At 36.0% G+C, this 113,292-nt stretch overlaps 2 protein-coding genes across 3 annotated transcripts; one reads left to right on the top strand and one right to left on the bottom strand.

Moving 5' to 3' along the window:
- The first annotated feature begins 42,870 nt into the window (after positions 1-42,870).
- Positions 42,871-71,653, top strand: LOC128988594 (neuronal membrane glycoprotein M6-a-like). 2 transcript variants are annotated; one of them, XM_054410014.1, is made up of 7 exons: positions 42,871-43,208; positions 45,070-45,315; positions 48,181-48,340; positions 61,008-61,167; positions 61,657-61,807; positions 66,003-66,151; positions 67,121-71,653. In XM_054410014.1, the coding sequence occupies exons 2-7, from the start codon at positions 45,150-45,152 to the stop codon at positions 67,241-67,243; spliced, it is 909 nt and encodes a 302-aa protein (XP_054265989.1). In that variant the 5' UTR covers positions 42,871-43,208; positions 45,070-45,149; the 3' UTR covers positions 67,244-71,653. The 2 variants fall into 2 exon arrangements, with proteins under 2 accessions (XP_054265989.1, XP_054265990.1); XM_054410015.1 differs by lacking the exon at positions 45,070-45,315.
- Positions 71,654-73,274: 1,621 nt separating this feature from the next.
- LOC128990718 (serine/threonine-protein kinase PLK4-like) lies at positions 73,275-112,261 on the bottom strand. The gene is made up of 15 exons (XM_054413252.1): positions 112,098-112,261; positions 110,729-110,824; positions 110,027-110,237; positions 108,167-108,279; positions 90,105-90,197; positions 89,414-89,557; positions 88,099-88,242; positions 87,206-87,315; positions 85,518-86,508; positions 83,900-84,158; positions 82,225-82,364; positions 81,398-81,559; positions 76,858-76,962; positions 75,862-75,966; positions 73,275-73,825 (listed from the first exon to the last, which is right to left on the bottom strand). The coding sequence occupies exons 1-15, from the start codon at positions 112,128-112,130 to the stop codon at positions 73,598-73,600; spliced, it is 2,934 nt and encodes a 977-aa protein (XP_054269227.1). The 5' UTR covers positions 112,131-112,261; the 3' UTR covers positions 73,275-73,597.
- Positions 112,262-113,292: the final 1,031 nt, after the last annotated feature.

Here is a 113,292-nt window from a genome sequence, read left to right as displayed (position 1 = left end):
GCAAAATTAAATCGCCATCATCAGTCCTAATATAATAGCTTCCCCATTAGGTGCGTCTTGGAGTTTTTGAAGCACATACACGAACTGTACACAGACACACACACACACACAGACATCACTTCGAAAACCATTTTTCGGGTCCAGGGGGACCCAAAACGAATATATCCACTCAAAACTCAAACTCGAAAATTTTGATGAAAACAATACTTTCTCCATATACTATGGTATAGGGGGAGAAAGTAAAAATCAATAGTTATATTGAAAACAATGTAAAAACTGAACTGTTTACAAAAACAAAAATTAACAATAATAATTCAACATATGTAAAATTATTTAGTTAGTAATAAATAACAGACATGATGCTAAAGACCAGAAGGAAGAGTAGACACTACACTAGGATGTTAAATTTTCATATAAATAAATACTTGTCAAAAAAATTTATAATTTTTATATGAATACTCTAACGATAAACAACCTTCTAAGTACCTACCTGAAATGTATGTTTCATACATTGTTTAAAGACTTAATTTTACTTTAACTGTAAACAACTTCTAGCGGATAGACGCACTAAAACAAATCATTCTAGTAAAAGGTCATTTAATTTACAGAGAATAGTTAAGTAGTGTAATCCACTAGATTCAAATCAGAAAAACTGTTGTTAAAACTGTTGTTACCTAGGTTGCTAGGATAACAAAAAAATAAACAAATGATTAAAGTAAATACAGAACACATGGTTATTGTGTTAGACAGTTTAGTGGCACCACATTAGCCCCCTGCGGAGTCTGGAAGACCGGGCACTTTAAATTTCACAGTACGACCAGATCGGGTCACGTAAGGCTTGGGTTGGCTTGAGAGTAGGGTCTTGAGTGGGAACACTGTGGAGGGTGGATTTCTGGAATGTTTATTATGGATGGGTGTATGTGTTGAAGGAGTAAGATCTTGCAATAGATACGCGGGCTTTACTCTGAGTAGATATAATAGGAGAATATGACCTCACTTTCGGCGTTTTAGAGGCACTTTTAGGGCACTTTTTATAGGGGAAAAATGAGAAAAAAATGGAAGAGCTTTTTTTGGCCACTTTTTTAAAGATCCAGCTCTCGACCTATACACCCCTATATAAATTTTCTACTTTTTTAATACTGAAAAACATGTCTGGAATATGGCTCATTTTTTTGGCCACCCGGCTCTCGGCACGCGAACTCGGGCGCGCTCCTGGTCGCGGGTGTGCTCTAGGCATGCTCTTGACCCATGGCATGCTCCCGGTCGCGGGCGTGCTCTTGGCATGCTCTTGACCCATGGCGTGCTCCATGCTATGGTCGGGCTCCTGTCCTATGCTCCCGCTCCTGACTCTAATGAATGACTGAGTGTAACCCAATGACCCCAATCAAAACTAATTGTTAATTTTTTCTGCCTGTCTGGCGCCAGTCTGTCTGGGGCAGGTTTTTTTGACAATTTTTGGGTATAAAAGGGGGAGATTCTATCGTATCCTCACTCACTTGGACCACCTCGCCCGCCTGGACCACCTTGCCCGCCTGGACTACCTCACCCGCCTGGACCACCTCACCCGCCTGGACTACCTCGCCCGCCTGGACCACCTCGCTCACCTGGACCACCTCGCCCGCCTGGACCACCTCACCCGCCTGGACCACCTCACCCGCCTGGACTACCTCGCCCGCCTGGACCACCTCACCCGCCTGGACCACCTCACCCGCCTGGACCACCTCACCCGCCTGGACCACCTCACCCGCCTGGACCACCTCGCCCGCCTGGACCACCTCACCCGCCTGGACTACCTCGCCCGCCTGGACTACCTCGCCCGCCTGGACCACCTCACCCGCCTGGACCACCTCGCCCGCCTAGACCACCTCACCCGCCTAGACCACCTCGCCCGCCTAGACCACCTCGCTCGCCTGGACCACCTCACCCGCCTGGACCACCTCGCCCGCCTAGACCACCTCGCTCGCCTGGACCACATCACCCGCCTGGACCACCTCGCCCGCCTAGACCACCTCACCCGCCTGGACTACCTTGCCCGCCTGGACCACCTCGCCCGCCTAGACCACCTTGCTCGCCTGGACCACCTCACCCGCCTGGACCACCTCGCCCGCCTAGACCACCTCACTCGCCTGGACTACCTTGCCCGCCTGGACCACCTCGCCCGCCTAGACCACCTCACCCGCCTGGACCAGCTCGCCCGCCTGGACTACCTCACCCGCCTGGACCACCTCACCCGCCTGGACCACCTCGCCCGCCTAGACCACCTCACCCGCCTGGACCACCTTGCCCGCCTGGACCACCTCGCCCGCCTGGACCACCTCACCCGCCTGGACCACCTCACCCGCCTGGACCACTTTGCTCATCACCTGAATCTTCTTGTTTTAACATGTAAGCTAGACTAGTGTAGGCCTAATATATTGTCGCGGGTCGGGTCATGGGATCAATTGGTTGTGACCAATTGATGCTTGTACTCATACTATGTATTTCTTTTAGTTTGAAGTTTAGTTTCTTTTAGTTCTTTAAGTTGAATTTAGTTTTGATTTAGAAAATTATAATTGCCAAATCTAATTGTGTGAAATAATTTTGAATATTAAAATATAAAATTCAGATTCAAAATTATTATTTTTATGAATTGAAATTTTTAAAATGTAATTTCTACTATATATAGAAGATGTCAACCTAGTTTTTTTAGTTACATTTCAATTAATTGTATGCTGCTTCTCTATCCAAAAAAGCAACCTTATTTTGTTATTACTATTTTTAAGTGAGTCAAAAGTGTACAAGTTATTTTTTTAAAACTTAGCTGAATCTCAATCACTGGGGACTTTGAGTCAAAAGTGTACAAGTTATTTTTTTAAAACTTAGCCGAATCTCAATCACTGGGGACTTTGAGTCAAAAGTGTACAAGTTATTTTTTTAAAACTTAGCCGAATTTGACTCACCTGGGGACTTTGAGTCAAAAGTTTACAAGTTATTTTTTTAAAACTTAGCCGAATCTCAATCACTGGGGACTTTGAGTCAAAAGTGTACAAGTTATTTTTTTTAAACTTAGCCGAATCTCAATCTCTATATAATTTTTTCATAGGTAGTCTTCTCTATATAACTAACACTAACTCTGTATAAATGTAGACTCAGCATTCTGCTAAAAAGAGTTTTTATTTAAGATTTAGAATTTAGTTTTGATTTAGAAAATTTTAATTGCCAAATATTATTGTATAAAATTGTTTTGAATATTAAAATTTAGAATTATGATTTGAATTATTACTTCTCATTAATTTAAATTGTAAAAATGTAATTTCTACTATATAGAAGATGCCAACCTATTTTTTAATTTCATATATAAAAATGAAGACCACATGTCAACATTGTTTTGCATCGCTCTCCAAAAAAAGCAACCTTATTCGCCACTACAAGGTAATACATAAAATGAAGGTGAAACTGTGCAAAGTTTGTGATTTAATCTGTGATAGTAACATAGCTCTAAAATCTCATATATTACAAACTCATAAGACTTGTAATTTCTGTAAAAGAAATGTTGTTGGTCATTTTAAAAGACACGTAAATTCTTGTAACAAATGTCCATATACAATGATTAAATTTGTCGGTGAATCGATTAAAACTGAACTTAAAAGTACTCTTCAGTCTTGTCCTCTACCGATAAAATGGACTTTAGTAAGGAGAATCAAATTTATAAAATATTCAATGGATCAAAACGGAAAATTAGTTAATGAGAAAGAATGTATTGCAGATTTTAGAAGCCTTACTATCCTAACCATTGAGAAGAGAGACTTAAAGCATCAAATTGAAAATGCTCTTTTAAAGATTGACACTTCCATGCACAAATACCAAGCCGAAGGTAGTGGATGGATATATGACTATACTAAATATTGGCAGTTGCACGTTTACAAGTATAAGCCCCTAACTCCAAAGTCATATATCCCCACACCAAAAAGTATTAAATTGACAAAAGCAGTTTTAAATATAAAGAATGCTGATAATAAATGCTTCCTTTGGTCAATTTTAGCAGCTTTACATCCAAGGAATGCTAAAAATGCTGAAAGGGTATCGAAATATGCACCCTATGAAAATCAGTTAAATATGACAAACATAAAGTATCCTGTTAAAATATCTGATATAGATAAATTTGAAAGACAAAATAATATAAGTGTTAATGTATTTGGAGTTGAAGACCAAAAATTTATATATCCATTAAGAAGAACCAAACTGAATAGTAATGCTCACATAGATCTATTATTATTACAACAAGGTCGTAAATCACATTACTGTTTAATTCGTAATTTTAATATGTTAATGCTGCGGTCTACAAAACATAACAATAAGAAGTATTTTTGTAGGTTCTGTTTACAACATTTTTACACTAATGATAAATTGGAGCGTCATATAACATATTGTAAAAACTTTGATGCCCAACGAGTGGAAATGTCTAAACAAGATACATTACAATTTAAAAATTATAAATATCAACTTAAAGCCCCATTTGTAATTTATGCTGATTTTGAGTGCTTTATAAACTCAAACAAGCATATTCCATCGGGATTTGCATTCGTTGTAGTGAGAGATTCTAAGATTATTTCTGAAGAGTTGTATAGTGGTGCAAATGTTATGGACGTGTTTTTCGAAAGGTTATTTGAGACTTATGACTTCATTAAAAGTCAAATGGCGATATATATTCCCCTTGTAATGACTCCTGAGCAAGAGGCATCTTTCCAAAACTCAACACATTGTCACATTTGCGAAAAGCCCCTATATTTTGATAGGGTACGGGAACATTGTCATTCAAATGGCCGATACCGTGGAGCTGCCCATAATGATTGTAATTTAAACTATAAAGTAACAAAGAAAATACCAGTATTCTTCCATAACTTGAAAAATTACGATGGACATTTAATAATGCAACACTTGGGAAAATATAATCGTAAATTAAATTGCATAGCCAAAGATATGGAAAAGTACATTTCATTCTCTGTTGATGATTTAGTATTTTTAGATTCCTACAACTTTCTATCCCTTCCATTATACAAATTAGCTTCCAATTTAAATACATTTAGATTTATAGACAATCCACTACTACAACGCAAAGGCGTATTTCCCTATGAATATATGACAGGACCAGATAAGTTTACAGAGTCTCTACCTCCAATTGAAAAATTTTACAGTACTTTAACTAAAGAACATATCTCTCCCAATGAATATGAACATGCAAAGCATATCTGGACCCATTTTAATATAAACAATTTACAAGAATATCATGATTTATATCTTAAAACAGATGTATTGCTACTGGCTGATGTGTTTGAGACATTTAGAGACCTGTGTTTAAAGGATTACAAACTTGACCCCGTACATATGTATTCACTTCCAGGACTAACATGGGAAGCCTGTCTTAGAATGACTGGCATAAAATTACAATTATTTCAAGATATTGACATGCATTTGTTCATAGAAAGTGCAATCAGAGGAGGAGTCAGTATGATTTCCACACGTTACGCTAAAGCCAATAATAGATATATGGGTGAACATTATGATCCCAATCAAGAAAGTGTCTATTTAATATATTTAGACTGTAATTCACTATACTCTACAGCAATGTGCAAGCCACTACCCGTGGATGGATTTCATTGGACGAAAGAGATAGACTACAAATACAATCAAAATGATGAGTTTGGATACATTTTAGAAGTTGATTTAAAATATGATAAAAGCTTACATGATTTACATAATGATTATCCATTAGCACCTGAGAAAATGAATGGCAAATTAATACCTAATTTAAATGACAAAACTAAATATATTTTACATTATAAAACATTACAAAAATATGAGGAATTGGGTTTGGTTGCTACAAAATACCATAGAATTTTAAAATTTAGACAGTCCAAATGGCTTGCACCCTATATTAATTTTAATATTGAAAAACGCAAATGTGCTAAAAATGATTTTGAAAAAGACTTTTACAAATTGTTAAATAATAGTCTCTTTGGTCGAACAATTATGAACCAACGCAAGTTTCGTGATATATATCTCAAGGATGAATCACTATTAACAAAATATGTCAATAATCCAAGGTTTGACTGTAGCAAAAAGTTCGATAACAATTTACATGCTATACATTTAAATAAATTAGTTGTAAAGTTTAATAAACCTATATATTTGGGAATGACCATTTTAGATATTAGTAAAGTAATAATGTACGATTTCCACTATAATTATATGTCAAAATTTAAGAACAAAAGATTTCTTATGACAGATACAGATTCTTTAATGTATTCTATAGTTACAGAGGACTTTTACAAGGAAATAGAATGTGACTTGCACTATTTTGATACCTCTGGATATAGTAAAGACCATTTCTTATACTCTGATAAAAATAAAAAAGTCACTGGCAAGTTTAAAGACGAATTAGATGGTCATATTATGTATGAATATTGTGGTTTAAGACCAAAGTTATATTCTTATATTCCTCTAAAATGGTTATATGAAGAAGACAAACAAGCTTTAGAGGTGAAGAAAGCTAAAGGAGCTGATGGTGCTACAGTTAAACATCTCCTTAGACATCAACATTATTTGAACTGTCTTGCCACTGGGCAAGATTACTATGAGAATGTGACAAGAATTAAATCTACAAATCATCATCTTCAAACCTTAACTATGAATAAGAAAGTACTATCGTTTGACGATGACAAGAGGTTTATTCTGGAAGATGGTATCAATACTCTTGCACTTGGTCATTATAAAATTGATCAAACATAAATCTATATTTGCCATTATTCTTTAACCTTTCTTTGTCTATTACAAAAAAGCCATATTTAGTTTTATCCCAACATTGATGACAGAGATTTCTAAATTGGTTAAATGAAAAATCATTACCAACATGATTGTTATATACATGTTTTAAATTCAAATCATCTTGTTTAAATAATATTAGGAAATTTACATTATCACGTAAATGTTTGTGTACTTTGCTGTAAGATTGACACAAGTAAAAACTGTTAATATTTTTATGTCGACCCATTGAGAAAAATTGTGTAATATTTGGACTATTTATATCATCAAATACAACAACTGACTGTGATTTTACATCATTTGGTGTGATTTCACAGTCAGTAAACGTGTGTAATTTCACTTCGTCACACAAACTAAATATTTCAATTATTTTTTTATATTTTTCTTGTTCTAAAGATTTAGATATTAAATATAAGTTTGTAAATTTTAATCCTTCCTTTCTTACAATTAAATTGTAAATTACAACCGTCTTCCCACTTCCACTTGGACCACAAATAACACATCGAATATTGGTAGGAAAAAGACCCAACTTCTTTGGTATATTTTCCTTAGTATGTACTATTTTAAATTTGTGTTTTTGTTGAATAAAAGACATTTTTTATATAATAAAAATGGTAAAAAATAATAAGAAAACATGTAAAAAGGGCAAAGGTTTATTCCTAAAGCCTTACAGGGGTCGAGGGTTATTGAATACTCTTATAAATAACCTTCCATTTCCACTTCACATACCATCATATCGGTACTGTGGACCTGGAACGAATATACGTGAGAATTTAGCTAAAAATGTACCTCCAAAAAATAAACTAGACTCTTATTGTAAAGAGCATGACATATTCTACATGAATAATCCCGATACCGCTGCTCGGAACAAAGCAGACATGAGATTAGCAGACTTAGCTTGGACTAGAGTAACGGCCAAGGATGCAAATCTTGCTGAAAGAGCTGCAGCGTATGCGGTGACAAATTTGATGAAGGCAAAAGCTAAGATGGGAATGGGATTAAAATTTAATAAAAAATATGGACAACTACCAGCTGTTAGAGGCCGCAAAAGACGTGCCTCACTTCCGGGGGGTGTACCTAAAAAACGAGCTAAAAAATCTAACACCAAGAGTAAAAGAGTGCGGAATAGTTAATTTAGACAGTTCATCTGGCACACATTGGACAGCATATCGTAAAAATAAAGATATTGTAATTTATTTTGACCCATTTGGAATCCAACCTCCAAAAGAAGTAATTAAATATTTTGAGGGACATAAAATCTTCTATACTACTGATCAAATACAAGATTTAAATAGTTCCATTTGTGGAATTTTATGTTTATCATTCATAAAAAATTTTTGTTTATAAAAATGGATTCATTTACTATAGCATTTTCGGGTACAGAGCCAGAGCTTAAGTCAGTGTTCTTTCCTCCCATTGAATTAAATGATGATTATGTAATTGGATTAGTAGATTTTCAAAGTTATAATTCTATATTTAATGTTAAAAAACCACTAAATACTTTAACATATTACAAAGTAGAGAAAATAACATTACCAAAGGGAGAGATCTTAGTTGATGATTTAAACCAATTATTAAATGGTAAACTTAAAGTTATAATAGATAAAAATGGAGAAGCATTAATTAATACTAAATCCAAACTTTTATTTAAAGGGCTTATTCCAAAATTAAATCAACTTAAAGGCAACAAATTAACCATTGGAGAAGGTGATGATGTTTTCTATTATGACCACAATGCTCCAGTTACAATAGAAATTTCTGAAGGAACATATGAGGTGGTTGAGCTTGCAAAGGAAATTCAAAAGCAAATTCCAAACTTTTTCCTTACAGCTAATAATAAAACTATGAAAGCGACATTACTTTCTAGCCATGTGTTTGATTTTACAAAACCATGTTTAGGGTCTGTTTTATTGGGATTTAAAGGTGTTTCTACTCCTGGTGTTCAGTTTGAATCTACAAATAAAATAAACATTAATAATGTAAATGTGATTAGAGTAAAATGTAATATTGCAAACGGGTCCTATTTAAACGGAAACAAATCACACACCATACATAGCTTTTATCCAGAAGCTCCTCCTGGCTACAAAATTATCGAAGTTCCAAGAAATATTATATATTTTCCTGTAAATAAGAGAAGTTTAGATGTTGTCAGTATTACATTTGCCGATCAGCACGACAAGGCAATTGACTTTAACGGAGAAGAAACTACAATTACTTGTCATATAAAAAAGATATGAGAATTTATAAGAATTTATCTATAAGTGCACAAAATGCTAGGTTCCTAAAGTCAATAGGACTAAAGTTAAAATTTTCTATTAATAAAAATGGAAGATTTTCTAGACGTTACAGGGAAATCCCAATTCGACGATAGTGTGGTTAAAATTACAAATCACTCCTATGTTCCCCACAACACTTTGGCAATAAATAATTCTGATGAAATTCGAATATGTATTAATAATCAAGATTTGCTAACTCTCCCATGTAGGAGTTATCTGTATATTAAGGGAGAAATTGAGAATCATGATAAAGGTCATTTTATAAATAATGCATTTGCGTTCTTATTTGATGAAATTAGATATGAAGTTGCAGGTAAAGAAATAGACATTGTAAGAAACCCAGGAATTTCTAGTCTTATGAAAATATTGAGCTCTTACAATAAAACTACTAAATTGTCAAATGTAGCATTTGATTCTGACACAAATTTAAAAGAGTTCCATAAAGGTGGCAAGTTTAGTACATGTTTGCCATTAGAGCTGTTAATGGGTGTATTCGAGGACTTTAATAAGGTATTAGTAAATGTCAAACAAGAATTGGTGTTGAAAAGATCCAAAAATGATTTGAATTGTATATTAACAACCGCTAGTGCTCCAGCCAGTGGCACTGCTGATACGATTCCTAAAATTACACTTAACTCAATTCAATGGGTGATGCCACACGTGATACCATCAGATGGGGAAAAGTTACAATTACAAAAGATGTTATTGCAAAATAAAAATTTGCAAATTGCATTTAGAAGTTTAGAGTTGCATGAACTTCCATCATATCCCAATACTACAAGACATACATGGTCAGTAAAGACATCTTCCAGTTTGGAGAAGCCTAGGTATATTATATTTGGTTTCCAAACAGCTAGGGATAATAGTGCACGAAAAAGAACTGATGAATTTGATCACTGTAAATTAAAAAATCTCAAAGTATTTCTAAACTCTGAATATTATCCTTATAGTGATTTAAATCTTGACTTTGAAAATGGAGATGTCTCTAAAGCTTATGAGATGTTTATGAGGTTTAGAGAGACTTACTATAATACTATCCCAGATCCTATGATTAGTAGGGCTGAGTTTATGAAGAAATATCCACTAATTATAATAGACTGTTCTAGACAGAATGAAACAGTGAAGGAAGGAATTGTTGATATTAAATTAGAGATTGAAACTGCAGACAATGTGCCAGCAAATACATCTGCATATTGTTTGATAATACATGATAAAGTGTTTGAGTACAATCCTTTGTCAAATGAGATAAATAAAATGTAAATAAAAGATGAAAAACATTCAACAAGAATTGGTTGACTCTGCAAATCAAATACGAGAGAAATATAGAGCTTTAAAACGTGGCAAGTTTCTAGAGGCTGAAGAGAGGTTCCAAACATTCCAACCTTTAATAGAGCCATTACAAGAATTAAAAAAAATCACAGCTATTGGCAAAACAGAGAGGCCTCAAATGGAGATACTCCCAATGACTCCATCTAGAATATCAATGATACCAAGATTACAACCATTACAACCATTACAGCAATCCACTCCACAGAAATTAGATTTTGGTCTTTTAGCATCAGACTATTTAGGAAATTACCTCAGTAAAAGTAGTATGACAGACACTACATATGGTATTAGACGAGAAGCAAATAAATTTTTTATTGGAAATAAGGAAGTTGACATTGCCAATGATGATGTTACAATTGCAAATAAAACCTACAAGGGGACAAAAGGTTTGTGGCAATTGTTAACTTTAAAAGAACCTGAGGATTATACTCCGGCTGATTTGCAAAATTATAAAGAAATTTTGGAAGCTACAAATGGACATTTAAAGAGTTACAAAGATGGTGCACCAATTTCAAGTAATAGACATACTAAATATCTTAATATAATTAAACCTCTTTTTAAATCTGTTGGTGAAGGTTTGAGACAAGTGACTGGTAATAAAATAGACTATATTTATTGGGATGATCCTAATGAGCTTGTAGATAGGTTAAGACTTCTTTGGCTAAGTCGCCAAGCCGGTAACTCAGGAGTGGATAATGAAATAGATTCCATTATTGAGGAATTGAGAGAAAGTGGTATTATTTATTAAATAAAAATATGTTTATAGATAAATTTTATCGTTTATATAATCCATATAATAAGCCTGCAGAACCCAGGGCTAGTAGTGAACCTACTTTGAATTTACAAGACGATAGTTGGAATTGTTTAAACCGTAAAATTGGTAATGTTAAAGATGGAGAGTTTGTAGATGATGTATCAACTTTGGGTCAGACATTAACTAGAAAAGGTGATGTCTTTTTACAAGGTAAAACTAAATATGAGTTTTTAGAATCTAAGAATAAAAATTGGAATGCTAAAAAACAGAAAATTACTAATGTGGAAAAGGGTGAAAGTTTAGATGATGTGCCCACTTTACAACAGACTTTAATACGAAAAAAAGATGGTACATTTGTACAAGACAATAATAATTATGAATTTTTAGAATCAGAGAATGGTGTTTGGAATGCTAAGAAACGGAAAATTGCTAATGTAGAAAAGGGTGAAAGTTTAGATGATGTGCCCACTTTACAACAGACTTTAATACGAAAAGAAGATGGTAAATTTATACAAGACGATAATAATTATGAATTTTTAGAATCAGAGAATGGTGTTTGGAATGCAAAGAAACAGAAAATTAGTAATTTGATGGAAGGTACAGATAGTAAAGATGCTGTGAATGTTTCACAAGTTCCAAAAATGGAAGCAGGCTATTGGAATTTTAATAATAAAAGGTTAGTACGTGTTAAACCTGCCATTGATGACACTGACTGTGTTACAAAAGAACAGACTATAACTTATAATAAAAAACTATATTGTTGGGATGCCAAAAATCAATTTATAAGAAATCTACCAGAGGGGAAACATTTGGATGATATTTGTCTAATGTCACAAGCTATGCATTATGATGGATCGAAATTTGTGTATGGAGAAAAAAATTTTAATTTGATGGAATACAATCCTGATTTATTAGTTGCTGACCCCACATCTTTGAGTGGATTTAAGTATATAGATAATAGACCATATATACCAGAAAACTATGTATTTAAAAGAATGGAAGATAATCTATTGATTGGGGCTAATGGTGATGTATTTAGAGTTACAGGAAAGGATGATGTTATAAAAAATGAATGAAATTGCATACGAACTTCATAAACCTGCAAGAAAGAATTTCATAAGAAGGTCTTTCAAAGTATTAGGTATAAATGAAACCGTACAAATAGATTTAATTGATATGCAAAACTATGCTAGAGAAAATTCTGGCAATAAATATATTTTAACTTTAATAGATACATTTTCTAAAAAAGCTTATGCTGCTCCACTAAAGAATAAGACAGGGTTAGTGGTTACAGAAGCCATTAAAACCATTCTACCAAAGGGGGTTAAAAACATTCAATCTGACAATGGAAAAGAATTTTTTAATCAATATTTTAACAAACTAATGAAGAAATTAAATATTAATCACTATCACACATTTTCTACAACTAAGGCTGCAATTGTAGAGAGGTTCCAGAGAACTTTAAAGAATTGGCTATATAGGGAATTTAGTGCTCAGGGGAGTTATAAATGGTTGGATTTACTTCCAAAGTTAATTCGAAAATATAATAATAAGGTGCATAGATCTATAGGAATGAAGCCTAACCAAGTGAATGTTAAGAATAGTAAATATGTGCATGAGAAGTTGACTTCTAAAGTAGTGCAAGTTAAAAAGCCAAGATATAAGGTAGGTGATAGCGTAAGGATTTCCAAGTATAAACATGTTTTTAGTAAAGGTTATACTCCAAATTGGACAGGGGAACTATTTACAATAGCAGAAGTTAAGAATACAAAGCCTGTAACTTATATCTTGAAAGATGAAAATGGCAATATAATCAGGGGAGGCTTCTATACAGAGGAGTTGTTAAAGACCAAGTATAAGGACATGTATTTGGTAGAGAAGGTAATTAGGAGAAAGGGTAATTCATTGTATGTCAAATGGCTTGGGTTCCCAAGTAGCCAGAACTCATGGATTTCCACTAAGGATGTCCAAGGGAGCACATCATAAGCTGGGAGCGCGCCCGAGTTCGCGTGCCGAGAGCCGGGTGGCCAAAAAAAATGAGCCATATTCCAGACGTGTTTTTCAGTATTAAAAAAGTAGAAAATTTATATAGGGGTGTATAGGTCGAGAGCTGGGTCTTTAAAAAAGTGGCCAAAAAAAGCTCTTCCATTTTTTTCTCATTTTTCCCCTATAAAAAGTGCCCTAAAAGTGCCTCTAAAACGCCGAAAGTGAGGTCATATTCTCCTATTATATCTACTACTCTGTCCAACGTCACCTTCACACGTTTACCACGATGGATTATAGTCATAGTTTTATCATCACGAGATACCACGGGAAACGGTCCAGTATAAGGTGGTTGTAGTGATCGTCTAACAGAGTCATCTCGCAAAAATATGTGAGTACACCGTTTTAACTCCTGAAAAACGAAGGTCTTTGGTTTATCATGCCAAGATGTGGGCACAGGTCTTAAATTTGACATGTGTCGACGTAAGCGAACTACATAGTCAGCCGGGTCCTCCTCACGAGTTGTGTCTTGAGGGAGGTCTAGAAGTTCTCCAGGTAGACGGAGTTGGTGGCCAAAAACTAATTCGGCAGTAGATGCCTGAAGGTCTTCACGATATGCGCTGCGAATGCCGAGTAGTACGATGGGAAGTGCTTCAAGCCATGTTGAATCATTGTGGCACATGAGAGCTGCCTTAAACTGCCGATGGAATCTCTCGACTAAACCATTAGCACAAGGGTGATAGCCGCAAGTTCTGATTCGCTCTACACCGAAGGTCTTTCCAAGGGCACGAAATAATGCTGACTCAAATTGGCGTCCTTGATCAGTTGTGATGCGCAAGGGTGAGCCGTAACGGGAAAACCAGCACATCACCAGAGCCTCAGCAACTTCTTCTGCGGTGATGGTTTTCAATGGATGAACTTCTGGCCATCTGGTGTAGCGGTCGATAGCTGTTAGGCAATATTTGTATGGTCCGGATGGTGGAAATGGTCCAATGATGTCAATGTGAACATGATCAAATCTTGATGATGGGAGTGAAAACGATCCATGGGGTGTAAATACATGACGGGAGATCTTAGCACGTTGACATTTCTCACAGGCTCGGGCCCAGTTTCGACAGTCTTGTTGAATTCGGGGCCAAACAAAGCGATTAGAAACAAGTTTTACCGAAGCTTTGATGCCAGGGTGACTTAGATTGTGTATAGAATTAAAAACTGAGCGTCTAAGGGGCTCAGGGACAAAGGGTCGTTGTACTGAAGTTGTTGTGTCACAGTATACATCAAGGTCTGTTCCAGGAATTTTGACAAGCTTCAAATTAAGAGATGTCTCTCCCTTAAGGATCTCTTGTAGCTCAGGGTCAGAGTCTTGATGATGTGCCAAAGTTTTGGCATCTACAATGCTGGGAGCCGTAGTTGACAATGAATCTACACGAGAAAATGCGTCAGCTACTAGGTTGGCCGATCCAGAAACATGTCTTATGTCTGTAGTGAATTGTGAAATGAATGTTAGTTGGTTTTGCTGAACAGGAGGTAGTTTTTCACGTTTTTGACTGAAGGCAAATGTTATTGGCTTGTGGTCTGTGAAAACTATGCAATGATTTGCCTCAAGGTAGTGACGAAAGTGACGAATGGCGGCATATACAGCGAAAAGCTCACGGTAATAGGCTGGCCAAAGGGATTGTTTTGGTGTCAGTTTCTGTGAAAAGAAAGAGAGAGGTTCCCATGTTTTATTGTCAACCATCTGCTGGAGAGCAGCTCCTACATGGGTACTCGAGGCATCACAGAACAATGCGAGAGGGGCCTTGTGGTCAGGGTGAACAAGCAAGGTAGCATTGGAGAGATGTTCTTTGCAGGATAAGAATGCAGCATCCAATTCAGGAGTCCAATTTACAGGTTGGTTTCCACGTACAGATGAGAGGGCATCATGGAGAGCTGCTTGTTGCTTGGCTGCTGAAGGAATGAATCTGCGGTAGAAATTCAACATGCCGAGAAAACGACGCAAACCTTTTGCAGTAGAGGGACGGGTGAATTGTTGCAGAGCCTCAACACGTTCAGGAAGTGGTCGAGTACCAGCAGATGATACCTCATATCCTAGGAAGGTAACCTTTGGAGCTTTCAAAACAGTCTTATTTACGTTAACGAGTATGCCATAATCAGAAAACCGATTGAATAGAGTTCGTAGATGGGCTTCATGTTCAGTCTCATCCTTAGAGAAAACTAAGACGTCATCTATATAAGGAAAGCAGAAGTCTAAACCAAAAACTACTTCATCGATGAAACGCTGAAAAGTTTGTCCTGCGTTGCGGAGGCCAAAGGACATGAAGGGGAATTCAAACAATCCAAAGGGGGTTGTAATGGCTGTCTTCGGGATGTCTTCAGGGTTGACAGGGATTTGTGTGTAGGCCTTCACTAGGTCGATCACAGAGAAATACTTGCAACCTCTGAGAGAATGGGTGAAATCGTGGATATGTCTAACAGGATATCTGTCAGGAATAGTCCTAGCGTTGAGAGCACGGTAGTCTCCACAGGGGCGCCATCCATCAGGTTTCTTAGGGACCATGTAAAGGGGTGATGACCAAGGTCCATCAGATCGACGTGCAGTACCATCGGTGAGCATGGCATCAAACTCGGCTTTGGCTATAACAAGCCGATCAGGAGCGAGTCGACGTGGACGAGATGAAACTGGGGGGCCAGGGGTCGTTTTGATGAAATGCAAGGTTGAATGGAGCACTTTTCTTGGTGTACCAGAGGGTCGGGTAATCATGGGAAATTCTGCCAGTATTGATGAAGTTGGAGAATTGGGTGTGATAGTTTTTATGCTGAAATGAGGGATTGAGGTACATTGACAAAAAACAGAAAGGTTTGTTACACTGTCAATCAACCGTTGATTACGACAGTCAGGAAGCAATCCAAAGTGTGCTAAAAAGTCAGAGCCTATAATCGCTGTATTAACATCAGCAATGACAAAATTCCATGTAAAAGCTCGTCTTAGCCCTAAGTTTAATGTTAATGTCATCATACCGTAGGTGTGAATGGCAGAGTTGTTTGCTGCACGAAGTTCATATTCAATACGCTTTTGGTTCTTACAAACAAATGATTTAGGGAGACAGCATATGTCAGATCCAGTGTCAATTAAAAATTTTGTATTGGTAGTCCGGTCGATGATTTGTAGGCGGCGCCCTCCAGCTTGGCAGTCAGCTGACGCCATCACTGGCTGCCTTTGGAGTTTGTCGGAGAAGTGAAATCACATGGTGGAATGCACTTCTCAGCTTGATAGCCAAAACGCTTGTGGTACCAGCATAGATTGGTTTGCTCTAAAGTGTCAGAGGAGCTACCTGCGTGATAACGGTTACTTGACAAACTCCTCTGACGTGACCTAGGTCGCCTTTTACGTAGGGAATCAACATCATTACGCATATTTTTCATTTGCAACTCCAAAGCAGATAATTTTGATAAAACTTCAGTTAATTTTGAGTCATCAGAAATTGAAGATTTAGGATTTGGTGAATTAACGGCATTCAAAGATGTAGGCCTACTAGTTAGAGAATGACAAAAAGATGCGTTAGGTTGGACTTCTAGAATTTTGTCGGCAGTAATTGCAAGTGTGTCAGTTTGGGCACTTGTTTGGACTTGCAAAATACTTTGTACATGAGCAGGAAGTCTCTGCATCCAAATAGTTTTCAGTAAACTATCTTGGATTGTGGTCGAACCTACTAGTGATCGAAGGTGGCGTAGGAACTGAGAAGGAGTTTTGTCACCTAGTTCCTCCTCCATCAATAGCTGACGAATGCGTTGCTCCTCAGATAGAGACAACCGTCTGATTATTTCAGACTTAAGAGTAGAGTAAGGAGTTTCAACAGGTGGATCTATTATAAGATCCTCCACTTCATTAGCATAGCGCTCATCAAGATGTGAAATTACATACGAGTATTTAGTTGTTTCACTCGTGATGTGAGCCAGTGTAAACTGAGCCTCAACTTGGGCAAACCAGAGCCTTGGTTTCTCTTTCCAGAATGGTGGAAGTTTTATGCTTACCCGGTGGATGTGATGATCTTCATGTCGTTCGTCGGAATGGGCTGTATGATCTGGCTGATGCTGTGGTAGAACTGGTGGAAGATCAGGTAGGTTGGCTTCTTGAGGATGTACAGAAATGTGATTTTGTTCTTGTCTTCCATTCAAATCTTGAAGTTTTCTTTGTAGGTTGGCATTCTCACTCTCTAATTGAGCTAGGCGCTCCAAAAGTTCTTGGTCCATGGCGTAAAACGATAATTTGGGGAAAGGTGAAAAATAAATGAAGTTTTGGTAGAAGGTTGAAATTTAATGTAGGAAAAACATCAATTTAGTTTGAAATAATTTACTTGTTAGTCGGGGTCACCATTTCTAGCGGATAGACGCACTAAAACAAATCATTCTAGTAAAAGGTCATTTAATTTACAGAGAATAGTTAAGTAGTGTAATCCACTAGATTCAAATCAGAAAAACTGTTGTTACCTAGGTTGCTAGGATAACAAAAAAATAAACAAATGATTAAAGTAAATACAGAACACATGGTTATTGTGTTAGACAGTTTAGTGGCACCACAAACTAATTATTTGTGATCCTGTTTGTCTGCACAGTATCCATCTCTTTTACAAGTTAGGTTTATACTTTTATATTTAGTACCTACCATATAAATACTAAACTTCGTTATCATAAATATGATCATCATGATATTTTCAGAAAAAATTACATACTATACTTTAAGCTATGCCACTTACCAAATACCAGAGGAAATATGAAACGAGAACTTCGAGACAAGAAACTCAGCGGTATTTCTTTATGAGACTTGAGAGGAATATGAATATTCCGTTTGTCATATGTATTATTCTTACTTGACATAAACACAGTTTTCATGAATAGATATTGTTGTGTGCTTGAAGAAGTCTGAAGTAAAATATTTAGGAACAAAATTTTATAAAAGGCGTTTTTGTACAGTTAAATATAGTTTTTTCCGGATAAAATAGTAGACAGCAATACATTTTCAAAAATATCACAAGGATAATTGTGTTTCGATATTGCATTACAACGAACGATAACTGTCAACCCATCTAACTTTGTTGCGAGCTTTTAGCTTTCATTTAAAGTTGGGAACCGATGTTAAACGAATAATTGTATTACTTATTTAATTAGTATTATCATCCTTCTTTTATCAGCAAAGCCAAATGTATTCTTACAGTTTGGGGAAAGTTTTGTATTAACAATTGATACGCAAAGAAAATCAAGAGAAGAAAATTTTAATCTTGAACATATTCACCTGTGTTTCTTTACACAAACACAACAACACAATTATAACTAATTTCTAAAAAGAACTATAAACAATCTATATTATTAATTTTCATATTACTTAGTACTATTTCTATATACCTCATACTATGTGAAATAAAATATATCACATAAAAGTACAAGTGTATGAATAAAAATCAAATACCTGTATGAATCAAATATTAAATGAATAAGTATTTTAAATAAGACCTCAAAGATAAATATTGTAAGAGGTAATAAAAAGTGCGCAAATTATAAAAATTTACTTGATATGTTTCCAATATTCTGAACACCATAAGGAATACAGTTTTTTGCATAATAAAACGCAATTGTCTATCAAATCACATCTTAATGAAGCGTAATGTTATTTATACCATGATAGGTTGAATATATTTTTCCTACAGCCATCTGACAAAGTTGGCTTTCTTGTACTGTTTATAGTACAGAAAGCTGCTAATTGCTGCATATTTATACTTTGCCGTACGGTTTATACTTTTCCGTACGGTTTATACTTTGCCGCACATCAGGATTCCAACGAAACAACACAAAACAGCGTGGTTCTATTATGCACGTAATCCGTGTACGCTTGGAAATAGGTTGGCAACACTTTAAAAATAATAATACTATGAGCAGCTGATTGACTATTATAACTACGATTTAACCTGTCATTTCGTGTTTATAGTTTCGGTATTTCTGAACTTTCTGGACTTTTCTTTTAAACGTTTTTAAAATATTCCTACGATCTTAACAAACAAGAAAATACCTTTAAAGCATTTTTTTAAGGCGCGGAAACCACTTCAAATTACAAAAACATACGGAACTATATTCTCAAAACGCGGAGCATATTTCTTGCCGAGGTAAAATAGCGGAGTGATACGGACCGCGGGTACTACTTTCTCTAGGGCACCATTTGTGTTGCCAGCTGAACCTAAAAACGTGTTGTATAGTGTTTGAAAGACTAATTATTTATATGCTTTATAATGACTGTAGGAGAAATATAATGTGTAACACGAGTGAAAAAGGCCTTTGCTGCACTCGAGATCATTCCGCGTTGCTCTCGTGTGCAGCAAAGTGCCACTTTCACCACTAGTTACACAAATAACTATTACCGAAAGTAAGCCAAAATACGTTTAAATCCTTTGAAGCAAATATTTACATTAAATTGTTCGTGAAATGTGGTAAATTCCCATGAAAGAAGGTGATCGATTTCGATAGGACACCCCAATCATCTTCAGACCCAATATGCGAATGCATAATTTTTAACACAAAGTTACCAATTAAATAAAAATCTAGATTTTACAAATAAATTCAGTAAAATTTTAAAGTTTAAAACATCCTTAATATGTAACGTTTAGGTTTTAAGGAATAAAAGTCTCCCTTTTGACGTAAATTTAACATCAGTAACGTATTGAAGCGTTATTGAATTATTTTTTTAACCTTTAGCTATAAGGTGTTATAAATTCAATGATGATGAATATAATTCTTACAATAAGACTATATCTGTGTAAAATTCGGTAAGTTTAGTTAGTTTGAAGACTATAAAAAGAATCGTCCCACAAATACAACAAAACCACTAAATTGCACAATATGAGTTTGTGTCCAAATTATGTAATCCAGTTTACCTTTGTGCTGTCAGAACCACCGGTTCATAGTGTTTCCTGTCACTCTTTCAGGACAACAAGCTTTTGCAAAATTATAATGTCATTAACCTTCAAATTTGTTATGCTTGTGTTAAACATGAAAATACAAAACTTTAACAATTTCATTATTTTATTTCATTTATTTATTTATTTATTTTTTTTTTTTTTGCTAATCATACTATCATAGATAAAACATGCTCCCTTAGTTTTATAAAATGTCTAATTTTTTAATCAATATATTAATAGCTTAGTATAAATAAATAAATTTGCAAATTTTTAATATCCATAAACAAGCAAACAACAACGGTTGTTTTATTCTACATAAGAGTAACATGTGAATTTCAAATCTTATATTAATTTAAAATTTTCTCTATAACCGTTAGAGACAGGGGTCATTAAAAAGATGTTTTTTTTTTGTTCTTTAACTTTTGTTCGAACAAAACTTCTGTATTTCCAACGGTTTGTGAAATATAGTCAAAGAAGCGAAAATGGGCCGCCCTTATTTTCCAAGATGGCGGCCGTAGCACAGCATGCTAGCATGCACGAATGTTGATTTTTGATATGTTGTTACTGGGTACTAGCATTGACTATACACATAATAGATTTCCCATGTAATGTAACGATACTAGTACTGCACATGTGCAATGTTTCGCCATTTAGGTAATTATTTCCAGGTAGACGGGTATTTTAAAACGTTTTTATTTGCTCGCTTTCTTGTCCGGTACAAATGTTGCAATCAATTTTATACTAACTTCCCGATGAGCTAGAGACTTGAAACTTGAAACATAGCTCAAAAATGGAAGACAATGCAATATTATATAATTTAATTTTCATATTTCCCTTGGGCTACGCCCCATTGGCTTGTTTTTATTAACTCGCTTTCTTGTAAATTTTGATACTTCCCGATGAGCTAGAGACTTGAAACTTGAAACATAACTCACAAATGGATGACGATGCAATATTATATCATCGAATTTTCATATTTCCCTTGGGCTACGCCCCATGGGCTTTTTTCATTAGCTCGCTTTCCTACGAATTTTGATATCAATTTTAAACGAAGACCCTGATGAGCTAGAGACTTGAAATTTGAAACATAGCTCACAAATGGATGACAATGCAATATTATATCATTTAATTTTCATATTTCCCCTGGGCTACGCCCCCATGGGCTTCCAAATTTTACATGTTTACATTTTGAAAGAATGTAAATATATCAATTAATTTAAGTCAGCTGTAAATACTTAAATTTGACAGTTCGAAGAGCAGAGGTTAAGAGGTACAGGTTATGCTCCCAAGAGATTCTTTATACAAACAAACATTTCAAAATAAAGTAACAATCTGATTGCAGATATAAAGGTTTTTGTTAATAATGTGAATTGTTATTTATTTAGTATTCTTTAAAGTAAACAATAAATAAAAAAGATTGATATATTTATATTCAGTAGGTAGGCCATACATTCAATCTAATACATAATTATATAAAAATAAACTCAAATACAGTAAACCTTAGATTTCCCACATGCCTCGGTCTTAAATTGATATAGATGCTTGAAACAGATTTAACATTCACACACATTAAAAACTAAAAAATAGAAAATAATTTATAAACAAAAAACTTTTTTTTAACAAAACGTTTTTAAACGCACTAAAAAGTAGAAAATAATCTATAAATATGTGGAGAGTATAGATACTTGTAAGATTTAAAACGAAAAACGTGGGGTGCATGCAATTGATAATATTACATTAGTTAAATAGGTGAAGGTAATTGTAAATTATCAATTGCATGCACCCCACGTTTTTCATTTGAAATCTTACAAGTATTTATACTCTCCACATATTTATAGATTATTTTCTACTTTTTAGTGCGTTTAAAAACGTTTTGTTAAAAAAAAAGTTTTTTATCTATAAATTATTCCCCTAAAATGACTGGACTAAATCGGGACCCAGCTGTTATCATTGAACTTTCAATGATGGTCCTGACTAATGACACAGCTGACCTCAAGTCAGAAACAAAGTCACACAGATCATATCACACCATACACTCATACTTCACATTTATTTGGGTTAAGTACGCACCTAAGTGGCATCCTAATTGATAATAATTGTACCGGTTCACCCTTTTCTTTACTGGGTACGTTTCACGCGAGCCTGTACCAGTGTAGACCAGTTATTCAATGATAAGGCCGGAATTGAACCTCTCAAGAAAGGAATAAATAAAAGACACAAAGAGATTTTTTACGCACAAATCCGTACTTTTCCCCGTCTTGGTCAAAGGTCAAAGGAACCTTCTCCAGATGAAAAACATTTTTAAAGTTAACAGAATTTGAGAGAACTTAAACGTCTGCAAGCGCTTCTCGCGGCGATGTTCAATGGCGCAACATAGCTACCTACTGAAGCCCGAGCTGAGATAGAGCGCACTACTGTAGTACTGTTATTGTTTGTACTGTACCTGATCACCCTTTGTGTTGTTAAATACGTTCCAGGCTTAACGGAGTGCAAGATTATAAGAGACCACAAACCTCTACATACATAGTGGACGTTTTAGACAGGGCACAACAGAGTTTTATGATAAAATACGTGCCCTTTATATACACAGCCTTGATCAAACAAAGGATATCCATGTATCGGACAACCCACAATCTATTTTGTTCTTGTCCGAGGAAAAGGATCAACAAACATCGTCTCATAGAGCCAGGTCTGTGTAAGAAACACACGCACTGTTTATACAAACTGTATTGGTCGGGATGACCAGGCTTGGGTATTTAATAAACGTCGTGAAAGCTCATATAGAATATACGAGAGCTCGCCCCCTGGTCGAAAACTCGGCCAAAAGTATGTATTGTGCAAACTTCTCTATTTTCATCCCACACTGTAAACAAAACATGTGATTGGAATTTATTCACTTGTTTTGATTTTCTGTTTATATTTTTTTGTTATTTCGTTATAAAGCCCATGTTATTTATTTTTTTTTTTATTCATTTTTGTGCTTATTTTTGAGCCTATTTTAATTTATAAGGGGATTATGCACATGAAAATATCTTTCTTTTGGTACCAACCACGTGTAATTCGGTCCAGTAGTATAGTCAGGCTAGTTGTCATAAGTTTTGTAAAAGTTTTTTAGTATAGTACCTTTGACTATTAATAGTCAATGATAGTACCTAAGATATTATTTACAATAATCGGTTTCAGCTGTCAAAATAACGGTTTAAAATACAGCAGGCATTTTTAAAACACCACAGGAAATAGTTATTTGTGTAACTAGTGGGCAAAGTGGCATTTTGCTGCACACGAGAGCAATGTTAACGCACGAGCCGCAGGCGAGTGCGGAATGATCTCGAGTGCAGCAAAGGCCTTTTGCACTCGTGTTACACATTATATTTTTCCTACAGTCACTATAAAGCATATAAATAATTAGTCTTTCGAACACTATACAACACGTTTTTATGTTCAGCTGGCAACACAAACAGGTGCCCTAGAGAAAGTAGTACCCGGTCCGTATCACTCCGCTATTTTTCCTCGGCAAGAAATGTGCTCCGCGTTTTGGGAATATAGTTCCGTATGTTTTTGTAATTTGAAGTGGTTTGCGCGCCTAAAAAAATGCTTTAAAGGTATTTTCTTGTTTATTAAGATCGTAGGAATGTTTTAAAAACGTTTAAAAGAAAAATCTAGAAAGTTCAGAAATACCGAAACTATAAACACGAAATGACAGGTTAAATCGTAGTTATAATAGTCAATCAGCTGCTCATAGTATTATTATATTTAAGTGTTGCCAACCTATTCCCAAGCGTACACGGATTACGTGCATAATAGAACCACGCTGTTTTGTGTTGTTTCGTTGGAATCCTGATGTGCGGCAGAGTATAAACCGTACGACAAAGTATAAACCGTACGGCAAAGTATAAATATTCAGCAATTAGCAGCTTTCTGTACTATAAACAGTACAAGGAAGCCAACTTTGTCGGGTGACTGTAGGAAAAATACGTTTCATACTGATATTATGAACATGGCGAGAAGATAAAAAATGCATTATAATAATCAGCTTGTCTATGCTGGCAGTAATTCGTATGCAATCTGTATTTTTTTTGTTTTTTTTCTGAACGGTGTCTTTTTATATAGGATTTTAAGCTTTGATGGTAAGTAATACACCATGTAAAATCGTTATAACTAAAACTTAAATCTAAATTCAGAAGTCTTATTCTATTTATTTGGCAACACGCATTTATATGAACTCCATCCAAACACGAATATTCTAAGCTTGTACATGATACCAATAACAAAATCTATAACAAAACAATTTGGATTATTTTATCTTTATTTTTGCAATAACTTGACTCTGACAAAACACTCGTTTAATCAATGTTAATCAATGTGTGTTAATGATCAATGTTGAAACTCGGTGAAAAGTCATTGACAATGTTGGTGGAAAACTGAGTAACTAAGTTTAATAAAGCGTCAATAATTAGCGGAAAATTGAAACTTGGATAGCAGTGACGTAATTACAATTGGAGGGAATAATGACCGGTTTTCGTTAAGTGAATCGTGGAAAATTGAGTTTCAATAAACAAACGTTATTTTAACACGAGTTTTAGCATAATATATTTCATTTCTCTTATTTTATTTTTATTTTTAACTTAAATAACCACAGGCGTTGCCAACAAAGTCTTTACAATTGTTCCAACTCCGGTGTAACAAAATAGTGGTAAAAATATACGTTTAAATATTCTCTGGGAAAAAAACTGAAAATCTGTTGACAAAATTAGTTTTCTCGCAGCTATAATTTACGCGAGTTGCGTACACTAATTTACCTACGACAGTGTTTTATTTAATTACTAAAAATCACTACTCATAACTTCTAAGAGAGGTCAAATGTTTTCGTTTATAACCTCTCATTGCCCCTGACAGTGATGCAACGAAATATTTACCAAACACTATTTGCACCACTCAACAATTAAATTGGCCTGAACAGCTGATTATTTGAAGGTCATTAGAATTTTACTTCTCTCTCAATTCTTATGCTGAGTAAAACTACGCCGTTATGAAAGTAAACAATGCTGTTATGTGAACATTTTCAATTCTATGAACCGAAATGAAACGGCTACTTTAAAATACCCCCACCGCAGCAAACCTCCATTTCCTAACGTTAAGTTTAACAAGTACCTAGATTTGCTGCTACATGGTTCCTAATAAAGTGTTGTTTGTAGTAAAATATTATTCTTACTATAAAACAAATAAATTTGCCGAGTTTGATCAAAATATTTCAGTAAACAAGCAAACTACAACATTTTACAATATTCTCCATAAGAATAACATGGTACTTTTAAATTTGCAATTTCTTTAATTTTCTCTGTAACCAATAACCGTACAAAAACACTTTGGTATACTAATTTTTTTTTTAAGCTCTTTAAAATGTTCTACAGATAAATTGATAAATATTGTGTTTTGATGGTCAAAAATGAGAAAAACCACTTTTTATCCCATAAAACCCCCGTAAAGCCCTGTTCCCATGGCTCGATAATGCTGGTTCGCGAACTCATAACCCCCTTACACCCTCAAACCAAATTTCATCAAATTTGGAGTGTTTTTGGCCTCTAGGGACATCAAAATGAAAAAGTATATTGGTCCCGGCACCAGGTCTTACCTATGGCAATAGCTACTTCCCTATAGGGAAATTCTCTAAAAACAGTCGTAGATAAATATTTAGAAATTTTATGATTTTAAACAATTATCAATTATCAATTATCAATTATTTAAGATGGGGACGCCACTATGTGCGTATTTTAACCCAAATATGAGTGAAGGATGAGTGTAGGATGAGTGGCGCGATCTTGTAGTCTTGTTAGTGACTAAGGCCGACATGTTCCTTAGACACTGCTGTTAATTAATAGCCGATACAGCTAATGGCAACTAAGGGACCTACAGTTTATAGTGGAATCCGAACCACATTTTCCTTGTAATTTACGAATTGGTCTAATTATCAAGATAGTACTGCGGATAGTCGTAGTACTCACTAGTGCGGACGTTAATCCACACCAGGGAGCATCGCATCCACAGTGCATTCCTATAAATATCCACAATTCGTGACCTCCCAGTAGCTGGATTACACGACGACGCCACCCGTCCCAGTTATATATTAATGATATATTAATGACTTATATATTAATTAACACTTATATATTAATGATCCATTGCCTACGTATACTATTTGAACTCAACAAATTTGTATAAGATTCAAAACTATTCACACATCCTACAATTGCTCTGTACAAAATGTGACATTAAAATGAGTGCAAGCCAAGCAGGTTACTTTTGTATGGCAGTAAAGCATGATTATTTAATTTAATTCGTACAAAAAGGACATACCACAACCACAACGTACTATATAACTTGCACAAAATGAGTCGTCTATTTGGTCACATTGGACAAAGTATTCATCAACTGAGTCTAAGTATCAATATTTGAAGGGATTAAAGGATATCGAGAACTAAGGACCAACCGTAGTAATTAGAAGCTTTACTTAATGAATTCTCGACCAGTGAATTACTTTGTAGCTTTCCGTTAAAGCAGCCTCATTTAGTCACAGTGTACCAAACGTAGGCTTCCCTCTCACAAACTAATCATTTTTAACTACAAAATTAAAATTGAGAAAACTTGTAATAGAATTAACAAAATAGAAATATAAAACTGTTTGATGAATGACTATTTTTCAGGTATTACATTTTATGTTACATTTGCAATTTACTGAACAACCTGTGAAGATTTAACATTGTTCACGTTTACAGTCTAGACCTACAAAACCGCCCACTTTCATATTTGGTTGTTTATATTAATGCTGGATATTTATTGTCTCTACACATCACTGAATGGTTGTATAGAAAACTAAAAATCAACTTCTAAGTAAAAAAGGTGCGTTAAAATTGTGCATTTAAATTGTCATAACAACAATACAATACATATCCAAGATGTATCCGTTTCCAAATACATATTTTGTTCAAAATTATGAATTTTCTGATATTAAATAACTGTTCTGAAATGCCCTATAGAAACTCGATAAAAAATTCTATTTTACTTATAATTTCTTTCGTTTCTATAAAATAATTCAATTTCTAAATATCGCAGAGGTAAAACTTGTTGAATATCCGATTACCCGGACAATAATTGGTCAGCCAACTAACTTTGTTAAAAGCTTTTAGCCTTCATTTAAGAGTTAGGGGCCGCTGCTAAACGATTAATTGATTTGGTTCTCTTCTTTTCTTTTCTTTTTTCTGAACCATACAATTTTAAAGCTTAGTATCAGGAGACCAAGTTTTGCTCGGATTGAATTAAACATTAAATGTATCAGATAGGTAAGTTATTTTTTTAAATTAAAGATATTTATTATGTACGTTTATCAATGTTAACAAACTTTATATGATACAAAAAAAATTGTAATACAGGTTTAATATGTACATGGATTGCTATACAATTTACCTGTATCAGCTGTTTTATTAACTGTAGCTACAAAAAGGTATAGACGATAACATGGGTACTTTAAAGAGCTGTAGGGCGGAAACTGGATTTTCCCAGCCTTGGGACCAAGTTCAATCGATTTCTCGTGGCCAAATAACCCATAATAACAAAACAAAAAAAAAATCCTCGGACGAAAAGTTTGTCCGTACACGCGCTTGTTTTAGATAGGATTGGATTTTTTGCTGTGTACTTTAGTGTTAAATTTCAAACCAGAAGGTTTAACTCTCAGAGAATTTCAGATGGTTATATTATTTTAGGATATAATTTAATAAATCTTAAATTTCTGCATATTAAAACTGAAAAACAGTAACTATGGAAAGATCTCTTATTCATTTGCCTATAAATGATGAACATTACAAAATAATGACGTGTGTTTTGTCTTAATGTAAATTACTTTTAACTTACAGTATAAAGTTTTTGAGGCCGACTCAGTCTAGAACGTTTCAACAGTAATAATGTAGACGTTCTTATCATGATAGGATTACTTTTTATGTTTCTGCTACGGTGCGAATATATTTACCAACTCTTCTCTTGTATGAGGCTTGGTTCCATAAACTTCTGACCCCATTAAGAAGTAATCCATATGGGTCAGGTCGGGTGACCTAGGGGGGCCAATTCACTGGTCCATGATGAGCAATCAGTTTTTTTCTTGAATCAGTTTCTCAGCATTTTAACCAAAGATTAACTCCTGTGTTGGCTAATGTGTACCATAAATTATTATGGCATGGTATACCAACTGTGCAACAATAACGAATTCAACATTGAATAGAATATCAGGAACAAGACAGTTAAAAATTGATATTATAGGAAACGTGCTTATTAGAAATAAACCATACTTTTACACCATTAATAATAAACCATTTAATATACACTCTGCTTATTATGGTGTACTGACTGACGTTTTTGAAGTGTTAAACAATGCAAGGTTAAGCCATAAACAGATTCTGTAACCTTGGCAAGCTACACAAGGTTGTCGTATATGAGCGAATGTTGTGGTTGTAGAACAAACATACAAAGGATAAACTCTGAACCACAACAGAACATTAGCGATACACTGGGGGTTTGTTAATTTTCAAAACTGGTTACTGTATTTTTAATAAGTTTTTTTTTTATAAAAAGAAAACATTTTCTCTACAAAAGTAAAAGCATGGATTATGAACAGTTCAATGAATGGAGTAAAATTAATTCCTGACACCCTCATTTTCGCAAACATGAATTATTTCAATTGAAGATTTTGAATGCGTCAAATACGTCATAGTTCAAATTATTTAACTTATTATTTTATATCGAACAAATATTGTTGTTTTAATACAGAAAAATAATAACCAAGAAATACTGTATTTCTATTGCACTTTAAAATTCAAATGTTAACTCAACAAACATTTCAATATCAAAGAAGTTGTATTTCGTCAACCATCTCATTACACAAGTTATTCTCTTTCTTTGAGTATTCAAATTACAACAGAATATTATGGTGTAGCGGAATTTTACCCACTGAGCAAAACTGACGTCACAGCCTAGAGGGTAAAATTCCGGACGGGAAATTTTGAGTTGCTCAACCTGAGTTGAATAAATTAAAGGTAGAACTAAACGCATCTTCTGAAAGTTTTTATAACCCATCTTCCCATGTTATTCTTATGGATAGTAAATAAACTGTTGTAGTGTGCTTGTTTATGAATATACTGTATTTCAATCAAATTTGGAAATTTTGTTTATTTCATACTAAGCTTTTTATAGATTTATTTCATATAAATCTATAAAAAACTCAACTCATTATCTTCCCTGTATCAGCAAACAAGTACAGTACTCATTAAAATAATGTTATTTAAATAGAAAATAAATCTGCCGATTTTAAAGGAATATTTTAGTATAAAATCCAGCCAGGTAGGGTCTAAATTGTTAGTGTAGGGAATTTGGTTTGGTTGAGAGTTTTTGTAATGTACTTATTTGGTAGGCTGGGAAACAACCAAATAAAACCAAGTATGTTAGTTATAGGTTTAATGATAAAGTCGCCCATGCATATTTCCTGTTGTCATACTTTAATACTTTTCAATGAAATGGTGACCATATAAAGTAGGTATTTTAAGCTAAGTATGAATGGAGATGAGTGTAGGATGAGTGGCGCGATCTTGTAGTCTTGTTAGTGGCTAAGGCCAACATATTCCTTAGACACAGCTGTTAATTAATAGCCACGCGGGGTGTTGTTCATATCATAATACGTTATGGAGACGGAGATGATTTAATGGTCTAATAATGTTGAACAACAATAGGTACTGTCGCCATTTAGCTGACTACATTAAGGGTAAAGACATTAGATGACAGAACAATATGTATATAAACATAAAAGTCCTCAATCGCAAACCTAGTCAACAATTGATTGATTTTCTTTTAGCCCTGTATAGAAATCGGCGATTTCAGAAATTAATCTGATTTCAACAGGTAGAGAATAGACAGAAAGTCGTCATATTCCCAAGTTTCTGAAAGAAAGCATGAAAAAAACATCCATCTATTATCTATGAAACCTAAGAATGTCACTGAAAATTAATTAAAAATAGGATGGTATTAACATTCACTCCACATAATAGTATTATCTGTTCACCTTGGGGACAGTTGAGCCTGATTAGATTTTCTCTGTCTCTAAGTTCATTTACCTTTATCTATTACTGTTATAAAATACTATTGTTACAAGTTAAATAGAATGAAATGAAAAGAATACTTTACTGGAAGAAACTTTTATAATGTACTAAATTGGTCAAACTTATTTACAGAATAATTAATGAACAACAGAAAACCATATGTAAAACAAAAACATTTGAATTCTCATAAGGAAGTCAAAGAGTACTAAATATAATAAACATAGTCCAATAGTTATTATATGCAACACTCCCCCTACTCAAGGCTTCCTTAGAGACTTCATAGGAACGTTAAGCCAGTCCAATTTTCTGTCTTAAAACCTTCAATCTTGGTCCAAGAAGAGGTTTTGTAAACAAATCAGCTAGTTGTTCACTTGTGTCAATTTTCTTCACTTCAAGGTTTCCTGCTGTCACTTGTTCTCGAATGAAAAAGTGTTTTATTTCAATGTGTTTCGTTCTTCTGTGATGCTCTGGATTCTGTGCTAGACATATAGCAGCTTCATTGTCTACGAAGATCACAGGTGTACTTTTAAGTTCAGTTAATGAACTTAGTAATCGCTTTAACCAAATTGCATCCCTGGCCGCCTCACTCGCAGCTACTATCTCTGCTCCCGTAGTGGAAAGTTGAACAGAAGGCTGTCGTTGGCTGATCCATGATATCGCTCCACCTGCGTACAGAGTCAGTAGTCCTGTTGTCGATCTCCTGGTTTCATGGTCACCACCAAAGTCTGAATCACTGTAGCAATTAAGAACGCCACTTCCAATGTGCTTCTTGTACACGATTCCACAATCTTTAGTACCCTGAAGATATCTGAGTATTCTCTTCACTCGACACCAATCATTTATTGTAGGATTTTCTAGGCTTCTGGAGACGACACTCACTGCGTACGCTATGTCCGGTCTGGTACTAACCATGAGGTACATAAGAGCTCCAACAGCTTCTCGATACGGAAAAGACGTCTCATCTGTTCTTTTGTCTTCCTGTTCAGATTTTACTATAGGTGTTGGTGCTGATCTGCAGTTTTCCATGTTGAATCTTTCCAAAATTCTTGAAACATATCCTCCTTGACTTAATTTGATATTTTCACCAGATTTGGAAATCTCCAATCCTAAAAAATAATCTGCTGGTTTTGACTTGATTTTAAATTCTTTTTTCAATTCTACTAGGAATGAATTTAAGTCTTCATCATGAGTTGAAGCAATGAGTCCATCATCAACATATAGAACAACGATTAACTTATGTCCATTGTTGTTACGGATAAAAAGACATGGATCATCATCACTCTTTTTCAGTCCCAGTTTTGTTAGGACCATTCCAACTCTCTCGTTCCAGCTGTTGCAATATATGCTCGTCCAATATATGCATCTTGGTGCTTGTTTCAAACCATACAAACTTCTATTAAGCTTGCAGACGTGATTACTGTTATCACTGAATCCTTCCGGTTGATGCATATAAATTTCTTCATTTATTTTGCCGTACAAAAAGGCATTAGACACATCAAATTGTGTAAGTTTCATGCCTTCATTAGCAGCTACTGCGATAACACTTCTGATTGTTGGCATTTTTGCTACTGGACTAAAGGTTTGATTATAATCAATTCCTTTCTTCTGTGCAAATCCCTTGACTACTAGACGGGCTTTGTATCTCTCTATGGATCCATCGGCATTTGTTTTTACTTTGTATACCCATTTACAAGGTATGGCTTTGTGACCTTTGGGTAGTTCAGTAAGTGTCCACACTTCATTCATGTGAAGTGAGTTAATCTCATCTTCCATTGCTTTTTGCCATTGCAGATGATCTTCACAGTTCGATGCCTCCATGTATGTATTAGGTTCATAATGTGTGTTCCTGATAACAGCACTCATCACAAAATCTTCAAAACGAATGGGCTGCCTTACCATAGCTCTATCTCGGAGTTGGCGAGTTTGCACAACGTTTTCTTCATGTTGTTCTGCTTCCTCGTCTGTCAATTTATCTTCTTCCGATTCATCTTCAGGAAAGAGAATGGGGACATTTTCTACTACAGGGGCTGAACAGTTCTCATCTTTTGCTTCATCAGGGACTTTTTCTTCTGAAGATATAGGCCTATTTACTATGGATTCACTAATAGGCTCTTTCAAAAATTTTACATCCCTGGAGCGAATGACAGTACATTTCCGTGAATTCCAGAGACGATATCCATCATTACCATCATATCCAATAAGTTTGCATTTCATCGCTTTCTTGTCAAACTTACGTCTTCTTTGCTTTGGAACATGGACAAAACAATCTGTCCCGATAACCCGTAAATGTTTTATCGCAGGTCTTTTTCCAAACCATGATTCATATGGAGTCTTTCCGGCAACTGATGACTTAGCAGTTCTGTTCAAAATATAGGCTGCAGTGTTTATCAATTCAGCCCACAAGCCTTGAGGCAGATCACCGTGAGCATGCATCATTGACCTTGCACATTCAACTATGGTCCGATTTTCTCTCTCTGCAGATCCATTCTGTTGTGGTGTGTATGGCATTGTGATCAACTGTTGTATTCCATTCACTTGAAGGACTTGTCTAATACTTTCATTGTCGAATTCACCTCCTCCATCACATCTCAACTTACATATTACATGGCCTGTGACTTTGACTTCTGCAAGAAACTGCTTTAGCTTCTCTACAACTTGAGATTTTGTCTTCATAAAATAAACACTGCGGTAGCGAGTAAAGTCATCCTTGAACAATACAAAGTACTTTGAACCTCCAATCGACTCAAAGAAAGGTCCACAAACATCAGAGTGAACGATTTCACCAGGTACTGAAGCTCTGTGTTCATCTCTGCTTCTGAATTGTGTCCTGTGCATTTTCCCATAAGCACATCCTTCACATACCTCATTGTCAAGCTTGAGATTAAGGTTCAGTTCTCTTCTTGCAAACTCTTGTACATGAGTTTTGCTTTGATGTCCTAGTCGTTCATGAAGTAACTGCAACTGATTAACAATTGGAACTCCTTCCATAACAGCCATGAGGTCTACTGATTTTCTTACTGCTAATTTAAACAAGCTTCCGCCTTGACTTCGATGTCCTTTGATGAGTGGTTTACCATTTCTATCAAACAAAGTGCAATCCTTGGATGTCGATACAAATTTACTATTTACATTTAAATCTTGAGCAGCGGTTACTGAAAATAGGTTTGCGAAAATACCAGGTACATACCATACATTGGTTAGTTTTACTGAATTCCAAATACCATCCAAATTTGCTTCCATGCAAATTGTTCCTCTACCAATAGCACTTGTCTGTTGTCCATTTGCCATTGTAACTGCATGAGGTAACTCAAATTGTTCAAAGTCAGTAAACATTTCCCTACAATGCGTAACATGGTTGGTAGCACCACTGTCCACGTACCAATCATGTGATGCGGTAGTATTCTGGGTTTGAAAAACACAATTGCTTAATATGGTTAGTGCTGCTTGTTTGGATTCTTTTTCCAAGCTTTTCTTTTCATGTTTTCTTTCAGGTTTTCCATCCGCTATCCATTTCTGACACTCTTGCAACCAATGTCCTTTCTTGTGACAATAGTGACATGGAAACTTTTTCTTTTTATCATTGTTCTTGCTGTTTTTCTGTAGACCTACTAAGTTACCTTTGGCTTCATTAGATCTATTGACTGCCATTAAAGCTGTATCTTCTTTCTCTTTTTCCTTTGAAGTAAACTTTCTTGCTTCTGTACACAGCCAATTTGTAAGATTGTCAAGGTTTCTTGCTTTATCCTTGTGAATCATTAACCATGTTGTCTGAAAGTTGGAATATTCTGCTGGTAGGATTTCAAAAATCTTGCAAATCAACAATATCTGAGGTAAACTATCTTCTTTCTTGTCTTGAATTTTCTTAATTTCTTCTTGAAGCTTTACCCATAATGACTTGATTGCAGATAGGTTCCCAGCCATATCCAAGTGTTGATCCCATTTGTAGGTGAAGAACAGAGAGCATATATCATAGGCTTTATTTTCCTCTATTTCCGCAAATAGATTATGCAGCTCCTTCCAAACCTCATCTGGTTTTTCTAGGTTTCTTACCTGAGCTCTTACTTCCTTACTTAATGAAGATGCTAACATAAACATTACTTCTGACTGTGTTTTGTTATACTTATCCATCTTCATTTTGTATTCTTTCATTTCTGCAGCTTGTGTTTCATCTTTAGGTTTCTCTGGCAATTCCATTTTACCAGAAATGGCTTCGTATGCATCTGGGATTCCTTTAAGCCTAATTTGCATGAGATATTTCCAATCATCCCAGTTGTCCTTTCCATGCAGCAATTCCATTTTCTGCATAACAAATTCCATACTAAAGATTTTATCTCAAGCAATAAATTATTCTATTTAAAACCTGTAACACACAATATAAGGGTGTCTGGGCCCATAACCTGTTATAAAATACTATTGTTACAAGTTAAATAGAATGAAATGAAAAGAATACTTTACTGGAAGAAACTTTTATAATGTACTAAATTGGTCAAACTTATTTACAGAATAATTAATGAACAACAGAAAACCATATGTAAAACAAAAACATTTGAATTCTCATAAGGAAGTCAAAGAGTACTAAATATAATAAACATAGTCCAATAGTTATTATATGCAACAATTACAAGGCATGTGAGGTTTATTGTTGATGTCTTTTTGAAAGAAAATGACTGGTAATTTTTTGTTTTAATGTGAATAATTACTTCTTACTAGGGAATATCCAGTTTCATTATGACCCAAAAAATAGAATACCAATCTACATTAAAAAAAGCAAGCTTCACTATATACAGAAAATCGTCCAATATTTAAACCTTTATAGGTTGAGATTAATTTAAATTAATATTTTCCATACTTAAAAGCTACAAATTGACATGGTATCAGATGTTTCTTGCCTTTTTTATAGTGATGTAAATTACTCTTCTGTGAATGTATTTCTCAACGGGGTATGATGTATTGTATTTTTAATGTAACGTAGCTAGTGGAAACTTTTAAAGACTTTATCTAAATTTAATCTGTCTATGACGCTTTAATGTAATGTTGGTTCCCGATGTATGCCCTGTACTAGTTTTTTATACTCACCAAGAACCTGTTTTGTCTGTTGAAAATAATAGGCCTAGAGAAGATAGACCCATGTATTATATTTAAAGAAAACCTCCATTCATATTTCAGATTTGTCTCTTTAATTTCTTCGATAAAATAGCTTAGAAATTTCTGTTTGTCTTTTTATTTGACTGTGAAACGATTTTAACCAGTTTGTTTTGCAATAAAAATCAATGGCAACAATTGCTCTGCCTGCAAACAACGTTTCATACGGTTTGTTTACAAGGAACACGTCCGATCTATTCCCAGAAGAGGTTTACAGCTGTTCCTCGTATAATATGTGTACAAAGACTTAATAATAACTAGCAGAGTACCCGTCCTTCGTACGGGGCTGGCATATAAGTATAAATGCTTATTGTAGTTATGGGAGAGGACACGGTTTAAGAAAATTTGGTCTTTTAATTTATACGGTATCCTATAGTGTCCTACAGTCTACCATAGCCCTAATTTTCTACCACTGCACCTAAACCATGAAAAAAGTTAAGTTCTCAATGTGTACGGTACCACAACTTTTTGTTGCTAGTTGGTTAAAATTAGCTGTGGTCATAAATGCAAAAAACATAATAGTGCTGCACCTTGTTGGTAAGCCTTATACCTTTTTAATGCTATTTAATATCATAGAACCAAGTTGTGAAGTTGAAACGGTTGACAAAATTCTTTAATTTCTTTAAATATGAATACTCATAAGGTTTACATGAGAAACTCCAGAGCCAGAGCCACTGGGGTGGAGCCTGAAAGGATTTTTGAGGTAAGAATATGTCTATATGTTAATCGGGAATGTCAGCTATCATCATACTAAATTTCAACCTTGTTGGTTTAGTATTTTTCGCGTTTACTTGTCACAAACATCCATCCATCCATCCATACATCCGTACATCAAAACTTTCTTACTTATAATATTAGTAGGATAAGTAAACTGTTGTAATATTGCTTGTTTATGGATTGATTTTTATCAAACTTGGCAAATTTATTTATTTCATAGTAAGCGAATGATATGTTCCTTAAAATCACACTTTGTTACCCTCCCTGTAGGCAGCAAAAACCTAGGTACTCGTTAAACCTAATGTTATTGAATTAGATTTAATTGAAAATAAAGTCACACAAATGGAAATTTGCTTTGGCTGCAGGTTTGCTGTGGTGGGGGTAATATGGAATTGTAATTTATGTAGAAAGAATACTTTGTGGTAATACATGATTAACTCTAATTCATATTAGATACTAAACAAATCAATCCCGTTGGTGCAATTAGTAGCGCCATTTGAACAGCCACTGCAAATCAGCGCTACTATTCGTATTTGCTAGCAGCTATACCCGTGCCTTGCAACGGGGTCAGTATGCAAAAGAGACAATGTTGGTTCTTAGAAACATGCCAAATGGTTTTACAAATGCCAAATTTAGAAACAAAATTTAACTGTACTACTTAACTTGATAATAGAACGTTTTTGTTAATTCTTACTGTGATTACTTATTTATGCCACCTACGATACAAAACCAAAGATAGATTTTAAGGTATAATAAAAGAATGTATTTCATGGTTTGCACTGTAAACTAAAAACTATCACAATAGTTCCACACCGAAAAATAGGAAAATAGAAATAAATATGGAAAATAAGGGTAATTTTATAAAATATTTTAGTGAAATTATAATCAGGCATATGGAAATTCGCTCAGTCTATAGATTTGCTGCGGCAGGGGGGTTATTACTGTTTACACAAAAAAAATAAACCTCATAAAACTCAGGATAAGAGCCTAGATTGATAGGGCAATGATTATAGAATCTTAATTATTTAATATATATCCATGAATAATTTTTTTACAACAAATTATTCCCTGTAAAATATTATTACAGCATTTCACAAATATTAGAACAGACTCAGTTGACAGCTCCATTTAAGTAATGTCAAATAATGTTTACATTCGGGCTAGTGACATCATTATTTTAAATTTATAATCCTTACCCTCTCTGTTCTAATATTCGTGCAGTATTTAATATGTTTGAACCAGCTGTGTGGAATTATGAAATCAACATTCATTTGACAGTTAGTTCTGCTTGTTTACATTTTTAAACTTTGTAGGTTTGTTCTTTGTTGCCATGGATACCATCAATCAATATTTACTTTTAAATCTCTCACCTCAATTTTTTGAAAGCCCACGGGGCAGAGCCCTAGGACAATATCGAAGCGGGAATAGTTCTATATGTATCCTCAGAGCTGTAGCTTCATTTGTGTGCAATTTGAGCCCAGTCGGTTCAGTAGTTTTTGAGATTACCTCATACAAACACACACACACACAGACACCACCTCTTCTTTATAATAGTATAGATAACCACATTGCATGAAATACTTGTAGAGCGGTTTCCTTCTCACCAGGTTTTAATTTAACACTATTTATCACAATTCTTGTGAAACTATTACAGAAATCAGTGTTTTGTTACTTCCGTTAAAATATTGAAATCCTAAATTACAAGCAGAGTAACCTTGCTACCCCCAAGCATCTAGCGAAGACAAGCAAACGTTTAGGTCATTATTATATCTGGTTCTGTAAAATTTTGAAACCTCTTGAGAAATTTAAAAATCCTATTTAGTTAAAGATTTCTTAACTCCTAAAACAAAGATAAATAAGTTTTATGAAGATTATTTGACGCTTATAAAAAACTGTTTTTTATTCCGTTTTTTATGGATTAAAACAAACAGCTTGATGAGCTCGGTTACCAGAGGGAATTCAAACGGTTAAAGGGTAGGCGTCTAATTTCAAATCTGTATTTTCTACTTTACATTTTTAAATACCGGTAGTGAATATGTTTTGGTGATGTGGACATCAACGATAAATCTTACTCTTACAACAAGTTTCATAAAGCCTAAAATGTACAAAATGATTTAAATAGATGTATTCAATACACATTATAAAAAAAAATACTTGGAGAATTTTGTAAGTCGCAGGAAAATGATGCGTGAATTTAAATTAAAGGGTTATTGCTCAGGGTATGTGATAAATAAACAGTTTTTCTTTTTCAACCCCTGGCACTAACATGAGAATGATCTTCTGTTATATGAATGACATAAATAAGTATTTAAAAAACTACTGTTTTGGTAATAAAATTAAACACAGATAAAAAAAGAGAAAATTCAGTACGGTAAGAGATTGATAGGGAAAAAATATTACTCCTAGGATACATAAGTTACCACACCTAATTTTGCTTTAAAAACTGAGACTAAAATGAGTAGGGGTAGTTAGAATTATTTTTGAGCTATTAAACATATTTTTAATTTGGTGGATGGAAAATAATAAATATAAACCTAAATCCCTAATCCAGTTGTTGATGACAAAACAAATTATTATCCGTTTCTCTACAATATTTTGTTGTGGCACGGAGATGAGGCGAGTGTAGTGATTGAGACAGTCATTGAGTCAACATCCGCTGGTCGGATATTGGCCTTACTGTAATCTGGCCCCGGGATGTTGTGGTCTAAGCTTAGGAAATCAACTATCAAACAGCTTGTCAAGCTTACTTATTGTGGCACGGAGATGAGGTGAGTGTAGTGATTGAGACAGTCATTGAGTCAACATCCGCTGGTCTGATATTGGCCTTACTGTAATCTGGCCCCGGGATGTTGTGGTCTAAGCTTAGGAAATCAACTATCAAACAGCTTGTCAAGCTTACTTATTGTGGCACGGAGATGAGGGGAGTGTAGTGATTGAGACAGTCATTGAGTCAACATCCGCTGGTCGGATATTTGCCTTACTGTAATCTGGCCCCGGGATGTTGTGGTCTAAGCTTAGGAAATCAACTATCTAACAGCTTGTCAAGCTTACTTATTGTGGCACGGAGATGAGGGGAGTGTAGTGATTGAGACAGTCATTGAGTCAACATCCGCTGGTCGGATATTTGCCTTACTGTAATCTGGCCCCGGGATGTTGTGGTCTAAGCTTAGGAAATCAACTATCAAACAGCTTGTCAAGCTTACTTATTGTGGCACGGAGATGAGGTGAGTGTAGTGATTGAGACAGTCATTGAGTCAACATCCGCTGGTCGGATATTGGCCTTACTGTAATCTGGCCCCGGGATGTTGTGGTCTAAGCTTAGGAAATCAACTATCTAACAGCTTGTCATTTGTCAAGCTTAAATTGTCCATCACACTTCAAGAAATAGGTAATCTACACAACACAATATTAAAACATCAATAGACATGATTTGCCCCTGAGCTGAATTCATGACTTTACTATAGGCCTAGGCCTAATAACATAATTACCTCATCACAGCTCTGTAGTTTCCATTACAGCCGTTTCGGCATCAAAATGTCATCATCAGATGTGTAGACTATATGCACCAGATTTGGCGTCGTCAAACTTTACAAACACACGAAACGCGATAAAAAAACATTTAAATTCGTATAACAAGAGACAGGTCTGTCACGCACACATTCCGGATTCCGTACAGTTACAGAATAGCTTTTGAATTTAACTTTTAAAATAAAATAACTGTTCATTACAGTTACATCCTGTAGGCTTCCAAGAGTTTCAAAATAGCAAGAGACCGAAATATATGTACAGTACATGATTTGTTCTGAGAGACAGAGAATTGTATTATTATGGGAATAAAATATTATTTAGAGAGTGCTGGCATAAAATTATAATTAGTGATGAGATTAATAATTATTACCATTAATAATTATTTATGGCCATAATTATGGTAATTATTATAACCATTAATAATTCTTAATATAGTGATGAGAAGAGAATAAATTAGATAGAGAGTAATGATAAAGATTTTGAAGGACCAGGAGGTAAAATGTTTATGTATGAGAAATATAGAATATATGAGAGAAACAATTAGACACAACTTTTAAGGTTACAAGAGAACAAGACACTGATTTATTTACAGTACCTGGGGACCGAGCTTTGCTCGGGGAAATTTATTAGTTTATTATGAAAGTAGTCTTAGTATTGCAGATACATAAATCCATTCCCAAAATCCACACTGCTCGCCTTTACTACTACTTCCTTAGCCACTTCCTACTCAGCGGACCTGTTTCCCTCCCTTCCCATAGCATTTTAGGATTCCAGATACCTTAATCTAATCATCATAAACAGTTCCCACACTCCGGAAATAAATAGAATTACGACACATATTGCTGGGAAAAGAGTTGTAAACAAAGAGCATAGAGAATTTAATATAGAATATTGAAGTTTACTGAACAATAGATGTTAAGCACATATTTATGGAAGAGTCATGTTAACATTCAGAATACAAACAAACAGTTTTCCATTCGAAAAATTGAATTCTGAAATATCTTGACGTACCTAATGTAGAATTATTGCATCATACGCTATTGATAGCATTTGTCCTCACTAATTATAGGTAGTACATCGATCCCTTGAATTATTCAAGTCACTATAAACAGGTACAGCTACCATATATAGTCAATGATAGGCCTACTACTAGAACTGGTATGTTTCAAAACAATATTATTTAAATGTTTAACTTTCGTATGATACATAAACGCATTGAGATGCTAAGATAAATATTTCTTATGATTGTAATGACACGGACGACATTCGTGCCAATGTGTTTATGGCACGGTATTATGAATTTGAAGTAATTAACAACAGCTATAAAAATGTAATGTCACGTGAATTTGGCTAGACTGCTAGCATTGATGTAAATTTTAATTAGAACAACAACAAGAACCATAATGTCAGTAGGTTCTCATATAATTTTAATAACATACTATTGCACATTGTACTTGATTACTTAATTCAGTTTGTATTGAGCCTTGCTTGGCTGTGGTTAATCCGGTTTAATACTTAAAACAATATAGTAAAAAGACGTGTTATAATTTTCGAAAAACATTTGTATTAAAAGCCATAGACATTTGATCACAGAAATAGTAACAACTCTGTAATGTAAAACGTAAAAGTATGCATTTAAATTTAACAAAAATAAGATACACTTTTATGATATTGCTTAAGTTTAAGTGCTACCACTACCACAGACTATAGAACCAATTAATAATTTGACTGAATTTGAACTGGACCACTGGACGACTGAATGCTGGGCCGGGTAGAGGGTGGGACAGGGGGGCAGAGCCCCGAGGCCCTGGGCTCTGAAGGGGACTTAGGCCGATCAAATGTAGTTGATTTTTTCCTCGATATATCGATATTAACAAATTGAAACATATCAGCTGACAACTACGAAAAATATTGTTTAGTATCAACAAACATTAATGAAATGAAACTGTTCTAAAAAAATAACCAAACATGCTGTAACATTTAAAAATTCCGTGTTTATAACTTGCCTTTTATATTCAAACCCAAACGGAATTTTTAAATGGTACAGCAAGTTTGGTTGGTTATGTTAGGTTAGCTTAGAAACAGTTTCATTTCTTAGACTATTTTGGCCTAAACAAGATCAGTTAGTTATGTTGTCAATTTGTAATGGATCGGAAAACAAAAACATCGATACATCGAGAAAAAATCATCGATAATAATGAATGTTCCCTTTAACAGGAAAGTACCCACTAACACTTAAACACATTTTTACAAAAACACGTGTGGCCACAAATTGACTTCGCGGCGGACGGTATGTGCACATTGAGTTACAAGTCCAGACTGTCGTCACTGCCGTCACAGAAAAAGTACCTAGTACGTTTTCTGTGCTGCCGGCTTGTCCATCTGTCATCCCCCTCCCCTTCTTCCAGCTCTTATCAGGTCCTTTCCATGTTGTTATAATTCTTTCAATGCCGACTGCTGTTTCATATAATAAATTGCTTTCAAAAGATGTTTTTTCGTTCAAAATGTGTTGGGGATTTTTCTTGCAGCTTTGTAGATCTCAAATTCTTCTATTACGTTTAAGTGTTTGCCTTTAGTTCTGTGAATTTGTAAAATTTCTAAATTATTTTCTATTGATGTATATGAATGGTTGTTCGTTATTAGGTGCTCAGCAAACGCAGAATTATTTTTCTGGGTGGATTTCTTCGGAAGGTGTTCTTTGAAACGGGCTTTGAAAGAGCGCGCAGTTTGACCTATATAAAAACTAGGACAGGTGTTACAATTAATTTTGTAAACACCTGTTAGCTCAGTTTTGTCAGAAGAGGGTTTTCTTTTTTTCTTTTAGGATGGATGATAATTTGTTAGAGGTCCTAAAAGATAACTTAACATTGTTTCTTGACGGCTCATTTTTTAAAGTGTTGTTCATTTTTTAAAGACTAGTGCCATATTCTGTTGAAGCATAAACAATTTTTCCTGGAATCGTGGTTCGAGCTTTATTTTTGTTTTTATGTTTTAGTATTAATTTGTCGACCATGTCAGACAAATTAATACTTACACTTTACATAAATTTACACTTATACTTTGACCATTTAAAGTCAATGATGCCAAAATTGTAACCATTTCAGAGAAAGAAGGTAATTATTTATTACATTCCTAAATTTGTTACGTGCTTTATATATAGTATGCCACGCCGTGTACACTTCCGTCATACAAGTTGGGCTTGGCATAGAAATGAAATCTCAGAGGCTTAAATCCTTAAATGTTTACACTTTACTTACAGATCGAGACGTCACTGTCGTCTTCTTCTGTCAGTTCCAGTTGTTAATTTGTTTAATTTGGGTTAAAATATTTTTGCTTAATTTAATCACGCACTTGTATTGTTTGATTTAAGTTGATCGTGTTGTGATTTTTATTAGCTTATATTGTAATAATTGAATTGTCTTGCCCTTCTATCCTGGTGGAATCTTCTATTCATCCACCTTTTCTTTGTTAGCAATCCAGGATGATTCGCGATGCCCTCTTGGAATCGAATTTGAATCATTGAATTCAATTTATTTCATCATAATAATCAGAAACATACCAAGTTTTCTGGTGCTTCAAATAAACTAGTTCAATATGGGTAAGTAGGAATTTTAGGCTAAAACGCTAGCTTCAGCATGTTGCTTATGCACTGCATCCCAAGCTTTATGTAGGCTGTGTGTGCTTTTTTTAATCATCCAATGCTATTAACTGATGTAAATAAAAACATAGTAATTTTTGCTTATTTTTATTGCACTCATTGCTTTTTCACTACACAAGGATAGGCCTAACTATTTCTTTCTATACAATTGATAAGGTTTAGCGGACAAGTTACACCAGTAGACCTAGACCTATACTTTTATATAGGTACACTAAGCTAGTTTTCAAACACAGTAAAATAATCGTAATGCTCTCCAAAAATGGGATGTCTTTGTGGTTTGCTAATGAGTTAAAAGTGGTTTAGCTTAAGGCCTATCTGAGCCTATAACTTAATATATATGCATATCTAAGCCCCATATGCCTAACTGACTACGTTGTATCGGTAGATCCAAATTTAAAACCTAGCTATGCTAGTAATAAGAGGTATTTCACAGAGGGGAAATGGAAAAATGTTTAAATCCGACTCCGCGAAGCGAACTAGAAATAAACCTAACTTAGTGATAGGTGTGGTGTAGGTCTGTTAACTATGATATCCGACTTCATTGTTCTATCGAACATAAATGTATCGATTTAAATTGATAACCAAAAACCAATATTTGTCTATCGTTTGAAACACAGGCAAGTACAGTAGGCTAGGTCTATGCTATTTTCACAGACTTTTTTTTAGAGCATAGAGTAGTGAGTAAACTATATGGTTTGATTGATGGTTATAATAATAATTGGTAGTAGGCTATATAATATTGGTAGTAGCCTACAGTTGTTTTTAAGTGTTTAATAACCTAGTAGGCCCTAGGCCTAATTACCCGTAGGTTCCTGAATGTTTTTTGTATTGTATTATTACAGTTAGCCTACTTAAATCTAAACTTATGTATGAATACATTTTATATCTGTCTTAAGTTATCCATCTTAGTCTTAGCCATCTTAGTTTTTTAAAACTTGTTTCGTTCCTTTAGTAAATTAATTATCCAAGCGACCTTTGGGGTTTAAGCTATGCTGTTAAATTGGTGGGGAAATAGCCTATAGCAAAGCTGTCAAATTAATAAATTGCTGCTTTAAGCTCAGTCTAATGTATCTTCAATCATATAACTTCAAAAGGTGTTAGGATAGTTATTTCTCCTAATATGAATTGCCTTTCCATTCAGTCTCCGCTTATTTTAACACACTACTTTTCTTATTATACGAACCAATCAAAAGAGTTTGAATTTAAATTGAACATTTCAATAGGCCTATCCCTGATCTAAATTTTTGTAATTTCTGTAGGCCTACAGTACCTAGGTAAGGAGGCTAAATTAAAGTTTTTTTTTACTTTTGTGCAGTGACCCTGAAATTTTAATTTCACTTGTTGACACGGGGAAATACTTTAAAAACTTTTGCTAGTCGTTCTAAAGTTCTGAAACAATGTAAAAAATGCCCATTTCCTCATGTTCCTGATTAATTTGATGAACCCAGTGGACACTGTCACATTTTGATTTTTCCAGGCCAGTAAAATATTAATGATTTAATGATTCTTTTTGATGATATGATTTGTTTGCGATCCACAGTTAATGATAAAACACTTTTCACAGAACTAATCAAAAACTCTTCTGATGGAGTAGGGGATCCGAATTGTACCTGTCCAATGTGCATTCAATGCTGTATCATTTATCAATTAAATTTGCCTTTAAAGATAACATGTGCTTATTTCAAAATGGATTAGATTGAGGACCCTTTACTTAACATCATCCTTAACACTTATCATACTACTTTTCTTCCAAACGTAAACCTCTTTGTTAATCTAAACCTGAATTTAATTTTTTATTTAGAATGAAATATGAGGAACTTTCTACATAACTTCATGTGAGTGTCTTCGGAACTTATAATTTTCGGACATCAATAATTATTCATGGGTAGATCAAGAAGATCAAGTTCTTTGGAAGAAGTGGAAATGGAACCATCAGCCACTTCTCCTTTGCGTCAACCTAGATATGGCTATTCTCATGAAAGCATTGGAAGATTTTCAGAGCATTCATTACATTATCCATATCGCATACAAGATACTAAAACCTGTGGTAAGTTATTAAAAACACAGTAACTTAAAGAAAACTGGGGGTTTGTTTTACTTACAGGGCTTAGGGTACTTCTCTAAATCTATCTAAAGATTTACAAGTTTATTGGGTTTTTTTTCGGCCAACTCAGAAGCACACTGTACAAAGTTAGTAAAATTGTTACGAAACCCACTACACTCATGAGTTATAACTCTAGAATAAATCTGACTTTAATGGTTTTTTACTTCTTGGAAGGAGACAAATTTAAGGTCTTGACTGTAAGTATTTTGTTGGTAGATTTGTGAACATTATTTGTGGTAAAAAACTCTTTCTCTTTTGATTTTTTTTATTGAATGGTAGTTGCATGTATTTTGTGGATGTGGTAGTGATAACCCATTGTAAATAGGTATTTAATTTATTGTCACTAACAACGAGGTTTGTATAACAAAATTCAAGGGTTTTGTTTGCTAAAAAGGTCATTAACCTAAAGCAGGCACGTTGCCTGTGACATTTTATTTTGTAAAAAAACTTTGTAAATAAAAACTGGGTGTTGGTAGGCCTAGTCTTGTTCATATCACTATTCTGAGAAACATATTCCTAGAATTTCACTCACATGTTTTTACTTTATTGAAACAAAGGCTAAGGCCACACTGAGCAACCAGCGACCACCGGCAACAGAAAAATAAACGTGTCCGAGACGTTTTGTGGTTGCGGTGACAAATACGCTCCCCATGTTATCTTACAGCATTGGCTACACTAGACGACAAGTCTATCCCTTACACACTCACTTACAACGGTTTTCATGTCTATATATGGGAAATATTCAGTATATACAGAGGTGTCGATGCAAGTATACAAAAACGTTCATGGATTCTTACCGATTTCCATAATCAATGACACGATTTTGAGAATAGAATATAACATCTTGAAACTCTATTTACTGGTATGGTTAAAAAAAATCAACTGAAAGGTTGAAATTTTTGCCTGGTTTGGACACCTTGGGTGTCTTTGTCGCCATGACAAACACCCCTTCTGAATATCCTACTAATATTATAAATGAGAAAGTTTGGATGTATGGATATATGGATGTATGGATGTATGTTTGTGACAAGTGAACGCGAAAAATACTGGTCGGATTGGGCTGAAATTTGGCATGATGATAGCTGACATTCCCGATTAACATATAGGCATATTCTTATTTCAAAAATCCTTTCGGGCTCCGCCCCAGTGGCTCTGGAGTTTCCCATGTTAACCTAATGAGAAATGGAATTATTGAATCTTAACAGCTGTTTCAATTAAACAAGTTGGTCCTGTTCTATGATGTTCAATAGCATTAAAGTTACAAGGATTACCAACAGGGTGCAGCACTATTATTTCTTTTACATTTATGAGAACAGCTAATTTGCAACCAAAAGGTGAGTGAGCGTAGCGAACGAACTTCAACCTGGAGGCGAGTTAGCGAAGCGAACGAGCTAAACTGAAGGCAAGTGAGCGCAGCGAACGAGCTCCAACCTAAAGGTGAGTGAGCGTAGCGAACTAGCTCCAACCTAAAGGTGAGTGAGCGTAGCGAACAAACTTCAACAAGGACGTGATTGAGCCATGCGAACGAGATAATCTTGAAAATTAAGAAGTTAAACGGGGCAAAGCCCGTGGGTTACAGCTAGTCTAAATATATAAAAGGCAAAGCCCTCACTGACACACTCACTCACTCACTCACTCATCACTAATTCTCCCACTTCCCATTTACCTAGGAGGCTGAAATTTGGTACACTGATTCTTTAGGCATTAAATAGGAAAACTAAGCTATTTTTATTCTGATCCGACTCTCGGGCTCCGCCCCAGTGGCTCTGGAGTTTCCCATGTTAACCTTATGAGTACTCATATTTAAATGGAATTAATGAATATTAACAGCTGTTTCAATTAAACAAGTTGGTTCTGTTCTATGATGTGGAATAGCATTTAAGTTACAAGGATTACCAACAGGGTTCAGCACTATTTTATTTTAATTTATGACTACCGTACAGCTAATTTGCAACCAAAAAGGACGTGATTGAGCCATGCGAACGAGCTCACTTATGAAGTAAAATGGGGCAAAGCCCGTGGGTACAGCTAGTTCATTGATAAAAGAGTATATATATTTTATTCAGTAGACTACTCGATATTAGAAACACAATAAATAACTTATGCTTAAATCACAGTATGATTTGGAACCTATAATGAAAGATTATAGAATTAGCCGCAAAAATTACACAACAGTTCAAATTATATGTTTATTCAGAAACACTGAAACATGTCCTGAATAAACATATTGTTTGTGAATTACATAAGTATTTTAGTCTTATATTATTTCCAACAGCTCAGGCAGGACCTGAAAACATGGATAAAAGTGACCTGAAAAAGAAAAGAAAAATCAAAATATGTGCATAGGTCTATGATTCAAATTATAATCACAAAATAATTTTTTCCAGCTATTGTGATTGTAACTGGTCACCAGTTATGCAACCGCAGCTAGAAATTCTGGTGACAGTAGCCTTAACAAGATATGACTGTGACCCCCTACAGTGTTTTACTGTAGCAGGGAAAATCACTCGCTTCTTTGGACGACTCAGCAACTGATCATACCTGACGGTCCCGCCACAGATAATGTTGTACTCTTATCTGACCTCACTTGTAAACCCATTAAAGCTCGTCCCTCAAATTGCAGCAAATATTTAGTAATTATATTCTCTCCCAATTAAGTTCCCTTTACTCTTTACCGAGTGAAAGTAGAGGCCTTAAGTTTTATGAGAGGTGTCTGTTTTTTCACTAGCATTTTATGTATAAGTACCTCAGTTCTACCTGATGCAAACGTAGATTATGTGATGATTGATGGTTATGTGGTGGTTTCAGGCCAAAGGTGGGATGACTGCCTCACCAGGATTCCGTATGCCACCCTCATCGCCACCATCATGTGCATGGTGGGCGTCGGGATTTTCTGCGGCACCATGCACCGAGGAATCACGCTCAGCAAGCTTATGCTCGACGAAGTGTTCCATATGAGATTTGCTTGGTGAGAAGTCATTCTAGTGTTTGTGTGTTAAACTATCTAGATCTCTGGGACCTTTTCAGTTAACTCACTACCACTGGTTTTTAGAGCAGTAGATTAGAAATAGAAGTGGTAGGTAGTGAATTAAACTTTGTTTAGGTTAGTATAGAGTTAGAAAAACCTAACCTAACCTAACTACATTCCACTAGTGGACTAGTAGTAGTGAATTAACGGAAAAGGTCTGATCACTGTTCTGTTTGAATTTCATTTTTGGTTTATCACCTGAGGTCATTGGATTCCACATCCCAAAACGTCATGAACATTTGTTTATAACTATAGGAAATGTCCGCAACACCCCTCTCATATAGGCTAACATGGATTTGGATTCTCGTCAGAAATTTCAAACAATTTGAACATCAAAGTTTGTACAAACGTGTATTGATGTGTTGCAAAATTGCACATTATTATGTGTTAGACTCACAATCTGGGGAGCGAGCTGGCGTAGTGGTTAGAGCCAGAGCGCGGGAGTCCCTGAGGTCTCGGGTTCGATCCCCGCTAATTCACCAATGGATTTTATCTAAGTTATAATGCCGCAACCCCTAGGTCAAGCCTGAAGTAATGTGAAAAACAATCCCAGGCTCGTGCCTAGCGTCCTAGGAAAAAAAGACTCACAATCTACCAAACAATCAATACATGTTATCTGTTTCTATTAAAAATGAAGACATGTTATCTGTTTCTATTAAAAAGTGTTGTTAGAAAAAAACAAGCAGTTTGTAAAAAGTAATACTGCTAACTTACACATGGACCACTGTAAACTGCACGGTTTCGCAGCTTAGTTTGCAGTGCTTCCGTATTTCACTTTTTTATTCAGAATTCCACCTTTTTTCTGTAAATGGCCTTTCATTGTATAGTTGAGGCACACATGATACTGCTTTATTTTTACAGTATTAAGTCAAGGCTATTGTATAATAAACAAAAAGTCAGCTTACCTTAGAAGAAGTTCAGGTCATAGAACACACATAGGTTAGATAAAAACACAACATTGCATCCACTGGGGAACTTTGCCAAGTGTAGACACAGGAAGTTAACAAAATGGTTGACAATCTTTGTTTACACTTGATAAAGTCCCCCAGGGCACAAAAGATTTCATGTCTTTATCATAGGTCTATAGTTAAAAATCCTGCCCTAGAGCCTTTTCTTGAACAAAATTAAATCTATTTGAATGAATTCTGACTTTCATTCATCTGACTAGTGTGGATGAATGAGGTTTTGCTGTACTAAAAAAATTATCATGTATGAATTTGAATCATCCAACATTGCAATGTAGACTGTTGACTCCGTTCTATAACTGTAATGTTATTTTGAAATATCAGTGGGTGGATAAGGCTGCCACTACTTTAGGCTGTATTAAGGAACGCGGCAGCGTTCCGCCCCGCCAAGTCCCCCAGCGGTACACAGCTGCTGCAGTGTATATATACTTGACGTGACAAAGTGGCTTTTTCACTCGTCTATAGCTCTGAAGAAACAAAAGCTATTAAAATAATTGTTCATCTATTGGATAGGGGCACTCATCCTCAACAAAATAAAAAAAAGAATTTAAAAAACTGTTGTGTTTGAGCCAAGAAAAACTAGTTTGAAAATTCACAAATTTTCCGTGTTCTCCTTCTCCTCCTTCTCCTTCTCCTTGAATGTTGACGGACCTACAGCCCAAACCACTGGCTCAATTTTAATGTTCTTTATGTTGTTTGAAAGCCCTTAACGTGTAGATGTGCCTTTTGAGGGTCTCAAGTCGGTGAGTTGAACCATAAACCCTTGGCAAGCCCTCAAAGTACGATTTTGGCCCATTTAAATAACATGGGATTAAAATCAAAACAAAAGAAGGACCAGCTGCGATTAAATCTCAATTAATTTAAATGTTAGAGAAATTCATAGGAACAGCTGAAAAATTATTTTTAAACTTTCATAAAGTATTTTTTCAGGTATACCGAATGATTTGAACTACTTACTATATAAAATTACTTAGAGCAGTGATATTCCCCGATACTTTCCATTGAAAAATGCAGTGTACCGATGGTACACTGGTACAGCAGTTCGTCATTTTTAACAGTTTAATACTACTTATCAAAACATATGAAACCTAGTAACTTGAAACTTAGTACTAGTACTAAGGTTTGTTTTATGTTTTGATACACTAAAACAAATAAAAGAATCGGGAAAGTCACTTTACGTATGTTAAACCAGCAATTAAAATGTAAATATAGGATTAATTAGTTTTTCAATATTCGTTTTGCCTTATGCTATTTCCAACAAACCTAAACTGTTTGATTACATTTTTACTTCTATAATAAGGGCTCAATTTACACTAGTCTTTAGATATACGGGTTTAATTATCAGAACACTTATGTAACACCAACGCATTTTATGTTGTTCAAGATGAACATTGCTGAATTTACAGCCCCAGACACAGAACCTATATTAATGGATGATGACTAGATTATACAGTTTCAAAGTGTGTGTTTAGTTTAAAATAAACATATTCTTGACAAAATCATAAATAGAAACAACCACCCTGTTGACTATACGTTTAACACATGTTTTCAAAAACTTCCAACGTAGCAATTTTTGTTAAATAGTAATTTTGGTAGGTGTGTCAAAAAGTTTTTAATTGGTTTATAGCAGATAAGACCAAAAAATGTAGAATTTAGTTCTACACAAACAATATTATTGAAATGAAATGAGATGTAGTTGTGCCGTGGTCTATATATTTCACCCAAACTATTTATAACCATTTTTAATTACCAGCTGTAAATAAAAAAAATTTGATGTCTTGTTTATTTTTACAAAAAGAGCAGCATTGTTTATGTTTAGTGAAGAGATCTAGTTCAAGAACATTGAGATGATTGAGAACATTTCTTAGGATCATTTGGTAAGATACCACGTCCATGTTTTAATTGCATTTACTTTCTTTCTAATCTAACATCAGTATGCCTTCTAAAGAAAGACTGGCAAGAAAAAGAAAACAAGAATGGTATTTAGAAAACGCCCCTGCTATAAAAAAAAGAAAAACAGAAGAAGCTAGCATACAATCCACTAATAAGAGTTCTACTTCTAAAGCTTGGTACCTTGAACATGTTAAAGGAGAAAAATCCAAAGCCAGAAAACGTTATCTAGCTAATATTGAAACTGAGAGGTTAAGAAAAAGTGTGCAGTACAGTGCTAATCCTGAACCTCACAGAGCTAGGTTGCGGCAGCAATATTCTGCTAATCCTGAGCCACACAAGGCTAGGAAGCGTCAGCAGTATTCTACTGATCCTGAGCCACACAAGACTAGAGTGCGTCAGCAGTATTCTACTGATCCTGAGCCACACAAGGCTAGGAAGCGTCAGCAGTATTCTACTGATCCTGAGCCACACAAGACTAGGAAGCGTCAGCAGTATTCTACTGATCCTGAGCCACACAAGGCTAGAGTGCGTCAGAAATACTCTACTGATCCAGAATATTATAAAGCTAAACAACGTTTAAACTACGGTGCAAAACAAGAAATGAAACAATCTAATCGCAGGAGACGTTACAAAGTACTTTGTGCAAAACACCCTGGCCACTTTCGCTTGCGATATAAACTTAAGGTTTTTCACGAAAGGGTGCGAAAGTGTGCAGCCTATCAAAGCAGACGCTTTTTTTTTAGAAATAGATCTGATGGGAAAAGAAAATCATTACAAAATGCAAAAAGGAAAATTAAAAAAACTGTTGCAGCTTCACATATTTTCTTGGGGAAAATAAATTGTGAGAAAATAGCCAGACTTATAGCAAAGAAAATACTTGAGCAAGGTTATACCAAAAGGTTGCTAAGGGCTAAAGAGCTCTTGAAATGGGTGTTGCATGCTTATAAAAATTACAAAAACAATTTCCTTAAGCTATTTGTTAGCCTGCAAAATCGTGCTAAAGAGTCTCTTGCTAAGCTATCTGCAACAAGCACGTTTGAAGACAATGTTGAGGCGTTGTGTGGGCACAGTCTTCATGTTTCCACGTCGGAGCCTTATTTGTGGGAGTTTACGTATAGAGTGTTTCCTGGTAAACAAATAACTGTTGGTAATGAGCCCAGCACAGCTCATAGTTCTCCAAAGAAACAGTGGAAATGCAACTCAGATATGTGCTTCATTGAGCCTGACCACTTAGAGCAACTTAAATCTCTTTACAATGAAATAGTTGCCAGCTCTCTCACTAAAGGTTCTAAGCTTATTGTCAGCATGGGAGAGCACTCATGTCAAAGTGGTGTATCATCTCGTGTAGGTGTTCATCCTCACTCTTTGGACTGTTACTCAGGAGCATGTGTTTCGAAACTTCCTTTTCTGAGAACAATCTATCCTCACTTTCCTGCAATTCGTAGTCTTGTCTCCAAAATTTACCGACTGTTGAAAATAACTAAGAAGATTATGCTAATTAAAAATGGTATTCTTAACGTGCAGGTGAACGTGTTGTTTTCGATAGAAAGGGAATTTAAAGAGCAAACAAAAGCCTTTCTTACAGATGACACAAGTGAAAGCAAGGTCCCTGAATCTGAGTCTCAGTTGTTCGAAAAATATCAAAAAGCATTTGAGGCATTGGAGAAGCGTTCTTCTGAAACCCCAGTGTTTCCCTGTGTCTCATGCGATAAGTTGTTTAGTAAGCAGCAAGTAAGCCTTTTGAAAAACCTAAAAAATCAAATTGTAGGACACATATGGAAAAGAATAAAAGACATAAAGAAAGAAGAGTGCAAAACAGGATGGATTTGTCGGGGCTGCCTCGAAAAACTAAGGAAAGGTCAGATGCCTCCTACTTGCATTCTTAACGATCTCTATGTTTGTGCGCAGCCGAAAGAGCTAACTTGCCTTAACAGTTATGAAAAAGTTTTAATTCAGAGAGCCAAAGCATTTCAGGTTGTTACAAAAATGAACACAGTTGGGAAAAGAACAAGTCGAGCTCAGCAACAAATTTCTAAAGTCGTTGGAAGAAGTTTTCATTTGCCACTACCCCTTCAAGAAACCCTGCAAAAATTGCCCAAACCAAGTGACCCTCTGAATCCAAACCACGAGCTGTACGTTTTGGTCAGAGGGGTACCGACCAAAGCAAAGAAAGTTTGGCAAATGTTGGTTAGTGTGGATAAGGTACACGCAGCCTTAATTTTCTTAAAGAAAAACAACGCTCATTATGGTAGCATCGTACTACCTACAGATCCAGAAGGACTCTTCAACCTTAATGATGACACAAATTTGTTTCAATCTACCCATCAAAACGAACTGCCACCTCAGGAAATACTACATAGACGTGCTATATTAACTCAGGTAACTCACGAGGAATGGGATTCAGAAGAGTCTCACTATACAATCCACGCTCTTCATGAGTCAAAATCTTATAGTGATGACACCGAGCTCTATAAGATGCTGAAAGTGAATGAACCTCCGATTAGTCATGAAAACAAAGAGATTGACGTGCTTTGTTTCCCTGATTTGTATCCCGAAGGTAAATTTGGCCAGTTTCATTCCAGAGAAACTAAACTCTCTTCTGCTGAATTTATCAAATGTCGGTTGCTTTCAAAGCATTCTCAGTTCAGACTGAATCAGCAGTACCTTTTTTATTTGCTGCACGATGCAAACCTTCGGCAGTTAAGACAAGGAGTATTCCACAAGCTCAACGTCACTGGATTCAGTGGCTCTCTTAGTGCTAGAGACTGTTTGAAAAACCTTGCATCGGGAGAATTAGAGGGGAACCTGACATCAGTATTCTCCAAACTCAGGAACACTAGCCAGTACTGGATACAGCCTAGAAATGATGTCAATTGCATGGCTCAGCATTATGGACCAGCTACATGGTTTTTAACCATAAGCCCAAGCGATTGGAACTGGGATGACATGGCATTGTTCATTAGGGAAGTTAACCGGAGTGTTCCAGGCGCAGAAAAAAAAACAAACTAGTGAACTTGTGGCTATGGATCCTATCAGTGCGTCACGGTTTATCCATATAAAGTTCAAGGCAATGTTGGATTTTATTGTCTCTGATGCTGCTCCTTTAGGAAAAGTAAGTCACTACTTCTACAGGCGAGAATACCAAAGCAGAGGTCTCCAACATTTCCATCTTCTTCTGTGGGTAGAAAATGCTCCTGTAATGGGGACGTCCAGCAACGCAGAAGTAGCCGACTTTATCCTTAAGTACATTACTTGCAAGGTTCCAAATGCATCCGTTTCACCTACTCTCAACAACAGAGTTACAAGTTACCAAATGCATCACCACAACTCGTACTGTATGCGGACAAAGAAAACCAAAACCGGGTTTCGTAAGGCTTGTCGTTTCGGGTTCCCCCGGCCAATCACAGGGAATCTTGTTCTGCGTGACGTTGTCGAGTCTGTAGCTGGCAGAAAAGCTCTCAAGTCTAAGTCACGTCTTTATGACCTACCCAGAACACCAAGCGAGAGCTTTGTCAATGACTACAACCCGGCCGTGTTGCTAGCTTGGAATGGAAACGTGGACATCCAGTATGTAGGCCAAAGCACTTCTATCCTACATTGGTATGTCACAAAGTACACTACCAAAAGTGAACAAAGTCATGCTGGCCAAGTTTTTACAGAGATTAATTCTACAAAATCATTAGCTAGTAGACTGTTTAACGTTGGCCTTAGAGCTTTAAACAACCGTGAGTGTGGTTCTTTAGAAGCTAGTGACACACTGTTGGGCATTCCATTGTACGGCACGGACCCGGAGACAACAATAAGATGGTTGGATGTAGGCATGACCAGACGCAAAAGACTACAAAAAATCGACAAGATACGAAGTATGGACCCAAGTTCAACGAACATATTCTACGAGTCGTGGGTTGATGACCACTACCCAACTAGACCAGACGAACTAGAAGATATGAACTTATACGACTTTGTGAGATGGTACGATATAGCTGCTCAACCACCTAAAGGCGACCGTGAAGTGCATAAGTTGAATTCAGGCAAATTCCTCACTAAAAGAGTCAGACCATGCTTACTGAATCACTATAAGTACAGCCCCACTCAGGATCCTGAAAAATACTACCATGCATTACTTCTTATGTTTCTTTGTTGGAGATCTACTGATGAGCTGAAAGAGTCTCATGAAACATACACAGATGCTTTTATGGCCAAGCGGACACTTCTCACTCAAGCCTTCAACTATGACAAACGTTTAAAAGACATTATTGCGGCATCGGAGAATGCAAGAGACAAAATTCAAAACCGAGTTGAAGAGATCAATGCAGAAGAAGGAGAGGTTGCTGATCCATCCAATATAGCCTTTCAGCCCTTTAATGAACCTGTCCCCGCATCCCAGCCTGTCAGGGACAGCAATTGGTCGCCGAATGACGAGCCGTTTGAGAAAAAATACCAAAAACTCAATGACGACCAAAAGAGAGTGTTTGATTATGTCAAACGAGTTGTTGCAAACTCTGATGGGACAGATAAATTTCTCAGACATTTTGTAAGTGGTGTGGGAGGTACTGGTAAGAGTTTTCTCATAAAAACTATCAGCTCTTGGACTAAAAAATGTCTTCAAGCCTCTACATCAATATCAGCTCCCACAGGACTAAGTGCTTACAACATCAATGGTTCTACGATCTACAAAGTGTTTCAGCTGCCAGTTGAGCATGGAAAAACTCCAAAGTACAAAGCTCTTACTGATGATGTTTTAAAAATGTTGAGATCCAACCTGAAAGATGTGGTGCTCTTCATAATAGACGAAGTGTCCATGGTCTCCAATCTAACATTGATGTACATAAATCTCAGATTGTGTGAAATATTCAACACCTCAGACCAAAGTAACGGCTGGTTTGGTAAAAAACATATACTGCTCTTTGGAGACCTTTTACAACTTCCACCAGTACACGAAGACTCCCCATTCATTGAACTTGACAGTAGCAAACTTAGTTCTTTTGTTGGCTCTCTGTCTTGTGTTAACATCTGGTCTGAACAGTTCTCTTATGATGAACTTACTACAAACATGCGACAAGCTCAAGATTCTAAGTTTGCTGATGTGTTAAGCAAAGTCAGAGTAGGCAATATGACCGTTGAGGACATCCGTCTAATTGAAAGCAAGAAAATACATCTTAATGGAAAAACTGCTTGTGAAAACCTTTCTCTATTAGGAGATTACTTGTCTGCTTTACCCAACAATTCTGTGTGTCTTTGTTCAACTGGTTACCAATGCTCCATAATAAATGATGAAATGGTCAATAGAATAAGTGGTCCTGTCGTTAACTTGGTTGCAAAAGACTCAGTTGACTGTCTACCTCGTCAACAAAACAAAGTTAAAAAGATACTGTCCTCTTACAACTCTGACTGCAGCAGAACGGCTGGTATGGAGAAAATTATTCCTATTAAGGTTGGTGCTAAAGTTATGTTGCTTAGAAACATTGACGTCACTGTGGGGCTAGTTAACTCCGCCATTGGAACAGTAACGGGGTTGAGGTTTAATACAGACAATTCTGATGACGTAGACTCAGTGACAATTAACTTTGATTGTGGCATTACCCATCACCTACAGCGAGTAAACGTCAAGTTTCAAGTTATGGATAACGCATTTGTGTATCGAGAGCAATTCCCGATATCGATGTCCTACGCGGTTACAATTCACAAATGCCAGGGCCTCAGCTTAAATAGCGTAATAATTGATATTGGGGAGTCCATATTTACATGTGGCCAATCATATGTTGCCTTGTCACGAGTGACTTCATTAGAAGGGCTTCATCTTATTAACTTTAACCCAAGAGATGTGAAGCCTCAGAAATCCGCCATTCTCGAATACAACAGACTAAGGCAGAAGTACAGGTCTGACCTTCCACTTTACAACACAAGTTGTGACTCCTCTTCGGCTCCTTATGTGAGAGACAGGAAGTGGTGCCAGACCAAAAATGTCAAAAAAGTGCAGGATGAGAGTACAAAACCGGTACCCTCTGCAAAGACTACCGGAAGATCGAGAGTTCAGTCAACTTTAGCATTAAGAGGGTTTGAGAACAATGATCGTGTGTCTTGTTATGCGAATGTTGCAGTTCAGATACTGTATTCTGTTCCGTACATCAGAGAGATAATAAAGAACTCTGAACTAATTTGTCCTGAGTTAAAACAACATCTTCATGATTACGAAGTTTCTCCCTCGGAGGTTGTTTTAGATACAGTGGTTATAAGAAATCTCCCTAACAACAATACATATACCCTGACAGAGCAGCAAGACTGTGCTTTGTTCTTGCTGGACTTATTGGAGACAAACAAGGGCATTATAGAAGCCATCTCATACAGCACGGTGAAAACCACAAAATGCCAGCACTGTCATTACACATTCACAGGGCAAGAAGAGACAGACAATATAATCAGAATCCCCGTGGTGGCTGGTAAGGTAACGCTAAAAAATCTTTTAAGCCTTACGATAAACAACTGGGAGCCCTTGTTAGATTATGTGTGCAGTAATGATGAATGCGGCCAACGAGGATCGAGCCTGGGCAAGGTACACGTTACAAAGTCAAACCGCTGTGTTATCTTACAATTTTTAATCTTTGACAACAACCTACAAAAGATAACCGCAACAAACATAGTAGGAGTCCCAAGTGCTCAAGTGACTATAGGTAATAAAACATATAGACCTACAGCAGCAATTTTTCATCACGGAGATGCAATATCACGAGGGCATTACACTTGTACCATAAAGACATCTTCAGGTTGGACAACAGCCAATGATGAACAAATATCAAATCAAAGATGGCCCATTGGTTCAAAGAATTTGTACATGCTGTTATTAACAGAACAGTAGAAGCAGCAGTTGTTACTTTGTTACAACAGTAAAAGATATCGAACATATTCTACGAGTCGTGGGTTGATGACCACTACCTAACTAGACCAGACGAACTAGAAGATATGAACTTATACGACTTTGTGAGATGGTACGATATAGCTGCTCAACCACCTAAAGGCGACCGTGAAGTGCATAAGTTGAATTCAGGCAAATTCCTCACTAAAAGAGTCAGACCATGCTTACTGAATCACTATAAGTACAGCCCCACTCAGGATCCTGAAAAATACTACCATGCATTACTTCTTATGTTTCTTTGTTGGAGATCTACTGATGAGCTGAAAGAGTCTCATGAAACATACACAGATGCTTTTATGGCCAAGCGGACACTTCTCACTCAAGCCTTCAACTATGACAAACGTTTAAAAGACATTATTGCGGCATCGGAGAATGCAAGAGACAAAATTCAAAACCGAGTTGAAGAGATCAATGCAGAAGAAGGAGAGGTTGCTGATCCATCCAATATAGCCTTTCAGCCCTTTAATGAACCTGTCCCCGCATCCCAGCCTGTCAGGGACAGCAATTGGTCGCCGAATGACGAGCCGTTTGAGAAAAAATACCAAAAACTCAATGACGACCAAAAGAGAGTGTTTGATTATGTCAAACGAGTTGTTGCAAACTCTGATGGGACAGATAAATTTCTCAGACATTTTGTAAGTGGTGTGGGAGGTACTGGTAAGAGTTTTCTCATAAAAACTATCAGCTCTTGGACTAAAAAATGTCTTCAAGCCTCTACATCAATATCAGCTCCCACAGGACTAAGTGCTTACAACATCAATGGTTCTACGATCTACAAAGTGTTTCAGCTGCCAGTTGAGCATGGAAAAACTCCAAAGTACAAAGCTCTTACTGATGATGTTTTAAAAATGTTGAGATCCAACCTGAAAGATGTGGTGCTCTTCATAATAGACGAAGTGTCCATGGTCTCCAATCTAACATTGATGTACATAAATCTCAGATTGTGTGAAATATTCAACACCTCAGACCAAAGTAACGGCTGGTTTGGTAAAAAACATATACTGCTCTTTGGAGACCTTTTACAACTTCCACCAGTACACGAAGACTCCCCTTCATTCATTTCTCGACATTCATTGAACTTGACAGTAGCAAACTTAGTTCTTTTGTTGGCTCTCTGTCTTGTGTTAACATCTGGTCTGAACAGTTCTCTTATGATGAACTTACTACAAACATGCGACAAGCTCAAGATTCTAAGTTTGCTGATGTGTTAAGCAAAGTCAGAGTAGGCAATATGACCGTTGAGGACATCCGTCTAATTGAAAGCAAGAAAATACATCTTAATGGAAAAACTGCTTGTGAAAACCTTTCTCTATTAGGAGATTACTTGTCTGCTTTACCCAACAATTCTGTGTGTCTTTGTTCAACTGGTTACCAATGCTCCATAATAAATGATGAAATGGTCAATAGAATAAGTGGTCCTGTTGCAACATTTGCAACAGTCCTTGTTTGTAAGTGGTCCTTGTTTGCAACTTGGTTGCAAAAGACTCAGTTGACTGTCTACCTCGTCAACAAAACAAAGTTAAAAAGATACTGTCCTCTTACAACTCTGACTGCAGCAGAACGGCTGGTATGGAGAAAATTATTCCTATTAAGGTTGGTGCTAAAGTTATGTTGCTTAGAAACATTGACGTCACTGTGGGGCTAGTTAACTCCGCCATTGGAACAGTAACGGGGTTGAGGTTTAATACAGACAATTCTGATGACGTAGACTCAGTGACAATTAACTTTGATTGTGGCATTACCCATCACCTACAGCGAGTAAACGTCAAGTTTCAAGTTATGGATAACGCATTTGTGTATCGAGAGCAATTCCCGATATCGATGTCCTACGCGGTTACAATTCACAAATGCCAGGGCCTCAGCTTAAATAGCGTAATAATTGATATTGGGGAGTCCATATTTACATGTGGCCAATCATATGTTGCCTTGTCACGAGTGACTTCATTAGAAGGGCTTCATCTTATTAACTTTAACCCAAGAGATGTGAAGCCTCAGAAATCCGCCATTCTCGAATACAACAGACTAAGGCAGAAGTACAGGTCTGACCTTCCACTTTACAACACAAGTTGTGACTCCTCTTCGGCTCCTTATGTGAGAGACAGGAAGTGGTGCCAGACCAAAAATGTCAAAAAAGTGCAGGATGAGAGTACAAAACCGGTACCCTCTGCAAAGACTACCGGAAGATCGAGAGTTCAGTCAACTTTAGCATTAAAATTTATTTTTTTTTTTCAGAGAAAAGAGTATTTTTATTTGAACGGTTAATTTTCTACAAAAATAAATAAAATCTAACAAAAAACCACTAAGTGGTAACACTTTCCCCGCCAAGTCAGCAATCCAAAAAAGATAATAAATCATTACTTTTTCCGCCAAGAAAAACAATGTAATGTATGTAAGTTTGGCAACTTGGCGGCAGACTTTTGCTTGGTTTTTTTTCATTTAAGTTACGTTCGTGGATAATTTCACAAATCAACTTCTCTAATTAATTAGTCCAACTAAGTATAATAATTTCGAGGTAATCAGTAAATATAAAACCATCACTATTATGATTTTATGAAATGTGGCACAAATAAGGTCAAGTTTTGTAAAATAAGCTCTCACCTAGCAATGTACTAATGGGAGAGATACTTGCTCAATGAAACTAGTTTTATGGTATTTTTAAAGTGATCGAGCAAAAGTCTGCCGGCAAGTTGCCAAACTTACATACATTACATTGTTTTTCTTGGCGGAAAAAGTAATGATTTATTATCTTTTTTGGATTGCTGACTTGGCGGGGAAAGTGTTACCACTTAGTGGTTTTTTGTTAGATCTAGTTTATTGTTACTTAATTGTTTTGCAGGTTGGACGCCCTGAGGATGATATTTGTAATCCTGGGAGGTTGCATGGCTGCCCTGGGTCTGATGATACTGTTCGTTGGGTTCCTCGCCACGGGCGCTACCAGGGTACGAGTCTACCGCGCCTGGACTGCCAGAGTTAGCGGTAGAATATCTTGCGCTGTGGTAGGTTTTAGATATTGTATTTATTTAGTCACTGGTTTCCGGTTTTAATTCTGTATGGTAATCTAGCAATATTGCGATTGTTGAAGACGACTGCAAAGGTTGGAGACTGAAAGTTTATGACAGATGACCACAGTGTTGCCATCGACTTTCAAATTGAAGCTAGGTCTTAACAAAGCATTTTAATTTTTGTTACCTCAAAATTACTTTTCTAATATTCATGTTTCTGTTTTTTTCTAAGTAGTTTAACATTGTAGTTATTGACCAACGCATTATATCTAGTTGTATCTGTTGTTAGATATATTTTGAGTTTATTACGTTTTATTTCTTTAAATTGATCCAATCATACACAACATGAGACTCTTTAGTACAATGTTTGAATATCTGAACAGGGCCCAGTAGTAAATTGTTAGGATATACTCTCCTCTGTATCATATTCTTTGAGACACCCATGATAACTGACCTAAGACTATTCAAGATTGTGTTTTTCAGTTCCTGGGGTTGAGCTATGTACTGCAACTGGTGTGGATCTTAATCTTCTGTTTCCTGCTCATTCTAACAACCATGTTCACAATGTTCTTTGGCCTTTGTACATCACATCGAGTGAGGGAGGAACATCAGTGTATAGACTTCACACAGTTTGGTAAGTGTACTTTAAGGCTAAACATCCCTGAAAAAGTTGTGTTTCTGGCCCGATAGATAGCAGCACCTCTGCGGCAAATTTGTACCACTTATAATTTCCGTATTTATTATCAGATTTTTGTTTTGTAAACGGTTTTGTAAATTATATGAATAAGAAATTCACGCTGTTTTGCTAATGTTTTTTAAAATTTATTTACAAAAAAGTTTTATAAAGAATTTTTGTTGTTGTAATAATTTTTTTAATCGCAGGTAGTCATTTTTTAAAGAGAAATTTTAAAAGAATTTTGCCGTTTTCAGGTATTAATTCGGCCAAATGGTTGTATCGGAATCGTTTTTTAAAGAAATTATCATTATTTCTCTCGCGCTCCGGTCCCCTCCCCCCTACCCCCCGACGCATAGCGCAGCTCCAGTGCCCAGCCGCTCTGCCCGGCCTTGCAACGCGACTGTAGCTTCGTCATCTCATACACACCTCGCATTCATACTCTGACCGGACACACTTACTAGACTGGACTCCTGATTTTAACAGATACTAGATTATGATTTAAAAACAAGTATTTTCTGTAAGTCGGAAAGAGACATCTATTCAAATAAAATTGAAGTTTTATCTGTACATTGCTTAGAATCATGGAGTTTTTGGTTATTTTTACGTTTCATAGCCTAAGAAAGCCTATGAATAAAGCCTATCAGTAATATATAAAAATTGAATACTTGTGTCAGGCAATTAATATTACAGTAATCATAAATGATATTTCTTTAACTGAGAATGCTCATTCCGATGACTAAAATAGCGAGCTGTGTTAGCGCTAAAACAGCATTGCGAGAGTTGGCGCAAAACACTCTCGCACTCTAATTTTTACGTTTTCTTTCTGGACTCCAAAATAATAGCTTATGCTATGAAAATGATAAAACATTAGTGAAATATTTTTTGAGCAAACCATCATGAATTTTTAAAACTTTACGTTGTTAACATATCAATGTTTTGTGGACTGTGCAATTATTTACTTACTAGCTGTTTGCCCGTTCTACGTAGGGCCTACGGGAATCTTGTAGTAAGTTGAAACCTTATATTCTTAACAGGAGTTGGTTTGCATATTTAGTGTACATTTTGCATTAAAAGAAGGCCTGTAATTGAAAGTTACTTTTCACACAGGTTAAAAGTAGTTAACATACTACCTCAACCTCACTATTGCATACTTTATTCGGGTTGAAATTTTCATTAACAAAGGTGCTCTTGTCTTTTCCACGAAACAATGAGAAATAAGGACATTAATGCGTTACCAACAGACTTACAAACAAAAATACAGAATTGAATTAGGGGATTTGCTACGCTTTAACCAAAGCAAATTACAAACAAAGTAATTATTTGAAAGTTTTGATAGTGTCATCAAATTTTATCATAATCGTTTTTAGGCCTAATCAAACTGTAAAATTGGTGTAAATCCGTTGGCAAATATATAAATAAGTAAATAAATACACAGTCCACAAAACATTTACACGTTAACAACGCCAAGCTTTAAAAATTCATGATGGTATGCAAAAGAATTTTCACTAATGGTTTTTCATTTTCATAGCATAAACTAACATTATGGAGTCCAGACAGAAAACGCAAAAATTGTACAGTTAGACATCAATTAAATTTAATAAGAAATAAGGTGCAGCACTAACGATAACTATAGATGTAAATAGTAATGTGTTTGTACGTAAAACTGTTTCTTACTACTACCAATGGTTCTAAGGAAAAGTAGCAGTACCAAAAACCAACGTTTACATTTAAGAAAAGAACTATAGTAGGCCTACTTACGACCAATTGAAACTGTCCTTCTAATTAAACTGTATTATAGGTGTTAATCCGTTGGCAAATATAAAAATAAATAAATACACAGGCCACAAATTATGTAACATGTAACGTTAATAACGTAAAGCTTTAAAAACTCACTATATGGTTTTCTCAAAAAAACTTTCACTTGATGTTGTGCAGTTCAGAAGTTATTAATCTCCCTTGGTTTTAATTTTTTTAAGTTTTCGAAAATCAAAGTTATTTTCTATTAAAAGTATTATTTGTAAGCAACTTTTAATGTTAACATATTGTTTATTATCGTATGTTAACATATACAAAGGTTTCTTAAGATTACGTAATCTCTAAACGATAATCGGTACATATATCTAGCAAACATTCGGAGGAAATGTGACAAAAAACTCACAATTCAGGGGTTTTGGACGTTAGTAATTTTGTCAATGAGTGGAAACCTGTTTTGTAAGCTATTGGTGACGATGATAAATAAATGTAAGTTTCCCAGCACTAATATACAGCACTGTTTCACAGTATTTTCCCCGGTTATCAAAACTCAAGAACAATCGTTGCACTTGCGATTAATTAAACCGGTTAAGTAAGGCACAACCAAGGCCGCACAACGTTTTTAATCTAACTTGGTTTGGATGTGCTAACAAAACTTGATCGGAAATGGTTGCGGTATTTGTAAACAACTTTTAATGTAAACATATCAGTGACAGCTAGAAGTGAGAACTAATCCAAACAGCTGATCGTTATTTCATAAGATGTAATAGTAAACATTGGGAGAAAATTTGACAAAATTTGAACCAAATTGGGTTTTTGATGGTTCGTTATTTTGTTTTCAAAGAAGCGAGGCCATGTTTTTATAGCCAAAGACACTCTCATCAATCCAGTAAATACGGAAAAATTATTAGAACCTTGATCGGAACTTTAGTTTTCTAGGAGTAGGCCGCACAAAATGACATTTTGGCACAGAATAGACAAACAGACAGACAGAAATTGAGATAAGACTCGTTTCGGCTTTCTTATGTTATGAAACGTAAAAATAACCAAAACCTGCATGATTCTAAGCAATGTACAGACAAAACTGTAATTTTATTTATATAGATTTATATATTTGCCAACGGATTTACACCAATTTTACAGTTTGATTAGGCCTAAATACGATTATCATAAAATAAAAAATTAGATGACACTTTAAAAAAATGATCAAAACTTTTAAATAATTATTTTGTTTGCAATTTGTTTTGGTTAAAGCGTAGCAAAACCCCTAATTCAATTCTGTATTTGTTCGCGTATGGATGCGCGGGAAACCGTCATCCACCGGTGTACAAGCAACACCCCAGCCGTCTCGTGGGGGGAAGGGGTAGCAAATGTGAGTGTGACCTTGGAATGAGTCACAGCGGCCCTGTCCTGCACCTGCTTCATGTCTCTCTCGCAGTTGTTATAATTACTGTAAATGTTTAAACAACGATACCGACTGAACCAGCCAAGCGATTTTAAAAATTTAAAAAGTAAAATTAATTAAAAATTATGGTCTTTAAAATGACTACCTGCAATTTTCATTTTTTATTTTGTATTCAGTCTTATATTGTACACAATTATTTTACTATAATTTTTTTAACGAGCAACTTAGTTCAAATTTATCTTCAATGGCGTGAATTGTTATCTTATTCCGTTCACAAATCAGTTTTCAAAATGAAAATCGGATGAAAATTCCACCAATAAACACCAACACAAAATGACTCCATTTTGGTGCTGCGACGTGGTGGCAGAATTTGGAACTAAACCTGGGATGTTTAGCCTTAACTAGTGATGTAGTGGGCGGGAACACATTGGAACGGCGTTACCTGATTTTAGTGTTCAGTAAAAACAATTCTCATTAGAGGGTCATTTATTAAGTAAGGGTCGTTTTTGCATAATTAGCTCCATGGTTCGCGTATATCCCAAAATGAGGCTCCTAACCGCTTAAAGGCATCATTTGAGACATATTTACAGCTCTGCAAGTACCTGGAACTTGCAAGTGATTTTGGTGACTTTGGTTGCATGAACAAAGGTTTTAAACCTAAATACTCATTTACAAGTAGATCCTAGACTTCTCACATGGATTATTCTCATTTTTGTTGTTAGCCTGTGGATGATTTTGAATATATTAATTGGTGTAAATACCTAATTTGATGTAATTTGACATTTTTCTAATGCCACATGCACAACTAGTTTCAACTTTCAAGAAGTCATCTTCAGACCTAGATCCTATGCACTATTGTCAGTCGAAACCTTCTGATGAAGTAATCATGACATTCTTTGACACTTGAGAGTCAAAACTAATATTGGCATTAGCAACATTTTGAATAAATTATCCAACCATATAAATGAAATATCACAGATTGACATCTTGTTTTAGACTTTGTGTTCCCTGTCAACACGAGAGCAGAAGACATGAAGGTGTGTGAGGCTCAAGAGATCAAGTTGTTCTGCAAAGATTACGTAGAGAAGGCTGAAATGATGTTCATATTTGCCACCATAGCTTGTCTCCTTGTTATCCTCAGTTTGGTAAGTTCCTTGGTTGTCTTGCGTTGAAGTTAGATACTAATGAGTTTAATGGTTAGAGTGTGAAAAGTTTGTCTTATAGTCACAGATTCAGATCTTGCCAAACCCCAATGACTTTAGCTTAGATAAAAGATAGTTTGGCAATTAGGCTTGTAGGGGCCAAACCTAGGTTAAGACAATGTCACAGGAATAACACAAGAGTAGACATTGGCCAATTGAATGGCACCATGCATTTGTTTACTTTTAAACTTTTGTCGGTCGCACTGTATCATTATGATATAAGCAATAACCTTTTCGGCCGCCATTTTTTTCGTGCGTGCACCGATTGCTATCCCCTCACTAATGGACTCCCCCTTCCCTATCCCGAACCAGCCAGTGCTGAACTTGACCTTCCCCAGGGGACATGTTTTTTTATTGTATCAATTTGAACGGTGCAACAATTCCGATGAAAATTTGTGTGTATCACTTTGATACAGTATGACTCATCTCTTTGTATCATTTTGATTCAGTGCAACCATGGATGTTATTTAAAACATGTCTAAGCAAAGAAATATTATGATTAAGACACTGTTAGTGATCGAGCAAAAATATTCCAAATACAACATAGTCATAGAATATTTTTAAACATTATAACAGTCAAATCAATCATTGCAAAAACATGAAAACAATGTGTAAATTTCATTGTATCAATTAGATACATCAATTAGATTACCCTTCTGGTAATTATTTAGGTGCTGGTGCTACCGACGTAGGGTTAATATTTGGCAAGAAACTATTCATACTAAGTAAAGATGGATCATAGACGAAGACGACACAGTTGTCAAAAGAGAAAAGGAGTATATGGTTTCAGTTTTAGTATATGGAGTATATGGTTTTTTTGTTTTAGTAGGTCATTGTGACTTTCATTAGGTTAAGGATGTTACATTTTAACTTTTCTTTGAATGGATATCTGAACAGCTATTTTCTGTTTAGGTCCACTACCTGATGTGTTTGGCAGCCAACTACGCACATATCCGGGACCATGAGAAGCTGCAAGAACTACAAGAGTTGCAGTACCTCGCAGACCCGGACATGGGCTCCAAGGACCGATTCTAGGATCGAGCACAAGAAATCTTCCGGGTGGACACTTTCAGGGTCTCCAGGCCTCCGCGATAACTGCCTTCAGCTTGGCAGCAGCCTTAACTCAGCGATATAATTAATGCTTTCTGTGCAAGGATTTTTAGATTGTATGGTGTTAGGATAACTGGGTCTGAAATTGTGTAGGAAATTATATGCTAATCTTGAAGCACATAAATAAATCAATAAGTTGTTCGGCAATCTTATTGAAATTATGAAATTATTTCTGTCAGTTTATCATTTCTCTTTTTGGGGATTTAGTGCAATTTTATTGGATGAATTGAGAAAATTATTTAGGACCAACATATTCTGTAATTTAATTGTTTAGTTCAAATTATACTGTGGAGCTTAGTCTCCACAACCATTCAAATTACAATACACAATACACAATACAATACACATTACAATACACTGCCTGAGATTATGCGTCCTAACACCTAGAAACAACAAAAATAGCAGAGCTGACAGTAGGGTTACTATTAGTCTATATTTGAATATTTTTTATGTTCAGATTTCTGATAGCTCCAAACTTGGTTCCATTGCACAGTATGATTTAACCTGTATACAATTTTAATGCTGCTGCCAATCTCTTGAAATAGGTTTTTTCTAGCTTCTAGCCAAATATTTTTTATATTTTCTATTCTTCTTAGTATTAATTGTTATCACTTGGCTCTTGTATATTTGTGTAAACTACTTCTAGTGTATTTTCTTTGAACCACCGAAGGAATTTGTATTTTGTCTTCCACCGAAGGAATTTGTTTGACCTTTTTATGTCTAGTTTAATTATTTTGTGGTTTAAAAGTGCATTACATCAACAACGAAGTGTAAAGTGTTCAACCCGGAGATTTCTTGTGTATATTGTTTACTAATAGTTTTGTAAGGACAGAAACAATATGACGAGTGTTAGATATTTGTGCTTATATTGTCTTTCACGATGACATTCCAAGTCTATAATATTGAACTTTACGTAATAGACATATAGACTTTTTCTTACTATTCACCGAAGAGTTAGTTATAGTAGCATTGTCTGTGCCTTTTTGAATTGCCTTTATGGTTATTATTGTATTGAAAACAGTATTGTAGGCTACGTCACTTAGCTTTCTCACCTAAAGATTGTTAAGGCATTACCAATCTGTTAGTTAATGTACAAAATTGTCCGTCCTAGTAGTTAAGATGAGTTTTCTATAGTCTGTTAAGAGTCAAAGTTTTCTATTTTTATAAGTAGGTATACAATTTAAAACTTCTCTATAAATGTTTAAGTCAGGGTAAAATAGTGGTTCAGTTAAAGAAAGGTTACAAGCTATTGATTCGCTGAACTTATCACCACAGTACAGTAACTGATGTATGGTCCATATCATTTGAAACTGGAATTGTCTCTCTTGATATCTGTAGATTCTTTTAACAATGTTGGACCAAACACATAAAAAATAATTAAGTTGTTATTGAGGATATTAGCACAAACTTTTAAATTCGTAAGCTCAACATTTGCCAATGGTCTTCTATGTGCAATTGACATGACAATATCATTTCAACACTATGTAAGAAATGTGTTTATTGAATTTATAAGGTTTAGCTGAATTATTCTATGGAGATGCATAGCATAAACACACACATGATATGCCGTATGTGCTGTTTCAATGTTTTCTGAGACAGACGATGCCACATAAGAGATTAAGTCATTGGTTGGTTTCGGACAAGACTGTTTATTATGTTACTTCAGTGTGTAATCCACCTTAGCCAACTAAGAGCATAAACATAATTCCATTATTTTGTAAATATCATATATTTCATTCATTTTTCATTCCATTTCTTAGTTACATTGAACACTTAATCTTTGTTCAGGTTTTTTCAAGTGTTGAATTACCAAACGTAGTAGTGGTGTGTCAGACCAAATCTCAAACGCAGAGGATACGCGTCCGGTAACCGGACGTGGATTAGGTGTCCGGCAGTTACTGTCATAACCTAACCTAACCAACCAAACTTGCTGATAATTAAAAAATCAAATGAAGGTTCAATTCTCTTCATAACATAAAATTATAAATGCCAAAAATTCTAACAAAAGATGTACAGTTAAGAAGAAATTACATTTAAAGCAAAATCTGTGACAAAAAGTTAAAGAAACCGATGGGTTTCGAACCAGGGACCTCTAGGATATCAGCCGAGCACTCTATCCACTACACCACGAACAACGCTGACCGAACATCGTATCGTTGTGGTAATGGCGTTCCGGGACCCCACAACCCGGTGACGTCACTACCGGACGCCTAATCCACGTCTGGTTACCGGACGCGTATCCTCTGTGAATCTCAAAATTAGGGATGTGTCGAATCCGAATCTCGAATCCACCGAATCCTACGAAAAGATTTGGATTCAAGATTCAATTAACAAGATTCAAGAATTTTTTTTTAGAATAGAATCTTTGACTATTAATACAACTTAAGTATTCAATAGTCAATGATAGAATTAAAAGGCATATATATACTGTGACATTGCATAACCATAAAGGTTATTGATGTTGTAATATACAGTACTGTGACATTGCCATTTTATGAACATAGTATACGATTCGTTGATCAACGAATTTAAAATTAACAAGTGTACCTACAACAACCATGAATAACCAATAATGAATATTTGCCCTCCAAATAAAGTATACCGACGGAATGTTCGATTTAGGTTAAACGGTTAAAGGTGTAACCAATTAGTGGTCTGTTATTTTGCCATGTGTCAAAAGTAATTAAGTAACTTTTCATTGCAAAGAGTAGTCATTTATGGTTAGTGAAGTATTAATTTTAAATGGTGCCTATTCCATTATTGTTTTTTATATCACCATACGCCCATTTGTAATTATTTTTGGTACTCGAGATTCAATTTTTAGGATTCGGATTCGATATTCCTGGATTTGACCATCACTACTTAAAGCCATCAAAACTTTGAAAAAGTTTCGGTTTCAAAATTGAAAATGTTGGCACTTTTATTTTTGAAACTGCTGACATTTGTTTTCTCGTACATTATTATTGTTTGTGACACTGTTTACACAAAAGCTGGTAGCTATGGAGCAAACAGATCACCATTAACACTAATGAAACAAGTAAATTAATTGTACACTGAATTACAAAAGTCATTTTAAATATAGGAAGTAGGAACAACTTACAATTTAATTAAATATTTATTCAATTTGATTTCTATACAATTTAATTTAATTAATATTGATATTTATTTAAGACAAAGAAATATTGACCACTAAATGTTCTAATTAATCCAATATTCACGTTTTTATTAGTGTCAGGAGTTTCATTTATTTTAATGTTAGTTGTTTATAAAATATTATGTTGTTTTGGGTTATCAGTCACATTATTATGTTATTATGCCTGGATAAGGAGTCAATCTCTTTCAGCCTTGATTGCATAATCATAATGAAAATGTTATCATTACCTGTATTTTTAGCAACCTTGACAAGGTAACTAAAAAGTTTCGAGTTAGGTTTTGAGATTCGAGATTTGATTTTTTTAAGTTTCGGTTTTGGTTTTGAGATTTGAAATTTCTGGTTTTGACCATCACTAAAACGCAGGATTACGGAAAGCCTGAAAAGCAGAGTTTTATTGTATGATATACTTACTTTAGTATCTCTTGTTAATTTTCCATTCTTCATTGTTTTCAGAGATCTCTCATAATGTGTTTTATTATTTCTAATTTTGTACTGTTTAGTAGGTAATTATAGATTTTATTATCCATTGTGTAGTTAGTTAAGTGATATGTCAACATATGCTACAGGATAGCTTCCAGCAGTAGCAATGATTGGTGATGCTTGTTAGAAAGTTTATTTTTACTAAGGGAATGGCAATTAATTTATTTTAGTTTGCAGATGCATTTGCTGACGGGTAATCCTGCATTTTTATTCATGAACTAGCACACCTCTTCTAAACAGCACAAGTCAAAATTAAGCATAAACACTGGATACTAAGCTATACCCGGTAATCATGATTTCTATTCAAATAGGGAATAATTCAATTACTGATAAACAGTATGAATTGCACAACACATGATTTCTTCTCAAATCTTTTAAAACCAGTTTTTGTTTGAATTTCATGTGTTTGTTTAGATTATTTATTTTCAAAATGGTACAAGCTCAAACCTTTTATATTGAAAATTGTTTACATGTGGAAGAATTGTAATAGTTTTTCTTCATACTCAGTTAAAACCATCAGCACTTTAAGCTTTATATTTGTTACTCTATGAATAAGCTCAAACTATCATAATTTTATTTTATGTTTACCTACTTAATTACAGTACACTACTGTTACTGGAATTTAATTTTAAGAAATTTCATACATTTTGTAACCAATCTACCTTTCTTTAATTTTGTATCCCACTTATATAAAGTTTTGTATTTTGAAATACACTGTTTACTATTCTTACTTCTTTTATAATTCCTAATTTTCACCAATGATACAACAAAATGTGAAATGTTGATAAAAAATACTTATAATAGTGAAAACCCTCACTGACTCACTAACTTATTCATCACTAATCCTCCAATTTTAAGACTAGCTACAGAGCAGAAATTTGGTTTCCAATTTATTTCATACTAGCTGTACCAGTGGGCTTTGCCCCGTTTAACTTCATAAGTATTCGCATGGCTCATTCATGTCCTGGTTGAAGTTCGTTCGCTACGCCCACTCACCTTTTGGTTGGAGCTCGTTCGCTGCGCTCACTTGCCTTCAGGTTAGCTCGTTCGCTACGCTAACTCGCCTCCAGGTTGAAGTTCGTTCACTACGCTCACTCACCTTTTGGTTGGAAATTAGCTGTTGTCATAAATTTAAAAAAATAATAGTGCTGCACCCTGTTGGTAATCCTTGTAACTTTGATGCTATTGAACATCATAGAACAGAACCAACTTGTTTAATTGAAACAGCTGTTAAGATTCATTAATTCCTTTTAAATGTGAAAAACCATAAGGTTAACACGGGGAACTACAGAGCCACTGGGGCGGAGCCCGAAAGGATTTTTGAGATAAGAATATGGTTTAATGTTAATCGGGAATGTGAGCTATCATCATGCCAAATTTCAGCCCAATCCGTCCAGGAGTTTTTGGATTGAGCAACACACACACAAACTCACAAACTTTCAGATTTATAATATTAGTAAGATAAAAAATAGGAGTAAAATAGTTTTCATACCAAACTGTATACATTTTTTCTTGAAATTTACTATCCAGAATTTTCAGTCCTTCAGGGATAGCAATAAAAAACACTATTTTTCATAAAATGTGTATTCTGTTCAAATATGTCATAAAAATGACATAAATAATAAGTAAGCAGTTAAAAGTCTGAGGGTTAGCCTATGAGTTCTTCTAATATCTCTGGGAATTCCCTTAAAACGACTTTTTCCTCTGCAAATTGGTTGAAAGTAAAATGAACAATTCATTTTTGTATAATATTTATTTAAGTTTAACAGAATTTCACTTCTTTCAATTCATCTTGTGTTTTCACTCAAAACTAATGGAACAAAAGTTACAAAAATCTGATTGGTCTGTGTTGGAGGGAAACAAAGTCAAAAGAAATTGACAAATAAAAGTCCAGTAATATTGATTATTTTAAGTAGAACTTTGGATTTTGTGCAAGTGTGGTACTTAGGCAAAAATCAACCCATCGCTATAATTTCCTCAAGCACATAATCATTTATATAAGTCGACTTCAACCAAAATGAAGGTTCAAGCTTATGTTAATTTTATTTTTAACTGTTGTAAGCTAAGTGATTACTTGCATCAATTAAATCTAAAGCATTGGGTACAGTATCTGCAAAAGTATTATGTCATTTTGAATTAATTCAATACATTTATGAAATCACTGCAAATGTTTTATGACAACTGTAAATCCCCCCCATGGCTCAAATTTATTGCAGAGCTTTTTTTCAATTTTTGAAATATATATATATATTTTTTATATGGCTATTGAGCTGCTTAGTCTGGTACTCATTTCAATAAGGCTAAATAACTCAGAGTTTGATTAATACTTTTGAGCAACTTTAATTTACCAATCAAATTAAGATAACAAATACAACTTTAAGTACAGAAAAAAAACACATTAAACGCTTAAAAACTAGTTTAAATTAATTTGATCTCTTCAATAGTATATATTTCTACACTTTTTAGTTATATATACATTACTAAACGTTTGCATTCAATATTTACAAGTACCTATAAAAAAATCTGAGTTTTAAGGATTACCTATTATTACTTTCAATATTCAAACAAATTACCACTTATCTCTTAAGTGACCAGCCTCCTTACTTGGTAAAGAACTAACATGTTCAACAGAGATGGTATTTTCGCTATCTGATGGTACGAGGTCTCTGACGCTTGTCAGCTGGCAGGAAGTGCCACAGAATGTCAGGGACTTGGGCCAGTTTGTGCCGAACGGTGTCAGGCAAACTGTGAGTGTCTGATGTGCGGTAACGTGCCGTCCGAGAACCGTCTCGGTACTCAATAGTGCCGGCCGGTTCATTGTAGGCAAGCTCAGTGCCGTCACGGTACATGATCTTCAGCTCACCACCCGGTTTCTAAAAAATAAAGGATTAGTTTCAGCAGAAATTCAAATTAGTTTGAGTTTTGTATAGGTTTGGTCATAATTTAGCAAAAAAAGTTGAAAATCTTTGAGACAAAGTTCAGTACTAGCTGAATGGTAATATATTCTTAACATTAACTTTTGGACATTTTTACTAAGAGAAAATGTATGTACGGTAAGGTAAAACTATGATGGTACCAAGTTACTTTAAAAAATTATAGTAGTCCTAGTCTAATGTAATGGTATATTACGTTACTATACTAGTCCTGAAAATAAGTGTTTACCGGACGAGTCGGGTACACACATTTTGGACGAGTTACGTACGATAGTTTACGCCACACTACTAAATCTGTACAAATCCTTATATATTTCCACCAACTAAAGGACTAAAAATCACTAGTCATAACCTTATGTTTTTGTTTATAACCATTCATTGCCACCTAAATACAGTATAATCAGCTGATTAGTGTCCAGTAAAACTCATTGCAGTACAGTAGTACGCAATGAAACACTAATTGAATAAGCTGGCGGCAAACAGCTGTTTTCTGGACTAAAATCCTTGCGTGGGAAGTTCGTCGAAATAATGTAGTGTGGCGTAAAATATATTACTGTAATAAACAAAAAAAAATTTTAAATGTTTGGTAAGATTTGGCAAAAATTCTCTTTTTGCCATACTACTTTGTTTCAATGGACTTTCCACGCAAGAATCTAGTCTGGAAAACAGCTGTTTGCCACTTGTTTAATCAAATGGGTTTAATTACTTACTACTACTACTGTATGGTAATGAAATATTACTGGACACCAGCTGATTATAATTAGCAATGAGTGAACGCAAACGCAGAATGCAAGTAACATGTTTTTTCCGTTACAACTATGTGTCACCTGAATCTAAATACTGAAAGGCACCAAAACATAGAGATAGAACATTTTCTTAGCTTCAAATGGGTACACTCTCATCACTCTTTGTCAATCATCAAAATATTTATTCTTGATTAAAAAACCGCTACGGTTTGGGCAAAATGGCCAACTGACAAAACAACAGATTTCAAAGTAGTATATTAAGTTACCAGTCCTGAAAATAGTTTACCGGACGAGTGTGGTCGATCCCGTGCGAGACGAAGTCGAGTACGGGATTACCATACGAGTCCGGTAAACAGATTTTAGACGTGTGACGTACGATATTTTACGCCATACTACTAAATCTGTACAAATCCTCATATATTACCACCAACTAAAGGACTAACAATTACTAGTTATAACCTCTCAGAGATAGTCATAACCTCTCAGAGAGGTTATGTTTTTGTTTAGTAACACTCATTGCCAAATGCAGTATAATCAGCTGTTTGGTGTCCGGTAAAACTCATTACAGTACAGTAGTACGTAATGAAACCCCATTTGATTAAGCTGGCGGCAAACAGCTGTTTTCTGGACTGTTTCCTTGCGTGGGAAGCTGGTCAAAACAGTGTAGTGTAGCAAAACAGTGTAGTGTGGCGTAAAAATATTTTTCAGACTTCCTAACGTCATATGACAAAGTTCTCTATACAAAAATAAAGAACAACTCAAGCTCTTTCCAATGATACCAACCACTTTCTGTTTAGGCCAAAATTAAGACTTGTAGATTTTTTTCAAGATAACACGGCTTGAAAATGTTACGCGCGCTAAATATTGTTAAAATTATAATAGCAGTTATATTGATCTGTTAGTGCTACGAGGTTCATTTATATATGAAAATAAGAGTTCAGAATCTCCTCTTTCCAACGATATCAAAATTATTACCATTGTGGATCATTTTTATTGCGTAATAAGTGTTTAAAAAAATATATATCTGAACTGCCGGCAAACGGCGGTTGGTCACCGAGCGCACACATGAAAAGGGTTAAAAAATATCATTTTTACAATAATATTACCTGGGAAGAAAAAGAGCATTAATAGCCCTGCCTGCAACTCATTTATTTAACAAAGCCGATTTTGCTGTAAAAAGATGAAAGCCTTATTATTATTGTTGTTGCAGTTGTTGAATATTATCATTACCTTGGTCGCTACAGCTCGCAAGTGCGGAAGGTCCAAAGTTCGATCCTTCGCTCCTGGCTTGTGACGAGAGTTGGTAGAAGTGTCTGACATTCCACTCACAGCAACCTGTTAACAGAATCCTGCAGTGATTTTGTACGGTTGTAAACAAAGTACAAGTCTTTAACTAATTAAACGTGATTCATGCTAAATAGAGAATATACCCATAAATATGTTATATTGATTCACCCATACAAGATAATATCTCTTCCACCAATGAATAACTAAATCCCGAAAACCCCCCACAGAAACCTCTGATAATAATTTTACCCGAACACAGCAGGTTTTTGTAAATATAGAATAACTTTTATAGTATGGTATAATTAAGTTGGTAATCGTGATCTTCCTCCTCCACAACGAAAACAACCTACAAGAACAAAGGCTCTACTACTGAAGAAATGAGCTAGTAGCTCCGAAAATACTATATGTTATGTTATGTGTTTATTTGTGCATTTTCATCACTAGTGTAACCCTGCTGTAGAATGCTATCCACCAAAAATCCTTAAAAACCCTGGCCTAAAGCCATCCTTACAAAAAAAGACTTCATAAACTAGCATGTATGAAAGGATATTTTGGTTTAGTAACACAATTCATATTTGTATTATTATTATTAGTTATATTTTTAAGGAAATCCTTTCGATGAATTTTCAAAATTGTGATTCATTTTGCACAGTTATCCAAACCCCATGAGAATAAAAGTTGTTTTGTTTTCACAATGTAGGCCTACATGAGAAGATCAAATGTTAAGTCACTGAGAAGATAACACATATTGTGATTTAGATTATTTAGATTAGATAACTCGACCATGATGCTACCTACTGTCAGTTTGATCTACGTGATCTAAAATACATCTGTTATTAAAAACAACCTATCAACATATGCGTAGCATTTCAACTACAGGCAAAACTATAAGTTAAACTGATAAATCTACAGTGCACTACACATCCTTTTGTAGCCTACCTGATGATTGACAGATTTGATGTCCAATGCACGAGAATGACTCCGCACGTTAGCATGGGAAGCCTTTGACGTTACAGAGGCCTCTGATACCTCGTAAGAACCCAGCTGTCAACAAAAACATGTAAAGAGTCTTGAGGGAAGTATCATCCTTACAAACCTCAACTCAGTAAACTAAAAAATGAATACAAAATAATAGAAAACAGTCAAATTCAAAAATTCATCACATCTGTATGAAGGCTTATCAAAAATACTATCCATTTTTAAATAACTGCTTGTATTAATTTTTTTAGAATCTAGGAGTAAAATTTATAATTTTGAGGGATATGACTGTTATTCTCAAATCTAAAATTTAATGCAAAATTTGTTCCTGATAAGGCTTTGTTTCAACCCTTCCCGAGCGTTGGCCGTATATAAGCCACTCGCCTTTGGCTCGCTGGGGGCTCCGCCCCCAGGCCCCCTAGCTGTTAGTCGTCATTAGTAGATTAGAGTTAAGTTGTAACAAAGCAAGAAGTGAAACCGTCAATATTAAGTTATATAAGTTAACTTTGAGTAAGATAACTTCTAGCTTAAGGAACACCTCATAAAAAAATCATTTTTTAAGTTGCGGTAAGTGAGTATGTTAGTCAAGTATTTTTACAATTGAGTTTTTGGTCAAAGGAAGTAATAATATGAGGAGAGAAGGGTTCGTTATAGTAAAAATCGACATTAAAGTAATAACGATTTCATGAATTTATTAGAGGAGATTGATAAGTTAATAAGTTGATAATAGTAAAGTATTATATGAAGTAAATAGATTATAGTAGATATTCAAGTATATAATTACGAAAATAGATTAAGTAAGGTTTGTTTCCCTGTCGGTTAGCCATAAACTTTATGGCATATCCAGTTCCGCCACGAGGAGGCCAGGAAACGTCGGAACCATATTTGCAATTATTTGCTCCCTGGTGGAACGACCCAGCAGCAACGCAAGAGAATTCCATGCTTACAGAAAATTGCAGCAAACCTTTGAAACAAAATTTACAAGCGTTAGATGTATACAGTAGAACCTCTTTAATCCGAACGTCCACTAATCCGAACGCATCATTGCTGTACTCTACCCACAGTACAGTAGTTCTTTATTGTATACTGTATTTATTGATATACACACCGTAATTGTTTCTATTGTAATGTACAGTACTGTTTATTCACTATGTTTACTAGGCCTACTGTATTAAACTAGGTGGCGTTCGCAGAGGCATCCACAAAATTGAGCGGAGTCATCAAGGGTTCATATTATATTGTTTTTGTCATACTGCAGTAAAAACAGTCGTTTTTAATGCATGCGTTGCGGGTCTAAAAGTAGTATTTTTACTCTTTAGGGAGTAAAAATAGTTTTTAGCCTTTATGGAGTAAAAATCAGCTGTTGTCAACTACGTTGTAAATTTCTATTGTAAACGATTGCATGTATCTAAATATGAATCGATTTGTGCTTCGTAATCATTTTAACCTACAGTCTACACTATAGTGTCTTCCCATAGCATTTTAGCATTGCAGGTACATTAATCCATTCCCAAACTCAACACTGCTCACCTCTACTACTTCCTTCACCACGTCGTGGACCTGTTTCCCTCCCTTCCCATAGCATTTTAGGATTGCAGATACATTAATGTAATTGCCAAAGACAGTTCCCACACTCTGCACTGCAAGCCTTACTACTTCCTTCACCACTTCCTACGTCGTGGGGCCTGTTTCCTTCCCTTCTCATAGCATTTTAGGATTAAAGATACATGAATCTAACTGCCACAGACGGTTCTCACACTATGCTCATACTTTACTACTTCCTAAGCCACTTCCTAAATCGTGGACCTGTTTTCATCACTTTACATAGCATTTTAGTATTTTAGATACGTTAATCTAACTGCCACAAACATTGAACACACTCCGCACTGCTAGCCTTTACTACTTCTTTCACCATCTTCTATGTCGTGGGCATGCTTCCATCCCTTCTCATAGCATTTCAGCATTGCAGATACATTAATCTAACTGCTACAAATGGTTTCCAGTTCCCACACTCCACACTGCTCACCTTACTACTTCCTTCACCTCTTCTTACGTCGCGGACCTGTTTCCCTCTCTTCCCATAGAATTTTAAGATTGTAGATACCTTAATCTAATCGTCATAAACAGATCCCACACTCCGAACAACTCGCTTTTACTACTTTCTTCACCACTTCCCACGTCACCGACCTGTTTCCCTCCCTTTATATAGCATTTTAGGATTGCAGATACCTTAATATAATCGTCATAAACAGTTCCCACACTCCGGACAGCTCGCCTTTACTACTTCCTTCACCACTTCCCACGTCACGGACCTATTTCCCTCCCTTTCCATAGCATATTAGGATTGCAGTTACCTTAATCTAATCGTCATAAACAGTTCCCACACTCCGAAAACTCGCCTTTACTACTTCCTTCTTCACTTCCTACGTCACGGACCAGTTTACCTCCCTTCCCTTAGCATTATTGGATTGAAAATACATTAATCTATTGGTCATAAACAGATCCCACACTCCGGACAACTAGCCTTTACTACTTCCTTCACCACTTCCTACGTCGCGGACCTGTTTCCTTCCCTTCCCATAGCATTTTAGGTTTGTAGATACTTTAATCTAATCGTCATAAACAGTTCCCACACTCTGGACTACTCGCATTTACTACTTCCTTCACCACTTCCTACGTCACGCACCTGTTTCCCTCCCTTTCCATAGCATTTTAGGATTGCAAATATCTTAATCTATTGGCCATAAACAGATACCATACCCCGGACAGCTTGCCTTGACTACTTCCTTCACCAATTCCTACGTCGCGGACCCGTTTTCTTCCCTTCCTATAGAATTTCAGGAATACAGATACCTTAATCTAATCGTCATAAACAGTTCCCACACTCCGGACTGCTCGCCTTGTCTACTTCCTTCACCAATTCCTACGTCGCGGACCCATTTTCTTACCTTCCTATAGAATTTTAGGAATGCAGATACCTTAATCTAATCGTCATAAACAGTTCCCACACTCCGGAGAGCTCGCCATTACTACTTCCTTCACCACTTCCTACGTCGCGGACCTGTTTCCTTCCCTTCCCATAGCATTTTAGGTTTGTAGATACTTTAATCTAATCGTCATAAACCGTTCCCACACACTGGACTACTAGCATTTACTACTTCCTTCACCACTTCCTACGTCACGCACCTGTTTCCCTCCCTTTCTATAGCATTTTAGGATTGCAAATATCTTAATCTATTGGCCATAAACAGATACCATACCCCGGACAGCTCGCCTTGACTACTTCCTTCACCAATTCCTACGTCGTGGACCCGTTTTCTTCCCTTCCTATAGAATTTCAGGAATGCAGATACTTTAATCTAATCGTCATAAACAGTTCCCACACTCCGGACTGCTTGCCTTGTCTACTTCCTTCACCAATTCCTACGTCGCGGACCTGTTTTTTCTTCCCTTCCTATAGAATTTTAGGAATGCAGATACCTTAATCTAATCGTCATAAACAGTTCCCACACTCCGGACTGCTCACCTTTACTACTTCCTTCACTAGGCCTACTTACTACGTCACGGACCTCAAGCTAGTGTCGTCATTTGATTATAATTTATGATCCATACCGTTTCTGTTCTAATATCTGTGGATTAATGCTATCAGCTATTTCTTTATCTACTGCATTCAAAAGTCAACAGCTGACCATATGTTTTTGTTTATGTGTCAAATACTACTTCCATAAGGATTACATTGAAACTTTGAGACCCAGTGGGGCGGATTCCTGAGAGACTTTTTTAACGCCATATAGATGTTGGCACTCACCGATATGGTCTTTATCACCATGCAAAATTTGAAAACGATTGATTCAGCCGTCTAGGAGGAGTTTGCGTATTACGAAATGCATAAGAGTCGATGTATAAGAGCTTCGCTCGCTCCGCTCAATAAAAACTGTATTTTACTTGATAATGAATTTTTTTACCTTTTCCGTGACAATTACGAGCCATTTTAGCAGGTTTTAGCTATTGTTATGTAAAAACAATAATATGTTCTGTAATCCAAACTATTCAATAATCTTAACTGACCCCGGTCCAAATTATTTCGTTTTAAAGAGGTTTTACTGTCTACGGATCAATGCATTCCTTGGAGAGCGTTGGACGTATGTACGTCACAACAGTTATGGTAATAAAACTTGTAAAAAGGTTATTTTTATACAAAAGGTGTCTATAATCAACTTTAACCATCAGACAGAAGTAGAAAAAAGTCAAAATTTCAATTTAAAAATATTTTTTTTTAGCCCCAACCAAATTATTGATTGCGTAGTGAGTAGGGCTTTGCCCAGCAGATTGAAGTCGATCCCGTCACTCAAACCTCGTCACTCAACTGAATCGTCAATCTTTTGAAGATTCAGATTTTTGTTAGTTTGGAAAAGGTTTGGTTTGAGGTATCTGAAAAAGAAAAGAGCAGGCCTAACTGTGTTCAAAATTACATTTGAGTATAAACAAAATAGAAACCTACCAAAGGCAATCTCTGATTAGGTGTGGGAACAGAGGCGTTCTCTTTGCCTTTGAACACACCATGGATTGCAGGTTTGCTGCCAATGGTTACGGGGAAGCAGGGAGAATTATGGGTAGATATCTGCTCCAAAACCTTCTCAACTAATAGACAATGCTCCAGCATCTAAAACACAAAAAAGATTCAATAAGATTATATTATTCGTTAAACCAATTTAAAAAAGAGAAAACAATACATGTTCTTGTAAACCAATTTCTAAAAGTGTCAATGAACTCTATTCAGTAAATCACTTTCTAGTGATAGATAGATAAACAAACGGATATTACAAATCACCCAATCTGGGCAAAGGTCTGAGGTAAGTTGAAAATAGTAAAATCTTTTTTTAAATACATTCTGCATATTAACAAGCTGTAATTCAAAGCGCTAAAAATTAAGCTTTTATTTTTGTTAATTTTTTTTTTTGAGAACTAAGTACATTGCACAGGTTTTCAAACTTAGTCTTGCCCTGGCCGTATGGAGAAGTTGAGAAGTTTGGCAGTGCTGGATTATTGCAAAATCTGAATTACTGAGTGCTGCCTGCAAATAAAATGAAAGGAGAGCAAAATTAACCTTAAAATTAAGAGTCAACAATGTTATTATAGATAAGTATGTATCAGGCAGTTTTCACGAGTACAACTGACATCAGCCAGATTGTCTTAAAACTTTAACCAACATGTCTCAACTCTAAACAGGCCCAAATCTTGCCGGGCATACCCAAGGAGTCAATACCCGGATTAAAGAGGCTTAACTGTACGGGAAAATCAGGAATGTCATGGTTGCCGTCCCTTTACCTGTTGGAAGTGATCCCACATCTTCTGAAGTTGAGGAGAAAGGTACCCCAAATCATTCTCATCCAGGTCTTTCGTTTTCCCATCAGGATCAAGCAGCTTTATGACACCCTTGTTGATATCAGCTTTCAATAGTTTGTACCCTGTAAGTAAATAGTACAACCATTATTGATAAAAATTGGTGAGTTAATAATAATCAGAAGTTAGCGTTCAAAAAATCTGTGACCAACTTTCTTTTATAACACAACGATTTAAATGTGAATTTTAATTTACAGCTGATCCTTCTGTTGAATGTTTGACCACTATCAGGTTGTAAAAGAGACATAACAGTTTGATAAAGGATTTTAAATCGGCTACTTTTTTACAATTGTGACCTGATCAAGGTAAGTGAATCACTCTTAGTGCTGCAGAACTAAAATATAATTTATTTCAAAGTAACAATTTTATTCGCCTAATACCTTCCCTAAACAAGAGGATAGGCTAAATATCTTATTGCTTTATTTATTTGTTTTGCTTTGAAAACAAGTTTAAAACCATGTTGAGATAAAAAATTGTGCAAGGGTCCAAATCATAAATCATATTACAACAACTTTTGTAATAGGTATTTAAAAAACTATCAAAACTATTCTAAAATATCAGTAGGCCTATTTAAAACTTACACTTTACATCCCTCCATTGTGAAAACTGTTTAAAAATGCAAAATTATTTTAGTTTGGCAAACCCATCAAAACAAGAAAAGTAACATCAGTGAAACCAAAGACAATAGCAAACAAAATATATTAACTGCCTAATAAAATCAAAGATCTATTAAACATTAAACCAACTGTATTCACTTATTAGGTTTTAATAAAATTACATGGACTAAACGGAATTACAATAGACTCCTCTTATCCGGACTCCTCGGGACCGAGGCCAGTCCGGATAACGGTTTTTACGGTTAAACCGACGCTGAGGTAAAAATTGTCCGGTTAAAGAGATGTAATTTCTGCCGAGTGTAGTCTGGTTAAACCGACGTCCGGTTAAAATGTGCTCAGATAAGAGGGAGTCTACTGTATTGTGTACTAGAGGTTGTCCAATGGTCGAAAACTCTACCAAAAATATGTATGTACAGCCTTCTCTATTTTCTTTCACCCCACTCTGTAAATTATTCCGTGATTGGAATTTCTTCAATTCTTTTTATTTTAGTGGATTTCCCATATAGGGAATAAGCTATTCTGTTTATATTTTGTCACCAGCATGGCAACCCATAAGGCCCATGTAAATGTTTTTTTCCATTCTTTATTCTTTTTTTTGTGCTTATTTTTGAGCATATTGTAACTTATTAAGGTATTCTGCACATCTACAGGAAAATATGTTTGGAACAGTATGTGTAGATTTTCCCTTCAATGCACAGGAGCTGAGAAAAAAGATTTTAAAGAAACATGCTTGCTTTTTAATACATATATTTTTAACAAATTATTGGCGAGTTCTGGTGTATCCGTTAAATATTCAGATATCCCTAATTCTATAATGTGCAACTAGCAATATTTATATGCTGAAGTACACTGCTTCTGCTTATTTCATTTCAGTTTTCAAGTGTTTTCCTATAAATATTAAATCATCGGAATAACAAGTCATAATCTCTGTGAAAATAGAAACAACCCTAACATGATTTAAGTAGCAAAAACCACAATCTTACCTGTGTAGAATTTAACATGAAAATCATTGTTGGGTGAGTTCTCCATGAGAAAGCAAGACGCGAGGGAGCTGTGGAGGGTAACTTTTGGAGTCTGAGCTTGGTGGAGCCTCACAAACCTAGCCGCAGTCTCGTAGGGACGATGGTACTGCGTAGGTAGAGAGTGATAACTGTAGACAGCATCTGCTCCGGTGGTGGGGACTGGCGGAGGCACATCGCCTACGATCACACCTCGGTCAGAGTCGGGGCAGTAGACGAGTACCTGCAATGTAACATGTTCACTCAATACAGCTCTATGTTGGCACTAATACCATTTACTATACACAGAGTAGACTTCCAATGTAAAAATTTGAAGCCAAATAACGTTGTGTTGAGATGGTCTAACTAATATACTAATATTCTGTGTCAAGTGGTATAGCAGTTAGCATGGATTTTAATTAATACTAAAGGTCGTCAAGTGGTCGAAAACTCGACCAAAAATTTTTTATGTACAGGATTCTCTATTTTTGCAGCTACGCTGTTAATAAAACAAACATGTGATTGGAATCTCTTCGATTAGTTTTGATTTTCTGTTTAAAATATTTTGTTGTTATTTCGTCACCAGCATGGCAACCCATAAGGCCCATGTTAACTTTTTTAAATTTTGGATTCAGTTTTCGTGCTTATTTATGAGCCTATTTTAATTTATAAAGGGATTCTGCACATCAACAGGAAAATATCTTTGGTGAGTCAGTGGCAACACGGTCTTCGGGCCCAAGGCAGCGATGTCGTGGGTTTGGATCCTGGTCACTACCGCAAAAATGTTATCAGTACAGTTCATCCTTGTACTTGACAGGCAAATGCAAGGTTAAAAGGCCGCTAACCTCTTTAAATAAAAAAATATATATATCTTTCTAACAGTATGCATGCTTAGGCTATATTTTCCCTGTGATGCACACAAGCTGAGAAAAAAGGTTTTCAAGAAACATGCTTGCCTATTAAATAGATTTAACCCAATACACTAGTGCCCTCTGGTGAGATGGTCCTGAACTTGAGATGAAATTGAATCTAGTTTCTTGGCTACAAATTTTTACATTGGATGGGAAGTCTACTCGATGTATAGTCAATGATAATACCTAAAGAGGAACGCAGAGAGGTATAAGAAGAGTTGACAGGCTGTATTTTATATTCATGGGGGTATGCAGCATTCAAAACTAAGAGAAAGTACAGGTCTTGACGCATCCAATTTGGTTTACAGTCATGCCATACGGGAATCCAAAGATTAGCTCATTCAGACTTTAATGTATCTCTAAAGATTAGCATAAACTTAAACTATAACGTATTGGAACAGCCTAAGCCTTTGTTGCTGGCCTATTGATTATTGGTTAGTCTGATTTGTCAACTAAAAAGCTAGCGGTACCTTAAATAAATATTTTGTATTAAATCAAATAAATACTTAATTTAATGTCAGGTTTGGAGATTTTGGAAAGGGGATCCAGGATCTAGTCCAGGTTTTCTAATTGAAGGGAGAAATATACTTATCTCAACTTTGCAGACAATATATGGGGAACAGTAAGTTGTTTTAGTTTTCTTTTAATTTTGTAAATTAAGTTTGCTAATTTGTAGTCAAACAAACACTCACCCTTAATCCATCACTTGATATCCTACAAACTTCAACAACTTTTTCTCTCTTCCCGTTCTTTCTTTTCTTCAACTTCTCCAAACACACTTCGCCAGTTTCCAAGATACTCACTACGAAATTACTGGTTTTATACCTTGCAGGCTTCAATCTCACTGAGCAGAGAGGGGGAACATTCAACGGAACATGATCTAAATTCCTCTTTTCATTTTTGTTGATTTTTATCCCCACAAACTCATTAACAGCATCCTCATCTTCTTCGTCTTGTGGAGGTAAACGTTCAGATGATCTGGAGCGGGGCGTTCTACTTTTCCCACCTGGTTCTGGCAAAGCAAGTCTCAAGTCAGGCAAAAACTTTCTCTCAGTATTCATTACGCTGTGCAATATTTCTCTATGTTCCCTAACACGATCATTCGCTGGTAAACATTCACGTTCATTTTCACACTGACATTTTGATCTTCTAGAACAATCGCATTCCTGATTTCTGCAGCCGTCGTCAACATGGTCTATCCTGCGACATTGTAGACACTGGGAGTACAAGCCCTCACTGGCCAGACCACATGTCCGACATTGAATATTCTTCATATCAAGATCAACTCCGTCTTGGCTACGAGCACGACTGTGACTGCTTCCGCAGCAACTGTCGTTCTTTCCGTATTTGTGAGAACTGCATTTCACACTTTCGCACCTATCCTCGTCACAATTACTTCTCCCACCCATTCTTTCACACGATTGCTTACTGCGTTGAGACTGTTGAGAGCAGCTTGACTCATGCCTCGAACATCCTGATCTGACCAGTTCCTGCATCGACCGATCCTTCCTGCTGTGAGTGCTTGTCTCCAGTCGGTCTTGGTCTCCGTGGAAGTACGCTTGTTGCTGACGAGATGGAAGGAAGTTCGGACTCATAGGAGACCTGCCTTGCAGAGGGAGGATGTTTTGTAACTTTTGTCTCAGTCCGCTCGTCACCTTAGAGGTGTCACGTCTGTCTAATGATCTGTAACAGAATTCAGAAGAGCCTTTATTTTACTGTCCTTTATTTTAAAAACGTTTTTTTTTATATTACAATTAGGGATGTGTGGAATTTTGAAACTAGAACATTGATATTGGTATGGAGAATCAATTGTCAAAAGTCAATACCGATACGTGGGGGGGATAGGGGGGGATTTGCCCCTAAAATTACTTATCTAACTAACTAACTAAACTTTGAGGTGGGTTCACCAGAATAAAAAGTGTAGTAGACTATTAGATCTGATTAATGAGTGAGTGATCTAAGAGTTTGATACTGTTAGAGATAAAGCGCAAGGCCCACCTAAAGTATACTGAAGTTGTCAGGACAGGTGAATTTTTCTGATTAGGCATTTTGCTGCTTTTTACTTATTGTGTGTTTGCTGAAAGTTTTTTTTTTTTCAAATTAATGCATGTCTATGTAGGGCCTATTGTATTTCTATATGAGGCAAAACATGATTAAAAAAGGAATAATTAATTTCCTTCTTCACAGCCAATATTTAGGCGAAAGACTGAATTTCTAACATATTGCCAATCTTATAACAAAAATACCCATGATACTTCCAAAACAATAATAAAAAAATGCATAACTACATTAATGAATAAACGGAGTGCAAACGGTTAGTGTAATCTCCAGGGTTCTAAGGTTCAACCAAACCCAGTAATTGCTACGATACCCTGCTCACCTTGACCGTATACTAGCGTGTTTGCTGTGATGAGGAGAGAACGTGTCTTGACGAGTACATCCAGTCGTCGCCAGAGTAGTCCCTAGACCACTCTCCACCGTGTGACCGCTCTATACAAACATACATTGTATTTAATTACATTATTGCCAGACACAAGTCCCCTAAATGCTCGTTTTAAGCCATTCATATCTCAAAATTTGTTAATAAAGTCAAAAGAATCGTGACATAAAATTAAAAATTTTGTTGGTAATAATCCTAACAATAAACATGAGCAAACTACCAATTTTTTGTATCTTGACAATTTTTCAATATAAAATCAATATAAACTGTTTGATTCACAGTTAACCAAAAAAACTTTATAGCTATTACATGGGGTACGACTGAACAAACTTTCATTGATTATTGAGTCACCAAAACAAAAGTAATAATTGTATGGCTGTTTGTAGATAGGTTGACCCACAGTTTGATGTGAGCTTCAAACCAGCAGGCAAACTATTGGCAGTGGAGAGCAAGCTGGTCTAGTAGCCATAGAGTGCTGGACTTTGGTCTCTCGGTCCCGGATACAAATCCCACCAATAACCAATGGATTTTATATAAGGTTTTAAGCTGCAATCCTCTAGGCCTAGCATAAAGTATTGTACAAAATCAAAATGGTTTCAAGAGCTTACATCCTATGATGTGAAGGTGGGACAAAAAATTGTGATTGGTAGAAACTAGAAACCAGGCTTTCACTACTGAAGTCTGACACTTTAAACCACTAGACCAACTAAACTTTGGGGTTTTCAGCTTCCCATTACATGTCCTATATTATTATTGACCAAACTAACTGTTAAAATAATTTACAAACCTCACCGTAAGACATTAATATTATCACCTCCACACTACAGACTCACCTGTTGTTTATAAAACGGCACAGATGGCGTATCATTCATAAATGGATGGCTTGGTATCTGATCCAGGTGTATCCTATCTTCTGGCTTCTCTTGCAGCAATCTCATGATCAAGTCCCGGGCTTCATTGGATAGATAGTCAGGAATCTAGATAGCAAATTTTTTTCATAAATCTTTGAACATTTAAAGAAAAAGAACCTTCCTGTAAAAAAATACCCCCGCCACAGCAAACCTGCAGACTTAGCGAATTTCCATTTGCCTGATTGGATTCATACTAAAATATCTCCTTAAAAATATCACATTTATTATTCCCTATTTAAACAGAATTAGTTTAATGAGTACTTAGGTTTGCTGCAACAGGGAGGGTAAACAAGTTTTTTTTTATGTAGAATATTGAAAGTACTGTGGTTTAGTAAGAAATTAATGTATTTTCCAACTTTTATCAAAATATGTTCATAAACAAGCAAACTACAACAGTTGACTTATTCTCCATAAGAATAACATGGGAATTTTAAAATTAAAATTTTTTTGAACTTTCTCTGTAACAATTAAGCGCATAATAATGCTTCAATATATTAAATTATTTGTTTTTTTAAGCTCTACAAAACGGTTTAAAAAGAAATTGTGAAATTTTGTGTTTTTAGGGTCAAAAATGGGAAAACCTATTTTTACCCCAAACCCCCGTTCCCATAGTCCGATCATGCTGGTTCGCGAACTCATTCAAGTTTATCCCGCCTTACACCTTCAAACCAAATTTTATCAAAATCGGACAAAAATTACTCAAGTTATCGTGCGGATGGACACATATATATATATATCGATATATAAAAATTTGAAAAAATTTAATTAAATTAAATTAAAGATATATAAAAATATATAGATTTTGTTTGTTTTGAAAACTACGTACTATAGAGATCATGAGATAGGATCATGAGAAATTCGTTTTATAGAGGTCGCATTCGTCTTGTAGAGGTTTTGTGCTAAGAATATTCGTTGTATAGAGGTTAATCAGCCCTAGCCCATGTCACAATCAAATTTGTCTTATGGAGGTTTTTAACCTAAATACTACGTTGTATAGAGGTGTTTTTAGCACTGACCTTTATGAAAGTTTAAGGGAATTTAAACAAATTTATGTTTCGTACTAACGAGGTTCGACTGTAGTCCTCTTTTAAGTGGTTTTGTTAGGTCTGGACATTGCAAGAATACATGTACAACATAAAGAATGGACACCTGTATGTCTTAACATACCTTAGCTATAATATTTTATGATAACTGAACAAAAACAAACTGAGTGGAGGATGTAATGTGTCAGACTTACATGATAATCAAGGTTGATCACTCTTTCCAGCGTAATCTGTATCGCTCGGGTGTCGAAGGGAGGTCGTCCGACCAGCAGCGTAAACAACACACAGCCGAGACCCCAGACATCAGTCTCTAGACCATGGGTCCTGCGCAGGGCGATCTGCAAACACACAACAGGCTCTTGATAATCTACCACACTAAATGAGTCAGCCAATATAGTTATGGTCCTTGGTTTGTGTTCTATATCAGGGGAGTGAGCTGGTCTAGTGGTTAGAGCGTTGGACTTCGATCCCTGATGTCCTGGGTTCAAACCCCGCCAATCACCAATGGATTTTATCTAATTGATAATGCAGCAACCCCTAGGTCTAGCCTGAAGTAATGTGAAAAACAATCCCGGGCCCGTGCCTAGCACCCTAGGACGAAAGAAAAATAGTGTTCTATACTCAATAAACATGGGTTCTTTATAAAAAATGTGTAAGCTGATTAATTGGAAGCCCACAAAAGGAGGTTTTTTAAAGGAGTTAGAAGTTTATTAAAATTATTGCATTAATCGAGACTAACTGTGATTTTACTCGGCTTATGAGAAAGTCAAACTGCCAGGTGATTAGTGCTGGCTTTCAAATTTTAAGGTTGCTTGTGTGAATTAAAGCGTGATTATAACCTGGACCCTGCCATTGTTGTTCTAATAGTCTACATTATTATCTTACCTCAGGTGAGATGTAGTTCGGTGTTCCACACATGGTCTTGTGGGTTTCTCCCGGGTAAGCTAACTTGGTAGCTAAACCAAAGTCTGCTATTTTCTAGATGAAACAAACATAAAAATTGAATAAAGAATAGCTTGTAATTACATTGTAATTTATTTAGTGATGAACTTTCAGCATAGTTAATCCAAATGGTGTTCATGAACAGTCAAGAGAGTAACACATATCTGGTCTAGCTAGACAGTAAGACTACCTAAGTAGCTAGGGCCTATGGAATATTATTTCTACGCACACGATGGTAGCCTTTTTCCGCAGTTGGGTATTGATGTGAACAATAGGCCTACAATTAAAATTCCCACCAGATGTGAAAATGTGTAGGGGAGAGCGGGACTATACCGTACACATAAGGGAGATTTGTAGTTAATCGCAAATTACGAAGTGAAAGTAATTTAAACACAAGTAAATAAATATAAAATTTAATTATTTGGCTATTGATTGTATATAAACATTTTGGAACTATTGCATTTTTTACATGTAAAAATTGGTAATTTAAAAAAAAGTTACCTTGTACGAAATAGCCCCAGGGGGTGGGGCTATTCTGTACAGTAGAGGGGGCTATACCGTACAGTTCAAAAATCATTTGTTTAGGTTAGTAATATAATAGTACTCTTGAATTATTCTCCCAAGTGGAGGTGTTTAGGGATAATCTAAGCAAAACTACGACAAAAAACTAATTTAAACTATAAAATAATCAAATGTATTTCTCATTAATGTTTTCATGACAAGGAACAATATTGGAGACAAAACAGACAGCTGATAGTAAATAAACATTCACATCATCTGTAGTATGACTATTACCACAGATAATATAACCCCTACTACAGATATCTGACTGAGGCCGCTAGGCCGCTGCGGCTGAGGGACGTGCGGGGAGGGAGGAAATAGTTAAATTTTTACTCGCAAGATGTCGTGAGCGTCCTCGGTGCGGTGGAGCGCTGTGCCGTCGCCGTAGCCGTAGCCGTAGCTTACGTTGTCGGATGTGTTGTCACGTCACTCTACAACTGCCGCGAAGGTGCTGGAGAATATCGGTACAAACATCTAGCTTGCTCTTGCTGATAACAAGACGATAACTGAATAGAGATATTGTGTTCACTAATCTCTCTACATGACACTTCATTATGTCCTAAGTTTCGAATATAGATATACAACTTGTTCAATCTCTATTCGAAATATAAAATAGTTGTTGTACGCGAACCTTTTGAGTTCATTATTTATTTTAAGTTTTCATGTTTTTATTTTGATATAACATAGGCCTACATAAGGTACTAATTTTTAAAGCTACTATCAGTTACCCGGCGTTACCCGGGTTATACTTTACAATTGCTCGAATTCGAGCAACAGGTGTACTATCTGTTTATAGGCTAATAATTTAATGGTTTTTACTTTTTATGTATACATATTTAATAGTGGAGAATTTAAACGTTGTTGAGTGCACAGGTGTGCTGCGATCGGGGTTTAATATATTAGGACTTATCCAAGATAAAAATAGTTTTCTGTGCTGCTTTCTGTGGGAACAGTGTGGCACTATTTTAAATCATGACCATTACAGAATATTGTGATTTTTCAAACCTACAAAACAGTTAGTGAAAGCAAACATCTGCTTTTAATTATATTTATTTGAAAACATTGTAGTTCCAAAAGTCTGACATTGGACACTTTAAAACCCTCTGGGGTGGAGCCCTTTTGACATATCTGCACCAAACTTCACACATACCATCCTTAAGTAGGGGCATAATGCTTAATAATGCCAGAAAGTATCATTACAAGCTGTCAAGCGATTTCAGAGTCCTTTGGGTACATACATGCATACATACTTTGCCAAGAAATTGTTAAATTTGTTTTAAAGGTTATTGAAGTAGAGTTTTAAAGATGAATAAAGTATGAACTGCTGCTTAGAAATGTTGCAAGAAACCCTTTTATTTTTGTTCAACACATAACATTTCTTTAATCTAGCAACAGAAGCTGTATTATAATGTTATATTCACATATTATCATATGTTAAATGTATCATATGTTAGTTGGAGGTAAACAATATTAGTGATGTTTATGTCTCAGTCTGGAGTGGAATTGAAAATAAACTTCTGAACTTTAAATGTTGAAGCTTCTAATTTTATTTATATTTTCTAAATAAAACATGGTGTCAGGTGTATTTTGAAACCTAGAAGAAATAATGGAAGTATCTGGATTGTTTAGGTTGCCTGAACCTGTGAGTTTTGAAGGAAATGTGAGTGAAAATTGGAAAAGATTTCGTCAGAAGTTTGAACTGTACTTAATAGCTACTAGTCATGGTAAGAAACTTAAGGATGAAATTAAGATTGCGCAGCTGCTTAATCTGTTAGGCGATGATGGCCTAGATGTATATAATACTTTTAAATTTGAAGATAATTACAAAGATAGTTTTGATTGCGTACTTGATAAGTTTGAATCTTACTGTTGTCCTCTGAAAAATGTCATTTTTGAGCGGTTTAAATTCTATAGATTGAAGCAGGAAGAAGGTCAAGACTTCAGTAAGTTTGTTATGCAGTTAAAAATAGCAGCTAAATCATGCGAGTTTCTTGAACCTGACAATATGATTAGAGATAGAATTGTCTTAGGTATAAGAGATAAAAGTACTCAAGAGCGTCTATTAAGAGATACAAAACTTGACTTGAAAAAAGCTATTGATTTCTGTATGATTGTAGAGAGTAGCAAGGATCAATGTAGGACTATTGTAGAGCACAATGAAACCAAGCTTTCGGGGACTAAGTCGGATCCATACAGTGTATGTGTTGTTAATAATTTACCAAATCAAGAACTTTCACGGAGTATTGCAAAAGAAAAACAGAATGATCCATGTAGCTTTTGCGGCTACAAACATGTTCGGGGTAAATGTCCTGCATATGGCAAAACATGCTCAAAATGTGATGGTAAAAATCATTTTGCAAAGGTTTGTAGGAGTAAAACTATAAAATCTCATGCTGTTACAAACGAGGAACAACACAATGAAGACTCTTGTGTGAGCGATGTTAGTTTAGGCTCGGTAAGCTTAAACATTAGTGGAGTGAAAGGTCAAAGTGAAAAATCATGGACGGAAAACTTGACTGTTGGTGGTACACAAGTTAAATTTAAACTAGATACAGGTGCAGAGATCAGTATTTTACCTGCTAGTTGTGTACGGAAAATGAACATTACTCACGTAAAACGTAGTTCTTATGTACTCTCAGCCTGGGGAGATGAAAAATTCAAAATCAAACCACTAGGTCTTGTAAAGTTACAATGTAAAACAATTACAGGTGTAACTGCAGATGTGAATTTTGCTGTAGTGAATGTCGAACATGAACTGCCAATTTTAGGACTAAACGATTGTGTCAATTTAGGACTCATTAAGAGAGTGTCATCGATATGTTTGAATTTTAAGGATAAGGACGATGTTTTAACCGGCTACAAGACAGCTTTTGAAGGATTGGGACAGTTTCCAAGCACTCATCATATTCAGCTTAAGGAGGGTGCTATCCCACAAATTCGACAATCACGGAGAGTACCTTACAGTTTACAGGAAAAACTAAAGGAAAAGTTGGACCAACTTGAGGAAACTGGGGTGATTCGAAAAGTTGACAAACCTACAGCATGGGTCAATCCTCTGGTGATCGTGGAAAAACCCGATAAGTCTTTGAGAATCTGCATAGATCCGATGCCATTGAACAAGGCGGTAATGAGAGAGCACTTTCTAATGCCACACCCTGATGATATTCTGGTAACATTGAGTGGTTACAAATATTTTACTGTTTTGGATCTTAAGGATGGGTTTTTTCAAATTGTTTTAGATGAGGAGAGTCGAGAACTGTGCACAGTCAGTACCCCATTTGGGAGATACCAATTTTGTAGATTTCCTTTTGGAATCTGTTCGGGTCCAGAATTGTGCCAGAAAAATAACTACAAATGCTTTGGAAACCTGAAGGGAGTTAACATAGTACATGATGATATTATTGTAGGAGGAACGACATCGGAAGAGCATGACGAAAATTTAAAGAGAGTTTTGGACACAGCCCTTAAACTTGGAATCAAGTTTAATCCAAACAAGATGCAATTTAAGAAGAGCGAAGTTAAGTATCTGGGACACATAGTATCAGCTGCAGGAATCCAACCCGACCCAGATTATGTAAAGGCCATAGTTGAAATGGACCCACCCACGGACAAGAAAGGGGTAATGCGGTTATTGGGCATGCTAAAGTATTTATCGAGGTTCATACCAAATTTAGCAAAAATCACTGCACCCCTCAGACATTTGACAAGAAAGGATGTGGACTTTTTATGGACCGTAGAGCATGAAGATGCTCTGAAGATTATCAAGACATTAATTTCCAGTGAACCAGTTTTGGTATACTTTGACTCTCGAAGACCTCTTGAAATACAAACAGACGCTTCTCAAGATGGCCTAGGATGTTGTTTGTTGCAGAGTGGGCAGCCAGTGGCTTTCATGTCCCGTTCATTGACTGATACAGAGAAGAGATATTCGCAAATCGAAAAGGAAACTCTAGCTATAGTTTTTGCTGTTGAGAAGTTTCATAGGTTTATTTATGGCTATAAAGTAACAATTCAGACTGACCACAAGCCGCTTGTAAATATTTTTCAACAAGATTTGCACGTGGTACCAGGTCGGCTACAGAAAATGAGACTAAGGTGTTTGAATTATGATCTGGAAGTAAAGTACTTACCTGGTAGTAGCCAACTTATTGCTGATACGTTGTCAAGAGCAGCATTGAAATGCACAGAAATGACAGTGTCTTCAGAATTTCAAGTACACAGTTTAACAAGTTCATTGCCTATGACTGAAGAGAAGAAGAAATTATTCCAGCGTTACACTGAAGAGGACCAAGAAACTGCTATTGTGAAGAGATACTGCAAAGAAGTATGGCCAGAAAGGAAGCAAGACACCCCAGAGATAGTACGCCACTATTGGAACCAAAGACATATGGTATCTGAAGAAGATGGTTTATTGTTTTTAAATCACAAACTGATTGTGCCACGACAGCTACGACAGGACATGCTTCAGCGAATCCACATCGCGCATGGAGGAATTGAAAAGTGCAAAGCTAGGGCTCGACAAATACTTTATTGGCCACGAATGGCTACAGACATTGAAAGTTTTGTGGCTCGTTGCAGGATATGTGAAAGGTTTTCCAGGAGTAATGCAAAGGAAACCCTTATGCCGTATCCTACACCTACCAGACCATGGGAGCGTATCGGATGTGACATATTTTCATATGGAGGAAATGTGTACTTAGTCATGATGGATGCTTACTCAAACTGGTTGGAGCTGGTTAAAATGCCATGTAAATCAGCAACGTCTGTAATATCAGCATGCAAAGACATCTTCAGTAGATTTGGCCCTCCTGATATAATGGTAGCGGATAATGTCCCTTACAACAGTGCCCAAATGAGGGAATTTGCCCGTGAATGGAATTTTGAAATTGTGACACGCAGTCCAGGCTATGCACAATCCAATGGGCTTGCTGAAAGGGCAGTTGGAATGGCCAAAGAGTTGATAAGGAAAGTACAGTATGACAATAAGGATTTGAAAATGGCTTTATTGGAGCTTAGGAACATGCCCGTTAAGCATCTGGGATATTCTCCAGCTCAGCTGATGTTTCAACGCAGGTGTAAGACAACGATCCCTGTTACCGAGGAACTGCTGAAACCAACGCTGAATGATGGAGTACAAGACAGGTTAAATACAAGACAACAGCTGCAGAAAAAATATTATGATCGGTCAGCCAAAGACTTAAGGGTTGTAAGAAATAACGAAAGAGTTGTCTTCAGAAATGAAGGAAGGTGGGAGCAAGGAAAGGTTGTTAACCAAGGACCAACTCCAAGAAGTTACTGGGTAGAAGGTGATAACGGGGCTACATTAAGAAGAAATCGCCGCCATCTGAAACCATCACTCACTCAACAAAACAATCCCCAGTCGGTTCCAAGGCAAGACGAGCCAGTACAACTAAGACCTCGTAGGGAAATCAAGCTACCATCAAGATTTCAGAATACAATATAATGGTCTCAAAAGAAGGGAAAAGTTTGGTTGGTTATTGTTTTTAGTTAATTCTTTCAAATTTGTTTGCTGTTTTTTTAAAGGGGAAAGATGTATTATAATGTTATATTCACATATTATCATATGTTAAATGTATCATATGTTAGTTGGAGGTAAACAATATTAGTGATGTTTATGTCTCAGTCTGGAGTGGAATTGAAAATAAACTTCTGAACTTTAAATGTTGAAGCTTCTAATTTTATTTATATTTTCTAAATAAAACAGAAGCTCTAAACGAAATTGTGTAATACAATGGCAATACTGTACACGTATAGTTAAGTAATTATTTTTTTTATCAAACAATTAAAGTATACCGTACACGTATAGATTTTAAGTAAACTTTGAAATAAAAATTTAGGCCGTAAGTCTTAGTTAGTTAACAATACAAACTCTCACAAACTATTTAAGCAAATCTTTGGAACTTTTTTTAACAAAGTCGTATAAAACCCAATTACAATGGAAAAACACTATCACTGATGTTATACAGTAGGCTAATGCTAAAACAATAGCATTAGCTTAAATTACTAAAGTGATAACATGTACGTTATTCACAAAGAAGTATTAAGAATCTTTACTCAAATATTTCCTTAATAGAATAATTTTATAATATAAACAAATAGCTTTTTGTAGTGCTTTCCGCAAAACTATGAAGATTATGCTATGTAATAAAGGCAGAACTGTCAAAACATGTTTTTAAAATAGAAACTACAAACAAAGAATGAAAAAAATGCACTTTACAGTAGGCCTACATTAAATAGGATATCATATTGTAAAATTGAATACACGTTTAAAGATTACAATTGTCATTTTTTTTTTCAAAAAATCAGGCCAAAAATTAGGATAAAGATTCCTTGAACTGTAACTGGTAAACTATAAATAACAAACATACACATATACAGTGAATAGGCACACATAGTTGAAATGATTTATCAGTACAAAATAATAACCTTATATACACCATTATACAGGGTATCCTTTTTACAAGTGTCAAGAACATAAATATGTACGTAGGGACAAATATTTGTTATTGTTTAATTTCCTTCTCAACTCTACGAAGGAACAACAATCAAAAGAAATAAATAAAAACATATAATCAACTGATCAATTTTCACCAATAGTTAAGAGGCGTCCTCAGAAACCTTTTTCCTTTGTCAAAGTAGCACTGGCTATTTAAATTCTCTTAGACACTAAACGTGATGGAGGATACGCATTTTGTCAATCGATGCGGTCTTGAGAGATGCCGTGGTCCACTTGCATTGCTTATATAAAAGTACTCTAAATAATGTGAAGAGTAAATAGGACTCGTGTTCTTCACAACCATTGTTTGTTAGCGTTGTTTCACTTAATAATCTTCTCGTAATTTTTAACAATCTAGCTACAATTCTCGTTTTGTGGGCTATCTTGTTAAAATACTGTTTGTAAACGTAAAGGGATTTCGACACAGTAGCCATTAATGTGGTGGAAGGAGCTTTTAATCCTGAAAAAGAATCCAGTTTGATGTTGGGGAATGTTTTGTGAAGAATCAGGAGCTCAGAGGCACTATTAAGAGTTGAATTGACGTTGCAGTGGCGAAGGAGGCACTTTTTACAACGGAATTTTTTGAAACACATCATTGCTAAATAACCAGCATAATACTGTTGTGAACATGTTTCTAATGTTACCGGTTCTGTGTCAATGTTTTCGTCTAGCGAATATATATCCTCTTCTTCATCTTGTTCGTCATCACTGGTGAAAACGTTGCTATTATCTTGAGTAGGTGTATCTTGGACTGGAATTGATGCATCTGTTGCTGCTGTGTTTGTAGCTTCAATTTCTAAAACTTGGCCGTGGTCAGGTTCATATGATGTGGTCTTCGGTGGCTCTATCAGGTACTGCAGACAGAAAAGTCTTAGAGAACTCCGGAACACACGGACTGTTGGATTTTTACTCCAACCACCCCGCTGTCTGATGCTCGAAAACAAATTTTCTATTGGGTCTTGGTTCAATCGGGATGTAAGAAGATAACTGCAATTTTCATGATTTAAAAGAGATAACAGGGCATTAATAGTTAAGAGCACGCCATTAAAACAGGGGGGCTTCGGTTTCTTGCAACCAATTTTTCGAAGGTGCATAAATATGTCAAGGGCTTTTTGTAGTAGTTCAATCCCATGGGGGTTGTTGTTACTTAAAGCATCACTGTCCGGATTTTTTGATTTCTTAACTCGGCTGTTCAGAACATCAAATAGAGAATTCATAAATTCTAAGAATTCTGCAGTGTTTAGCGCTGTGATGGTACGTAGTTGGCCCGTTCCGACAACTGTCCTCAGAGCTGAAGCTGTGGTATGGCTCATCAACTGGGTTGCAAGGGCGACATTCATCTTTTGGAAGTTATTAGGATTGATGTGAGCAGGAGTTAATTTTGGGGCAGCTCTAGTTGAATTGCTAGTGGAATCTATTTGAAATAGTGACCTGATGTCGCCAAAAGAAATTACTTTACCATTCAGATCAAAATCATGGCTCAGTAGGTTGTTTCGCACTGATTTGATTAAATGAGGCACATCAAAAAAAGCATGGATTTTTTTGGCTTCAACCTCAAACCAAGGTTGGCTTAACGAAACACCAAGAGCATTGTATGCTGTTCGGTTTGTGCTATTTTGGTCACATACCAATGCTTTCACTTCCAGACCAGTTTTCGTCAAGCCTTTAACACAATCTAGTTTAATGTTTTAATCTGATTACCAGTTAATCCATTTTTAGTTATGAAGTAACCAACAGGCATCTTCCACTGGTAATAAAGCCCACGAACCATAAACACACATGCCTGCTTACCTATTTTTGGCTGTCGTCCAAGAGGTCCAGCGTCTTCATATCCTTCAATCATGTCAAAATTTGTGTTATACTCCAGGGCCTGTTTAATGGACATTTCGTCGAACATTACAACGCATGCCTTTTCCATTATGTTCATGCTGGTAACTTTCAACTTTATTTGCTTCAAAAGTCGTGTATTGAAACCTGGCGTAAAGCACTCTTTTGATGCAATCCACGATTTAATGGTTGAGACTCCAGGCAGTGTTATGGATTGCGATAAAAATCTGTAGCAAGACGGAGACCTCAGATAAAGAGATGTGGCAACGCGTTTTTCTTCTTTTTTCCAAGGCAGTCTTTTCTTGTGAAATTGCATATTAATAAGGATAGATCCCTCCACACTTTTAACAGGTACACTATGCAATGTAGATGATGTCTTCAATACTTTTTTTTGTTTTTAACAGTGATTGCTTCAATCTTGATATAGCTGCTCTTTTCACGGCAAGTTTTTTTTTCAAAGCTGAAATTTTTTTAGAAGGGGACGGTAATGTTGAAAATAAATTTCGGTTGATAGATTTCTTGGAGGTCTGTGGCTGGCGTTTTGGGGAAGAAGAGTTGTCAACTTGCGGTGATGCATTTGATATCCAAAACCTAGACGATGGTGTTGTTACTGTAGGTGACTGGAGGTTACTGAAAGATTCAAATGGCGGTGGTGAAATTAATAAATTGCACGAAGTTGATGGTTGGTATTTTCTAGGAGTAGTGGCTTGACGTAATACCACAGGAGATGGAGAAGGTGGTTCTAATTGAAGTCTTTTTGAAGGAGTTGGTCCAGCTTCGGTAGACGTAGCAGCAGGATGTGGACGTTTCAAAGGGGTTGTCGGGCTCGAGCTCCCGGGAGGGTTCGTCTCTATTGAGTAGCGAGATCCAGAGCTTGTACTGGCGATAACTAGCGGGGAAACACATGCTGGTCCTGAAGTGAAGTCAGTAGAAGGATTGTAACATTTGGGAACAGCATTGAAAACTAGCCTGCCATTAGGAAGTATGTCTTCCCCATTAAAGTGATGTTCGCATAGTCTTTTAATTTTATTAAGTCTCATTGGAGACTGTCCAATGAGATCAGTATTTCCTACAAAAATACAGTAGTTTAGTGACGTATTGGTAATTTTCTAAATATTCGAGTGTGTGTAAGAAAAAATACCCCCGCCGCAGCAAACTTGCAGATTAAGCGAATTTCCATTTACTCGGCTTGATTTCAAGTCAAATATTCCCTAAAAATTTTCAAATTTACTTTTTATTGAAATAACATTAATTTTAGTGAGTACTGTTTAGGTTTGCTGCTACGGGAAAGATATTGAGGTGAGTTTTTATTATTGAAATGACAGCTTAGTATGAAAGAAACAAAATTCGCAAATTACAAAAGAAAATCATATACCGGGTGTCCACAAAGTCTTGGTCTGATAAGGAAACCGCATGGTATGAAAACGAGTAATAGTAGGATAAATATTTATTAACCTTCCCACTTAAATGGATAGTCGTTGAACTGCTATAGGGGATTGGGTTTTGTGAAACAACAACACAAACTGTGATTCCTCACCATTTTTGTAAACTCACCATTTCTGATTTGTTATTATATTGAATCATGATTGTATTGTTGTCAATCAGCTGTGTTACGGTATTACCAATTTTATTAAATAAAACTTGATTAAATTCCCTTCAAAACAAGGCATACAAGTTAAGTGTGGCTCTAATGGTTTTCGTACATCAAAGCTATTAAATCAGACCAAGACTTTGTGGACACCCGGTATATTTTTTTATAAGTCTAAGAAAGTACAAAGTGAAATAATGAATGCTATCTGACTGTTATTATACTGTTTACGAATCATGATAACGGTCCGTATGAAATTGTACGGAGCGAGTATAAGGATGAGCATACTGCGTTGTCTGTCTGGCGTCGATGAGTCACTAGGACGGCGCTGGCGCGGCGTCAGATCACTTCCACCCCCGGCAACCACCTACCCTTCTGCTCCCCATCCCTCACACCAGTCAACACACACACATACCGGTACTACAAACACAACACTAACACATCGACGCTCGCTGGTCTGAAACAGTTCATACTCAATGTCAGTTGACAATCAATGTCAACTAAGCTCTCTTGTAAAATGGCGTTTGCCGTGCATTAATGAATAAATAAATAAATAAAAATACTTCATTCTACTCGTAATCAGTGGTTCAGGACACGAAATGTGGTTGCGGCGCTGTTTCTTTGCGTGTTACTAGCAATATTATTTTCGTAAATGATTTCGTTATCAAATAAACAATTTGTCTTTGAAAATACATACAGTACTGTATTCAATTATTTACCACATATATCTAGGCCTTAGTACTTTGAACTTGAGGTTAAGCATTTTAATTTCCTAATGGTGTCAATTGAAGCATTTAATATCACAATACTACATTTCACACCATAAGGCAACTAATTAAGTAAAAAAGCGCCAAAACTACTAGAAACGTATTCTGCGCATGCGCAGGCCCAAGAGACAAGAGACATGTCTGTCCAAACACCGACCGGTTGGTTCGCTCGAGACACGCGTCTGTGACACCATAAGTTAACATAGGTTTGTTTTAAAGGGGCATGTCGCAGGCACAAAAAATATCTGCGACATCATGTCGCAGATACCGGGGTGTAACCCGCCTTAAAATAATGTTTCCTGCACAAGTTCATGTTACGCTTTTTCCATTGACACCAAAAACATGTCAATCGGTTTAGTAGTTTTGGAGGTGTAACTGTCAGAAAACCCCTGCTTGCGTATTAAATAAGTACTAAGTACTAGTGTCCCTGTTGCTCGAATTCGAGCAATTGCTAAGAAGTGTTACATGTGTTATTTTTAAACGAATAATAGTCATAATTTCTGATGACTTTAAAAAGATTTGGATCAAAGATTATTTTTAGCAAACTGTTAAAAAATTAGCAAACTTATTGACAGTTCACAATTCACAAAACCTGCTTACGTATTAAATAAGTATAGATAGATATAGATATAGATATATAAATAGGTTAGCATAATAGCGTTGGAAAATATAATTTAAAAAACGTTTGCAAAACCAAATTTAACAGCTCTTTCCTCACTTCAGTTGTTAATTTTTAATAACTTCAAATGGTTTTCCAGCAACAAATACACTCAACTCACCTGAATTTTTAATCCATAGTTGTGATAACATACAATCTCGAGGAAAACGAAACATTTTAAGACCTTTTAACTTTGCCGAACTGTTAAAACAGTTTCTGTACGAGCACGTTGTTCTTGACATAATGAATAGAAGAATGAAAATACTAAAATAAAAAATACATACTCTAACTTACTACATACAATACAAAAACACACAAATTAATTGAATATATATCACAGTCAAATAACGTTATCACAAAATAACTTTTACGGTACTGATATTTTTAAACCCGGCAACAAGGCTTAAAATTCAACAACACGCGTGCGTGGTGTAGGTGTACTCAGTAGTGTCGGGTAGGTCAGTTTAGTGCGACCGCACTTCTTGATTTTTTGGCGAGGAACGGAGACAGAAGCAGAGGCGCTACCCTCACCTCTCCTCTCCTCAACTACCCTGTCTCTCCTCTGCCCCCGTACCCCGCGTGGTGTGCAGTGCTAGCAGCGCTCCTAGATGTTGGCGGGCAAACTACGCTGTCCTAGCGCAGCACGTTGCCGCCATCAGCAAGATATCTGTAGTAGGGTTATATTATCTGTGCTATTACAAATAACAAAAGGCAGGCATTTTCAACACTTTCCCTTATTTGCATAGTCACTCCGAGAGTACAAGATTTTCTTGCAGGACTTGAAGTCTTGGTTGAGGTATAGGGTTCGTTTCATTTCAGTCTGACTAGTCGCTGTGACTAATCCGTCATCAACATAGAGTGCAACAATGATTTTTCCAGCAGGGCTAGGACAAATGCAGACGCAGGGATCTTCACGGCTCTGTCGAAATCCTAAGCTTTTCATGAAGTCGTCAAACCGTTTATTCCAGCATCGAGGTGCCTGTTTCAGGCCGTATAAGCTGCGTTTGAGACAACAAACACGATTGGTCCCATCTGAATATCCTTCAGGCTGCTTCATAAAAATCTCTTCTTCAACGTCTCCGTACAAGAACGCAGTTGAGACGTCAAACTGCCGTAGAACCATCTTCTCAACAGCTGCGATGGACAATATTGATCGAACGACCTCCAGACGAGCAACCGGGCTGAAGGTTTCAGCATAATCAATACCAGAGACCTGCGCACATCCTTTGATGACCAATCTCGCTCGATATTTGTCAACACTTCCATCAGGATTGCGCTTTATTCGGTAGACCCACTTGTTGTTAAAAGTCTTCTTTCCAGGATGGAGTTCGGTCAATTCCCATGCACCGTGTTTATGCATGGACGCCATTTCTTTGTCCATTGCTGTTTTCCATTCAGCACGATCTTCTGAACTGATGGCTTCAGTGTACGACTTAGGTTCATCGTCAACAAGAAGAACTTCGGCAAAGTTAGACGAGACGTAATCGTTTAGCCACTCGGGTTGCCTTCTTTCCCGAGTCGAGTGCTGAGTTGCAGGATCGTTGGATAACTCTCCATCTTCACTATCACTGCTACTTGACGGGTCTTCAGTCGGTATAGGCGCATTATTACCCTTTACTGGAGAACTAGGCTCGTCAATAGTCTCTTCAACTTCTTGCCAATCTTCTTCGACGTCATTGGTTTTCTCAATCTTGATGGGCCACTCAACTTTCTTGTCACAGTCTCCGACAATTTCGTGAAAAACGACGTCACGAGAGACTACGATATCTCTTCTCTCTGGGACGTAGATTTGATATCGTTCATCGCCATCGTATCCAACCAGGTAACCAACCACAGCTTTCTTGTCCATTTTTCGCCTCTTCTGCACAGGAACATGGACGTAGCACTTTGAGCTGACCACTCGCAGTTGTTTGATCCTCGGCTTTTGACCAAACCAGAGCCCAAAAGGTGATTTGTTGGCAACTGCTGACTTTCCCACACGATTCAAAACGTAGCCAGCAGTGATGACAAGTTCAGCCCAGATCGCTGCAGGAAATGTCACATTTGGATTGGCATACTTGAAGGTACGGGCCATTTCGACGATTGTTCTGTTCTCTCTCTCTACAGCACCATTTTGCTCGGGTGTATACGGCGCTGTCAGACGTTGGTTAACACCATATTCTCTGAGAATTTGACGAACTTCAGCGTTGTCAAACTCACCACCGTTGTCGCTGAGAAACTCTTTGACGTGATGACCAATTGTGCGTGCTTTAGACAACACTTCACGCAACGCTTCCTTCACAGCAGATTTTTCCCTTGCGACAAAACAGTATCGGTACCTTGAAAAGTGGTCTTTTATGACGATCAAGTATCGGCGACCTCCAAAGGATGGGTCAAACGGGCCGCAAACATCACCGGATAACAACTCACCGGGGGCTGATGGGCGTTCTCGTGTTCCAAATGGTAGACGGTGTGCCTTTCCGAACTGACACGGTTCGCAGATCTCGTAGTTGGCTGGCACTTTGATACCCATTTCGGATTCGAGCATCGATCGGACGTAAAGTTGATCCATGTGACCCCAGCGCTCATGATATAACTGCAGAATTCGATTGTCTTCTACTGCATTAGCACAAACCTCAGATGGTTGAATTGTGTGAAATGAGGCACGATACAAAGTTCCACCACAGTTTCGAGTACCTTTGAATACAGTTTTTTCGTTAATAGTGAACCAACACTCGGTATTAGTCGATTCAAACCTGCTATTAGGGTTTCGATCATGAGCTGCGAGAATGGACACTAAGTTCCGAGAAACGTCAGGAACATACCAGACATCGTTGAGTGTAAACGTTTCCAGTTTTCCATTTTCATAGTTCGCTACTTCAACGACTCCACTGCCAAGAGCTTTTATAACTTCCTTTCCCGTCGCCTTTACTGTTACGTTCGAGTTTGCAGGAAAAGGTTTGTACTCCAAGAACCAACTCAGATTTGACGTAATGTGCCGCGTAGCGCCATTGTCGATCCACCACTGGTCGTTCGTGGTCACGATATTCATGTCACTGCTGATGGAAATCAGCGCACTTCGGTTGTCGGTCACATTAACTTGCGAGCCCTTCGTTCTCTTCTTATCAGTGTCACTCATTTTTGAACTAGTGCTAATGCCGTTACCTCGAGCTGGATACGCAGGCTTGCCGTCAGCTTTCCATTTTGAACACTGGCGAATCCAATGACCTTTCCCCGAACAGTATTTGCACGAAGTGTCACCCTTTGGTTTCCTATTCTTCTGACCACCGCTGTTTGTGGCACTAAGAATGTCACCAGCTTTTGAAGTAGGAGCAACATTACGCTCATGAAGGATCAATGCAGATGAAACATCTTCAAGTTTCTTGCTCTCGTTTGCCTTCATAAGTAAGTAGCTAGACTTGAACGATTCAAAACGCTTCGGCAAAATGTGTAACACTTTTGACACAAACAGGAGCTCAAGAAAATCTTTGACTGTTTGGATGTTACGCGTTTTGAGGCCAGCTGCAAATTCGCGGTTTTGATTCTTCAATCTTGAAAGCACGGTCGGGGCATCCTTGGTATCATCCCATTCCATACTGAAGAAATCCAAACACTGACGAAACAACTGATCTTCTGCCTTGTTATCGAACTGCTCGATCAAAATGTCCCACGCTTCCTTAGCTGATAATCTTCCGGAAATACGTTGATGTAGATCATCACTAACGCACTGAGAATAACTATTTTTGCCTGAGTCGTGGATTTGTTGAATTTCTGAAGTTCTTCCTTTCGGCTTTAGTCGGAGGCTCAGAGAGGGTAGGCTTTTCTCTCTTTCCCTCGACGATATCAACCGCGTCGAACATCTCTAGAACGTCCAACACTCGATCTTTCCACGTCGGCCAATCTTCTGCTCCTTTCAATGGTTTTATACCTTTCACGTATTCCATTTGTAGAGCTGGACGAACTCGATCGAAAGATATACCAAAGAAATAATACTCTTGAGACAGAAAAATACGTCAGTATAAATTGTTCTTACCGTGTACGTAGTACGATGCTGGGCCCATAACCTCTTGAATTATTCTCCCAAGTGGAGGTGTTTAGGGATAATCTAAGCAAAACTACGACGAAAAACGAATTTAAACTATAAAATAATCAAATGTATTTCTCATTAATGTTTTCATGACAAGGAACAATATTGGAGACAAAACAGACAGCTGATAGTAAATAAACATTCACATCATCTGTAGTATGACTATTACAAATAACAAAAGGCAGGCATTTTCAATAAGTACTGCAACAAATTATTGTACAAACACTTTTTATCTATATTTATAAAAGTGGAAGTTTGTATATATATATATATATATATATATATATATTTGAACGTTATGGGCTCCAAAACCGCTCGACATATTGTAATGAAACTTTCAGGCATTATTAAGTATTATTCAAGGATAGTTTGTGTGAAGTTTGGTGGAGATCCGTGAAAAGGGCTCCGCCCCAGTGGCTCTGGAGTTTCCCATGTTAACTTTATGAGTAGGTACTCATATTTAGATGGAATTAAAGAATCTTAACAGCTGTTTCAACTTAACAATTTGATTTTGTGATGATCAATATCATTAAAAGGTTACAAAATGTACCAACAGGGTGCAGCACTATTAATTGTCTAAATTTATGAACTGTAAAGTTGTTAATTTCAACGAAGTAGCTGTGATACAAAATTAGAACTGTCAAAGTAGGGTTGTTTGCAGTTATGTTTAGTATGTGAATAAGGTGTTTTATTTTTTAAGTGCGTAATTCATTAACTTATTACATTTTTTTCCCAAAATGTTTATAAAAAAAATTTCTTGAATTTTTATGGTTTATTTCCCAAAACATAATGTCTGGGAAACGAAAGTAGCCAGTTAATATTTTAAGTCAATACTTTTAGGATTAAGTATAAGTTCATCCACATACAGCAGATCTATGGAATAATTATTCTCTTAAGCGTTCTCTTCCCGTTGCGAAGCACTGGTATGGTGGCTAGTTACTATATAAAGTTACTATATGGGGGGGGTTGTAGTTAAGAAACAGTGTGTAACAATTTAAACATTTTAGAAGAAATTTCATGAAAAACATTAAGTTTATGAAAAAGTTATAAAATTTCATCCCAAAATTAAAAGAAAGAATAACAAGTCCACAAATGTAGTTCTCTGCAGACTCCGCAGCACTGTAAGCTGAATGGACCCACCCTGAACATCAGCAGCACCCTGTACCAGAGCTGTACGGTTTAGCCCCAATCTGTCCCTCGTGGGAATTTATAAGCATAAACTCAAATTCTTTTACTTAACCAATCATCGCTAATAACCAAAAGAGAGCTTAAGGGATGTAGTTTATTATGATCTCACAGTTAATAAACTACGATAAAAGCTAGGTACTTCACTAACTTTTTATTTAGTACTGGACAAAAATTAGAAGCAAGTGAGTAGAAACATGTTTGTTTACTGAAACATTGAAACTAGCACACATAGCAAAAAGATGCAGATACTGTAAACTTGCGCATTCTGCTGCTGATAGCAGCACTTGTCGGAATCACCTAACTTGAATTCTAGGCCAAAAAAATGGGTGTACAGTTTAGCCTCGCTGTACGGTTTAGCCCCGCTCTCCCCTACGTTGATAAAAATCATAACAAACTGTACTATGATGTCTTAACTATCATGGAGTAAAAGTCAAGCCAAAGCAAACTGTTATTGATTTTAGCAAGTAGACTACCATGCACTTGATGAAGTTGTAGGCCTGGCTGTATGAGTATTTCAACAGTACCCAAGGTAAGCGTTTGTGATTGAGAGACTGTTTGAGTAACTTATATATTTTTTTTTTTATATCCAAGAAACGTTCTAATGAAACAGTAGTCTGAATGTAATGTGGAGTAAATAAAAAGTCTGCGAGTTTCCATGAAAGTTTTATCAATTTCTTAAATTGTTAGTACTCCAAAACTTTTGATGCTTTTGGGATGGATCTCATATTTTGGTAGCAAGTTTAGTGGGCCAAGGTGAAGTGATTAGACTTTCAAGTTGCGTGCATTTCACACGTAAAATAAATACTCATTCTGCCCAGCAGGTTTGAACTCACCACTCGATGGTCCTTGGTGAGCAAGAGGTTGGAGAGAGTCATGTCTCGATGGATAATGTTGTGTGAGTGAAGATATCTCAAACCATCCACCACTTGCTTTAGGATCTCCTTGGCTACAACAGACATAACTAGTAAAAAATCTTATTTCTTGAAAGACTAACTCTGTATAAAGAAGGCGTATGGTTGGGTCCTCTTAAATAAAAATCCATGACTTTTAAGTGATTTTTTGGTGTAAAGAAATATTATAAAGCATAATTGTTTTTCCCATAAGAAAAATTCCTTCAATTTTAGAGAACATAAATTTACCACAAAGTAAATTATAGAGTACTGTCATAGGCCTAGTTTATATTTTTAATGCCTCAATATATAATTTATTTCCAAAACACAGTATCACATTAAAAAGGTAAGGAAATAGTTCTGATCTTTAACACGTTGAGTGCGGACTACATCTATTGATGTAGTGCATCACAAGCGCTCCTATCGGCCAACATCTATAGATGTAGTCGCGCCACTCCCACTACATTAATTCAGTATGAACTCAGCCATTGCCCGGGAACGTTATAATCGTTGCCAGCCTGTAGCTTTTGCAAGCTTAGGTAGGTGTAGGTTGTTACTAAGATTTCTGTAAAATTCCGCCTGACATTGCTTTTGTCCCGGTTTTGGGGATTTTTCTCTTCAAGCCACATTACAAAGACGCTGGCTGAATCCAGGCAGTGATGCTACCTTTTGGTGCTTCAGTGAACTATGCCCACTCTCGGTAAATGCAGCACAATCATCACTGCTCTTTTGTGATTCGTCAGACTGAAATATTTGAATGCCAATTGTGTTCGTTGATTCGGTGGTGCGCCGGGGCTTCGCCACTATTGGCGAACGCATGTTTATAGGTTTTCAGCACTCAATGTTATAAAGCAAAACTATTAGGTAGTCTATACAAAAAGATAGCCTATAGGCCTAAATGATTCTAACTCATTTAGACTTCTATATAAAGTAAATAGTACAAAATCCTTTTAAAACCCCTGGCCTGAAGCCATATAGGCTACCAAAAATGTCACAATATTAGTTAATGTGGAGAAGGTAGCTAAGTTAGTTAAGGTTTACTCATGGGACACCCTTGGATTGTTATTTAAGAAATTATTGTTTAAAAATTAATTGTCAATTTCTAATTTTACAGTCCTCTACTCTTTTTTGTAAAATTTCTATTACAATTTATATTAAATAAATAAATAAATTAGTAGCGTTTTAAAAAAACCATTAGGCGCATAATAACGCATCAATAAAAAAAAAAAATATTGCGGACATTTGTTATCACAATTAGTTAAATCATAGACAAAAAGAATTAAATATAGACCGTCAGCTGTGCTGCGGTTACCGTTAGTTCTGGCGCACACCACTTGGAGCGCCATGTAGTTACGTAGCTAACTACACGGCGTTCCAAGCGGTGTGCGCCACAACCTATGGTAACCATGGTAACCGTAGCACGGCTGACAGTCTATATTTAATTCTTTTTGTCTATGGTTAAATACAAAGATTTTACTAACACCAGGAGTAAAATCTTTGTATTTTACCCAATTAACAATTTCAGGAACATCCAAACATTCTATTTCGTGCACCATTGAGTATGAACAGCGTCAAGAAAGCATTTCAGACTAAAAATTCTTATGACTTTGGGCACCTAAAACATCCCCTTTGCATTAAGAATCCCTAAGTAATCAAGATGGAAAATGTCCGCAACAATTTATTAAACAACAAAAAACATTATCCCCAAAAATGAACTTTGAACTTTAACCTTAGATTGATAAGCCTAGCTATGCTGAACAATTAATTTGTAGTGTATCCTTTTTGAAAGTTTTCCTACGGTACCTTGTTCTTCAGTGAAGACAATGTTGTTGGCCTTCATGTAACGGTGCAACTCTCCATTGTGGGCTAGTTCTAGAACCAAATAAACATAGTTCTTGTCTTCAAAGCGAGTGTAAAGTTCCAAAACCGAAGGATGTTTCAGTTGGGAGTGAATCTTTACTTCTTCTACAACCCGTTTCTCCATCTTCTTTTGAAACATCAGGTTTTTGTCAATCTAAACAGAATAAAACACAATTAGCTTAAAGAGTGTTGAAAAGTAATTTAATTGGGATAATGGACACACACAACATTTTCTAGATGTGTAGAGAATTAGCAAACATATTCACCACTAATAACAGGCTTAGTTTATTGTGTGAGTCTATTTTATTCTAGACAACACCGTATCTCCTATTTATCTTTCTATGGGTCTCTTGAATCAAACATAGACCTAGCTGTGTAAATGGCAAAATTCACAAGCTTCTGAACCCAATAAAAACTACTACCAGCACATCTCAAACTTTACACTATAGTAAGTCATTAAACCCAGTTAAATAATTAGAGGATTTATTTTTATTTAATTTTTAATTTTTTTTTTTTTTTTTTTTTTTTTGTATTCCTACAGTACCGTATGGATTACACCATTTTTACAACAGTGACATAATAACAAATTACATTTTAAGGAAAAAAAGAAGACAGGCTTAAATATCCGTATTAAAAAAAACTTACCATCTTGATGGCAACTTCCATAAAGGTCTTTCTGCATCTTGCTCGATAGACAGAAGCAAAGCCTCCTTTACCCAGTAAGTCAAGAACATCATAATCCTGGAATAAAAAATAAACTCAGTCAGACAGAGGCTATACATGTAAGGTTCTTAGGTTGTCCTGGGATGGGCTACATCATGGTGTTCCAGAATAATCACTAATCTTAATACAATATATAATAAGGGACTCTCACAGTAGTAAAATTTCTAGATTCTAAAAATGTTTTAAAATAACTTAGTCCTAACTTTCACTACTTTTAGTTCGGTTTTAGGCTACTTACAAAACATTCTAACTCGCCTAAGTTAACTCCAACTGGTCACCATAAGGAATTGTGATGAGTTGGTTTTGCTAAGCAAAATCAAGTACACCACCAAATATCTTAGTTGCCTTCTATATAAAACCGAAAATAACTTAAGGGTGCGCTCTACCTCAGCTCGGATTTCTCAATACGTTGTTGCTTAACGCCGATGTTCCTATATCATTGCATTGAACAGCTCCATGAAGAGCGCTTGCAAGCCTTTTGATTCTGGGTCATTGCATCGTTATATCCTTAAACCTTTTAATAAACTATTGCAGATTTTTGTCATTAAGAATCTATTGCACTTCCCCCGTTTGTTATTTTTTCTCTAAAAATTATTTGGATGCGTTAAAACTTAAGATAAAATACCTGTAACTTACGCATATTTTAAACATTTTCAAACTAACCCTATAGCCCAACATTTTTTTAAAATATCCAAACGTTATAAAAAAAGCGCCGGACCTACAACAATATTTAACGAAAAATATGACACCAAGATCTTTTAAATCGGTTCACAATTGGGGCTACAAATAGTAAGAACCAAAACCTTTGGATTTGTGCGCGCCAGACGGTTAGAGCGCAGCCTTAAGTGATCATTTGGGCATTCTTAACTTAGTTTGTGTTAGGCCTATAAGTTAGGATATCGATGCTTGCTTATTCAACCTAACTTAAACAAGTCACTTTTTTGTATTTCACTGGAAGCTAGGAAGCTTCAAATAGGAAATGTCCTAGTCTTATCCTTTCCTGACTCCACAGAATCTATCTAGGCCTAATGTGTTTCGCCTATTCTCAGCCTAAATATGACAACCCTCTGAAAAGGGTGGGGGTGGAATTAGATTTTTAAGCTTCCTTTAGTCAGGAACTAAATTTAAGGAATTAAATTATAAAACTACTTTTAAGTTACCAATTCAAAAATACCACATCTTGTGTTGAGGTGATACAGGATGAGTAAGACACAGGAATGAGTTAATTGAAAATGTAAGACAGGGTGAAACCACTAGGCTAGAAATAGGCTTATTGTATAAATAAACTAACCTCAATACGCTGACCAAGTCCTGAGGTAGACATTTCTAGTACAGTAGGTGAAATACTTAGGTTTCATTAAAATAATTAAGAAATTACATCTTAATTATGTCGTCAAACATCCTAATCACATAGATTAAATATAAAGTCAATGCTAAGTTACGAGCATTCAAAAAGTAAACACTGTCAACAGTTGACAAGACAATTGACATAAACAACAAACGAAAAATGAAACGATGAAAGATGAAAGCAAACGTAATGGAGTTCAAAATTCAAAGACTACTAAACGAACGGGACCCTTTAAAAAAGGCGGGAAACCCCAAGCCCATAGTCAAAGTGCAGCAAAATACAAATTAAACATGCTTATACCTTTTGACTTTGTACTATATGAGAGTGGTTCTATGAAATCATTACTTTACAAACCACAGCTTAAATTATTAACTTTCTTTCGTTTAGTTGGTATTTTTGACGGTTTTCTGGCTCGAAAAACAGTTTGTTGGTGGTTACTATCAAGCCCCTGGTTCTGTTGCGATCTATTGTCGATATCCAAACACGTTTGTATTTTTTAATACGTAAATCCTTTAACGTTGAAATGGCGACCTAACTTGGTCATTAGATTACTCTGATCATAGTTACCCTCTTCTTTACCTAAAAAGTTAATAGTATATCTTGTCGTGTTGCTATTTATCAATTTGTTGACGACACCAAACCGTGGCAAACTGCTGCATTGTTGCATTCCACTGTAAAATCCAAATCCAGTTTTTTTTTGGGGTATTCATATCCAGATTTAATGGACTGATGAAAAATATAAACTAGGTGTGTGGTCTCAGGTCCACCAATTTAGCCGAGTGTAGTTTGTATACAAAAAATATTTTTTCCTAAATTTGAATTTTAAATATATCCCTGCCACAGCAAACCTTTAAAATAAACTTTTTTTATTTTCTGCTCCTTAATCATTAGACGCATGAACAATGCTTTAATACCGTATAGGTACTAAAATGAGTCACCGGAAGGCTGCCCCCGGGCCCTGAAGAACTATCCCCCAAGCAGGTTCCTACTGTATGCTACCATTAATATTAATACTCAATGTAACCAAAATCAACCGAAATTCAAGTACGGTAGTCATTTGCTTTGGTTGTACGCACTTTACCTCTGTTTTTCAGTCAGTGGTAAGTGTGTTGCTATTTTAGTGTAGGTAGTCAATGAT

This window comes from Macrosteles quadrilineatus, unplaced genomic scaffold, assembly GCF_028750875.1.
Source record: "Macrosteles quadrilineatus isolate MER2022 unplaced genomic scaffold, UCM_ALF_1.0 Scaffold_3__2_contigs__length_128488019, whole genome shotgun sequence".
Taxonomy (NCBI): domain Eukaryota; kingdom Metazoa; phylum Arthropoda; class Insecta; order Hemiptera; family Cicadellidae; genus Macrosteles; species Macrosteles quadrilineatus.
This window is presented reverse-complemented; position numbering and strand designations above follow the sequence as displayed.

Coding starts and splice junctions, on each gene's coding strand:
- LOC128988594 (XM_054410014.1), top strand. CDS start 45,150: ATGGGTAGATCAAGAAGATCAAGTTCTTTGGAAGAAGTGGAAATGGAA. Junction 61,168..61,656: donor GTAGAATATCTTGCGCTGTG/GTAGGTTTTAGA, acceptor TGTGTTTTTCAG/TTCCTGGGGTTGAGCTATGT. Junction 61,808..66,002: donor TATAGACTTCACACAGTTTG/GTAAGTGTACTT, acceptor ATCTTGTTTTAG/ACTTTGTGTTCCCTGTCAAC.
- LOC128990718 (XM_054413252.1), bottom strand. CDS start 112,130: ATGTCTACCTCAGGACTTGGTCAGCGTATTGAG. Junction 90,198..108,166: donor TCACCAAGGACCATCGAGTG/GTGAGTTCAAAC, acceptor TGTTTCATCTAG/AAAATAGCAGACTTTGGTTT. Junction 76,963..81,397: donor CTAATCAGAGATTGCCTTTG/GTAGGTTTCTAT, acceptor TTTTGTTGACAG/CTGGGTTCTTACGAGGTATC.